The 144179-nt window shown below is 32.9% G+C and overlaps 11 protein-coding genes, 2 long non-coding RNA genes and 1 pseudogene across 27 annotated transcripts; 5 read left to right on the top strand and 9 right to left on the bottom strand.

Annotated features, from left to right (window-relative positions):
• Positions 1 to 9904, bottom strand: part of LOC100786813 (heat shock cognate 70 kDa protein 2-like) — a 13616-nt pseudogene extending 3712 nt beyond the window's left edge.
• A 1834-nt stretch (positions 9905 to 11738) lies between these two features.
• On the top strand, positions 11739 to 13888 carry LOC100782370 (uncharacterized). The gene is made up of 3 exons (XR_413087.4): positions 11739 to 11896; positions 12536 to 12730; positions 13501 to 13888. It is a non-coding gene; the product is annotated as an uncharacterized lncRNA (long non-coding RNA).
• Positions 13889 to 16160: 2272 nt separating this feature from the next.
• LOC100781831 (actin) lies at positions 16161 to 19860 on the top strand. 2 transcript variants are annotated; one of them, XM_026124165.2, is made up of 5 exons: positions 16161 to 16307; positions 17786 to 17855; positions 17999 to 18392; positions 18723 to 19336; positions 19437 to 19682. In XM_026124165.2, exons 2-5 carry the CDS (start codon positions 17796 to 17798, stop codon positions 19518 to 19520), a joined length of 1152 nt encoding a protein of 383 aa, XP_025979950.1. In that variant the 5' UTR covers positions 16161 to 16307; positions 17786 to 17795; the 3' UTR covers positions 19521 to 19682. The 2 variants fall into 2 exon arrangements, with proteins under 2 accessions (XP_025979950.1, NP_001239660.1); NM_001252731.3 differs by having other exon boundaries at positions 16212 to 16307; positions 19442 to 19860.
• A 99-nt stretch (positions 19861 to 19959) lies between these two features.
• LOC121173928 (uncharacterized) lies at positions 19960 to 21462 on the bottom strand. The gene is made up of 3 exons (XR_005889547.1): positions 21061 to 21462; positions 20775 to 20835; positions 19960 to 20604 (listed from the first exon to the last, which is right to left on the bottom strand). It is a non-coding gene; the product is annotated as an uncharacterized lncRNA (long non-coding RNA).
• Positions 21463 to 34375: 12913 nt separating this feature from the next.
• Positions 34376 to 36063, bottom strand: LOC100786283 (epsin-2; the record flags this gene model as incomplete). Its single annotated transcript, XM_041011774.1, has 5 exons — positions 35893 to 36063; positions 35102 to 35221; positions 34844 to 35005; positions 34628 to 34745; positions 34376 to 34420 (listed from the first exon to the last, which is right to left on the bottom strand). Coding segments are annotated over exons 1-5 (552 nt in total), but the record flags the coding sequence as incomplete, so codon positions are not given.
• A 1893-nt stretch (positions 36064 to 37956) lies between these two features.
• On the bottom strand, positions 37957 to 42555 carry LOC100781283 (dolichyl-phosphate beta-glucosyltransferase). Of its 3 annotated transcripts, none has more exons than XM_003518597.4 (11): positions 42403 to 42555; positions 41879 to 42018; positions 41745 to 41793; positions 41273 to 41379; positions 40373 to 40418; positions 39876 to 40010; positions 39658 to 39747; positions 39429 to 39560; positions 39258 to 39341; positions 38964 to 39028; positions 37957 to 38454 (listed from the first exon to the last, which is right to left on the bottom strand). In XM_003518597.4, the coding sequence occupies exons 2-11, from the start codon at positions 41977 to 41979 to the stop codon at positions 38262 to 38264; spliced, it is 1002 nt and encodes a 333-aa protein (XP_003518645.1). In that variant the 5' UTR covers positions 41980 to 42018; positions 42403 to 42555; the 3' UTR covers positions 37957 to 38261. The 3 variants fall into 3 exon arrangements, with proteins under 3 accessions (XP_003518645.1, XP_014621549.1, XP_006574852.1); XM_014766063.2 differs by having other exon boundaries at positions 38964 to 39016; XM_006574789.4 differs by having other exon boundaries at positions 41879 to 42041; positions 42403 to 42542.
• Positions 42556 to 54060: 11505 nt separating this feature from the next.
• Positions 54061 to 55367, bottom strand: LOC100780746 (uncharacterized). Its single transcript, XM_003518596.5, has one exon. It carries the CDS (start codon positions 55127 to 55129, stop codon positions 54446 to 54448), a length of 684 nt encoding a protein of 227 aa, XP_003518644.1. The 5' UTR covers positions 55130 to 55367; the 3' UTR covers positions 54061 to 54445.
• An 8701-nt stretch (positions 55368 to 64068) lies between these two features.
• On the bottom strand, positions 64069 to 67766 carry LOC100780208 (uncharacterized). The gene is made up of 3 exons (XM_003518595.5): positions 67091 to 67766; positions 65221 to 65437; positions 64069 to 64946 (listed from the first exon to the last, which is right to left on the bottom strand). Exons 1-3 carry the CDS (start codon positions 67307 to 67309, stop codon positions 64456 to 64458), a joined length of 927 nt encoding a protein of 308 aa, XP_003518643.1. The 5' UTR covers positions 67310 to 67766; the 3' UTR covers positions 64069 to 64455.
• Positions 67767 to 82242: 14476 nt separating this feature from the next.
• Positions 82243 to 84313, bottom strand: LOC100779672 (heavy metal-associated isoprenylated plant protein 21). 4 transcript variants are annotated; one of them, XR_005889546.1, is made up of 4 exons: positions 84027 to 84313; positions 83804 to 83879; positions 82962 to 83359; positions 82243 to 82756 (listed from the first exon to the last, which is right to left on the bottom strand). XR_005889546.1 is itself a non-coding variant. In XM_003518594.4 (4 exons), the coding sequence occupies exons 1-3, from the start codon at positions 84093 to 84095 to the stop codon at positions 83067 to 83069; spliced, it is 438 nt and encodes a 145-aa protein (XP_003518642.1). In that variant the 5' UTR covers positions 84096 to 84313; the 3' UTR covers positions 82243 to 82756; positions 83056 to 83066. The 4 variants fall into 4 exon arrangements, 3 of the variants coding, with proteins under 3 accessions (XP_003518642.1, XP_040867702.1, XP_014628441.1); XM_003518594.4 differs by having other exon boundaries at positions 83056 to 83359; XM_041011768.1 differs by lacking the exon at positions 82243 to 82756 and having other exon boundaries at positions 82779 to 83359.
• An 18388-nt stretch (positions 84314 to 102701) lies between these two features.
• LOC100779145 (phenylalanine--tRNA ligase, chloroplastic/mitochondrial) lies at positions 102702 to 110294 on the top strand. 7 transcript variants are annotated; one of them, XM_014766049.2, is made up of 11 exons: positions 102702 to 102850; positions 103197 to 103417; positions 103886 to 104076; positions 105251 to 105457; positions 105535 to 105652; positions 106854 to 106930; positions 107496 to 107675; positions 107861 to 107905; positions 108351 to 108455; positions 109789 to 109902; positions 110013 to 110294. In XM_014766049.2, exons 2-11 carry the CDS (start codon positions 103201 to 103203, stop codon positions 110061 to 110063), a joined length of 1305 nt encoding a protein of 434 aa, XP_014621535.1. In that variant the 5' UTR covers positions 102702 to 102850; positions 103197 to 103200; the 3' UTR covers positions 110064 to 110294. The 7 variants fall into 7 exon arrangements, with proteins under 7 accessions (XP_014621535.1, XP_040867699.1, XP_006574847.1 ...); XM_041011765.1 differs by having other exon boundaries at positions 102703 to 102850; positions 103197 to 103408; XM_006574784.3 differs by having other exon boundaries at positions 102703 to 102850; positions 103047 to 103408.
• Positions 110295 to 112901: 2607 nt separating this feature from the next.
• Positions 112902 to 116182, bottom strand: LOC100778609 (ATP-dependent Clp protease proteolytic subunit 3, chloroplastic). The gene is made up of 5 exons (XM_003518592.5): positions 115743 to 116182; positions 115185 to 115299; positions 114482 to 114657; positions 113500 to 113595; positions 112902 to 113400 (listed from the first exon to the last, which is right to left on the bottom strand). The coding sequence occupies exons 1-5, from the start codon at positions 116028 to 116030 to the stop codon at positions 113116 to 113118; spliced, it is 960 nt and encodes a 319-aa protein (XP_003518640.1). The 5' UTR covers positions 116031 to 116182; the 3' UTR covers positions 112902 to 113115.
• Positions 116183 to 116778: 596 nt separating this feature from the next.
• On the top strand, positions 116779 to 119321 carry LOC100526944 (uncharacterized). The gene is made up of 2 exons (NM_001249392.2): positions 116779 to 117104; positions 118906 to 119321. The coding sequence occupies exons 1-2, from the start codon at positions 116855 to 116857 to the stop codon at positions 119058 to 119060; spliced, it is 405 nt and encodes a 134-aa protein (NP_001236321.2). The 5' UTR covers positions 116779 to 116854; the 3' UTR covers positions 119061 to 119321.
• Positions 119322 to 135711: 16390 nt separating this feature from the next.
• Positions 135712 to 138107, top strand: LOC100784696 (uncharacterized). 3 transcript variants are annotated; one of them, XM_041011755.1, is made up of 8 exons: positions 135713 to 136233; positions 136380 to 136419; positions 136520 to 136591; positions 136696 to 136769; positions 136866 to 137016; positions 137403 to 137489; positions 137585 to 137671; positions 137775 to 138107. In XM_041011755.1, exons 2-8 carry the CDS (start codon positions 136387 to 136389, stop codon positions 137859 to 137861), a joined length of 591 nt encoding a protein of 196 aa, XP_040867689.1. In that variant the 5' UTR covers positions 135713 to 136233; positions 136380 to 136386; the 3' UTR covers positions 137862 to 138107. The 3 variants fall into 3 exon arrangements, with proteins under 3 accessions (XP_040867688.1, XP_040867689.1, XP_003520020.1); XM_003519972.5 differs by lacking the exon at positions 136380 to 136419 and having other exon boundaries at positions 135721 to 136233; XM_041011754.1 differs by lacking the exons at positions 136380 to 136419; positions 136520 to 136591 and having other exon boundaries at positions 135712 to 136233.
• Positions 138108 to 139228: 1121 nt separating this feature from the next.
• LOC100778073 (translation initiation factor IF2/IF5) lies at positions 139229 to 141781 on the bottom strand. Its single transcript, NM_001360153.1, has 2 exons — positions 141690 to 141781; positions 139229 to 141138 (listed from the first exon to the last, which is right to left on the bottom strand). The coding sequence occupies exon 2, from the start codon at positions 140792 to 140794 to the stop codon at positions 139469 to 139471; it is 1326 nt and encodes a 441-aa protein (NP_001347082.1). The 5' UTR covers positions 140795 to 141138; positions 141690 to 141781; the 3' UTR covers positions 139229 to 139468.
• Between the last annotated feature and the right edge of the window lie 2398 nt (positions 141782 to 144179).

The following is a 144179-nucleotide window of genomic DNA, read 5'->3' as shown; positions in this document are numbered from 1 at the left end:
CAAGATCAAGATTCAAGACTCAAGATTCAAGAATAAAGAGAAGACTCAATCAAGATAAGTATTAAAAAGTTTTTTCAAAACTTTGAATAGAACATGAATTTTTGACAAAACCTTTTACCAAAGAGTTTTTTCTCTCTGCTAATCGATTACCAGATTGTTGTAATCGATTACCAGTAGCAAAATGAGTTTGAAAAAGTTTTCAAACTAAATTTACAACGTTCCAATTATTTTCAAAAAGTTGTAATCGATTACAATGTTTTGGTAATCGATTACCAGTGCCCTTGAACGTTGAAATTCAAATTCAAATGTGAAGAGTCACATCCTTTCACTTAAAAGCCTTGTGTAATCGATTACACTAATTTGGTAATCGATTACTAGTGACTGTTTCTCAATAAATCAAAAGATGTAACTCTTCAAAAAGTTTTTGACTTTTTCAAATTGGTTTTAAGTTTTTCTAAAAGTTATAACTCTTCTAAATGGTCAATCTTGACCAGACATGGAGAGTCTATAAAATCAAGGCTTTGTTTTGCATTTCAAGCATCTTGAACACTTATTCATACAATCCTTTACAAGCCTTGAATCTCTTTGAACGTCTTCTTCTTCTTTGTACCAAAAGCTTTCTGAAGTTTTCTGGTTCTCCAAACCTTGAAAACTTGTGCTATTCATCTTTTCATTCTCTTCTCCCTTTGCCAAAAAGAATTCGCCAAGGACTAACTGCCTGAATTCTTTTTGTGTCTCTCTTCTCCCTTTTTTAAAAGAACAAAGGACTAACCGCCTGAATTCTTTTGAGAATTATTTTGATTCTTCCCTTTCCCTAATACAAAAGTGTTCAAAGGAATAACCGCCTGAGAATTCTTTTGTATCCCCATTCACAAAGCATCAAAGGTTTAACAGCCTGAGATCTTTGTCTCAACACATTGGAGGGTACATCCTTTGTGGTACAAGTAGAGGATACATCTACTTGGGTTTGATTGAGAACAAGAGAGGGTACATCTCTTGTGGATCAGTTCTAGTGGAGGGTACATCCACTAGGGTTTCAAAGAGAACAAGGGAGGGCACATCCCTTGTGGATCTTTGCTTGTAAAAGGATTTTTACAAGGTTGAAAGAAATCTCAAGGACCGCAGGTCGCTTGGGGACTGGATGTAGGCACGGGTTGTTGCCGAACCAGTATAAAAACTCTTGTGTGTTTGTTTCCTTCTTCCCTACTCTTTTACTTTCCGTTGTGCATTTAATTTCCGCTTTTACTTTCTGTTAAGTTTCTCTTCTACCCCTCATTCTCTTAACAATTTAGTAAAAGCCTTAGAAGAGTAATTTTTTAATTAGTAAAGGTCTAAGAATAATTAATTCAACCCCCCTTCTTAATTATTCTGAGGTCACTCGATCCAACAGAAAAACATAGACAACCAAACACCCTTAAAGACTCAATATCATAGATGGTTCCATACAATTTTTCATAAGGAGTTTAATTGTCAAGGAAAGGGGTAGGCATGCAATTAACAAGGACAATAAAATGAATTAAGACATAAGATTATGCATGTATAATTTTTATCCATGTTGGTAAAAAAAATTTGAGAGTTGTCACTAAAAGTGGACTTTTGGATCCTTTCTAATAGGTTCCTGAATTAGGGGCACAGATCAAACTCACTCTGGCTTGTTCCTTGATCGCATCATGCATCTATTCATGGCATCATTATGAACATATCATTTCTGCATTTATCATTTATCATATTCATGCATTGTATTTGCATAAGTCATTGCATTATCATGCAACTTCATTTAGCATGCTTTTGTTTTGCCAGTTGCATACATTCTATTTTCATCATTCGCATGTTATGTTCACTTATGCATGATCCTGACACATAGTTTCTCATGCATTGCATTTTCCTAAAAAAAAGAACAAAAAGAAAGTCACAATGAAGCGTGAAAGTTTACACCACATTCTTAGTTACATGTGTTGGGTATCATGGTAATGACTATAAACAAACCATGTTGGGGTTATACATTTTTTTCTCTCGACAATGATTGAAAGTTGCATGAACATGGTACCCAATGCATTGTTAATAAGAGAGGGTGGTCTTTCGAGTGTCTTGTGTCAGTTTGATAAATACATTTGTCATGCATGGCATAACCATACCCTAATCATTCACCATATCTCCTCTATGATGGGGTGTTGAAGTATTGGAAATCAAAATTTCTATTCTTGTGAACATAGGGTTGAACCAAGCACATGCTTTTAAGAAAAGGTTTTATCAAGTCAAGGTCAAGTATGGAAGTAACCAGCTTGTAAAAGTTGGGGCAGAAGATGGATTGAGTTTACATAGCTTCTTTGGCTACTGCCAACACATGATTAAGCTAAATAATTTACAAAATTAGGGACTGTTGATGTCCATGTTTTATTTCTAGTTGTACTTTGACTCTGACAAGATGTGATGAACAATGTTATTTTTAATGAAAATTTGAATTGATTCGACCCTATGTTCTACTGAATGTTCTGTGTACAATTTGAAATACTTCAACAATGTATCATTCACATGCATCCATGCTTATTTTTATTTTCACATTGGTTGCATTGCTTATTTCATTCTTTCCTTGAAATCAGATCTATAATCATTGTAATCAAAAAGAACACGTTTTACGGTCCCCTTACCGAACGTGTGCCAAAGCTAGAGTGATGAGTGAAATAGAGGGGGTACAAGAATAGATGAAAGCCGACATGAAGGACATGAAAGAGCAAATGACCACAATGATGGAAGCCATGATGAGTATAAGAAAAATGATGGGGGTCAACACGACTATAGTCGATGCCGCAAGCACTGCCACTGAGGTGGACCCGACTCACCCACTTGGCCTCAATCAAGTAAATCGTCCAGTCTCGAATATGGTAGGTCAGGGAGGCGAAGCGTTGGGAAGTACAGGCGACCTCCATTTTGTGCAGGTCCATAGCAAGTATTCGTTCCTGCCATATGGCTTGCCTTCCAACTATGCACCACCAAATTTTGCATAGGCTCCTGATGAAAATGTTGATAACTCCGTTCTCATACCCATTGAGAGACAACAACCCCCAATCTGGTCATGCACAAGTCCCTCAACCCATAGGAGAGACACATGAAGTACCCTGAGACCACACTCTAGCCGACTTCAAGCATTACCTTGGATATGCCACTGAGGGGCAGACATTTTGTGGCATACCCCTGTCAAACACTTTGGGGGCCTCAATATTGCCCACAACCCCAACCCTTACATTTTGTGATGGGAGGAGGGCCCCCTGCTATGGTGGAAAAGGAGAAATTTGATCATATAGAGGAAAGGCTGAGGGTCATTGAAGGAAGTGGAAATTATGCCTTTGCTAACATGGTAGAGTTGTGCCTAGTGCCAGACATGGTCATTCCTCTGAAGTTCAAGGTGTCGGATTTCGATAAGTACAAGGGGACTACTTGCCCTAAGAATCACCTGAAGATGCACTGTAGGAAAATTGGGGCATACGCGAAAGATGAAAAATTATTGATGCATTTCTTCCAAAAAAGTCTTACTGGGGCAGCCGTCACCTGGTATACTAATCTGGAACCTTCCCAGGGCCATTCCTGGAAGGACCTAATGGTTGCCTTCATTAGGCAATATCAGTACAATTCTGATATGGCTCCGGATAGAATACAACTACAGAACATGTGTAAGAGGGAGCATGAATCTTTCAAAGAATACGCCCAAATGTGGAGGGATCTGGCAACTTAAGTAGCGCCCCCAATGATAGAGAAGGAGATGATAATAATGATAGTGGACACATTACCAGTGTTCTACTATGAGAAGATGGTAGGTTACATGCTTTCAAGCTTTGCAAATTTAGTGTTTGCAGGCGAGAGGATCGAAGTGGGTCTGAGAAGAGGCAAATTTGATTATGCTGCTTTGATGAATAGGAAGCCAGGGGCAAATGGAGAGAATAAGAAGGAGGGAGAAACTCATGTTGTGACTGTCGTTCCTACATGGCCAAATTTCCCACTAGCTCAACAATATCAATACTTATCCAATATCAGTCATTCTCATTACCCACCACCTTACCAGCCAAGAACACCCAAACATCCACAAAGGCTGCCCCTAAATCAACCACAAAACCTGTTTGTTGCACATCCGAGGCCAAACACCACCCTTAATACGAACCAAAACACCAACCAGGAAAGGAAATTTTCAGAAAAGAAGCCTGTAAAATTCACCCCAATTTCGGTGTCGTATGCTAACTTACTCCCATATCTACTCAATAATGCAATGGTAGCCATAATCCCAACAAAGATTCCTCAACCTCCATTTTCCCAAGGATACAACTCGAATGCAACATGTGCTTATCATGAAGGAGTTCCAGGGCATTCCATTGCGCATTGTATGACCCTGAAACATAAGGTGCAAAGTCTAATTGATGCAGGCTGGCTAAAATTTGAGGAGGACAATTGCTTGTGAATTCTGACGTTGTCAAGTGACACTATGCATGATACTTGGGGCAATTTGAAGGTTGTTGTTAGATGTCTCCAATGACTCATTAGGATTTTCAAGTTTATGCCAATACTGTAAACAATAGTCACAATGCTAATAATATGGATAAATTTGATGTATTTGCCTCTCACTTTCTCACAATTACATCTTTTTGTATTTATTTAACATTCATGGAAATGTGAATGTACATTGTTGGCTTGTTTGCTCAAGTGACTTGCGCTCCTGAGTTGATCTCCAAGTCTGTTCAATCAGAAACTGCTCATTTTACACGTTTGGTAGGGGTGTCGTAAACGACAAGTAAAAAAAAAGTTTGATTGACTGTGTTTCAAATAAAAAATAAGAAGTACAGACATTCATGTGACCTCATTTTATTATTCTTAAAAGTTGTCTTTTTGAGAGAAAAGTGAGTTGTCAAGAACAAGAGTCATTTGACTTAATCTGTCAATTGAAAATCCTTTAAATATTTCTTGTCCTTGAAATTTCATTTTCGAGAACCTGCACAGTTTCTTTCATTACTTCTTGCTACAAGGTCATGACAAACGACAACAACATATATCTCTGAACCCTACACTAGGGCAATGACATACACCATGCATGAGCTTTAAACGAACCTAGGGGCAGACAAGAAGTTCTCACCCGATAGGTTGAAAACCCAAAAGGGTGGCCTAGGCAAGTTAGGAAAATAAAAAAGGAAAAACAATCAGGGGCGTGTTATCAAGGGTTTTGACCCAAAATCCAAACTGTAAAAGTCTTTAGTCAAAATTTGAAATGACACATGACCGTGTTTCTCCATCCCAAACACTGATTTATCCCTTGCTTCCCCTTCCAAGTCAAAGCATATATGTTTTCTTAAATAAACAAAACAAAAACCCTGAGTAGGAACCACCACTAAATCAATAGGAGGAGCAATGCAAACAACACATGCATGAGGTGAGCAACAATGATGTAAAAAAAAGAGCAGAAAGAAAATCCATCAAAGGCGAGTGAAACAAAAAAGGGAAAAAAGAGACAAAAGATATCTAGATTTTGCAAGGAAGGCACAAAAGTGTAATAAGGATTAATGTATAAGACAAAAGGAGTAGAGCTCAACCCAAAAGTTGAAATGAATAAAAGTACAAGCAACACTCTCAAGGTTCTTATTCAATATAACCCTTGAACACTCTTTGAGCCTCTCCAATCCTTTTTTTCATAGCCCTCTTACCCTTGACCACGTTACAAGCCCAATAAAACCCATTTGGATAAAGGAATGACTAATTTTGCTTTTAAGTTTAGATTCTGGAATGGAACCCGCACACACTTGTGATTGTTGAAATATAATATATATATATATATATATATATATAAAAAGAAGAGAATCCTTGAGGTTTCGCACTTGCACATTTGAGAAGAAAACTTATTCGACCAGAAGCTCATGGAAAATGTCCAAAGACAATTATGATAGTAGGGTACATCTGATGTCAGTCGCTCATGCAGACTCCTTAGGATTCCTTTTGAATCCAAAGGTGGCATTTGTTGTATAAATTCTTTCGGGATCAGCTCATGTTATTAAGTTTCAGCAGGATCGATAGACCCTTGGCATCACTTTATGACCTTAAATCAGGAAAGTTTCACTTGGTCATATACCAAAGTGTAACAATCCATTGTCATCCTTCAATGGTGCATGCGATCGATCCCAAAGCCATATATTTTCTTGTTGTGCAGAATAATCAAAGTTTTTAAACCAAAAAGAAAGGGATAAACCCTAGAATCAATATTTCAGTTGATTGATTAAAAGTCAAACGACTCCACTGTTGTCACCCAAAATCATCAAGTGATTAAATCAAAACATACACTCTAAGGGAGTCCCTGAAGAGATTTGCAAAATATAGGATGAGCTTGCATGAGTTATCACGTCTTTTAGAAAGAGACAGTCAATCTGTATTTTTTTTACACAAAAAAAAGAGAGAAAAAAGAAAACAAAATTAAGATAACCAAAAGAGGAAAGAATGTCATGAACATTGCACAATTTTTCATTGCATTGCATTGTTGCGTACAAAACCAGGATTTACTTCATTTTGGGGTGAAGTTTACATGTCCATGCATTCCAAAACTCATGTTTCACATCAGGCTATGAGTCCCTAGATTTCTCATTATATACCAATTTCCAAAATCCAATTGCATGATTCATAGGACTCAACGCCCTTTTTTTTTCATAGGACTCAACGTCCTTTGCTTTATGTTTCAAAAGACTACAATGTCTTTTGCTTTATGATTCCAAGGCTACAATGTCTTTTGCTTTATGATTTCAAAGACTACAATGTCTTTAGTCTTTTACGCTTTCAAAGACTACAATGTCTTCAATCTTTTAAATTTTCAAAGACTACAATGTCTTTAGTCTTTTACATTTTCAATGACTTTAATGTCTTTAGTCTTTTACATTTTCAAAGACTTCAATGTCTTTTGTCTTTTACACTTTCAAAGACTACAATGCCTCCTGTTTTATGATTCCAAGACTACATTGTCTTTTGCTTTATGCTTTCAAAGACTACAATGTCTTCTGTCTTTTACGCTTTCAGAGACTTCAATATCTTCTACTTTATGTTTTACAAGACTACAATGTCTTCTGTTTGATGCTTTCAAGACTTCAATGTCCTTTAATTTTATGCTCTACATGACTTCAATGTCATCCATTTTATGTTTTGTAGGAATTCAAGGTCCTCTATTTGGTGTTACAGGACTTCAATGTCCTTTTTCTTTTTTCGGTTTTCACTTCTTTTGTTTTCTCTAGTGTCCGATTTTGAATAGCCATATCGCTAGAATGAAATTAGTGTCATCATCTTTATTTATCTTTTATTTTCAATAAAAGATAAGTGAAGAGGGGCAACTGTCAGACCCTAATTTCATCTGGGTATAATGTTTTATCATTTGTATATGATGTTTTGATCACTACTAGTTGAATTACGGTGTTTGGCACCAGTTACAGCGTAAGGCCAAGGGGTCACGCAAGGTTTTGATGGTTGTTTGTCAGTTTCGGAAACAAAAACCACCAAGAGGGGGCAAAATAGTCATTTTTTGGAATTTTCTAGATCTTAGCTCGCTCAGGAGAGCATTTGGCTTGCCTGGACCATGAAATACCTTCAGCCTTAAGCAACCAGCTCGCCTGGGCGAACTGTCCCTGCCCCAAATGGCTTTTTCTATAAATAGCCATGTAGGGGAAGAGTTTTGGGGGTTCAGAAGGTTTAGGGATGAAGAAAGACGAAATGAGAGGAAGGAAATAGAAGAAAAGTGAAGCCAAGATGTTGCCGAATCGTAATCGAGGATCATTCCCTACATCGCTTCTCTTGCTAGCCTTGTACCTTGTGCAATAGCCAGTTAGTTCTTCTTTCTTTTCTTTTCTTTTCTTAAGAGTTGAATGTAATCCATGTACCCTTATGGGTCCTCTATGATATTACGTATGTATTCATCTTCTCCCATTTATTGTTGGTAATTTCATTTTATTTGCAAGGTTTAATTCTAGCCGACCACCAGTGTCGTGAGACTAATAAACAAAAAAAACAAATAAAGGAAATCAATTCACAACCAAACTTTTTTTTTTTATCAAATATCACTTGAGATCGTTTTAAGGTCCAACACCTTAATGATTTTCTCCGTGTTTCAAAATTTAAAACGTCGTTTGAGGTTCCAACACCTTAACGACTCTTTGTTCGCAAATAAAATAAATCTTTCAAAAAAAAATATAAAATCAATTTAACACACAAACATTCATACTTAAAGAACTACGTAGGTCTGATTTCCTTATCACACCTGAGGATACGTAGGAGCAAGGACAACACCCTTGTTGACTTGAAAAAAAAAAATAATAAAAACAATTCATTGTTCTTAGAAAAATAAATAATTTTGAAGTCACGTTTTGCACACTTGATTAAAGGTTGTCGTTTCTTGTGACGAGCGTGTTGGGTGCTAATATCTTTCCTATGTGTAAACAACTCTTGAATTCTTATTTTCAAAATTCGCGTTTTCTTTAAATAAACGTTGATGGTGACTCCTACTCGTTTTCTTTTTTTAGAAGACACCTTCTTTTATTTTCATTCGTCATCCCATTGTGAGATAAGTTGCGATACTCTCCAACACAATTAGTCCTCTTGTCAAGGCCATAAGCAATAGCTGCAGCAGTGGGTTCAATATTGATTATCCGCATAACATTGAGACCTGCAATGGCACCGACATCTTTGGTAGTTTTTCGCTGGGAATAATTGAAATAAGCAGGAATTGTAATAACAACATTCTCAACAGGTGCTTCCAACTACGCCTCTGCAATCTCTTTCATCTTCAGGAGGATCATAGATGATACTTCCTCAGCCCAAAGGTGCTTCTCCTTACCCTTGTAATTAACAATAATAATTGGTTTATCATTGACACCAGCAACAATCTTGAATGGCCACATCATTTTGACCTTTTGAATAGTGGAATCACTATGTTTCCTACCAATTAGCCTCTTAGCATCTGCAAAAGAGTGCATGTGAAAAGTCTCGTAATTTATTTTATTTGTGCTTAAAAAAAAGGAAGAGTTAAGAGTAGAAAAAAATAAATATACCAAAGACAGTGTTATGTGGATTGGCAGAGGCCTCTGAAAGCAACAAAAGAAGGTGTGGTTCTGTTACCTTGGTCGTTGTGGATTATTTCTACTCTATTATGTTGCTCCAGCCACACTGCAACACACGAGTAGGTTGTACCAAGGTCTATTCCTATGGCAAATCCCTGGTTTTCTTTGGCCATTCTCTTTCACGTAAATAAAGACAGAGATACTCAGAAATTCAATTCAGGCTTGAAAGACTTGAAGCTTCGTTGAATACTATAGTCGTTTGACGTTTGATTTTTATAAATGAACCTGAGCTATAAAAGTTAACTCAAATAGTTAAAAATATACACATGTATGTATGCATCTTGATTGCATAAAAGGAAATTATATTTGCATAGCCATTGGAAATCACCACTTAATGTTTCCATTAAGAGGATCTCTTCAAGTGATACTGTGATACATATTTTAAATTGCTTGCATTAATTCCCCTTCTTTAAGTGATCAGGTAATCTTTGATTACATTGACTTGGGAAATGATGACCCAGTCAAATGAGGTGATGGATTGAGTTAGACTAGAATCATCATCCATAATTTTGTTACCTAATCGTTTGGAATTTAAAAGTTTTAGAATGAAGATTTAGGTAAAATGCGAAATGGCGTGAATGCATAATAATGGATATTGCCATCGCCCCCTGAATGAAAAAATAAAATAAAATCGTTACATCTATTTATATATTAAAATTCTAATCTTGCTCCCCTCCCCTCTTTTATGTTTTTTTTATTAGTATTAAGGAGAGCACTATGGCTAAAAAAAACTAATCAAGAACACACTGATATGTGGGAAGCAATACCCACTAAATCATGTAATGACAATCATTGGTTTTTTGTTTAAATTGTAAATTTGAGTTGGCAGATTTATGGGCTATTCACGTTTAGTTTTTAAAATTTTTAGTCGTTAAAAAGGAGTTTTCAATTTTACATTCTATATAACTACTAGTATTTTAAGTCATCAAACGTACGAGTAGTTTTTATGTTTTATTAATTTTTTCAGAAAAACTAAAAAATTAAAAATAAAAATTATGTATTTTAAAATTTATATAAAAGCATTGAAAAGATAAGGATCTTTCCTTACAAAAATTCTCATTATAATTTACTCTTATATTATAAAGAAATCTTAATCTTAAATTTTGAATTGATGGATCATTTTTAGGAGTTATACATGAAAATATTTATAAACATTATTCTTTAATTTGATGGATTTTAGGAGTTATTCTCAAGTCATATCTCTTGTCTTAATCCTGTTCACAACATTGATAAGAAATTGACTTTCTAATTTACTAGTATTTTAGCTTGTGCAATGCACATGATTAATTTTAATTTTATATAACTCAAATTTTTAAAAATAAATTTCGAGTATATAAATAATATTATAATGAAAATTTATAATAAATATTTTTTTAATGTATAAATTATATTTTAGATTTATAAATTATGATAAATAAACTGACTTAAATATCTTTCTAGTTGTCTTTGTAATTTAATATTTTTTTGCTTTCTTTCTTTTATTTTTTTAGTTATTATAAATTATGTTTATTTTATTTTTTATTCTTTAAGCATTGTCTAAATCACTTTTTATCAATGTTTAAAGGATTATCTAAATTATTTTAAGAATAAAAAAATTAAACAAACATAATTTACTATTACTATTTTTTTTGGCAGAATGTAAATAATGACTACAGAAAGAATGTAAATATTGCCCTAATTTAGAAGACGGGAAAGAAAAGGTTTTATGTACTCTAATTTTATATATAAAAAATTAATGTTATATTACATCTCCATCACATTATTAGTTATTGGACCGAATTCTGAGATGAAGAATTTAATTTTAACAAATGAGAGACTATGATTGGTAAACTAAATACAAGCAATAAAATTTAAGTATTCAAAATTACTTATAAAGCTATAAAGGCTAAAAATGTAACTCTCAAAATTTGAAAAAGAAAATCAATTAACAGTAAATAAAATATTTTTTTCCAAACTTGAATGTGTATGTTTGAATATGAAAAGTATAAGGAAAAAGATGGAAGGTATAAGTACTGTATAATTAAAATGGATCGTTAACATTATAAATTATAATTGATTGAAAAAAATTCAACATTCACATAAAATTGTATAATTTTTAGTATATACCAATAAAAAAATATTAATCGGTATCATTAGGATATTAGTTAAAGAATTTAAAATAAAAATATTTTTATTAAAACATAAAATATTTGTGCTTGTATTCACAATTTAATTATCAATGGTATGACCTAAGTCTTTTTCTCTAAAAAAAAAAAAAACTTGTTTTCTCTCTTAAAAAATAGTAGTAAAAAAAAGCATTAGAAAGTTAAACCCTCTTTTCTCAGTATTTTCTACTTCTAATATTACTACTAGGTTAAAAGAAAAGTTGATAATATAATTTAATGTTAAATAAAAGTGAAAATAATTTTTTTCAATTAAAATATGTTAAATAAAATTTAATAATTTTTTTAAAAAATAATATAATAATTATTATATAAGTTTAATTGATAAAATTTAAATTATGATTATAAAGTAAAAATAAAAATCTTTCAAACCGAATCAAATTAAAATGTAAAAAAATAATTTAATTTAATTTGATGTTATATATCATACGTTTATTTTATATTTGGTTGGGATGAATGTTTATCTGAAAAACAAATCAAACCACCGGTATAATTAAGATGCGACGTCGTTCAGACTTCCCGTGGTGAAATGGTAACTAGAGGAGACGCGGAATATGAATTGGGATCTTCTCCACAGAAATTGCATTGAAACATCTTGCATTTGCAGGAAACGTAAGTTTCCTCTTGTTCTTACCTTGTGAAATTCGATATTATTTTCTTATCAAATTTAATCAGAATGCAGTGACAGTATAATTTATCAAATAATCACAAGTTTTCATATATGATAAGTTTCTTCTCGTATCATAACTACTTTAGAAATGATAACTGTAACAATTTTTTATTGGTTACCGGGTGTAAAACTCTTTCTCATGGCCATGGGAAATGTAATTGACAGCCACATAAACATATAGGAGTACTTTCTAACCGGCATATTTAGATTATTGTGTTGTGCACCATCTGTTTGATGAATTTCCTAAGTTGGTTTCTAGAATTATACAATTCTACCTTCAAAAACAGTGCCTACAACTTGTTTGTTATAATGTCTGAACCACAACATGCTTGTGTTGATTCCTAGCCCACTTGTTCTTGGCCATCCTCGCTCTCTTCTACCTTTCATTATCCTCTATTTCCTTTTTGGGGGTTTATTCAGTTAGTTTGGAATAGTGTGTAATTAATTTGGTTTTTGTGTATCTTGAGGGCTGAGGCAATTTTCTGACTGTTTGATTTTGTGCGAATATTTGAAAATTACTTAAAGGTTAGTGTTCCATTTGCCAATTTATCAGCACATTTTGTGTCTCTGAATATTTGAAGGTATTGCTTGGCCCAAGCTTTGATTTAAATCATTTTAGGGGACACAGTCAGAAATATTTTGTGAGGATGAATAGAAAATTTGGAGGTGGAAAGCAGCCAACAGGGACTCCTTCACTGGCTTGGTCCTGCGTGGTTGTTGTCTTCTCTCTTCTTGCTGGTGCCTCTGTTGTTCACAATATCTTTAAGCCTAACCTTGTAAGTTTTCTCTCTAACTTCTTCATGGTACCTTCTTTTATTCAGTGTTTTTGAGTTATAAATATGGCAATACATGCAAGGTATGTGTGTTTTATTTGTTGAAGTTGGACTTTTGAACGCTCTGTATTTGTTATAACACATAGGGAACTAATGTGCTTGTTTTAAATAAAGTATTTGAAATATCTTTTAACAAAATGCATAGTTGAGATCTTTGCTAACTATTTTTTTTGAAATATGGATATAGCCAATTCCTTTACCTGACATTGCACTGATCATTGCAGCATACTGTGCAGTCAATAGCTTAAGTTCAACTTGTATGATTTCCTATAAATGTTAGATCCGTTTGAACATCTAGACAATTTAACTATTCATCAAAAAAAAAATCTAGACAGTTTAACTCGTGCATTAGTCCATGCCACTCTATGCAAACAATGCAATGAAGATATTATAGTTGTAGTAGTTCATTCACACACACACAGATATACTCAAAATTCATATTGTGTCCTCTATTTTCACTATGAATTTAAATTTTCCTTAGATTGCATCATAAATAGTCTAGTGCAAAACCATTTATGAAATAATAAAGTCTATAATTTTATAAAATACAAACTCTTGAATAAAAAGCCATGGCTATGTAACCATTAACTCCCTTGATTTTCTTATTATCTGTTATCACTTACATTATATTATCTAAAGTGCCAAGGATGCATTTTAGAGGATCTAGATCTTTTTGCTGTGATGTTGTTTACTCATTTTTTTTTTCTATGTAGACATTACCTCCAGTCGATGGAGTTGATAGCAACAAGCAGAAACATGATGAAAAAGAATGATCATCTCCCCTGGTGAATTCCTTTTTATTATCGTGAAGGTGACCAAATTTGGTTAAAGAACTATCAGTGCAAGTAAGTCTGATAAACTAAAAAGGATTAATTTTGTATGAGAATAGTAATTTTGTTTTTCATTTTTTTAGAATTTTGTTTTTACGGTGATGTTTTAAATTTTTGGAGGATGTATGGTTGCAAATTTTTTGGAAGACTAATAGTGATGTTTTAAATTTTTTAGAGACTAATGGTGACCAAAATATAGCCATTTAGGGATGTTTTATAGTGATGATGTTTTAATTTGGGAAATATGGTCATTAAAAGACCAATTTAAGAATTTACTCCATTTATTAAAATATAAATTGGCTTTGCTGTTTAAGGTTATAAAATACTCATGGAGCATAATGTTGCACCTAACAACCGGTAAGATGGGCTCCTATTATTGCAAAAGTATCCACAATAAGATCTAATTAATGTACAAAACGAACCTTAGGAGTTTATCAACTTTATTCTATAATCTGATAGTATTCTATCTTATTTTATCTACTGCACAAAACAAGTCCTAATTCAATGTATAAAAGCAAAATAGATAAACCTTAAAGAACAGCTCGATCTGCCAGTTGTATTTACGGTGCTAGTCTTGTAAGATCTTATTCTTCCGGTGTCCTGCATAACCTTAAAAATCATGATTTGACTACTCTGATACACACACACACATATATATACATGTGAATCAAATAGACTTATTATAAACACTGTTGGTACCAATATAATTAATGCAATTTTTTGTCGCCTGTAATTAAAGTTTCAAACACTTTTGATTACAGTATGTGCCTAACTTCAACTTCTTAACTTCCATTAAATCCCTTTATCTACACATAATCAAAGCCTGAACAATTAACTGGTCTACTAAGTTCATCAACGTGCCACAAACGACCTCAACTACTAATTCTGTTCATTATCCATTTTGCCCCCTTTCTTTTATTCTAGCTTGTATTATTATAAACACAATGCTTGGCTGGCAATTAGTGCTTTTTTTATTAAGAGCTTTCTTTCTCCTTCCCTTTCAAATATTTGCTGGCAGTCTTGCATTACAAGGACTTGACAGACCATATTCAGTTAGGATTGAAGATGTTCTTAGTGCTGGACAACTATTTGTGGTTGGCTAGTTGCATAATCGGGCCCCAAGTAACATTAGGCCTTATTTTATTGTAAAGTGGATACTAAATTGAAAGTTAATCCTAGAAAAGGTTGCATATCCTAATGAGATGGTATCCATAGAAGCTTTCATTGTTGCCATTCCATAATTAGAGGAAAGGAGTATTTTTTTTTTTGCCGTCCATTCCTTTTTATAGTTGGAGAGAAATTATAGGCTAAACTCATCTATTGACTCGAGCTAATTCCACTCCTTTTCAAATTAACATAATTGGTTAAATATGTATAAATTCTGTTTTACCTGCACTGATTTTTCTTCCTCACATGTCCAATGTTGTTCCTTACCATTTTGACTTTAGCCGCGTAATTAATTTTTCGTGAATGAAATATGTACGATGCTGATTGAAAAACAAAATGAAGAAATATTGAACCGTTCTCCCAAGGAAAACCAACAAGGGATATTTGATCGAATATAATGTTTTACACTATTAAACATTTTAAATTATTAATAATTAATAATCATACAATACTTATGTAATGAAAAGAATCATTATTTTTTTACTTAGTGCACAAAAATAGCTTTAGTGAAAGCAATAATCATGCAGTAAATGAAAACAATAACTATTTATAAATTTTTCATTGCTTCATGTTTTTTTTACTAAAAAGAACTTTAGTTATTGATGTTAATCGTAATACAAAATTTTATTCACAGAAAGAAATTATTTTAATTTATCACACTGTATACAATTCGAAAAGCCTAATTTAACTTTTATTTTTGCTATCTGGATTCTCAAAGACCCGATGCATTTTGTCCCATTATTACAAGAAGCAACACTACTTGCCAGAATAAAAAATTCTTTAGTTTAGTGAAGTAGCATTCAACTACAATTACATTATCAATTGACATGATTTGAACTGGTAAAGATATTGTTAAAATCTTCATTATAACCAAACTTTAAAAATGTAATGAAAAATAATTGAATGCAAGGTATGCGTAGTACTTACTAATTCAAGAGATAATTAAGTAGGCATCCCAATAAAACGACCTTTATTGTTAATATTAGCTTTAAATTTAGTAAAAACAAATACTTGGCAAGAAAGGATAGTTTGAATATCTCAAAATATTTTAATAACACATTATAAGGAGGACCAACATAAATAAGAGTCAATCTCTTACCTAAATAAAATTAAGAAAGAAAAAAATGCATGCTAAAAATTACCAATTTTTCCGGTGAAACACATACTAGCATTAGCCAAGTATAAAAAGAGAGGACTTCTTTTTTTATTGATGATAAAAACAGACGACAGGAATGAATGGGTGTAAGAAAAAAGAGCAAAAAAAGTGAAAAAGAGAGAAAATAAAATAAATATAAATATAATAATAAAAATAGGAGGGCAAAAACCAAGCACCGTGGAAATCGCTGTTTGATTTAAAACCAAAAAAATCAACGGTCCACATTGCATCTCGTGGTTCTTATATTGAATTCCAATTTCCATTTCCACTTGGTCCTTCTCTCTCTCTCCCTCTTTCTCGTCACTAGCTCTGTGCATTCTTCTCTCGCTCTCTGCCTTCCATCACACTCGGCATTTCCTTTCCCAAGGTCCGTTTCTTTCCCTCGATCCGTTTCTCTTTCACTTGGATCTGTTTCTTTGATTTCCGTTTTCAATTTTCACCTTTCAATTTTGGTTTTTTCTTCAATTCGAATGGAGTATTCTGCGTTTTTGTTTTATTAGTTGTTGGGTAGCTGGATTTCAATTGGGTCGCTGTTAGATTTCGATTTATCCATTGGGTGTGAGAAATTTTTGATTTTTTTCTTTTTGATAGCTTTTTAAGTGGATGTGCGTTGGATTATTGTTAGATTTTTGGTCTGTTTGGTGTTTCTTTAGAATCTTTTTAATCTGGCTCGTTTAAAATTGATCGATCTGGGTGTTGGTTATGTAGTAGGCGTTTTTTCTTGTTTTATTTTGAATAAAAGAACCATTTTGATTGGTTTAAATGGTTACATCATGCGTCGTTGTCTTTGTATATTGGAGATTTGTGGTAGATAGGGATGGATCTGTCGTTGTTGAGGATGGTTCTGTCAAAAGTGTGGTATTTGAGGATGAGTTGTAACGAATCTGAATTGTTGTTTGAGGTTGAGAGAACCCAATGATTTGTATTAGTTTACTTTTTGCCGTGATGCAATTAATTAGCGATGTTTAAAATGTTGGTAAAGTGTGGTGAACCTCCCTCTCTCTTAAAACTGAAAGCAGAGATACAGAAAAGGAAATGTAATAATGCTTTGCCTTTGTGGACCCTTTCTTTGGATATTTACAACGGTTTGAGTGTTCCCTACCCTTCTAACAACCTACTATTATGTCTCATGATGCATGTCTAATCAACTTATTCTGTTGTCAACCTCTTTGCTCTTGTCTGAGGAATGTAGGATGTATGTGTACAGTATGTACTTTTATTTGGGTTTTACTATGTTGGGACACACTTATGTGTATCATTTAATTCGGGATACAAGTTTCTTTTCTATGTTAAATACTACTATCAGTCTGGTAGTCATCTTCCCGACTTGTTTATTGTATATTATTGCTATGTTATAATATATCTGTACAGTGTACACTATTAATCGTTTTCTTACATGATGCTTTGTCCATGATATACCCATCTCTTAGTTTTTAGGGCTACATGATGGATGTTATTTTGAAATGACTTGCTGTGGGACTAATCTGCCTAAAGGAATAGAAAAATTAAAACAAAAGAAGAACAAGGGAATGTATAAGATTTAAGCTTATATGTTTCCCCTTTTTGTTATGTGTGATTGCAATTGGTTAGCTTACTGCTTGTGTCTGTCATTGGACATCACTTTTGTTTATAAACCAAAAGGATTGAGGATAGTTGAAATTGATTTGGCTAAGTTTATGATTTAATTATGAGATCCTGTCAATGAGTCCTTTGATTTGGAGTTTTTCTCGGTCACTTTTTCATAGTATGCCATGGAAGTGGAGAGAAACAAGATTAGTATAGGGATTGTCTTGTTCAAAACAAGATTTGGCTGTGTTTACTGAATATTCATCATTTATCCTGCAGATAGTAGAAGATGGCAGACACTGAGGATATTCAACCTCTTGTTTGTGACAATGGAACAGGAATGGTTAAGGTACATGAGGGATCTTTTGTTTGTGTATTAAATTTGTTGATAATGTAACTTTGACATACTTTTTATTGGTTTTATGGGAATATCATTTTACATTAATGTTACTTCTGTGAATTTGAAAAATTAATTGCAATGAATCTTTGTAGGCTGGATTTGCTGGAGATGATGCCCCACGTGCTGTGTTTCCCAGCATTGTAGGTCGTCCTCGTCACACTGGTGTGATGGTTGGCATGGGCCAAAAAGATGCATATGTTGGTGATGAGGCACAATCTAAGAGGGGTATTTTGACTCTCAAGTACCCCATTGAACATGGAATTGTGAGCAATTGGGATGATATGGAAAAGATTTGGCATCATACCTTCTATAATGAGCTTCGTGTTGCCCCAGAAGAGCATCCAGTTCTCTTAACTGAGGCCCCTCTTAACCCCAAGGCTAATCGTGAGAAGATGACCCAAATCATGTTTGAGACCTTCAACACCCCTGCTATGTACGTAGCCATCCAAGCTGTTCTTTCACTGTATGCAAGTGGTCGTACAACTGGTAAGCAATTTTTTATTTGTTTGGTTAGCTTGAGGCTGTATAGTTTGAACTTATCTGGGAACTTTGAAATTGAAATAAACACATGTCAACATCCATTAGCATCTATAAAGTCTGTATGTTCAACATTGCATTTCCAGATATATTAGAATAAACTGAAAATGATTCATTTCATTGTGAATGATTTCACTTGACATATTACTAAATGGGGAAGAAACACATTCTGTGAACTGCATTGCATTTGGAAATTGTGATTGTAGAAAACTTGTATAAAGCTTCCATATATCATGTGATTGACTTTATAAACTTCATTTATTTGCCTTCTTTTTGCAGGTATTGTGTTGGATTCTGGTGATGGTGTCAGCCACACTGTCCCTATCTATGAGGGTTATGCACTCCCACATGCCATCCTTCGTCTTGATCTGGCCGGTCGTGACCTCACTGATTTCTTGATGAAAATTTTGACTGAGCGTGGTTATTCCTTCACCACCTCAGCCGAGCGGGAAATTGTAAGGGATGTGAAAGAAAAGCTGTCTTACATTGCCCTTGACTACGAGCAAGAACTGGAGACAGCCAGGACCAGCTCATCCGTCGAGAAGAGCTACGAGTTGCCTGATGGGCAGGTCATCACTATTGGCGATGAGCGTTTCAGATGTCCAGAGGTTCTGTTCCAACCATCCATGATCGGAATGGAAGCTTCAGGCATTCATGAGACAACATACAACTCCATAATGAAGTGCGATGTTGATATCAGGAAGGACCTTTATGGTAACATTGTTCTTTCAGGAGGAACAACCATGTTCCCTGGTATTGCTGACAGAATGAGCAAGGAAATTTCTGCATTGGCACCCAGCAGCATGAAGATCAAGGTTGTAGCACCACCTGAGAGAAAATACAGTGTCTGGATCGGTGGTTCTATCTTGGCATCTCTTAGCACCTTCCAGCAGGTTTGTTCTCTTCATTTTTTTTCCTGCTTCTTGGAATGTTATGTTATCGTGAGATACATTCTTCTATGCTAATAATAATGACACGAACTGTTGTTTTGAGTGCAGATGTGGATTGCAAAGGCAGAATATGACGAATCTGGTCCATCAATTGTGCACAGAAAGTGCTTCTAAACTGTTTCGATAGATAGGGTTATTGAAGGGAAAGACTACTATCATCACGATTTGTCTGGAAGCAATGCATTGCAGATTGTAACCCTTTGATTCTAGCTTTTGTTATCCTTTCATTTTATTCTCTTGTTGGAGTGATCATTTATTTGCAGAAGGTGAGGAGAGTTGTTTTTTAAAATGGTCCAGTTCTTTTCTTATACTTTGATAAGTTTTTAACTGGTTCATTCTGAGTATGAGTTAGCTGGATTATATCAAACTACGCTTGTACCCTTGGTATGCATAATTATAATCCTTCATCCGTTGAACTACAAGTTAACTCTTTTCAAATACAACAGTAGCAAGTTAATTCACTGAGCACCGTATATCTTCTAGTCACTACTGTACACTAGAAGAAAATTAAAATACTCTTTTCTGCCTCGTGTTCTGCGTGTATATTATGTTCTTACAATTGTCACCATTGAAAAATGCGTTACAAATCATACAATAAATCCCTCGGGCGGTGAAGTTTTTTTTAGTGTTCAATTGTATCATGGAGAAACGCCAACTAAAATTATATAAATCTGAGATGGATTCTATCGTCTGAAAGCTTTTTACTTTCGTAGAAATTCATTTTAATCCACTAGATTAATTTATTTTTGAATCAATGATTAACATTTTCTATTTTTTTATTTTACCCTCTGCTCTCTTTCATTCTCCCCCTTTTCTTCTTTCTCTCTACTTCTTTGTCGTACTTTCAGCTTCTCTGTCTTGCCGCATGTGTTCTCTCTCTTTCTCCTAGTCTTATATTGTAAAGAAACCCAAAGCCCTTCTAGCCTCTGATGGTAGTTCTTGTCAGGGGTTCATTCCTATCGTCTTGCCACCCTCATGCTTTCATTTTTTTATTTTGCCAGTGGCGGTGGAGTCGTTGTCGGCGATGGCACAGTAGAGACCCTGCTTTACTACTTTAGAAAGTATGCGGCAGTGTCGATGCAGTGTGTTGCAACGTCATGGTCGTCCACAATAGCGTCGTGGTAGTTCCCGATGAGGAGAGGGGGGGAGAGCTGTCGGAAATCACTTTTCCGAAGTGGCGTGCGGTGGTTGAAGTAAATGAGAATGGTGGGCTAGCGGAGGAGATAAGGGGTTTGAGGTAGATGAAAGAGAAGAGGAGAAAGAGGGGGCAAAATTGGTAAAGAGAAGAAAACAAATAAAAAATAAAACAAAAAAAAAAGAAAAATAGGAAACCTTGATTTTAAAATAAGTTGATCTAATGGATTAAAATAAACTTTCATACCTCACTTTTGCACTGTAGAATCCGTCATAAATTTGATCCCGGACTATGAAAGATTCAGACTCTGTGATCAATTTTAAATTAAAAAATCATTTAGTTTTCAGTAAAATTAAAGCATCAATTCAACATGATTATCTTATTGGATGCTCACTTAACAAAAGTTACTAGATACTCTCTCAAACTAGTAATCATTCAAGAACGAATTGTTATAGATTGTTTTGACAAAAGAAAAAGATTAATATAGGAGAATTGTAACCCACAAACAGAACGAAATGAATAATTTCAGTACCTAGCAAAACATGGCCGAGCCTATTCGTTATATCATCAACAATCTAAACAAGAATACTAAATTAGCATACGTATGAAATGGAGGGATGGATGATATATACCAAATAGCAACGAGAGAAAGTCAAGTCATCCTAATGAAGGGGAAATAATATAACTTGCCAATACCAGTTGTATATAATAAACTGAAATCAGAACAGAACAAGCTGTATATGAATGACAAAAGTTGCATGTGAAAATTGATTGACTATATAACAAACTGAAACCAAAACCCGGCCAGCACTTCACGTATAATATTATTAATACAGCTACTGCATATAATTGCACTTATGTGAGAAAGAGACAGAGAAATCAATTAGATGACGCTAGCTTATCAGTACAACCACTGCATAATTGGACATCCATGGCAAAGCCAATATAACAATAATCGGTGACATCATTAAATAAGTAAATTTAGTTATGATTTGCTTATATTTTGATCTACAATTTCATACAAGAATTTCCCTCTTGAGAGACTTTTAGCTTATAGTTGAGTCAAGAGAGAGTTAGTGATTTTATTAATTTTAGGTCTTCCAGCAATATAAGTAATTAATAAAATTGTCAAGATATCTTTTATACATATAAAAAATTACTTTGTATCGCACACGTCCATGCTCTAGTTCATTTCTAAAAAGATGAGCGTGTATATTTTAAACTAAAATGTAAAAAAAAAAAAATGATTTGAACATAGGGGAAAATATAATTTACTGCAACTTTTCTTCTTCTGCCACAAGGCATAAAATTCATAAATTGACTTGCTATTTATTTTGGTTGGAATTTTAATTGTTTTAGTATTTTTTTTACAATCCCTAAATATATCCTTATTAATTTTATAAAGTGACGGCCATTATCCTTGCTAAATTAGTCCTCTTATCTATCATAAGGAATTTTTTTTTGGTGAATGAATATTATTAAAGAGACTAAAAGCCTCTTGGGAAAGTAGAGTTAGGACTACAAATTAAAAGATTTCTTATTAAAAATTGCTAACAGAACAAATTAAAAAATGAATTTTAAGTAACGACATGAAAATGATATATTTTTTAGATATTAAAAATATATTTAAGCCTAATTATAAACATGCAACACATGAGTTATTGTTAAAGCATAAGCAATTAATTATGTATTTATGTCATTTGTATTTTACCTAACTCTCCATTCTATTTCTTACACTCCAAAAAATAAAAAAAAATAAAAAAAAGTTACCGAACTGTGAAGGAGGATTATTATAAAAAATAAAAAATAAAAAAAACTGTGAATGAGGATCATAATTTCGCAAATGGATGTAATCAAAGATTACCATATCAGTTACTATCACCGTGGCATGAAGGAGGAAAATAAATGAAAATAAGTATATTTGAATGACCAAAGTTGCATGTGAAAATTGATCGACTATCTAATAAACTGAAACCAAAACCCAGCACTCTTTACATATAATAATGCAGCTAGGGTGTTAGTACAGCTCCTGCATATATATAATTGCACTTAGGTGAGAAAGAGACAGAGAAATCAATTAGATGACTCTAGTTTATCAATACAACCACTGCATAATTGGACATCCATGGCAAAGTCAATATAACAATTAATAATGATCAATCAGTGATTGGTTGTTACCCTCTTAGTTAAGAAGTTTTGATTTAAGGACAAAATTTAGACATAATTCCTGGGATGCTTTCAGTGATATTCTCTAATTAAAGTTGAAGTTTCATCTTAATAACCTATTATGATCTTTAGAGCAAACCTTTAGTACATAAATTATAGAGGTGAAACACTAATTCTTATTGAAGAACTATACAAAAAACCTAAGAAACTTCATCTAAGTTTTGTTATTAAAAAAAATGGTGAAGTAAGATACCCTCAACCAAAAGGATTAATCCTTTGAGGACTGACTATACCCAAAAGCAGCATAAGTGATCACTAACAAGTTGACTACCACTTTAGAGCATGTTTAGAAGATTGTGACTAAGAGTGTGTCCTATCAATTATAAGAGTGGTATGGTCTATTCATAAACTTGACCTTTAACATTTCTAGATTCATCTAGCAATTACATCTAGATAATTTTTCATTTTGTAGAAGACGGTTTTACAATTTACTCAATTTTTTGGGGCATTTTACACAAAAAAGTATGCTTGAATTTGGGAAGTATCTTTTGGTACAAGGTCTTAAAGATGTATGTCAAATACACTTACGATGACAAATCCTTCTTTAAACTAACAACAGAACTATAAAGCAGGGAGTTAAAATGTGACATAAAACGCCAAACTCCTAATAATAGAGTATAGGCTGCTAGCTGATGAGTGTGATGAAAAAGAAAGACATGTGAGATTGAAATAATTATGAAATTAAGAATATAGAACTATAAATTACTAAAAAGAAATTGTTGAGATTCATTCTGCAGCATAGTTTTCAAATTGAAATAGATGGAACAAGCAACAATTTTAAATATTTAGCCTAACACTATACCTGGCAATTTCAGCAAGACATATTTTTATATTGAGCATTGTTATTGTGTACGAAAGTTTTCACGCACAAAATGTACGAACACATACGTGTCAATAGCATCTATATGATTACAACCAACAGAATTCAATGAACAATATAATTTTAAAAAAATAACCAGCTCTTTCGTATATTGTTTTACGAAAACATTTTCGTAAAAACTAGCATTTTCCTTTTATATATTAATATTAAAAAGGTTGTATCAAAATTCAGTACTTAATGTAATTCAGTACATTAATAAAATGTTATTTTCGTCGGACTTCTTTATATGGTTCTTATCTTAATAAGCACTTTGTGTCTATAATGAGAATCAGAATCTGAAATTAATTTACAGATATGACTGATTAAGTAATTATAATAACTGTATTCAAAATCTGATCCTAATATTACATTTCAAATTATAGCAATTAACTTTAGATTTTGATCCAGATATTTTTAATTTCAGATTCTGATCCTCATTAATCTATTTGATGGAACCATTAAAAGCTTACTTTGTTGAACACTGATTTTTTATTTATGCGTTGGTACTTAGAGGAGGGATAATAACACAATCTCTATCGACCAGCACCCAAAGAGCATTGAGAGTTGTTTCTGGGTTTTTTTATCTTCATTCAACATTCCGTTCATACAGCCGATGTTGCTAAAAATCTGGCCGCCACCAATCCTGACAACACTCTTTTTGGTATTAATTATGTTTTTTACAATTACCTATTTGTTTTTTTTATATAATTTATCTTTAAACTTTTAGCAGAAAAACTTGTCTGTATTATTATAATAACTCTTGCCGATGCTAAGAGATTAATTGGAAGGTTGAGAAGTGTATGTGAGAGAACGAAAAGGACACTCTCATATGTTATTACAAGCAACATAGGTAGATGTGTTGGGAATTTTTAATAAACCTTATAAAATATCAAATGAGTACCAAAACATATTATGTCAGATTATCAGGAGGTTTTAAGGAATATCTGGATCTATAGAGAACTTGATCAACACGCAGCGAAATCTGACAGTGGTCACGAACAATTGGTTTAATGATCTTTTTCAACCAAATCACATTCTTCCTTATAGGACCTTCATTTTCTCTTCAGATGGGGAGAACAGAAACTATTTGTTAATTTGGTGTATTGGGGACCATAACCATGCCTTATGCTTTAAACCTATTAGAGTTCTCATTATCCCTTAATGGGTCAAACTGGTTTCCGCTCATTAAGTCCATATCAATCTTTCCGACAGTCTAATGAGCTCACTTAAATAGATCGCTTTATATTGAACCCATTTAAATGTAAATAACTAATATAAATGTTATAATATAATATGTAGCCCATATTAATTAATTAGGAATTATAAAATTTCTAGCAATCTCCCATTTGGGCTTCATATTAACCTTAGACATTTATATCACAAAATTCTTTAGGCGCGCAACCGTATGTTATTTACTTTTAGACTCCTCTTATACAATCTGGTCCATCTCATATAACAACAGGAAATCACTGTAGTTTTCATCACAATTTAGCTTGACTAAGCCATAATGATCACCACTGTTACTCATGCTCGATAACATAAATCAAATATGAATAAGCGGCATGAAAATTACATACAATGTGATCTTAATCATGTCTATTTCCAACTAGTCCAAACTTTATTCTTTATAGAAATCAATCCAAAATGCAATACACACATTGCACACAAAACGAACTCAAAATAAGATGATAAACATCAACTTTATTTCTGCAAAAAATCTAAATAATACAAATATTTGGAAAACATAAGATATAAAACATAAATGAGACTCCCACTAAACTAAGGTACTATTAGGAACTACACCCATATGAGCAGTGTGCTCATGAAAAACTCTAGGTACCAAACCTTTAATAAATGGGTCAGCTAGCATGGAATGAATTCCTATATGTTCTATACAAATATGTATTTTCTAAATTCTTTATTCAATAACCAAATACTCTATGTCAACCAAAAAAAAAACTTTTACTTAGTTGAATCCTTAACAAGACTGCTAAGATATTGTCTCAATAAACACCTAATGGCTACTTAATGTTGATGACAATAGGCAAACCAGTTACAATAATTTAGCAATCATAAATTCTAGTATAATGTCTCATAGCAAAATATTAACTCCACCAACATGGCAAAATGTGAATCCTTATGTGAAGTGATTGCTATTAAGACATTTTGAAATAATCGAAGTCATAATACCCAATGATCTCTAAACTTCTAGACTTTCGATATGAAAATATGTAGTTCCTTGTTCTTTTTAATTAATGCATAATGCACTTTACTACTTTCTAGTGTTGCATACCAAGGTTACTCATATATCACCTTAGGACTCTCACAAAAATAATTTCAAACTCTAAATTTTATACATGTAGATTTGGGATTCACATATGAGTAATTTAAACCATAGTAGTAACAACAACAACAATTAAAGAAGAGAACAATAAACATGTAATGCACAAATAATCTTTATGGTAAATTTCAAGATTCAAACAAGATATCTAACGCACCATTAATCCTCAATCTTTGGATTGAAAAAGACTAATTGTAAGTGGTACTCTCAATGCATTGATCAAACATTAGTGATAAGTCCTGTCAAACAAAGGTTGTCTTTGGACACTCCACTGCTCACATGGAAATCTTATATGATGATTATTCCAGTCAAATAATGATTGTCTTTGAACATTTCATTATTCACATGGAAAATCACATTATTTATAATCACCACATGTTTATCATTGCAAGCATGTAATTATTTTGTCAAATTGTGTCTTCCTTTGGGCCGAGCACATTTCACATGAATAATTCCATGCAACATCCATATAAATTCAATCAAATTAACTTACGCAACAAAGGTTACTTTGACAACATGTTGTTTTAATCAATTTAACCAAAAAATACAAGACAAATTAATATAACAAATGGGAGGTCTTAAAATTACACAATTTAACCAAAAGAATCCTTTGAAGATACTGGAGAAAATGTTTCTTTATAGTCAATGTCTTCCTTCTGAGTAAAGTCTTTAGCAACTAGACGAGCTTTATATCTCTCGATATTACCCTTTGAATCTTTCTTGGTTTTAAATATCCATTTACAACTAATAGGTTTCACACCTTCAGGCAACTCGACTAGATTCCAAAATTCATTGTCATTCATAGACTTTATCTCATCCTTCATGGTGTCAATCCAATTTTGAGAGTTAGAACTGTGCATAGCTTGACAAAAGTTGATTGGATCATCCTCTGTTAAACCAACACCATCCTCATGTTCTTGTAGAAATATAATATATTCATTTGAGATTGCACTTCTCCTCTCTCTAATGGACCTCCTTAATGGTATTTCTTGAGGTTGTTGAGGTTGCTCTAAAGGTATTTGAGAGAGAACCTCATTATTGTCTTGTTCTGGAACAATGTCAATAGTTTGAACATTGTCTTCTATTATTGTAGTTGTGTCTTAAACAGTAATAGGTACGAGGACTTGATCACTGTAAATAACAATTTCTTCCTCAAAGACAACATTCCTTATGTTCTCTTCCTTCCCAAACTCAACTTCCTCAAGAAATCTCGCATTTCTCATCTCGAAAAAGGATCTTAAGGTGGGATTGTAAAATTTATAGCCCTGAAAGCGTTCAGCATAGCCAACAAAATTGCAGCTAATTGTTCTTGAGTTTAGCTTTCTTTCATGTGACCTATTAGGCCGTGCCTTAGCCGGACAACCCCAAATGTGCAAATGTTTAATGCTTGGCCTTTTATCAGTCCAAAGTTCATAAGGGGTTTTGTTAACTGCTTTACTTGACACCCTATTAAGGATGTAAACTGCGGTCTTTAAGGCTTCTCCCCAAAGTGACTCTGGCAAAGAGGAATGACTAATCATACTTCTCATCATATCCTTAAGAGTTTGGTTTCTTTGTTCTGCTACACCATTCATGCTGGGTTTGCCCAACATAGCATATTGCAAAACAATTCCACACTCTTTGAGGAAAAGCCCAAAAGGTCCTAGACGCTGGTCTCCTGATCCATCATATCTGCCATAGTACTCATCACCATGGTCAGATTTGACAGCCTTAATCTTTTTTCCAAGTTGAAGTTCAACTTCAGCCTTGAAAGTCTTAAAAACGTCTAGGGATTGGGATTTCTCATGTATCAAATATAGGTAACCGTATTTAGAGTAGTCATCTATGAACGTAATGAAATATTGTTGTCAATTCCAAGAAGTTGTAGGAAAAGGACCACAAATGTCTGTATGCACTAGTTCCAAGACGTCTTTAGCTCTTTTGGCACCTAGTTTCCTTATGTTTGTTCGTTTTCCCTTTATGCATTCAATACAAACCTCAAAGTCTGATAAATCCAAAGGGTCAAGAATTTCATCCAACATAAGTCTCTGAATTCTTTGTTTAGAAATATGGCCTAAACACATGCCATAAGATGGCTGAATTCTCATTCAATTTTCGTTTTGTACCATGTGAACTTATTTGCAGTATTTCATTATAGGAACTAACAACATCAAGCATGTAAAGATTATCAATTAAAGAACCAGAACCAACCATATTTGAATTTTGGTAGAGACTAACTTTATTGTTTTTAAATGAACAAGAAAATTCAAATTTGTTCAAACTAGAAATAGAAATCAAATTCCGTCTAAAAGACGGTACAACAAAAGTCTCAAATAAATGGAAATAAAATCCAGTTTTTAATTGTGATCTAAAAGTTCCAATAGCTTCCACTGCAACCTTCTTGCCATCATCCACAAAGATGAATCTTTCATCATCACTTGGCAGTCGGCTCCACAGGCAACCCTGCATAGTCATACTTATGTGAGTAGTAGCACCAGAATCTACCCACCAAGTATCTTTAGGTACAAAAGTCAAATTAACTTCAAAACAAACTAAAGTAAGAAATTTACCTTTCTTCACATGTCATGCGGCATACTTGGGACACCCTTTCTTCATGTGTCCCGACTTCTTGTAGAAGTAACAGGTAAATTCCTCATCCTTCTTTTGTTTTTTTTGCTGAGAAGTCCCTTCCGTAGCACCCTTAGTCTTCTTCCTTTTCTTATTCTGAGAGGTCTAAGTCAAGTGAGCACTTTCAGTCCTATCTCTCTGCAGCCTCTCCTCCTCTTGCACACAGTAAGATATAAGCTCATTGATGAACCATTTGTCCTTCTGAGTGTTATAGCTCACTTTGAATTGCCCAAAGTGTGCAGGAAGCGAGATCAAAACCAAGTGCACGAGCAGGTCTTCACCAAGCTCTAACTTATGTGACTTGAGTTTCGATGCGAGATTGGACATCTCCATAATGTACCCCCTTATGTTCCCTTTGCCTTTATACTTCATGGAGATGAGTTTAGCCAAAAGGTTACTCGTCTCCGCCTTTTCATTTTTGGCAAAGTATTGTTCAATTTCCTCAAGGAATTTCTTTACACTTTGACCCTCAGAAATAGAGCCCCGAAATGCCTCTGGAATAGAGCGCTTCATGATCATAAGACACATTCGGTTGAACTGATCCCACTTCTCAATTTTTACCTCATTAGAGGTTTCCGAAGTGGAAATGGGTCGCTCCGTCCTCAGTGCCAAGTCTAAATCCATACAACCAAGAACAATTTCTACGGCTTCCTTTCAGACCTTAAAATTTGTCACATTCAATATTGGGATGAAATTCATTTGGGCAACATTTGCAGCACTAGTAATATTAACTAAAGAGAGAACAAAAATTATAACATGTTCACAAATAATCAAGCAAGTCATATAAAGTATATATATAACAAGACATGCAAATATTTCCCATAACAGATCCATCACAAGATACCCAGCACAACATTAATTCAAGTCTTTGGACAGAGAAATTAATTTGTAATTGGTACTCTCAACGCAATGATCAAATATTGACAATTAGTTCTGTCAAATAATAGCCTTTCTTGGTACCGACTATTATTCACACAAAAAATATATAATTATCACATATTTATCGTCGTAGGTATGTTATTATTTGGCCAAATTGTGTCTTCCTTTGGACCGATCACAATTCGCATAAATAATTTCATACTAACATTCATGCAATTTAATTAAATTAATTTACGCAATAGAGGTTACTTTGACAACATAATGGTTCAATCAATTTAATTAAAATTACAGGACACGCAAATAAATGGAAAGGATCCGTAATGGTTAAATTTGCACTCAATTGTGATAGCAGTAAATGTTTGAAAAAACTAAATCATGATAAACTAATTACGCACCCGAAACAAACATATCACGGTACTATCACAAATTTATACTAACCACATGAATAACATAAATTATCAGCTTATCACCGTTTCATGAAAAAAATAGTTGGCCAAAAAAAAAAAATAATAAATTATTCATATAAGACAAAAGACCATTGTCTTATTATTGATTCATATAAACAAAAAAAAAATATTTATGAAATTGTGCCACATACTAAATGCCAACACCAAATTCGTAGAACCTTTATCCCAAATAGAATAATATGCCAACAAATGCGACACAAACAAAAAAAATTGTACAATCCCGTAAATCAAATGCAGAGGCTTTTTATTAATTCTAAAGAGGAGAAAAATTTTATGGTCGTAACACATAAATTTAGGGATTTTACAATTTTATTGATCAAAATAGTTTCTCCCCAAAATAAAATTAGGGTTCATATAACTAAAATGATCCAAATATAATACATATTAAACAGAGCTTTAAATCTCAATAATCTAACAGTAATAGTGACTCTGATACCACTTGTTAGGAATTTTCAATAAACCTTATAAAATATCAAATGAGCACCAAAACACATTACTTCAGATTATTAAGAGGTTTTATGGAATACCTGGATTCATAGAGAGCTTGAGCAACATGCAGCAGAATCTGACAGTGGTCACGAACAATTGGTTTAATTACCTTCTTCCTTATGGGACCTTCATTTTCTCTTTAGATGAGGAGAGGAGGAGAGGAGAAACTATTTGTTGATTTGGTGTATTGGGGACCATAATCATGCCTTATGTTTTAAACCTATTAGGGTTCTCATTATCTCCTAATGGGTCAAACTGGTTTTTGCTTATTAAGCCCATATTAATTTTTCTAGCAGTCTAATGAGCTCACTTAAATATAACACTTTATATTGAACTCATTTAAATGTAAATAACCAATATAAATGTTATAATATAATATATAGCTCATATTAATTAATTAAAAATTATAAAATTCCTAACAAGATGCTTTATTGCTCGGAAATCCATATGGAGCTCTCTAAGGAATGTATCAAGACAGTGGCTATATTCATTTCTTCAAACTTTGCACGAGTGAATGCCATAAAATAAAGCATGCATGTCTACTTTTCTTCCTTTTGAATTCTTCTACAAAACATTTCACCAATCTATTAATTATCACGTAGATTATCTTAAAATATATTAAGTCTAACCTAGTGTTGGATATGTTGCTCAAATTGCTACTATGACTGACTTGAGCACTCAACATACTTATGATTGATCCCTAGACGTGTTCCATGCCTACAGGCTACAGCCAGCTCATTTTGCGTTGTGTATGTGCTGCCCGGTTGATCAGTACATCTCATTTATAAAACAAAATATGGTTTAGATGTGATAAATTCATATATGATTTAATATTTTATATTACATACTTGTTCTTGAAGTAGTATATTGTTTTTGAAAAGGTTTTTAGTTGTCTACTTTAAGAACCAGAACATCACATTTAAAAATGACGATGTTCATCCATGTTTTTAATGTTTCTTGTATGATTATGTTTGAATGATTTAAGAAATGATTTTTTTAATTTAATTATATTAATTTTAATTAATATTTTATTTATTTATTGATGTTACACTTAAGTAGAGTGCGGAGAACTTGAGTACATATATAAGTACCCAACTAATACACAGGGTCTGGGGTATTATTTTCAAATTTACTCATTATCATGCTTAGATATTGACTCATCTAACCTTCATAGGTTTCTTATGGCTGATAGCTTAATATCATAGTTGGGTTAGGGGGGCATACAGAGCCTTCCTATTAGAAGTTAGGTTTTAAATAATTATGTAAAAAAAAACAAATTCAGCCCCCTTGATATATTTCTGAATTCATTCTTGGTTGTGTTTGTTAAATAAGGTGTGATCAATTTTCTTCCTGTTATTTTGTTTTTAAAAAAGTGTTACGTAAAATAATTTTAAAAATACATTTTTAAACTAAAACAACACTATTGTGGATGTCATGGATAAAGGTTTTGAAATTTGAACTCGACTATTACTGTAAAATGTGAATTATAGTCGATCACTAATCATATTATGACATACTTGTATTAATTATTTGTACATATTTATACACCCTTTCTTTGATTCTGCGATGTCCTTAAGCACCCCCCCCCCCCCCCCCCCTCACCAAACTACGTAATTCAAGTGCTAAATTGTATAAATTCTTGTTACATCTCATTACACAGAAAGCAGGGATGCTGTAGGCAGTTTCTCTCGATCATGAATAAAGGAATGATATTATTCTGTGACTTCTTTCGAATTTGAATCATTTTCTTGCTTTAGGAGGAGCTTTGAATTGTCATTGTCTTCATGTATTTGTTGCTCTCTTTCATTTCCATTCGTAGTACTGAGTTTCTTTCCTAAGCTTGTGAAATCATATTTTTCATATTGACGATGATCATAGTAAGAATTACATTTCCCATAAATCTTAGAAGGAAAGTCACTTAACCTTTCATCTATTTCTGAGCTTCGTTGGTTAATGTGACACCCTCTACCCCTCACATACATACTAATAAGGAATAAAAAAAATTCAAATATTAATTAAAAGTATTTTTAAAACATTTTTTTTAAACAAGTCTTTCAAAGGGGAAAAATGCTCACATTCATTTTCATCTACATCATATTTAAACTTGTCCAAATAAATAATAAAGTATTCTCGACTCAACAAGGTCGTCTAAGCTTCATACAATTAATATAGAACCTATATCCTAATGTTACATCCTATCAGAGCGTTGTGTTCCCGTGTCCTCTAGCATGAGGTTCTTCATAGTCATCCACCTATTCATCTGCTCCCCCGAACACAAGTTCAAGATCATCACAGGATCCAAACACAACAACACACAGGGAGTGAGTTATCACATTCCTAGCTAATAGAGAAACAAGACAATTAAATATACATATTATATAAATGAGATACCACTTGCTTAAACATAGCTCACGTAACTTCACCACTTTGTCATTCAAAATTCACTTTTCAATTATCAATCACATTACACAAGAATCTCACACTTCGATCAAGATATAATAACACATCAATTAGCAAGCATATGCAATAGTTATGCTAAGACTTAATCCTATATGCAATGTGGTACCATGTCAGTGAAAAACCACCCTGGGGCGCTTAGGAGTACATAACAAGACACACCACACCATGGGTTTGTCAGGTCACTCTCACTAAGTAAGATCATAGGGAGACCAGTCAGGGTCACGATGTTTTGCGAGAATGCTCCAACCATATGAGATTAGCATAGGCTTAAAGGAGCACTCAAACCCAGTGACCCCCAAGGCCTACACTCCGAAGAGTCCGTCAGGGCCTCTCCCTCCTGATTCAGGTCCAACCCCTAAAATAATTTTTTGCATGCAGACACTGCTCATGAATTATACAACACCCACGACCTTACACTCGTGTTTTAAACACGTTCAACACAATTGGGCTACGATTTAACACTGGTTCCTAAATAGGAAACTTACATTTTCTCTTTAACACTGCGCATCAACGCTTTTCTCAAGATAACACTGGTCGGGTTATTGTACAATTCATAGCTTACAACACAAGTAATTTCACATCAAGTGTTAACTACACACTTATCCACAACTAGAACTCATTCACAATTTCACATCTCATAGTGTGACAATCCACCATCACATGTTTACACGTATCTCACAAATTAACACATGTTCAACTTTACACTTATATTCAATCTCAATAACAATATTATAATCTCAAAGTAACATGTTATTCTACAATTCATCACATACTCACAATTTGAATCATCATTTCATATCCTCAATATAACAATTTATATATAAGACCATCACAACATGAGGACTAAAACCCCTCAAATAATATTACACAATTATATCAAAATCATAGGTCGAAACATACAAATATCAAGAGCACAATTTATCAAGCAATCTTCATTAGGACATCAATATTTTATTTATAATCATAAAGGGAAAAATTGTAATTTAACAAACATCCCAAAATAAAACCCCAATTTAATCCTCTAAGGATCCCTACACATGTTCTCACTAATCCCCAATTGTGAATAACTCATCCCTTACCTCTGAGCGGACTCACGTGTCTTCAACCAGCGATAGCAACATCTCTAGTGGTTCCCTGAAATTCTTTCAATTATTTCTCTGACTGCTCCGATAGAATTCCAAAACGTCAGAGAGACGGAGAAGAGATTGAAACTTTCACTTGTACTGTCTTCATGCGATTCCTTTTTCTTCCTCCACGAATATTTTCTCAAAAATCCCAACGGTGGAAGCGTGCGGAATTGAATTTCGAACAACATATCCAAATTTCATGAAAATCCAACGGCTAACGAAACCGGGATCGTAGTTTTACCGAGACAATTTTGGGTTTCTGCGGGAAATTAAAATGCTACAATGCGAAGGGCTTTTCTCTAAGATCAGATATGATTTTGAAATTACCAACGGTGAGAATGTTCGGAATTGGGTTGCAAACATGATACTCAAATTTCACGACGATCCAACGGTGAACGAGTTCGAGATCGTCGTTTTACTGAGATAGGTTTGATGGGCTGCGGGAAAAAGAAAGGGTTTTGAGAGGAGAAGAGGAAAAACGAAAATGAGGCCAAAAGGAGGCAGCTGACTTAACATAACTATTTATACTTAGGGTACTCAGCCTATTATTTACTCTATATTTATTTATTTATTTATTTTTACTAAAAAAACTTTTTAAATTTATTTACGAAAAATTGGGATGTTACAATTAAAACTTCCAAAACCTTTGATTGCATGAGAAAGATTGCGTGCTGTTGCTCTTTCTTCTGTGAAAAAATCCTTGTTTTTAAGAGCTTTAATATTCTTTCTGATAATTTTCTAACACTCAAACCCCAGTTGAACCTGTAAATTGAAATAATGGAACAAGGGTCATCACTTGATTCATGCAACAATTACAAAGTTGTGGTGACAAAAAATAGTTGAACTGAGACATCACCTACCGTTTTTCATCAATGTACTGAAATTGTCCAATCTCTTCAATAACATGTATATCACATTGAAACTCCTCGGGTACTCTTTTAGGTCCATGAGTTAGAAGATGTTCCAGTAAAGTAAGAGCATTGTATGAGGCTCTCCAATACCCTTTATCAAATTTCGACAACCTGTTTTCTCCACAAAACTAGAACACAATTATTACACTTTACCAAAAGAGTCTTTGAGATCAGAATAACCAAATCAGGACATAAGAAACCGGAAACCTGTGATGCAAAATCTCTATTCTCTCATATTCATCCACTTCGAAGGCAGCTCGTGCTATTATACTCCTGGTTCGCGTATCTGGTGGCCGTGGATTCTCATTTGTGACTTCTTCTGTCATTCTTAATAGCACCAGTCACACAGACACACACACAAAAAAAAAAAAAATCCTCAAACATGTCAAAAATCAAATGATTGATTAAAACGAAAAAATGATTACACAAAAAAATTAAAAAGTATGGCCCTTCTACAAGTAGTTTCACATGTTTTAACCAATTCCTTTGATCTTGACATTAATAAATTATATATTGTACCAAAGAAAGGTTTCTTAAGACTTCAATAAAACGAGTTATATCATTCCTTTCGTACTTTGTTGCATCTCACATTGGCTAATGATAGACTAAACCTAATTTCTAAGATGGTGTCATAGATAGAACCTATCCTATCTTCTAGTAGTCGTTGAGCCTATCGGGTAATATTGGTTATTGGATCACCGGCTGCAAATATCCACTCCCAAATTCTAAGAAATAAATAATATCATTCCTCCCTTGTCAAAGAATTATAAACTTCTCTAGTCATCTAATGAGAAGGATTTTATTTTAACTTTTTTTTTAATAACCACTAACTTAAAACATGCATGATTTAGTTCCATGCATGACTAAGAGCTTCATAGTTTTTCAGCTATCCTGGCCATCTTAGGAGAAGGATTTCTTTTTATCTTCAAATAATCAATAACTTAAAGCATGGTTGAGTTGAGATCATTGGTCAGAAAGAGAGAAAAATGAAGAGTTACAATTGTACTGGTGTAACATCCGTGAGCACTAGCCTTGCAGTTTTAATCTTCTCCTTCAAGAACCGAAATGCTTGCCCTTTGATTTCATGGATGAGAGCAGAACTCATATTTGCAGTCTTCTTCGGAAGAATTTTGAGGATAATAGTGATGGAGAATTTAAAGACTAGTTTAATGATATAATCCATAATTTCCGTATCTATGTACGTAACATGTGCAACTGCTCCATTACCAAAAGCACTAATACTTTTATAAAGTGGAGTTGCATATGTAATGAAAGGTAGAATAACTGAATAAGCCTAACTTGTGATTTGGAAAGGATGAGAAATAATGTAAGCATGATAATTCAAAGGCATGTTTTGCTGAAGCATCTTTGTCTTTAAGTTCATGTCGTTTAGAAGAGTGCCTTAAACTACTCCTTGATGGCCAAATAAATTTTTGACCCGGTGAACTTATAAAATACTGTTGATATCTCAATTCCTCATTCTGTGGTTGACTAGTTTAAAATCTGTTTGATGCTTAAAAGGTTGTATATAAAACTAGTGTGTACGTGTGTGCATAGAAACTTCTGATTATGTGGAATTTCCAAAATATCACTGTTTACTTACTTTTTAAGAAAAAAATTTGTTTTTCTTTAAAGATAAAATCTTCTAACACACTGTTATTAGATCAAATTTATATCAGTATCAACTATCAACATGTATCAGTTTGAATGAAAGAAACTCTTAGATCCTTTAAATATGAGTATTAAAACATATTAAGCAAAACTTTTGATTATCATGAAAAAGGTGAATAATAAATTTGAATCCTACAATCATACTTAAATGTTTAAGATTAAAAGTAGGTTCGGATATGGTATGACATACGTGTTTTTCACGTTCAACGAAAAAATTGTGAGTCAAGGATTGCATTGAAAAGTGAAAATGTTTTAAACCAAACTCGTTACAACTCATTATTTTTTATATCTATAAAATAATTTATAACATTCATACATTTTACTCAACTAACTAAATTAGACATTTTTAATACTTAAAACTCAAATGACTACTTTAAAAAATCTATTTCTATTTTCTATTTTTGATCATTTAAATATAATCTGTCTATTTTTTTTTCAGTTTCATGCAATAACAACAGTTCTCGCTTCTCACTTGATATATTTCTTATATGTAAAAATACTATTAGAAAGAATATCTACTCTAACATGTAACCATATTACACGAGATAAATTTCTCACTGGGTAGAAAAATATTATAGAAAACAGAAAAAAAAATGATAAAATTTTCTTCTCATTTTATAAACTTTCCGTAAATTTCATCCAATAATTAAAAATTGTATCCGCGCCTCTTGGTGTAAACCGGAGGCTATCCTATACCTCAGTGGTGACTTATTTGTAGCTCGTGAAATTACTATGAATGTATGCTTTTACCATAAGATCACATAATAAAACTGTAAAATAAATAATAAAAACTACAGATTAAGTAATATATATATATATATATATATATATTCTCAATCGCTAACATTTGACATAAAATTTGTAATTTCCAAAACAAACAATAATGTACTTAAGTTACTCTTCTCACTCATGTTAAATATGTAATATTCTATTCAAAACAAACTACTAAAATAAACAAACAAATCAAGATTTGCAACATTGCAAAATGGGTTTTTCTACAGTACAACAAAAAGAGGATGTGCAATACTGAAATAGTCAAAACTACGATCATGAAATATTACGACATAGACACTATCTCTTCTCTCCTTTCTCACTAGGTGTATTAATATCACATTTCTATATTTTCATTACATGTGTGAATTTTGTAGTTTTTATTCTCAAGTAATATGTGCAAGAGCTATGAGAATTGCACGAAATAAAGCAGGGTTTCAGCTTCTTGTGTTTATGGGAACAGTACACAGCTTTGCTAACACGATATTAACACAATCTGCAGCAGCCATAACATTTACTTCCAGGAGAGATGAACAAAAAGCATCAACAACTCACCAATACTAAACAATGTCTTTCAAATGGGACGAAAGGAATGAAAAGTTATCTATAGAATATTTTGATTAAGAAAAATAAAAACCAATGTGATTAAAAACTATTCCCAGCCAACAGTAACAACATACTTTGTTGAATATATTTTTACCTAGTAGAAATAGCAATACTAAAAGTAAAAAGGATGAAAGCCTCTGTGATCTCAAACTGAAGGGAAATAATCCGGAAGGTTATGGTTAGTCCTACAAACTTTAAAAATTGCATGATCGTCCCTTAAGCCCAGCATGAGAGCATATGTTCTCGTGTAAGAGGTGACTCTTGTTTAGATAGGAAAATGCCACTTCTCTTCCCAGTTAAGTTGATCATGGACGCTCACTCAGGCAGAATTAGAAATTCTCCACATACCAGTCCTGTACCCCACAGACATGAGCACAAGCTCCCAAAGCATGTTAGGTATACTCAGAAGATTCACCTTGGATCCTGGAATCTCAGACCAATTCACAGAAATTTCTGAAATTGAGATCCTAAACCACTTGCACAGAAAGACTAACTCAACATCGAAGCACCACCTGCAGAGAATGCCAAAGGCTATTATAAAATTACAAAGTTTTGTTTAATTTGTTTTGTAATTCAAAGGATTGCGATAAATATTTATCCCATATCAAAACCTATAGACAGGAGCATAGTCTACTGATACAAATATGGCATATCAAATAAACCAACAAAGGTAGTGACAGCTGGAACGGATATAGAAGGGGGGCTCTCATTTAAAAAAAAATAATAATAATTATATATGTAGACTCTAAATTTTTTCATATCAAATATCTCTAGGCTTGTAATTTACTAATATAACCACATATGTCAGAGTTTGTTCACTTTTGGTCCTTCTCTTGCGTGTGCTTTTTTAAATCCATTTTTGAGTGACAGAAAGTTAAACCAAAGAAGTGAAGTTTGTACGAACAATTTTTTACTAATAAAAATAAGAACAATCAGTTTTCTATTATTTCGGAATTATGAAGCAATTTCCTTTCAAATTTTAAGAAATTATTGCTTTCTATAGAGATCTAAGAACAGTCACCTTTTTAGGCGTACATTTGAAAAAAGCTTCCTGGCTGCAGCCCTAGTAAACATCTTGAAACCACACTGGAAGTACAAGTCAATATCAGAGAATAAAAACCAACATCAAATATACATGCTCAAACACAAGAAATGCAGAAGCAGAGAAGTGATGAAAAGATAAATCATGCTAATGTCAACAGGCTTTTATGACACGACTACCATGTCTGGTGAAGCTCTGGTCATAATCTGTATACCAGTCAGGAGAGTATCAAATCAAAATGCAAGCCCAAAAACTAATGAAGTAGGGAATTGCCTGTGTATCACAAATTCCAGGACCAGCAGCCATGAGAACCACAAGATGGAAGCCCTTCATCAAAAAATTGCGGTACCACTTCCTCTGAAAGCATCAATTTAAGTTATTCAACCAAGATGATCTACACATATGGCAACAATAAAACAAAGAATGAAGAAGGCAACACATAACTGTAGCTAAAGCTTTCTCCTCTAGATGAGCTCTTGAGCCAAATACAGCAGCTGGGATATCAGATATTCTAAATCTGGGATCACTATCGCTTGAATCTCCATGGTGATATTCCCTTTTGGCAACAGCTTGAATCTGATCACAGAACATTAGACAATGCATATCAATATTTAGCACCACAAATATTTGATTGTAAGATCTCTGAAAACTGTTATTGTAGCATTCCATTGACCTGATTTTCAAGCTTTTCTAGGTCAGTGACCTTAGTTGCTCCATCAGCATCAAGCATAAGAAGTAGTTCACCACGTGAATGCATCATTCCCTGTAATACAATGCTTTCAAGGAAAGAAAAAAGCCTTAATTAATTATCAACAAGCATAGTGTGATACAGAGCCATTTGACATTCAACATGAATAGATTTTAAGAAACTATAGTTTAAATAAGACTCACTTTTCTGATTGCTTCTCCTTTGCCGTGATTTCTTCCTAGAAGGATGACCCTTACCTTGTCTACTGTGTATTTCCTCACAAATTCAAAAGCTACTCTTTTTGTCTCATCAGCACTTCCATCATCAATAATTACAACCTGCAATTACAACCTGCTCAAGCGTCCATTGTGAAGAGAATGTAGAAGTGTATCCGCAGAGTTACAAATGCATTTGGAAGAAAGTAAGTTGAGCAAAGAGATTCAGATATGCTATGTTAGACCAAACTGATTTTAATGAATATAGAAAGTATTTTCACTTCACATTAGTAAAGTTCATGAGTGAAATAAAGCCTTTTTTATATGTCCACCAGATACCCTCATCATGTAATATAGAAATTTCTTTACAATTCTAAATCAATATTAATATTCCCAAGACAATAAGCTAGAATCTAAAACAAAGTTCCAAGAGAATAGAATTAAAACAGGGTTATATAGATAATAGGAACTGGAACTGGAAGTACCTCATATGTAAATGAAGAATCCTTTAAAGTACGTTGATGAAGATAACTACAAATTAAGGCATAAATAGAATTGTGTTTATTAGTACCAAAATTATACAATATATGCTAAGCTACTTCACAAGAGAAGCTGTTAAATAACTAGTTACATCACTATGCATATGAAGTCCAAACCTATTCAAGTAAATAGTACCGTGAAGAAAGTGCATAAAAGTTTGGATTTGAGCCTGCTTTTGGCTTCTTACCATGGTTGTTTGTACTCCTTTTTTTTTCAGGTAAGAGGAGGTTAAACATGTTAACATATCACATGGCATCTGTTATGTATACAACCACCTTACAAAAACTAATCAGTACACACACATAACGACAGAGGGGGATGGGCACGGGAGAAGGGGATCAGCCTATGGACCAGGAGCTGGACACAAGTCCTAGGAAACCCATTTATGGAAAGTATATTCTAGAAGAGAGGCAGGGGTTGTTAGGAGTTAGTAGAGAGGTGGCAGTTAGTCACTGTGGAGGTAGCAGGAGACTGAGTATGGGGTTGGAGGCATGCTTTTGGTGAGTGTCAGTTAAGCAGGTATCTTTCCCTGAGGAGCCAGAGGCTCTGGAGTGTGGTGCTGCGCTCATCTTTCTGTAACAAACTTTTAGTTATCTGTGACTGAATAATACAGTAATGCCTTTGATCATCCTCTCTAGTGCTCTAACAGATGCAAACACAGAATATAAGATTATGACAGAAGAAGTCAAATAGACTCATTGCAATTGACATTATACACACACAACAAAAACTTCATAACAGAATGACCAAAGTAGACAAACTAAGTTGCATCCAAACCCAAATCCTTTTATTGATATTAACATTGAAAACATAAATCTAGGTAAAAACAACACATTTTCACTTACTTCATAGTTTCCTCAAGAGCTCCTGGAAGCCTATGCTCCTCATTGAATGCAGGGATAATCAAAGAAATATACTTTGTGGCTGGATCAACAATATGTGGGCAAGGAACCTAAATATGCAAGAGTATCAAGCAAAACCATATCATAACAGTGAGCTATCTTCATAAAGCTAAGCTGAAAAATAGGCTAAAACATGTTTCCTCCAGACCTGCAATCTTCAAGTTGTACAATTACAATTTTCCTATACCCTTGCAGCAACAAAGTCAAAATTTTGCATTACCAAATTCACTTGCCAATCCTTTGGAAAGAAAAAAAAAATGCCCTTGAAAAGTGGACTACTAAAGTCAGTTATTCCAGACTTATTTCACTAAATTAGACTTCCTAAAGAATGCCCCAAAATAAGTAAATAAATAAACAATGCTCACAAAATCTTGCATACCTACAGAAATAACACAATGCAAAGGGAAACATTTACCTGTTTCAACGAGCTAGGATCCTCAAAAATAGCCGGAACTTCAATATGCCTTTTGAAAATCAAAATGGAAATATTAAACTAATACTCCCAGTCCATATACACATAATATTAGATGAGTAAAAACAAGGACATACTGATGGTTGTTTCTTCTTTTATATGCTTCAAAAAACACTACAGAGACAAACCCTAAGAGCGCAATCGCAGTGAAGGTGACAAAAAAACAGATATAATCCATTCCTATTCAGATGCTGCAGCTATTGCCAGCTTCTTACCCCTGCCATGAAGCACAGAGAATCTCTACACATTGTTCACATTAAACAACACATAGCACATAAGGAATCATGCCATTCAGTATACACACACACATTCAAAACAAATGAAAATTAATATCATTTTGTCAAATTCAAAACCTTGATTTCATCATCATCGTCATCATAATGGAATAAAGAAAATTTCTTACCTCTGATTGATTTAGTGTATAGATACACATCATGACAGGAAACAAAATAAAAACTGAAGAAGCAATGGTGGTCAGAACAGAGTCAAAGCATAACGATTGCTAATTTTCTTTGTATATTTATATTTATTAAAACTAATATTAAAGGAAGGAAATGGAGAACAGTGAATCGAATATTGAAAGATGGTTTGGAAGAATTACCGGATTGAGTTGAACGAAGAGAGAAGCTCAACGTCGTCGTCGTCGTCGATCAAGACTCTTCGAAGTTCAAAGTTCAACCCGACCCAAACGCAGCCTTACTCGCTCGGTTCTCTTTACCGGCCTAAGGTACAAAGACATAAAACAACAATAGACCCAAACTGGAACTCATAAGGCTAACTTGTAATCTGAACTGGGTATTGCTATTCTTACCCCTTTCCCACCCCCATTGCGTCCTTGTTATTCTTGTTTCCAAAAATATCCTTGGTGGAAGCACATTTTCTATGAACAATATACACAATGGAAAGGTGTTTCGGTGTGTTAAAGGGGGTGTGAACAGTTTTCATTGTGTACATTGCTCAATAAAAATGTGATTTCATTCTGTATAGAGTGTGCCCCTAACATTGTGTATTCCACATTCATATATGACTACTATGTTTTTGTTGTTTAATTTGAAATTTTTTTCATTGTTTATATTTTTTAAATCATTTTTTTATGCATGATAACTTTAAATGATTCGTTGACGAGTGAGCACAACACATGATAATTCACTATTTTTTTTATTAACAAATATTAGTTGTTAATTTGTTAGTTTTTAATAATGGGGAATTCAAATTCATAACCTTCCCCCCTTCCCTTCTTCCTTCAACACCAAGCCAACCTTCATTGACAAGTGAGGAAAACACATAATGATTCAATAATTTTTTTTATAACAACGGTTAGTTGTTAGTTGTTAGTTTTTCTTAGTTGAGGATTTGAACTCACCACATTTTCCCTTTCTCTTCTCCTTTTAGCACCAAGCCAATCTTATAACCCCTATAATGATAATGAATGACTAATGTGTGAAAAATGCAGGCATTTGAATTGATGCAATTCGGACCCTTGATTTAGTCAATGCAATCTCGATTGCTTATTTTTCAAAGGCATAAGACATAACTTGTAATGAATCATGATTCACTAGCATGTAAACAAGCATGTGTTAAAATTGATGTGATTTGGATCATTGAATTAATCCGTGCAATATTGATTGTTTTTTGTGGATAGGATAAAACTTTTAATCACTTGTTGATGCATGAACAATAACTTGCACTAGTATAAGATAGACGTGCTTTGTGGCACCATGTTGTCTTCACATTCATAATTTTCCTTAGATGGATTGATTCCTTGTTGTATATTACAATGGTCATACGATAACAAATTGAGAAGGGGTCTTGTTTCAATTGTCCAAATTTTCTTAGTGTAAGTGCAAACATGACTGTTGTTGCTCTTAGGGGAAAAAATCACGATGAGTTTAGTTGAGTGAAAAAATAATTTGGGTTGCTGCTTAAAGATGCAAGTGTAAAACTACTTTGGGTTGAGTCAAAAGTAGATTAAGTTGTAAAAATTATAATGAAACTAGGTGGATATCAAGAAATGGGCGTAGCCTCATCTGTAAAAACGAATCAATATGAAACATTATTGTGTTTTTATCATTCTTTATGAATTTGTGAAAATAACATGTCTTATATATGCAGATGCCTATTTGATTTGGAATAAGGTACATTTTTCATGGAAAAACAGGGTTGGCACCCCTAAAAGAACACTAGATTAAAACCACAAGGGAAATAAATGGAAGAAACATTTGCAAGCATCTAAAGAGATGTAAATGAAGAAACAACATCAAAAGAATAAACTTCAACCATCCCAAGCTCGTGTTTTGCACAAACATTGGTCACTTGGTTGTCCTCCCTAAAGATATGCCTCTATGATTGGAATCAAGCATTGCTACAGTCTGCTGGATCATATTGACAAGTTGAGCACATTCATGAGTAGGTAAATAACCCTCCTCAATGAACTTGATAGCTATCTTGAAGTCAAACTAGATAAGAAGAACAAATATGTAAGCAAAGCCAAAGGACCCATGATGGTCCCTCAAGATCCCACTACAAGCTTTCTCTCCAGATGCACTAACTGTTGCATTGCAGTTTGGTTTCAAAAAAACCTCGAGAAGAGGTTCCCAACAAATTGACAAGTCCTCTCCAACATTCAAAAAAATGGGTGAAGGACATTACCAGAATTGCTAGCGTGATCAATAATAGCCAACACCTCATTGATAATTTTGGAAAAGATAATGTTAGCAGGATTCATGAGATTTGAGAAAATAAACTCATTCTTATTCCTCCATAAGCATGACACCTTAACACCAAAAAGGAGACACCACTTAACATTATTTATTGTTAACTTAGTACCAGCATTGAGGAGAATCCAATCACCCAAACCAAGTTGGAAAATTTTTTCATGGATTTGATAATCTGTCAATAAGTTCCACACTTGGGTTGCTATAGAATAGTCTCTTACACGATGCATAATGGATTTTGGTGTAAAGACGAAAATAGGACATAAATCAGAGGCGACCATACCACGATGATGCCTACTCTGATTGGTAAGAAGAGCATCATCATGGGCCATGTTCCATAAGTGAACTTTAATCCTTTTTGAACCCCATCATCTCCATATGAGCTTATTGACAACATCATCCACGCTATATTTATGGGTTGTTATATCATAAGTTGAAGATAAAGAAAAAAAGTCATTTATGTTACCCTTCTAAGCTAGGACATCTGTTATGATCACAAAATCAGAGAAGAAAATAGACTAGCTTCAAGGGCTAGGACCTCCAGAAAGAAAGGTAAGAATGGAAATTATATTATTTCTCAATGCCTTTTCCTTACATTCAAGTAGCCTATATATAGGAAATTAAGATGTTGAAATTTGAAAAACAGAATTTAGCACTAGCAGACATACTAAAAAGTGGCAAACAACCATATTCTTGATTATCCAATCCTATCCTGCCACATCACCATTTCTTAACAGAATTAGTTTTACACAAAATCCTTGAAATGCAATGGTTTGGTGATTCTACATGGTGGCCTTTGGGAAATATTTATGCTTGTCTCGTTTGTTCTTGGTGATGTTTGTTGTATTGCTTCATGTGCTTGCTGGACCATAACATTCCCTGGCCCATGAAAAACACCTTGTCCTTAAGGTGTTGGGACCACAAAGCCAAACCTCAAAACAACTTGGTGACACAGTTAAAAAAAAACAAAACTTGCTAAAACACGAGGTAGGTTTAGAAAAAATAACACGTGAGTGTAGTTTGGGTCATGGTGATTTAGGCTTGTTGTGGAAAAGATGTAGGTGTAGGAAAAAAAAGGGTTTTGCAGTAACACAAAGGTTATGCACAGGAGATAAGTGGTTCGAGACCCTTTTGCGGAAGCCATGGTGATAACGGTATGGTCAAGCGTGTTGCAAAAGGAAATGACATTGATAGCTAGGGTGGTGGAAGAAGACACGTAGTGGTTGAGTGTGCCGACATTGATTCTAACTTGGTAGCGACTGCAAGTGATGACGCCGTGGGATGACGACACCGCGGTCGTTCATGTACCCGAGGACTACAGAATCCAATCGAACCCCATTTTTGCCCAAGTCCTCCAGGATCCCAAGTGTTGTTCCAACTAAGCTCACCTGGTTCATCAACCTTCCCTAGATATGCTTATGCAATTTCCTTCATCTTGGTGAGAACAAAGGCACTAATGTGGCTAGGCAAATATTGTTGTGCATTAGCTTCCACCCATGCATCGCCATTTGGAACCTTAACAATGTTGAATGGAACCATTTTCATCTCCTTTTGTGTTTGAGCATCATTAAAGCGCTTACCAATCAGACACTTGGTATCAAGGAGAGTATTTTGTGGGTTAGGTACAGCTTGAGGCTCGGTTGGGGTACCTACAAGCAGCTCCGACATACCCAAAAGGACAAGTTCCTCCGCGGTGTCACAAGGGACTTTCTCATCGGCGTGGTTCCCTACCTCAAGCACGAGAGGAGGAAGACTGTTACCGCAATGGAAGTTGTTTATGCTCTCAAGAGGCAAGGCAGGGTGAAGTGGTGTTACAAGCTGCACCATAGTGTCGCCTCTGCTACTAGAGTCTGCAACATCTACGTGGAAATTGCTTTCCATTTTCGGGGGTAAGGTGGAAGATGATGGAGGAAGAGTTCCCTCGGCACCGAACAAGCCTAGAAAATGTTTGCGGGTGCTCTCAAAATTAATCCCAAGGGATTGAGCTGGATGTACATAAGGAGAATGTGTGTGATGAAACGAAAGGAATGGGTCTTGCAGAAATGATTGATGGTGGATGGCTGTGTGGAGAGGATGCCATGGAAAGAGGTGGTTTGGCAGTTGGTGTGGGCTGGTATGGCAGCCATGGAAGGCAACCATTGGAGCTCAATGAAAGCACCAAATGTTATGATCACAAAATCAGAGAAGAGAAATAGACTAGCTTCGAAGGCTAGGACCTCCAGAAAGAAAGGTAAGAAGGGAAATTATATTATTTCTCATTGCCTTTTCCTTACATTCAAGTAACCTATATATAGGAAATTAAGATGTTGAAATTTGAAAAACAGAATTTAGCACTAGCAGGCACGCTAAGAAGTGGCAGACAACTATGTTCTTGCTTATCGAATCCTATCCTGCCGCATCACCATTTCTTAACAGAATTAGTTTTACACAAAATCCTTGAAAATGCAGTGGTTTGAGGTGATTTTGCGTGGTGGCCTTTGGGAAATATTTATGCTTATCTCCTTCGTTCTTGGTGATGTTTGTTGTATTGCTTCCTGTGCTTGCTGGACCATAACAACATCACTCAAATTTGTCACTTTAGGTGGGACCAACCCCATCATGATATCCTGACAGACAACTTAGGCAAGATAGAGGCTAACTTCTCTAAATCCCAAGAGTCATCTGGCAAAACAAACTCAATGATTTTAGCATAAAGGTCTAGCTCATCAAGTTGGACAGTCCCTTTGTGCGGTAAGAAATCCCATTTTGGGACCTACTCGTCAATCCGAAAATTGGTAGAGATGTCATTGGAGACTCTCCAAACAATTATCTGTTTGACATTATCCCAACTCTTGCATAATATATAATTAGGGAAGACTTGAAGGACTAATTTTGAAAGGGTGATTCTTGTTGCCACGGATAATATATTAGTTTCTAGCCGCTAAGTCTTTTGTTAACTTTATCAATGACAAAATTGAAGGTGTTCTTGTTGACCTTCTTATGAAGAATGGGCAACCCAAGATACTTGCCCAAATCGTCCATACATTGATATCCACTCTTGCTTGTAATCAGTTGCTTAATTTGTCAATTGACGTTCTTGGAGAGGAAAATTTTTGTCTTACCAATGTTGACTTTAGCACCAGAATTGTTACAAAGGAGCTTAAGGTCAAAATCAATAGTTTCCACCTGATTAGGGGTAGCTTCTGCAAGTAGAAAAAGATCATCCGTGAATGCTAGTTAGGAGATAAGCCAACCCCCTCTGTTGAGTTATATAGGCTCCCACATGTCATTGGAGACTGCCAAGTTGATAAGAGGAATGAACCTTTTTAGGCACAACACGAAAAGGTATGGCAAAATAGGGTCACCTTGCCTGACCATGACCTAGTGATAGTTTATAACATAAACATCTACCATCCACATTCATAATAAACTTTTGTTTAAAACACCCATTTTATTGTAGTTTTATAAAATAACCATGGGTACAATATAACTCAATAAAAAACAACAACAAAGTCTCACAAATAAAATACAATGGGCCTTTTCAAAACCATAATGACTGCAAAAGTTCGTACATTCTAAAGGAGTATTGCATTTTGATGTGCAGGGAAAGCGGAGAATATCTTGTCCCGTCATTGGTCCTACAATGAGAACAAAGTTCACAATATTATGGATAAAAATCCTTGGTTGTGAAATTAAAATTTTCTCATTTTCTTTCTTTTTTTTGAGTAAATAGACCAAGAAATAATGTAAAAAGTTATTTTTCCCTGCAAACTATATGTTGGAAAATCAATTAGAGAATTGAAATTAATTTCTTTCTTTGAATTACCTAAAGTCAGAATCAAAGCAACAAATAAAATTTCCCAAGAGAAAGCATTGATGGAAACTAAAACTAAAAGTCATTTTAGAAAGATTTTAGTTTTGAATTTTGATCTTTCTTTCCGGTGACATTAATATACTACATTTGACTATATATATATATTGAATGCACTTAAAAATTAAATGTATTATGAATTTAAGTGTTTATAAATTTGACTATGTTCAGTGAGATATTTTAATTAATTTCTAACTTTTTTTATTAGTTGAAAAATTTATTTGATTGTTTGATAAACAAATTTTTTAGTGGCTTCTTAGTGGTCTTTGGTATTTTTTTACACGTTACTTGAAGTAAATTTTTTTTTAAATGCTAGCTTTTATCTTTTTATATTTTTTTTCATTTTTATCCTTAATATATTTATCAAATTTTTTGTTTACCATTTTTAAATAAATTTTGATTTTATTATTTTTAATCATTTTACACTTTTCAACTATTTCAACAACTAATTTTATCAAATACTTATATTTTAATAAGTTAATTTTTCAACTTCTAATTATTAACTTTCAGCTTCTAGCTAGTCTTGCCAAACATAGTCATTTTTAGATAAAAACTAAGATTATGTTTGACAAAACTAGTTGTAAAGATAACTTAAAGTTGAAAAGTTAACTTATTAAATTATAAGTATTTGGTAAATTAGTTGTTAAAATAGCTGAAAAATATAATAAAATCATAATTTATTTTTAAAAAAACAATAAATACATTAAGAATTAAGAATAAAGGTGAAAAAAATATAAAGAATTATAAGCTAAAAAATAACCTTTTAAAAAATTTCATCAAAAATTAAGAATAAGACTATATTTTGTCCCTTTACAACAACAAAAAAAAACTATATTTTGTCCAATGAATGCATTCAATACTTATGATATAGGATTCAATAAATTCATATTAATGCATTTAATGAGAATTTAAGAAAATGAAATATTATATATATATATATATATATATATATATATATATATATATATATATATATATATATATATATATATATATATATATACCAAAGAAATAAAAACTCTTAATCACAATCTAAATCAATCACAATCACAATAAAATTTTATTTTAATCACTCATTTTATTGTAGTTTTATAAAATAACCATGAGTACAATACAACAAAGTCTAAATACACCTGTAAAATTCCGTAAAATCTAGACTATTGCAATAAACCCTACAATCTAAAGGAAATAAACATTTCCCTATACACTTAGAGTGCGTTTGAAAAAAAAATTTTAATTGAGAAAAGTAATTTATTAGAGAATTTGAATTTCTGTATTTTAGACTTCATTGTTTGGATGTTTTTTTTTTGTAAAGAATTTAAAATTTTAGAATTTTAAATAGAATTTTAAACAACTAAAAATCTGGAATTTCAATTTTCTTTGAGAAATTGAAATTTTTTTCTTACCGTCTTTTTCAAGAAACATCATTTGAGCTCGTGGAACATCGATTAGGTGTGAGCATAGATGGACATGTATAACTAGCACACCAACCATATATATTTTTTTTCATTCATTTTTTTCACCTTCATAATTTTATTTTTTTTAAACACAAAATTTTAAAAATAAAAGAATTTCAATTGAAGTATTTGAAATTCTTAAAATTTAAAATTTTTCAAAATTTTAAATTATCTCATCCAAACACACTCTTAGGAAATCAAAATCCTGCAATGAGAACAAAGTTGGCAATATTATGGATAAAATTATTTGGTTGTGAAATTTTATCCTAAAATTGACTAGAGAGTATAAAATTTTCTCATTTTCCTTATCTTTTGAGTAAATAAACCAAGCAATAATGTAAAAAAATGATGGAAAATAAATTAGAGAAGTGAAACAAATATCTTTCGTTGAATTACCTGGAGTCAGAATCAAAACAACAAATAAAATTTCCAAGAGAAAGCGTTGATGTAAGCAAAAAGTCATTTTAGAGGGATATTAGTTTCGATGATTGATCTTTTTTGCTTGTGAGATTAATATATTATATCTCACTCATTGTATATACTAGGATATGTATTATCCATTGAGGATTATTGTGTACTTCAAAAATTGTATGTACAAAATTATTATGAAATTATGTGTGTTATACATTACTGGATAACGATTAAATTAAAAATATATAAACAAAAGTTTAAAAATCAAGAAAAAAATTATATTTTGTCCTTTTAAAAAAACTATACTTTGTCCAATAAATACATTCAATAAATTCACATTAGTGGTAATTATGCCATTAAGAAAATTAAATATTTTCTATATATATACAATAAAAAGTTTGATCAAAATCAAGAATCAGATTATATTTTGTCCTTTTCCAAAAAAAATTATATTTTGTCTAATAAATACATTCAATAAATTCATATCAATGGTAATTAATGACATTCATTTAATTCATTTGAAGAGAATTTAAGAAAATTAAATATTTTCTATATATGTACAAAAAATAAAGACTCGAGAAACCAATGTAAAGAGTGAATCACAATCTAAATCTACATAAGAAGAATCATTGAATCACTATTTAATCAATCCATGCTTTTTTTTTAGAATGGTTAGTTGACTTTTAAATCTAATTCCACTATAGAATGATGAAAATGGAGAAAACTTTCATCTATATTTTAAACCCAATTATTTTTGAATTTTTTATTATTAAATAATAAACCATTTCTCTTAATTAATTATATTTTTATAGATAATATAATCTTTTTAATATTGATAATTTTTTTATTTTCAAGTTAAATAGTTCAATGTATTTTCCTATAAATAATAATTTTTTTAAAGCAACCTATTAATATTAAATTAAAGTATTAAAATTGATTATTATTTTTTCATAAATAAATAATATTTCTTATGATGATAGAAAAAATTAAATTATTATAATAATTAATGATTTCCATATAATATTACGATATAAAAATGTTCAATTATATAATTAGTCATAAATGTAAACAAAATATGTTTTCAAATTGGATGTTTCAACAGCTGATAATTTAATTACGATTTGTGATGAAATGTATAATCCAAATATTTAGAGAGGGGTTTAATCGTCACATAGTTTGTCACTAAATAATTTGAAAATTTTGTAACAAGTATGTGATGGATAAGTTTGTAAGGAATACAGAATTACGAATCCTTCACAAACACATTTAGTAAATATTTCGTGTTTATTATGGAAGAGCTTTGTGACAGAACAATTAGAGAGAATAATTTGTTACACAATCTATCACTAACATACATTTTTAAATTCAATATGTTGTTTGCGAAGAATTTTTAGAATGGAAAAATATCCGTCACAATAGGACATAAATGTATATGACTTAATTATATTTTTCATTTCAACTTTTTAAATTTTGATGTATTTTATCCTCAATAAATTAGTTTTGTGTATTTTATTCTAAACATTAACAAAATTGACAAATTTTACCTACTGCTATTCTACTCCTAACATAATTACACTTTTATCCTCATTTTTTATTTTTATTTTTTTGCAAATTTTACTCCCAAATTTTTTATTTCTTGGTAAATTTTATCCCTAACTATTTCTTTTACAAAGTTTATCCCAACTGTTGTGCTTATTAGTGGATAAAAAATCAAGGGTAAAATGTGCAAATTTTTTAGAAGTTGAGATAAAATGAGCCAAATTAATTTATTCGGGTTACAATTTGCTTAAAATTTAAAAAGTTAGGATAAGAAATACAATTAAGCCAATTTGTATCGATCACAAAACCTCTAAATTCATCCCAAAAATCCTCACTATTAGTGAGGAATTATACTCTATCACAAAACTTTGTAATTAATTATAATAGTGTCTAAAAGGTGATTAAGTAACAATGACACAAAATCTATAATGAAATTTGGTGCTTACAAAATTAATTGTAGTCTTAATGGTAAATATGAACTAGTATAAAAATTTTATTCTATTATCTAATTGTTTTTCATTAAGAGAGTTTAGTTCGAATGATTAAGTAAGATGTGTGTCTTGATAATTTAATTTCTATAGATAAAAAATAATGATTGTTCTTTCAAAGAACCTTACCTTGTTTACAAAAATTATCTTTGATAAATACTGAATTTAAACAATTAAAAATAATAAGAATCAAATAATTAAAATCAAGAAAATCAAAATCATACATAAACTAAAGAATAAAATTACAATTATCCCTGTTTCTTTTTCCTTGTAGTATTTGTGTCAATAATTTCCTTTTTCCCGCTATGTATTTGAACAATTAAAACTAGGTGGTCATACAAGGTACACCATGTCCGGCGTGGAATCACATCATGAGTTCTACAGCTGAAAATGTTTCCATTTCCACATAGTACTCACAAGAAAACAAAGGGAAAAAACCATCTCCTCTTAATAACTTTTTTTTTCAGCTGAAAATATTTCCATTTCCACATATTATAAACATATAGTACTAGCAAGTTGCAACATGTGACACTCGATAATGCGAACTAGTGGTGGCACCTCCTACAGATACAGGCCTACACATTTATTCAGTCAATACTTCAAATCCACACTGCCTTCAAAGTTCAATCTCAAAGGACTCTTGACCCCCCCAACCTCATCAAAAATTCGATGAGCACACATAACATATGAATAATAATCACGAAAGGTAAAAAGGACTTGCAGCTGCAAGCATTGTCAGACACAATTGTCCATTATTCTTGTGAAGATTAAAGTAAGGTGGCACTTGACATGGGTCCTAACAAGCCATGATTAAAGCCATAGGTGGGCACAGGGGAAAAAGAAATGTGGTCTCTTTCTCTTTTTTTTATTTTATTTTAATTCCTTCACTTTTCTGAACCATTAGAAACTTTATGGAGAGGGAAAGGTTGCCAATTGTAATTGTTCCTTCTCCACGGATCCTATCTTGACCATTCTACTAAACCCAACATTACTACCATTTTACCATATTCAAATCCCTCTATCGAATGATATAGTTTAATCCCCATAAATCCTTTTTCCGATATTTTTCAATGCTAGAATTAATATATTATATGCAGGGTTCTTTTCAAATTTCAGGATTATTTGGCATTTTGCTAATTGTTGAATATTTTCGTAATATTAAGGCGGTTCGCAGATCACGGGTTAAATAATGGCACAATTTACCAGAAAACAGTTTGCAGAGGGGATAACATGAATTGGGCAGTTTTTGTCTCTATAGATTACTCAGTAGTAGTTGCAAATTCTTGCTTCCATTAATTCCGTCCATACCTTGAATGTATGTTTAAAATTTACATTTCGCTGTAAACATCTTAGTAAACTAGTGAGCAAAATAAGTACATGTACTATCGTAGACGTTAGTTAACAACCTTTCAAGAAACATTAGGTTTGATTTGATTATAATGTGTTATATAATAATATACTATAATCTACATAGAAAACAGTATTAAGAGTTTCCTACCATAATTATCAACTACTAAACTTCTTTCCTTGTCTAATTACAATGAAAGTGAGTTCTTCTCAGGTTACGACTGGTAGAAGCAGCAATAATACTCACTGTGTATTTGTGTTTGCCAAGACTTGGTGAATAATTTTAAGAGGGGGCTAGAGAGAATTATTTTCATTTCTAAAGTTATAGTGGTGAATAAATTAAGAACATATATTTCAACTATATACAATTCAAGTGCGCTATTAATAATTACTGGAAAATATGTCTGCCTGGAATAGCTTAAGATTCTATTACTAGTAATAAGAACAAAAAAGTAAGCATAAATTGCGCCCCCTTGACAAATTTGTATTAGCAGATGTCAACAAAAAGGACAAATGCAACCTGGATTCAGTCATCCACCGTATAACCTTCAATTTAGTACCACCATTATTCATGCTACATTACACTTTCATTTTCCCCAAAAATTCAAAAGAAAAATACAGATCAAACATCAACAAATAAACCAATAATAAGCCTCCCAAAATTCCAAAAGACTAGGAAACCAAGTTAACAAATTAAGCCAAAATATATCTCTTAAGACCCTAATGAAGATGCAGATGTTAATGTGAAGAGAGGAAGGAAGCACTTGGAAACATATATATATATATATATATATATATATAAACTCTGATGAAATGATGATTGATTCACGGCTATAGCCTAATGAGCCATGGCTACCTGGGGTTGTGACTGTGAGAAACTGATGCTTCTTTGGTTTGGCATGGAAAGCATGACAGTGTGATCCAAGAAATCCTTAAGCTCCACCACAGACTGAAGAATGGTTCTTAGATCCTCAGCACAGGAAAAGCCAAAGCTTCCAAGTTGCCTAACAGCATAGACATAGAAAGTTATGCACCCTTTTCTGAACTTGAACCTTGCCATCTCACATCCATTGAGGCCCCTTATGAGCCTCTTGTTGACATCACCAAGTGCTATCTCTGGTGGCCAAATTCTGTCCACTGAGGCCTTCATGGCCTCAGTTTCAAACACAAAGAGAACCACCTTGGACTTCTTGGTTCCAAGGCCAAGGGTGAGGGTGTGCCAAGCATGGTGTGCCAAGATTGTGAAGTTTGTGGGCAAGAATGCTGTGGTGGAAGGGAAAGGAAGCTTGTCCTTTGGTTTGTTGGTGTTGTTGGTTGGTGGGAAAGAAAGAACCTTGAGAAGCTCTAAGGGTCTTGCTCTTCTGATTGTGAAGGACTTCACTATGAACTGGCCTCCAAATTTGATACCCTTTACCTCTGAGCTTGGCTTGAAGGAGAAATCGGAGTTCTGCTTTGTGGTTTGGTCATTGGGGTGTTGGTGCTTTTGCTTCTTGTTCTTGTTTCTCTTCTCTTTCTCTCCCATGGCTATTGAGGGGTTTTCTTTTGGTGGACACAAACTGCTTGGTTATCTATCTTGATTCATATCATCACATAACAAGACCAATGTACAATGCTTTCAATGGGAAGTACTCTGTACTAGTCAGTGTGGTACTAAATTTTTTCTTGGTGGGTTTATTTTTTTCATACTAGAATAATAACTAGATTCACTGCAGTCAAAAAGGTGGAAAAAATACTTGACTTAAATTTTCAACCATTTTAGAAAAAAAAGGTCACTAACTATTCTGATTCTGTACATATTTCTAACTCATTTGGAAAGTCAGAGGTAGGACTACAAATTAAAATATTTCTTCTATGTATTAAAAATTGATATCAGCACACTTTTTTATTTTGAAAGGATAATAGCACACTTCTGAACCCCCAATTTTGACCAAAATCTTGATGGGAAGTGGACAACATTTTTTAACCCCCCCCCCCCCCCCCCCCCCTCCTTTTTTTACTATTGATTGAGAATGGAAGTTGCAGTATTTTGTAATTTTTATAATTTTTAATGAATTTTACTCATAGTTTTATGTTTTAATTAATAAAAATATGTATTAATAACCATATTTAACATAATATTTTTTTAATCTTTTCAACATATTCCTTCGCACGATTAAAAAGATACTAATCTATTAAATACCAATAGACATTACAATAATCCATTAGGTTTGGGCTAAAAGATAGAAGTTGAGGTAAATGTATGAGAACTTAAATTCGTTCCTATTGTCATTGTTATAAAAAAAATACAATAAAAACCTGTATTTTTCTCTAAAGCTTTAATTAGTAATTAATTCAAGAGTGGAACGATATTGATTTGTTTTAACTGGGTTTACCTGAGATAATCTGTGGCGCAACTTGACCCCCTAATTTTAGGAGGAAAACACTAGATATTTTTTATATGTAGAAAACATTATATATAAGATGCTGTTGAATTTAATCCAAAATTTGCTCTATATTGAATTCATGAGTAAGATTTTAGGTGGAAATTATTCGGTTTTTAAAGCTTGAAAACAGGACAATACTGAGCGAGCTAACTGCTAAACAGAGAATCTCTGCCTCTCGTGTGTGCCCCAATCAAGTTTTGCCCCAAGAGATAATGAAGATATATTAAAATGAGCATTGCTATATGCTACCAAAAAAATCCTACACGAATTGCACGAACTTAATCATGGATGGTTAACATTTTTCTTAACTTTTATTGATTAAAAAATATCTGTAAGGTGAGATTTGCGGAAATCATGTTTCGTGTAGATTTTACAAAATTTCATTCGTAACAACAAGCATTTCTCATAAAAATTTATACAGTATAATATACTGTAAATTTTTTATAATCTTTCCTCTCTTTCTTTGTGAAATTATAGTCTTTCTTTCTAATTGTACCATAACTAAATAAAAAATGTTTTATAGATTCACGCTAATCCTACTAATCAATCTATTGCATTGATGTGAGTAAAGTTTAAGATATAAAAAATGCGTTGTCTTCGTTATTGTCACTTATGATCTTGGCATCAAACAAAAAGTTATCATTGCACCAAAAAAAAATTTGGTACACGCAAAAAACAAAAAACAAAACACTGGTTGCTATTATCGTCTAACCTAATTACCTAACCAATCCATCCACCAATTAAAGATAATTATCCACTTGCATATGTCTTGATAAATAAATAGATTTGTTATTCTTACCCTTAAAATTTTCTACTTAGCTTACCCATAATTTTTAATGTGCTAATTATTGATTAGAAACATTTATCATTTTTTTCTCTCTTCCCATCACAAGTAGGAGATTATTAATCTATTAAAATGCATTCATGCATCATCCTTAAATTATGTTATATAGTGGAGTGGAATTGCATATTGGAATTTTTGGTGTACTTCACTAGTAAAAAAAACATAAAAAAAGGACAATTTTTGTTCATTTGCCAATGCGTGAATCCAATTAATTATGTGGACGATGTGTTGCATATCAGAAAGGGGATCGAACCTGGTGTTTTGTCAATACCTCAGGCACCGACACAACTAAGAAATCTTAGGTGCCCAATTTAACTAAGATTAATTTAGAAGAACATCATGTGCAACCATGGGATTGTACTCATTGATCATAATTACCCTGCAAATGAGTTCAATAATAGAGATTGGGACCGCATAATGATGGTCTCATTCTCATAGAGAGAGGAAGTTGAGCTGCTCTCAGCACCCATTTGTTTAAAGCTCTTTAGTTTTCATAGGATTGCTAAAACTATTTTAATTGCTGACGGTGTGGACATCCATATTATAGCAGGAAAGCTTTATAATATCATATCAAAACTTAAAAAGCTAATATGGTAAATCTGTTATTTCTTCAAAATACAAAAGTACTGAAGAAATGCTTGTCTAATCAAAATACAAGTCATGTAATAAGTCGTTGCTGTAATAATTTACTAATTTTTAAAGTTGAGTTGAGTAAGAGGTCAACATGTAATTTCAACAAAACTACAAAATGTTGGAAAAAAAAAACAAACAAAACTATAAAATGAAATAGTTTATTCTTTAATTTAACAATTTAATTGAAATACACCGACAGTGTACCGAATTTTTATATTATCATTAAATTATAAAATTATCACTTATAATACTTATAATAGATTTGTTGATTTTTATAATAATTATTTTAAAATATGTGTAATGTGATTTTTAATTGAATGATAATAAAAAAAGTGCATGAAAATTAAATTTTCAATTAAATGTCGCCATTTGAACTTATATATATATATATGTATATATATATATATATATATAACATCATGCGACAGTGTACAGGTTTGGATCTGATATACAAGTGTAACATTGTATAACACCACACAGCATTCTTCTTATTTACGCATATTAATAGATAGTGGTTGATATATATGCATTTGATACTTTTATTGAAAGAGGAATGAGGAGGTAGGCTTACCTCATTTGACAACTTGAAAGTTCTCTTACTAAAGTGTTTCCTTCTAAAGCCGTCATTGCCTTCAACAATAATTAAAATCGAGAGAAGAACATGAAGAAAGACAACCTGCAACACAACAACTTTGTCCTTGGTCCTAGCTAATAATAATCAATTAGTTTCAAACCCATAAGATAGCTAAGCTTTCATGATATTCATCTAACTTTAGAAGGGTATGCAAGAATTTATTCTCAGTAGTAATAAGGATATAATAAATTGAATTCTCTCTATCTGTCATGACTTAACATGTCTATATTAAATTTGAAATTAATTAGTAATTCTATCAAAAAGGGACATGTGTAAAATAAGAAACTTCAATCCTTGTATCTTTTATTTTTTATTTATGGTTTTCCTACAAATTATATGTAGATCAAATAAATTTTGTTGAAAGGTCTATCAATTTCATACACCAGAATTGATAGGTACTTTGATATAAGGTTTCAACAAAAAGTTAGCTCTTTTTAATCAATAGACTACTTCATAAAGATCATGTCTACATCCTCCTAATTGGCACGGAAACTACCAATTATGATCCATAATCTAACATGCAGAATTTCCTGTAAATCTAACACAATCAAACAACTGATATTGACCTACATTTTGAAATGTCACAAGATACAGGTAAGAAACAATCATATATATATATATATGCTCGAGTAGTGTTTGGCGTTTTAAGGGCACTTTCTTTTCCATTTAAAATCATAAGGAGTAATTCTGTTAAAAAGTTATAGGGAAATTGAAAGATTTTTTAATTGGTGTACACAGAGAGTTGAAAGATTAATTCCCAAAAGAATACACTAAATAGATTGTGAGAATATAATGGTAGATCGAATTATTAATTATAACTTTATTAACTTTGAAAAGCTTCAATTAAATTAAATTGTTAAATTATATTTAAACGAGTTAAACTATTTATGAATTATTTGAATTTAATTTGTTAAGTTTTGATCAAATTAACTCATTTGTTTTACAAAATAAATAAATTGAAATTGAATTTAGATTATAGAATAAGTCGAGTTTAAAAAAAATATAAGATTGATATTAAAAGCTTGTAAATGGCCTATGTGTGCGTAATCAAAAAGAGTTATGGTTAGTAATTAAATTAAGCCTTATTATCTAAAAAAATGCGGTGCCAATCGTGTAGTTTTAGTTTTTTACAGCTCAATTTCCTCTCTCCATGATATCATCATTATGTGGTCCCAATCATATTTAGACATGAAAATTAGGTAGTAAGAAGTTTAATCAAACTGAATAACTTATATTACAATAATGAAATGTTTAGCAAACTGCAATCATATTTAAAAAATGGTCATTACCTAATTTTTTATGATTAAGTGCCGTTTGTTTAACTTTTTTTAAAAAAATGATTTTTTAATAAAAAATAGGTATTTTTCTGTTGTTTTATGTGTTTGTCAAAATTTATTTCTTAAAAGAAACAACTTTATAGTTTTTTAAGAATGAAATTATATTAGACTTTGTATCTATTCTCTATATCAGAATAGTAGAATCTCTAGAAAGTATGTAGACGCAAGTCACATTGGTCAAACCAGATAATTTTAGGTGTTTCTTCTTTCTCTCTATCATTTTAAGGCGAAGCTAGGAGCATCTCAAAAGTAAATTTTAAAATAACCATATTTAGTTATGATGCCTGGGTTGTAGAGAATGTACCTAAAATCACCAGATAAGACTTATGCAAGATATTGATTTTTTTTGTATTGAATTTAATGTGGATAGATTTTGTCTGTAATATTTTAAATTTTGAAATTTTATTAATGTCCCGTTTAATCAGTTCGAAGCTGAATAAAAATTGTACAGTTTTTAAACATGTTCAACGGTTAGGATTATTTATGTACATTTTTTCTTTTCTTTTCAAAGTTGAATGGCTAGAGAAATTTTCCACTATGACCGAGTTAGCTTTATTTATATATAAAAAAAAACGGAGTTTATAAACATGATATGATTGGGCCCAACTGTTGTTTGAACAAAAGTTAATTTTAAAGGAAATAATACCTCAAGCTATTTGTTGAGACTTGAGATTACAATTAGATATTGTTTGATTTCTTCCTTGATGCTCACTTCGGCTCAATAACCCTTGGTCTGAAAAACTGAGTCTCCTCCAAAACATATGGATTGAATCCAGTGGGATGCAACCACAACATATTTGGATAGCTCACAAGCACAAGGAAGACCGTGCGTGTTCTCATCACATACCACAACTGAAGGATTGTTGCCAGCATAGTAACACGCTCAAATTCAGCAGCAATCTGATTTAAAGCATACCTTGAAACCATTCCAAGAAGCCTCTTGTATAAGGTTTTTTAATACATGTCCAACGACATGTGTACTTGTTTCAAATGATGCTTTAATTTCCGTGTGCTGCACGTGATCATGTTGTTCATGGCATCCCAACACTGCATAAGTCTCCAAGGCTATTTGTAACATCTTTTTAAAGCCCAGTGAGCAGATTCAACCCTACATTTCAAATACACAAATAACAATAAACATATACAACAATAAATTCCATAATTCATCAACGTTAATAAAAAATGAACATTTTCATACCTGTTTGTTGTTGTGTTCCTAAGTGCATCACCTTATTCGTCCAGCGGTAACAAATTTTTCCTTGTGTGGGATTATCCATGTATCCTTGACATAGTCAACAAACATTGGCCAAGGTGACAAACCATTTCAAACTTCTTCAGCATCATCAAACTGCTGCTCCGAAGGACAATCAACAAGAGTTCCCCAGGCATCCATGACATACTCCCAAGCATTTCTTTGACCAATTAATGATTTACATTTGGCCTTCACATTCTTGTTTATGTGAAAGCTACACAACAAATTTGTACACTCAGGGAATACAGTTTTCACTGCATTCATCAATGTTTGGTCTCTGTCAGTCACAATAACTCAGGGAGGGCATCACGTCTTAAAAATAACCTCGAAGCGTTCTAAAGCCAAACCACATTATTAAGATGTTCACCCTCCAGATATGCAAAACTGGCAGAGAATGTCATCCCAGTTGGTGTCACCCCAACAAAATCGAGCAGTGGGAGTCTGTACCTGTTTGTTTTGTAGGTATGTCTATCAAAAACACCAAATTACATGCGTTGACTAACTTCACTGCATCAGGGTGACACCAAAAGATATCACGAACCACGTCTTCATCCTTTAATCTGTGCCAATGAATATACTGATCCCGTTCAAGAAGCTTCATTAGATGTTGCATTTTAGTATCACTTCCTCTTATGGAAGAACGATATGCACTTCTTGCATTGTATATTTGTTTGATGGTCGTACAACTATTGCATTGTGCTCCTTCAGAGTTAGCAGAATGTTTTTGGTTTGACCATTGACTTCTCATATCAGCAATAAGTGTCTTTTCAGCTTTAGTCAATCGCCCGACATATGGATGTCCAACTAATGACTTGGCCAATTCATGATTATGAATCCACAATCAACTTCACCATCCAGCCTTGTCCTCCAACCACTGGCTTGCCACGAAGCTTGAAGGGACACCCACATTTCCTAGTCCCAGTGTCTCTTCTAATAAATTCTTTTTCCTACACCTATACTCGCCACTCCTTTCACAACCAATTAACACAAACGAAGTCCTTCCTCTACTACTGTGTTTGTGTCAGACCTTACAATCACGCCACAAATCCATTTTCATGAGCAACGGATCGAGCCCACCGCAAAACATCCTCTCGGCTATCAAACACCTACAAACCAATCCACATAATTTCAGCTTCCTACGACATATTCATTTTATTAAATCATTCACAGTCATGAACATTGAGGGCGAGCCTTGGTGCAGCGGTAAAGTTGTGCCTTGGTGACTTGTTGGTCATGGGTTCGAATCCGGAAACAGCCTCTTTGCATATGCAAGGGTAAGGCTGCGTACAACATCCCTCCCCCATACCTTCGCATAGCGAAGAGCCTCTGGGCAATGGGGTACGAAGTTTTTTGAGGGCGAGCCCTGGTGCAGCGGTAAAAGTTGTGCCTTGGTGACTTGTTGGTCATGGGTTCGAATCCGGAAACAGCCTCTTTGCATATGCAAGGGTAAGGCTGCGTACAAATCCCTCCCCCATACCTTCGCATAGCGAAGAGCCTCTGGGCAATGGGGTACGAAGTTGAAGTTGAAGTTGTATTCACAGTCATGAACATTATTACCTGAGAAGTATTGAACGCATCTGAACAATTAACATGTGGTTCATTCACACCACATTCTTCTTCATTTTCATAATCCATATCCTTTTCAGACATTATACTTCATACATCCACTGATCCTCATCCATCTTAACAATAAATCAAAAATTTAAACACAAACATAGAAAAACCCTATTCAATAAAATACACAACTAACATAGTAATAATTAAAAACAAATACACAAATAACATAGTAAAAAGCCAAAACCCTATTTCATTCTACACGTATAAATAATTCAAATACAAAATGCAATACAAACAAAGTAATAGATTAAAAACAAAATTAAACTTTACAATTTCAAAAAATAGAGTCTTGCGGATCAAGTTGATCTGTGTTTCATTGTTGCGGATCAAGTTGATAATTGCGGATCAAGTTGATCCGCGAGTATTTTGCGGATCAATTTGATCCGTGAGTCTTTCACGGATCAAATTGATCTGCAAAATACTCACGGATCAACTTGATCCGCAACTATCAACTTGATCCGCAACAATGAAATTTAACTGCGGATAGTTGATCCGTAAACTTCTTACGGATCAACTTGATCCGTCCGAATTGCCGTACACCAGAACAGAACGCACCCAACATTGCATACCTCGTATGTCGTCGTCGACCACCGCAACACCTTCACCTTCACCTTCACGGAACCTAACCGTTCACCGAACCAAACCGATGGCAACAAAACGAAACAACTACGACGAAGAAACATTGTGCACGGAGGAGAGAAAACAACGGAAGAATGCGCAAATGAAGCATTATGCCGTTTAAAAATGCCTAGTGCAAAGCACTGTTCATGGCGACACTGTTCATGGACAAGACGGAATGAAGAGCAGCAAAGGAAGGGGTAGTTTCGGCATTTATAAAATTTGCTGGGTGCACCTAGCAAGTCCCTCATAAAAAACGTGGGAATTGATTTCTTTTTTTTTTAATTAAAATTAGATTTAAGTGCTAAGGTGGCATGTGTTGTACGATTCATAGTACGCCTATCATTTCTCTAATCAGAATCACTTCTTGTTTGGATAAATTTATTGAAAATCCATTTTTAAATGTCAGATAACAATGTATAAGCACTTAAATTGGGTGCATCATGTTGGCAGCCTTTTTTCTAGAGGACCAAATATGAAGATAAAAATAAATATTAAAGTAGTATATAAAATTCAACTAATAATTAAAAAATGATAATGATTAATATATAAGTATAAATGGAAAGTAATAGAGAGCATCTCGTTAAGGATATAATGAAAAAAGGAAAGCATAATGAAAAATGGCACTGGCTAAGGTAGGAGAGAGGACTAGTTACTTTATTATGGGTTTTTCCCTCTTAATTTTTGGGCAAGCCTACACTCCGTCCATGGTGTATCAAGAATGCAAGTTGAAAGGACTATTATGGGGATAGGTTGTCCTGTTACTATCTTACCAGTTACCACTCAAATCCTATTAAATAAAGCAATTGAAGGAACACGCTTTAAATCAAGATTCAAGCAACATAAGCTCAAAAGCTAGCGCACATGTGAACTAAAATATTGCAAGTTTCAAAGTTTTGTTTGTTTTTTTTTTCTTATTGCGTGCTGAATCAAAATTAACAAACAATCATTATCTGCAGTTATAGTCTTTCAAATAATATAGCTGATCAGAAATTCTAAAGACTAGGATTGTCCAATCAAAATTAATCATAAGAGTATAAATTGAAGGATGCAGTTATAGTCTTTCAAATAATATAGCTGATCAGAAATTCTAAAGACTAGGATTGTCCAATCAAAATTAATCATAAGAGTATAAATTGAAGGATAGGAACATTAACATATGGTACCAAAAATTCCCAGACCCAACAAATATACGAGACAAGGAATAAATATCAGACATTATGGGTACCCAGTACTTGGTGATTGCCACTGGACACCAACCAAAACTTCGACTCTGCAATTGCGACACCTCAAAAACATGGACAAGAAAGAAAGAAAGAACCGTTTCATTATAAAATGGCTTATTGTTGTTGCTAAGGCTGCCTCTGTTGTTTGTTGATCAGATCTATTAGGTAGTAAGATGAAGATTTCATAGAGGGAAAAATAGCCGCAAAATTCTGTATTATTTTCATTCAGTCTCTTAAGAACTTCAAAGCCAAAATCTGTACTTATCAAAGAGGCCTAAACAAGGGGTGTCTCCATCTCTCAGGCTTCATCCTCCAGTTACTTTCACTGTTTCTTGGCTTCAACAATCGGTCTATTTCAATTCCTGATTGAAGGCAAGATTGCAGCCTCTTCAAATGTCCACAGCATTGCTTGTGATCGAAGCAATCACTGTCGCTAATATTATTGCCTTCTGAATGTGTGTATCTTTCATATGGTGACTGCCACTTGGCTTGCAGATATGCTAAAGATCTCCATGGAGGAAGTGGCATAGAATTCTGTTTCAAAGAAGATCTAGTAGCTTCTTCCATTATTCCAAGAAATTGTTTCAGCCTTGTAAAGGAACCCACGTAGACAACTGGAAGTGAATTCAGTATCCTATCATAAGAATCAACAGCTCTAGCTATTTCAAAGTGGCTTCGGAAATCAATATCAACAATCAACCGCTCCGAGCTTCCAGAATTATTGTCGATGATAATATCAATATATTCATGATCACCTGTGCCACAAGTTTCAACAAGCAAACATCAGCTGAGATACAAGCATAAGCAAAAACATGTGCATATTGAGCCAGTGGAATCCTGGAACAACAGCACACATAATAATAATATATAAAAGAGTATGGCATTTATTATTTAACATGGTAAAATGCACTGGATGCAGACAATAAATGAAGTTTCATATTTACCACCCCAAGCAAACCAATGGTGGCAGCTTAATGATGGGTATAGCAGAATTGTAATTTTGGTCAATATATATATACTATGGCATACCTCCAGGGACCTTGCCACTACCCTGCCATTTAGATGCACAAACACCAGCATCATAACCAGAAAGTCTCATCAACTTCACAAGATAAAACCTGATACAGCTAGCATAACATGGACCAGAATTCATAACTTGAAGGTTGGTCTCATTCATTGACCGTATGAGGGAATGAACAACTGAAAGCAAGTCACTTTCATGTTGAGCCACTGACAGTTTACAGATCTGTGTCATGAGACATAAAAGAGAGTCGTTAGTCAGGGAAGTTGTTAAAATATCTGTTGATGTAGAAGAGAGAATAGAATAATTTAAAGAATAAGGATGCTTTATTCAAGAGAATAAATAGGATCTGCATATTATCCGTATGTATAGAGTATAGATTCTTGATAGACTTTGCGGAAACTATTCCCTAGACTACTTGGTGAGGAAGGAATTTTGTACAAACTCAGACTTTGAATGGATCGCATTTCATCCTAACTCTCAGAAGACCAAGCATGAATAGACGTAGGCAGGGCATAAGATGCAACTTCCTAGACTAATACCCGTGAACACTAAATACATTGAAACATGAGATACCTGAACATACTATTTCCTAAGTACATTAAATGTCATTATTTTCAACAATATCTTTTATCCAAAGTAAATTATTAGTAGGGAAGCATTCACTGATACAGTAAAATCATAAAAAGGCAATTCTATTACTTTGAGGTAGATTTTCTGTTTTTTCTTCATTTTGTTTCCCTGTAAGAATCCAATATGGCAATGTGACGAGTTTAAATACTTGAGAAAGGAGTAGTAACTGCTTCCATCCATACCCCTAGAAAATAGGAGATTACATGTTGCAATTTCTCGATCAGACTCAAAATTTCAAATGAAAATAAGGGATTCAAAATGTATGTGTTAAGACTCAACCCCTAGTGGTTTACGGTGTTTGTCTTAGCTGGTTTATGCTTTCTGAGGCATGTTGAACACGAATCTTGAACGTGAATCCTTATCTCATGTCAGATTCACGTTCAACATGGTTCAATAATAATAATACAAAATGCTCATAGAAAGCTTTGAAAGAGTCTATGAAAGTAACCTATGTGAAAGAGCCCATGAAAGTATTCTATTCCTATAAGCTCTTTTTAGCATTTTTCATAAATTCCATAGTTAAGCTTATGTGTAAGCTCTCATGATCAAAATCAAAAGCTTATTAAATAAGTGATGCTTAATCAAACTATATAGACAACCACGCCCCCTAATGCACGCAAACAAAATCCTTGGTGCTTGCTAGATATCGAAATTCAAATACACGGTAAAGAAAATAGTATAACTAAAGTCAAGGAGGAAAAGATTGCTATCAGTCAATAAAACAACTAAACCCTGGTTATTTACCAGTCATGATAGCGCCTGAGGAATTTTTATCACAACAATGAATGTGGAGATACTCCGATCAGAGACAAAAAACTTCCAGAGGAAATTGCTGGTAAGGAATCCATAAAAGGTTGGAATTTGGTACAACAAAATCTACCATATATTCTACATAGAAGTTGCCTTTGAAAGGGACCTAGTATCAATTGAGAGAAGACTTTTTCCAAGATGAAGTTATACCTTATAGGTGTGACCAAGAATTAAAAACAAAAACGTAAATAACATTATTACAAGCTCTATACTAGAGTATCTAAGAGCAGATACGGCTACTTTGGATTCTCCTTGGGAACCTCAAAATCATAGTTTGAGCAAAAATTACATTAAATTCTCCAAATGGAAATCCAACCATGATTTAAAAAATAAAAAATAAAGCTAGTTTCCATTTCAATTCCTGCCCCCAACACAAACAAAATCATTTTTTTATAGAATCAAATCACAATTGCAATGAACAATTCAACAATTTACCTGAATCCTCTCGGCGAGTTGAGCGAAATCAGAATGACCAGAATCGCTATCACTGCTACACCAAGACTCTGCGCCACTACTTCCATTCTCTAAAAAATCGCTAACCATGAGGGCCAAATCATGTTCGCTCTCGTGGCTGAAACCGCCACCAATCTCGCCACCGCCGCCAACTCTGACCCACAAATCGCCGCCGGTGGCCACGCAAACCCTACAATCCATACCTTCTCCGTCAACGACGTCGTTACGACCACCCCAAGTCCCCAGCTTCTCTCACACCAAACTACACCGTTTCTAACAACAGCAGAATCGAAATTCCTTGTACACCCGCGGTTCCCTCTGCCTCGAATTCAACAACCCAATTGAACACGCAGTTCAATTCGCCAAAACGGATAAGAAATTTCAATTTTTTGGTTTTTTTTTCTCTGTTTTGTTCGCCAACAAATTTTAATAAAAACGATGCAAAAAACTGAACTTTATGTTTCCGTGTTCTGACGTGAATTCAGTCGCGAGAATTTTTGAAGAATTGAAAAGGTAAAAAGAATGCGAAATAATAACAAAAACTAAAAGAAAAAAAAAATTGGCCTTTCGATCTAGAGGGTTGAAGAAGGTCGATTGGCAAATGAAAAAATGATTCCTTTGCAAATGAAAACCCAAAAGATTGGAAGGCGAGTTTGTCGGAGAAAGAAGACAATATAAAAGGCTCATGTGAGTGTAATGACCAATTTGTCCCTCTCGATGACTTGGGAAGGAGGTTAACTTTTTCTTTCTTGTTTATGTGACGATCAAATTAATAAAAAAGAAGTGGTTATAAATAAATAAGTAAATAAATTAATAAATTTTAAAAATGAGTTGAATTATTATAAACGATCAAATTAATCTTTTTTTTTAATATTTAACACAACTGTGTCTAAGATTTGAAATCACTAATTAAGCAATGATAATGTGTAATTCTTGTATTTCGTAATTTGTTTTTATGTATCTTTACATATTGATTTTTTTTTTTGTAACGGACATATTTGTTATTAGAATGTAATTGCATAAATAAATAAAGCCAATCGATGCATTTAGCTGGATGAGTTTCATTTTATGGAAACCTACAAATCACGCGTTTCAAGTACACCATTTTATTTTATTTTTTTGTTTCTGTCAAAGCAAAAGTCATCATTATAGTTCAAGCCTCAAACAATTGACTTTGTCAATTTTTAGTAACTAAAATATAATGAAGAAAAAAACACATGATTGGATTTAATTATACAATCATGTAAAGAAAACATATAAATGTTTTTAAAATACTGAAGGACAGCACCCAAAGATCAACTAGGTCTGCCCAGCCAATTTCCATGCATATTATCTTTATGTATATTTATGTTAAAGGATGCAAGCTTACATTTTGTAGTGAGGCGTTGGAGCCACTCACCAAAAAACTCGTTAGAGACATTTAATTATGATAGGATTGAATATGTTGATAAAAGCTTTCCTCTATGTACCAAATTAAATTCCCCAACAGCTACGACGATGATTTAGATTCGTTTTTGTGGCATTAAAAATCAAATATATAAACTAAGATACGTAATCCAGCCGCGGCAAAACCCACCTTCACGGGCGAATATAAAGTTATAAATTCTCCTGCTAGATTATAATATAAGTTTTGTTTTAAAAAAATGTTAAGTGTTAAAATTAAATGCAAAAATCTGAACATGGTTATTATAGTAATTGCAGAATAGGATGACTTTCGTGGAAACCAAGTCACTATAAATTAAATTTATTGAAATTGAAAGGTTTGAAGATGGAAACATACTGAAAGTGAGAGAAAGCAAATTTGATTGATCATTTGGATGAGATGAGGCCGACCGTGACCGGAATGGCACTATGAGATGAAGACTCCCCGAATTACAGGTTTTTATTTTTGGTTTTGGGTCACGGGTGTATTTAAATTCGTTAGGCCAAATATTAATTTTGTTTGTAAATTTTGCGTTTAATAAAAGTTGAATACGATTTTCATGCTAAAATATATTGTTATATGAATTCTTTTAGATTTATTTTATGCTTTTATTATTATCAAATAATTGGCTTCCATGAAAACGAAATAATAATAATAATAATAATAATAATAATAATATCCATTGTAAATTTCCAGTTATTAGATTTGGAATCCATTGTAAATTTCCAGTTATTAGATTTGGAATCCATTGTAAATTTCCAGTTGTCAAGTCATTGTCATAAATTTAATAGTGTTTTTTTCCGACGGATGTGCAACAAAAGAGATATAAAAATTGTAGTTCATTCTCGAAGTTACGTTACACAGAAAATATTTCTTTGATAAGTATATTTTAAAATTTTATTTCTATGCCCTCCTTACCGCAGGAGTAGTAAAAAAAAAAAAAAAAAAAGAAGAGAGAGAGAATATATTCAGACCAAAATCATTACAGTAAAAGGTAAGAGAGAACGTACAAGACGATAGCTGGAAAAGCAACCATGAGAAACATGCATAAATTAAGAAGTCAGTAGCCGTCATGACCAAGATTTGTTTTTGGAGAAGCTTATCAAATTTACTTATAGGGAATTTCCCATACTTTGCAGACATCCTAATGCTTGAAAATATATAAGAACATTATTTTGATTAAAAAAATGTGTATACTAATTTTCAAATGCTATTGTATTTAACATATTAATCTATAAAGATAAAGATAGTGAATATAATTGTTATTTATTTTCAGATAAAGTGATTTATAGGTTTTTAAATAAAATTATTTATTATTATATTAAATACAATTTAGTACTCATAACAGGTATCAAATTTTAGTCAGCCCCCTCTCCCCTTTGGATTTTCACCATTATTTTAGTGAAGCTTTATGGACCCTTGACAATCTCAATTTTAAAATGAAAATAGTGTTGAACCTCAATTTTAAAATAAAAATCGCGTTGATAGTGTTTATGAATACTAGTCGGTCATTGATAAATTTGCTCTTGGAAAATCTCACTTATTTCATAGATATATATATCAATCAGACAAATTAATTTTGAAAGGATGATTATTAGCATAGAAATATATTACAGTGAAAATTATTTATAAATACTACTACAAAATATAGATTTAACATCACTAACTTAACATTGATTTTTGATAAAATCGATGTTAACAAAAATACGGTGACATAATAATAAATAACGTGACTTTCTTAACATCGATGATCCAAATAATCGATGTTAGCATAGTAGGTTAATATCGATTTTTAAAAAATCGTTGTTAACATCATTTCCTTAACATCGGTTTGCCCAAAAACCCGATATTGGTAAATGATAAGTTAACATCAATTTTTAAAAAAATCGATGTTAATGTTAACATCACTTCCTTAACATAAGTTTGTCAAAAAAACCGATGTTGGTAAATGATAAGTTAACATCAGTTTTTTTAAAAGAACCGATGTTAACGTTAACAACCCTTTGTTAACATCGATTTTTGGAGAAAATCAATGTTAATGAACTCGATTTTTTAAAATCTTATTGGATCCATACCCTAAGTCAGTCACGTCTGTAGCGTATCTTTGACCCAGTTGTAGCTCTGGTGTCGCCTGCATAGGTGTTCCTTTCCATGCCGCGACTCTTTCTCACTCCCACTCGCAGCCAGCTCGTTGCCATTGTCGTTGTTGGTGTCGAGGTAAGCTTCATGTGATTGCTCTCACTTTTTTTTGTTGGGCTTTTGAAGTTAGCGACATGTATGGTAGGGTAAGGAAGAGACAAGACTATATATAGTGACCAAACAAATAACCCCTTGCAAGGCCTTCGGCTATTGCACCCTGTGTGCTACTATATTGTCCAATGTCGTGTTTGTGACTTTATGTCCTAAGACTAAAGGGTGTTGTTTGTTTGATAGCATTATGGGGAATGATACCTCCATTGATATATTCTGGGTGTTGTTGATGAGAGATTGATTAATGAGTCTGATGTGGATGAAATAACAAGTGTAGGGTTGCACAAGTAATAAAAGTTGTTCAGCTTGAAGCGCCATTTTCTATGTTTCCGCTTGATATGCATAATGCTTCTCATTCTTTACTAGTTGGCTTGGAAAACTTTTTAGAAGTAGTACCTAATTTAAGTTGAATATTGGCACGAAGAAACTACAAGCGCATGTTGTTTTACTAATATTTAACTACTTGTGTAGGAGTTGATATTGTGTATAGTTGAAACTCTTTTTACTCTACCATAAGATGCATACTTGTTAAGGACTTATTGTGTCTTCGAAGCCCTTCCTTTGAAGCCCTTCTCACCATTTTGAAAGATGAAACCAGGTTTCAATTAATCTCTAAAATTTGAACTATTAAATTCTTAATTGTGCTTCTATTGTGACACAGTAGTTGATAATTGATTATGGTTTTGTAGTATCTGTGTTATATAATTGAACTATTAAATTCTTGATTGTTCTATATACAGAGATTGACTTGTAGTTGCAATATATATAATTGTTGTTGTGGGCTCAACTTGGATTGCTTGTGAGCTGATTCACTTATTGTGCAATCTGACTGTGGGTGTAGCTTTCAATAATCTCAAACAATTTTTGTTTGCCTAAAGTTAAAAACTTTGAGGCCTTGTTTTCGTTAAGCGACCCAGTTCTTTGCCTAAGATTAAAAACTTTGAAGGCTTGTGTTCATTAAGCTTCCATCTGTTTTTGAAGTTGTGACTGACAAGAAACCAGTTAAGGACAAGCCAATTGTGGATAGTGGAAGCAAGTCTAGGGGAAGTGGCAAGGTTAGTGTAGTTCTTTTCTAGTGATAATTGTTTGTAATTTCCATTAAATTTAAACCAATAGTGAAGAGTGTGTTGCCAGAACTGTTGTTGTTTTTTGGGCTAATGCAGTATGGATGAGTTTGTGGGTTTGGTTTGATAGTGCTTGTGCATAATGAAAATATCATATAAAAAATCATGAAAGTCAACATATCAATGTTATATGTTTTTTTTAACAAACAAAAGCACATGCAATTTTTAGAAGTATGTCCTAACTAGCCTATTGTGTAAGGTGAGAACAGCAAATGCTGACCACTGACTAGAATACCAAAAAGTCCATCCATAAACCAACCCTGGTCAGTAAACATGAGTGTTCATCCTAGACCTTTTACTCGGCCTCAATCAGTACCACCTAGCAACTATCCAGTCATTAGGAGTACCTTTCATGCCAATCACTTTACATATTTGAACCCAACAATATCTAAGTTTGGTCCCAGTGTTGTTTGGCCTAGTTGTCATCCTGTAGAATTGGTTCAAATGGCAACTCAAGCAGTAGTGAAACTAACATCGATGGTGAGAAAACCCTTAGCATTTTGATTCTGGGAAGAAGAAATGTAAAGCATTCTCTGAGAATGCCAATAAGTTTGCTTACTCGACCTAATGGCTCACAGTCATTTAAGGTTATTTATAATCATGTGGTTAGAGGAAGTCATGCTACCAAGTCTATGAATTTGTCTTCTAGTAAAGACTGTACAACTATTGCATAGTCCACAATTATTTGTTGTTACTTATGAAATGTTGCTAAATAATTGTGAGAAAAAACTGTACAACTATCTAGTATTTATGTTATTAACTGTTGACTTGTTTTTACAGAGTTATCCTGGAGTAGAAATTTCAAGTGCATTGGCTACTCCTCAAAGATTTCACTTAGTAAGTGATATATATAAGTTAATATATGTTGCTGTCATTGTTGGTTTGCGATAGAAACCTAGTATCCAATCACAAAGAATAGGGAAAAATTTCTTGAATGAATACAGCTAAAATTTTGCATAACTGAAGGCATGCACCTCACAATGCTCATATGCCCTTAGTAAATAAGTCCCAAGTAACCTACAATTATAATTTTACTTGGTTGTGATTTACTATACTGTTGTATTTCTGAATTTGTGATTTTATAAAGCTCTATTTAAATCACTTTGAAAAACTAACCACATTTCTTGCAAGAGGTATCACTACACTTTAGGATTCATTTTTTTTTCTTGAGTAGGATTCAATTAATAGCATATACAGACCTGCAATATAAGAAAGCATGTAACAACTTGCCTAATTCTAAAGCTCTTGCTATGCCACATTCTTTGACCAAACTAAGCATCGTAATTTCATTTGGAAACATACCTTTTCCTGGCATTTTGACAAACAATCTCACATTTTTCATTTCTAATTATTGCAATGAATATAGGTTGCAATCATAGCAGTCCAAGAAATGATACTAGCCTTAGACAAGCCATCAAAAACCCTTCTTGCATAAGCTAAAATTTCACATTTAACATATATATCAATCAAAGCAGTACATAGAGGAACTCCTGATTTTCCACACTTTCCATTTCTCATTACATAAGCATGTATGGCTTTCCCCAATTTCAAATTAGCAAGTTCTGCCAAAACATGTGTGATGCTTATCATTCCAATTTCACTAGGCTTCAGTCTCATAACATGCATATCTCTCAAAAGGTCTAATGCTTCATCAAGCAACCCACTCCTATCATAGCTCCTAATGATAGTGCTCTAAGAAACAACATCCTTGTTCTCAATCTTATCAAATAATAAGCATGCCAATGCCAAGCTTCCTACCTCACTGTAAATCATGATTAAAGCATTACACACAAAAACATCCACATGAAATCCATTTTTCACCACAAAACCATGCACTTCTTGTCAAGTATTGATAAATCCTAATTTGTCAAGTAACCATAAAGCCTAATTTGTCCAACACCACTAAACCCTAATTAGTCAACTAATCATAAATCCTAATTCGTCAAATAATCATAAACCCTAATTGGTCAAGTAACACTAAACCATAATTACTCAACCATACATAAACCCTAATAAGCCAAATACATGTAAACCCTAATTTGTCAAGTAACCCTAAACACTAATATGTCAAATACACATAAACCCTAATTAGTCATGTAACACTAAACCCTAATTGATCAAGTACCATTAAACCCTAATTAGTCAAGTACCCATAAATCATATTTATTCAAATACCCATAAACTCGAATTTCTCAAGTAATCATAAATCCTAATTTGTCAAGTACACATAAATTCCAATTAGTAACAATAAACCCTAATTTTCCATATAACCATAAACCCTTATTGGTTAAGTTACACTGAACCCTAATTAGTCAAGTACCAATAAACCCTTATTAGTTAAATACATATAAATCCTAATTATTTAAATACCCATAAACCCTAATTAGTCAAATAACCATAAACACTAATTTGTCAAATTATCTTACACCCTAATTGGTCAACTAACACTAAACCCCAATGCTTGAATATGTCTCACAACAATCTGTCAGGTTTTATCCCTCACTCCCTTAGTGAAATGTTTAGTTTGTCAACTATGAACCTCTCCTACAATAATTTGGAGGGTATGTTTCCTAAAAGTGGCATATTCAACTCTTGTTATCCCTTGGACTTGAGCAACAACAAATAATTCCTTCGTGGATTGTCTCTTGTTACTGCATAAGATACTGTACTCACACAACTCATGGACTAGAAACTTCATTCTACATATGAAACAAAGTATTTTAATTCATGTAACTTCGTATTATTGTCCTTTTTATTGCTCTATTGGTCTTACAAAGCCAATTAGACATTGAGACCTCGACAACAATTCACAAGAAATGGACAGCATATTTTGTAAAAGTTAAGAACATTCGATCTAGAAATCTTTAGATGACATAGGAAGAATCACTGTGATGTATTCGATGTTTACTATAATTATTATATTCAACATTGTACAATTATTGACAATTATTTAAGAATAAATATATATTTTTGTTTATTTCATTTTATGTACACCAAATCCTATTGGGCAATGCATTGTAATTATAATTGTTGTGAACGCCCATAAGATCAGAATGCCCATAGGATTAGTGATTATTTGTGTGACCAAGATGATTAATTTTGCAGGTTGTTGTCAAGTTGAGGATGCCGATAATGGTGATCATAGACCAATTCACATCAACAAATACGAGTGACAACTACACTAATGCATGTTCATATGAAGGTTTCATTTTTAAATTTACTTTATTACCAATTTTTTTAGTAATTGATACTATTAATTATTTCTTAACATGTCATTGATGCGTCAAAATTACTAATCTCAATGGAGGATGAAGCTTTGTTTGAGCGCTTGAAAGTTCAGCAAGTTCCTCATTATTGGAAAGAGGTACATTTCTTTCTAAGTGATTCTAAGTTCACCAAATTACTATACACATAATGTGTTTTAAACTTTTCCAGCCACTACTATTTATTTTTTTTTGCCAATATTTGGTTTATCTAGTTTGTCCCATGATCTCTGCCACTTAAATCACACATCTTTGGTATTGTGCAGTATGAGAAAAATCAGCGTGTCCTCATGACTTTCCAGGTATAGTATTAGTCTGGGTCCTTAACTTCAGTTCCCTCTAATATCAAGCCTGTGCCAATTGAATTATCCATGCTTAAGCATAAACTATGTCATCCACTATCATAATGTGCCATCAATCCATCATATTGTGTATTAATACACTTATTTTGTAATACTCACAATTCTTCACGAGTAATTAATTGTCTTCATGGCTATTATAACCTACATATTTTTGAACCTTGGGTACAGAAAAGAAGACTAGAATATGTGAAACCTGTGTTTAATATTGAACACATTGCAACATGTCCAGAAGAACACCCTGCAAAGGATCTTCACCAAGAATGGAACTCCAAATGTGAGTGCCATTAGGTAAAATTTCAAAGAGATGGTACTTTGACCTGTGAACAAGGGTATATTGGTTACATATTTAGGAGCACTACACTTTGTAGGCAATAATATAGAGAAATAGATGAAGATGGGAGCAGTGGTATATCAGCTTTTGAAGTGAAAGATCTTCTACTAAAAAACAAAGTAACTTAACAAATTTTGATGAGGGGAAAGAAATAAAAGAAATGTTCAAAGTTTTTGACCTGGATGGTCACAAGAAAATAAACATGGAGGAATTTGACAGTGGCTTCACAAAATGGCTTGACCAAACAAAGCATGCTTTAGAGAAACAATATTTTTCAAGGAAATCACTCAAAGACATTTATCAGGTACATAATAATACACCTTGTTTCTTGAATCTATTTCAATCAACATAAGTTATATCTATTACTAATTAAGAGTATGTTAGAAATGTGATGGTAAATTCAACTTTTTTTCTTCTCCTTTTCTATATTCCATATTTGAATCTTCCAACTCTTTTTTCTTTTAAAACTTGTTTGGTGATAATAAATTTGGGAGGAACAAAAAGGCAAATTTCACGCAAGGTACCTTTACAAAACAAGTATTCACAATATTTAGTGAAATTGTGAAGAAAATGAAAGAATGCCTAGTAGGAACTTCATATTCACACCTTAATTGAAAACATTGACAGACTTTTGGACCATGGATTGAAAACAAAAGAAAAGAATGTGAAGGAAAGAAACAACTTATATTTGAAATCTTAAGGCATGCTCAGAGTGATGTGGTTGGTAGCCTTCTTATAGAAGATAGCAAACCTCATTAATATGCTATCACAGGGTCGATATTAAATTAATTGAACTGTTTTTCTTCCCTGTGCATAAGTACAATGCATTTTAATTAGATGTTAAATCCATTTCAAAACCATTTACTACTATTACTAGTTCAAGTCCATTTCAAAATCATCTACTAATGTTACTAGTTCCAAATGTAAATACAACATCATCAATTACTAGCCTTAGAGATTATATTGAAAACGTGTTAACTTCATGAAAATCGTAAAATAGTTGCAGTCACTATTCATTGTATAACTAAGAGCACAACAAATTCATAAAAATTCTTCTATACTTTATCCACTTCCTAGTTCTCACTTGTCATAGCCACTATCATGACCAAGTTGATTGATAATTTTGATCGCAATACAGATAACTTCATTTCCTAGTCTGAGTTGAAAGAACTAATCGTGAATATCAAATTTGTTAAAGCATCAATGGAAGTGGATGAAGCAGTTGCTTTAGTCATTGAAGAACTTGGCATTGACAGAGACCGCACAATTAATGAGAAGGAATTTGTTGTTGGGTTTGAGAAATGGTTTAGCTCAACTTTAGCTCCTGCTTTTGTGTTAGATTATGAGTCACCTTTCATATGTTTTTAGTAAGTATATGTTCCGTTTTCATCTTTCAAAATTTTAAAATTATTAATTTTGTCTTCATTCTCAAGTGACTTTGAGCATTTGTTTGCCATAAAGTTAAGTGATCATTGTAGGTGATACATATTAGTGTACATGCCAACTGGTATCATTCATGTCAACATATGATATCTTCAAAAAATATTTTAGATTTAAAAAATAATAGTATTATTTTACAAACTAAAAGTGATAATTTCATTTTTTGGAAGGATGGAAATTAAAGAATTTTTTAGAGATCAAAACCAAAATTCACATATTTTACGAGGATGACGATTTCAGAATTTAGAAAAAAAATCATATTTAATTTGATCAAAGAATTATCTAACTTTAAGATTGTTCTGCTTCATCTTTTATTTGTCCAAATAGAGCAATGCCAACTTCACCACTCTTTCATTTGTGCATATATATAAGACTTGGGAAGAGGCTGACATCGTAGTGGAATAGAGGCAAAGCAATGCAGTTGATAAATCAATATGGGCATGGATTAAGGCCATAACATATGTTATGCTAGGAATTATTATTCTATCAATTTTGGCAGAGCTCCTAACAGTAAGTGTCCACAACTTCTCTAACAGTGCAGGACTCCATCCATTCTTCATGTCATTTATTCTAGCTCCCTTGGTCACAAACGCTAGAGAAGCAACTTAAGCAATCAAAGAAGCAAGTCATATGAAGCCTAGAACTACTTGGGAGACACCATTTCTGAGGTTATTAATCTCTTCTCCCTTCACCAACTCGGTTCCACAAACTCAATCCATATATAAAAAAATATCAGAAACACACTTTTTGACGTATTCTTTTGAACACACTTTCTTTTAAGGGTTTAGATTTATTTGAAATCATACAATCTAGTTTGAGGACCCAAATAATTCATGTTTGTCTTCCTTAGGTTCTGTTAACCCCTCCTCACTGTGGCTACATATCAATGCTTCACTTCCATGTTGATAATAGTATATACGTCTTCTTCCAACCACTGACTGACTGATCTTCTACCAAGATATGCACATCTTGGTATCTCCCTGTGCTTTTACTTTATCCTAAATATTGGCTCTCCATATATGTTTTTGTTTGCACTTCTTTCGTGAACTATTGCCATAATTATATAAATATGTACAGATATGTTGTGTTTTCTATAATAAAGGAAAATGCCTGCATTAATAGCTAATTAGAATATTCATCGCTATATTCTTAAAAATCCTTTGTGTCATTAGGGAACTCAACAAGCACATTTTGTGGATGCATATGAAAAGGGCCAATAGCTGAAAGTGGGAGCAGATTGCAATTACTACAAGGTACTTTTCTCATACTATAGTACAATTGTTACTGGTGCATATCATTAACTGGTAAACAAAAACACAGGCTGAAAGATACCCATTAGTGATTACTTAGGTTTCTATTAGTGAGGGAGTTAGTTTGGTTAGTTGGAGAGGCTCAAACTCGTTGTAGAGTCACTTATAAAGTGGGGAGAGGTATAGTGTCTCGTGAATATCCCGAGATATCATTCATTTTGTATCTTCTAACCCTAGCCTAATGATGCTACCACATTGGCACAACAACTGGGATTTAGGTTCATCAATAAAAAAAATCAGTTTCCTTTAGATTCTGAACCAGTTGTACAAGACATTTCCCCTTACCATTTAAAGTTGTTGTGTCAATCCATTTCTTCCGTGTTAATAGTTTTGACATTTCCCTTTACTGAAAATTTACTGCCTAGAGAATGTAGCGAGTCACACAACTCACAATCTCTTTTGTCAAGTTTTTGGTTTGGTCCATTTTGCATGATAGGCTTATTCTATTTTCCTTTGAGTGTAAGGGTAATAGTTGCTTTGAATCTTCATAACTATGGAAGTGGAAGAAATACATGGGGTAAACCAAAACCAGAATATTTGGAAAAGGTATGTTGCCTAAGATAATACCTCATTAATGTGATATCAAAGCTGAAAGCACTCGATCACGTGTTCCTTTTATTTATAAAAAACTATAGGGATTGAATAGCTGAAACTATAAGCTAACTCACTTCATGAAATTGTTAGTGTTATTCAAAATTGAATATGATTGACTTAATAGACTTATTGGTGTACTTCAAGAGGGGCTTTGTTGAAGCTCATATTGCGAATGGGCTTTTGGAAGTATTTGTAACCATCAATATGTGTTTGTAAGAACGAGTTGGGTTGCTCCTTTTCCAACATCATTTAAAATAATTAATATTGTTACTATTTTTTAACTAATCTTAAAACAACCAACATCAAGGGTCTTACTATTTCAAACAAACAAAGAATGTTTATTTTTTTTAACTTCTTGTGATAATATAGATATATGTATTTGATTAATGTTGTGGTACCTGCTCATGTCTTCTTGTTGAGATAAGACGAATCTCTTTTGGATCTCAAGATAGTTGGATTGTTTAAGTTCAAATGCAGAGAGCATCTGCATCCTATTTTACGATGGGTTTTAATTAAAAACCCGATGTAGCATTATAGCATTCAACGATAGGTTTTGCTTAAAACTCGTCGTAGAATTATTAAAATCAAAGACTCATTTCCAATAAAATCTGTCGTAGAATTGTTGAAATCAAAGACGAGTTTTAAAACTCGTCATAGAATTGTGAATTTAAAGGTGGTTTCTACCTTAAAATCCATCTTTGATTTCAACAATTCTATGATGAGTTTTACTAAAAACCCGTCTTTGAATTTAACAATTCTACAACGGGGTTTTACTTAATAGGCGTCTTAAATTCTTGCATTCTAAGACTGTGTTAACCTTAAAAATCTTCTTTGAATGTTATAATCTAGTTTGGGTTTAATTTAAAAGCCGTCTTAGAATTTTTGTTATTTCTGAGTCGGTTACGATCGTCAAAGAAAAATCAATACTTTCCATGATGTTTCCTACAAAGACACTTGAAAACCATCGTATAAGTTTGATTTCCACCGTCCTAAAATGCCATTTCTGCAATAGTGATTTTGAAGGGTTGAGCTATTTATCATGAATTCCTCACTCACCTTTTGGCATTACTTACCAATAAAGTAATCATGCATTGCTCTTTATTATGATGCAATTATGCAAGAGGGCATACGCTACAGGGAACAAATATATGGTCAAAAGGGACAGTGATTAACTTGGAATATATATTTATTATGGTCATACTCAGCGGCTTTGGTTGATTGTGCCAAGGCTATATATAAAAGGCTGGAATATATTTGCTTGCTAGCAACCGAAGAATTAAATAAAGGTTTCTTTGCCTTGTCTTTTGTAATTGGCTGGTCCTCATCAACTAAATGGCCCCGATCAGATACGACTACCATTACAACATGAGATTCAACTACAGTACCCTTCTTATTGATGCTGCATTACTCTATAATCTAAGTGATATGCCAATAGCATTAAAGTGAAATTTCAATGATAGATGTGTCTTCTTCACTTTTTTGTGAGATATCTAAGATGATTAGGAAACAGGTGAACAACAGTCATCTAGCTTAAATCATAAAACTAGCTACATGAAGTGTGTGAGGTGCAAGGAATGTATGTGAATTATTGGTTTAGTTGTTCACATCAAGTTAGTAATGGTCTCAGATCAATTGCTTACTGTTTCTTCTGGAACTGTAGATCAATATTTACAATATTGTCAAATATAAATAACAATTTCATTCATTGTCCAAATTTAATATATGAAAATATTGTTATTTCAATTGAATCATTATATTTCCTTATTCTGATTTAGATTTTCCTTGGCCTCCGTTAATGAAAATATAACATGATACTGATTGGTACATTTTCACTACAACTTGAATCACAAGACCTTTATTTTATATTGTAATAGTATTGTTTAATTTTTAACATATATATATATATATATATATATATATATATATATATATATATATATATATATATATATATATATATATATATATATATATATATATATATATATATATATATATATATATATGTGTGTGTGTGTGTATATATATATATATCTATATGTATATATATCTCTAGTCTATAACGCCGGAATATTGAATACTCGATCTTTTAAAATTTAACATGCATTATATGTTGAAAAAGGTAAAGTGAACATATTTTAAATGGGGGAAAAGTTAATCACGTCCTGAAAAAAAAAAAAAAGACATTTTGGAGAGAAAGGAGAATAAGGCGCACGTAGGTAGCTGGGGGAAAAAGAAAGTGAAAGAGAGAGAAGGAGCCTTCTCGGATTCAACGGATAAAATAAGTGATTCCAAAATGTAGAATAAGTCCACTTGCAAACATTTTTGCAAAGTATCACAAGATGATAAAATCAACTTTATCACCACAAGTTTTGTATTACTAGAAGTCTAGAACAACAATGACTTTTTGTGTACAAACCTTATGAACGTGTAATGATCAATAATGATTTAAGAGAAAAAAATAAGACTTAAAAAACAAGTAAAATAACCGAGGAATCGATCATAATGACTTTTTTTATTTGTCATTTCACAAAAAAATATTTGTAAAATTAATTAATTAGAATTTTTCTTGACACAATTCGATATATAATAACTTTGACGCGAATCTTATATGTATGTGTGGTTTCTTTGTTCAATTCTCTATTTGCATTAAGTGTGTGTTTGAGATAGTTGCAAATTAAATTATTTTAATTATAATCGATTATACATATAATTGATTATTGTTTTAATCGATCATAATCAAAATTAATTTTTGTTTGGGTAAATTTGCTGAAAATGTTATTTTTTTAGGAGTAAAAAACCTATTTAAGGTAAGAGTAATATTTTTTGTACAGAAATTTGGAACAATATTCGTATCTTTTTTATTTTTATAAATTAAGTCATGAGAAGTAGAGATGAATATATAGCATATATGAAATATATCAAAATAGTAGTTATAGGTAAATTAGTTTTATCTAGAGGTTAATACATATAGCATGCAAATGTGCAAAATTTCCCACAAAAGTGAAATAAAAATCTGTCTTTTTTTTTTGTTCGCATAAAAGTTATATATTGTCTTATTCCAAAAGCAAGAAGACACAATATTCACCAATTGAAACAATCGTTGCTAATACAAGTCCCTTATAAATCCCTTTACCCTGACATGTTATCAATCATGTCTTCCACAGGCAATAAAGTTAAAATAAAAAATACTTAATTATGGTATAAGTGAAGTATTACACATTGACTTAACGAATGAGTTAGGAGTAACAGTGGTCCTTTGCGTTATTCGATTTGTCTGTGGTAGGCAGCAAGAATCAAATTCCTCTCAACACCTTTAAAAAATGATTTCTGCTATTTTAATACATTATACCTTCTAAAGTTTGATTGCACTCCAGCGTTTTTCAGTTTCCACGAAGTTTCAATAATTGACGCTAGCATGGCAATTCAGAGTTTTTGTCCCGAAGCACATTAACAAAAAGTAGAAAAAAAGAGTGAGTACATTCATTGACTCTTCTCCATCACACTTCGAACCACCAATTAAGTGTAAAGAAAAAAGCTGGTAGATATATCTGCAAGAACAAAGATTCTCGTAAGATAAGAAATACCATTACATGATGTAGGATTATATATAAGCCCTATTTGAATACAAATCATAAATGTTTTTGAGAATTTTTCTACTAAAAACATATAATTGTTTTAGTACAAAAACTCTCAACAGCAATACAAACCATATATATCCAAACAAGCTCATGATGATCAATTTTTATCTCTCACATTTTTTTATGTGTCATAATGTCACGTATAGATTGACCGAGATCTCGTGACATCAAGATCATGTAATAATTTCTGGTTCTCCGAAGTTGCTTACATTACAGTGTATTACATGATGGAGCATGCATTTACGTTGTCTTCACTGAAAAGGGACATAAATTTCTCTTCTGTATCAGCAGATGGTGTAAATGTTTGGACATTTCGAACATAGCCACCGGGTGCCCTTTTGTCATAGATGCCGGAGGCATGAGGATATGTGACCACATGCTGTGCAACATAAGGCCAAAATTCAGCTCTTTTCTTCCCAGTTCTCTTTACCCTATTCAATACCTTGTTTGGATCAACACAACCATTCACTGTCACCCTGCTTTGCTTTCGGTTTATCTCCACAGATTTTACTCCTGCAACACATACATGCACGCATGTAAATCATTAACTTTCAAATAAAGTTTTGTTTAATATTGTATAATGTACATTTAATGTGTGGTTTTGATGTATATAGTAGTCAATTTCTTTTCCTTTTCAATTTTTGCCTGTTACAAATCACATATATCTCAAAAAGCTCAAGCTATAAAGTACTAGCTAAAAAGTTCTTTACGGAAGCATTAAGCATGCATATTGTACATGTGCACGGGCCTTGTACTGAAATTCAACAAGATGATAAGAATTAAATCCGAACCCCTTGATCATACTGATTATGATATATATCATGATATAAATTAACTATCCAAAAACTTAAAATTAATACCGAATAAAGACTTATAGATAATTTTATATATATTAAGTATCTAATATATATAGACATATAGGTATCTAGTAATAAAACTTGGATTAAAATTTAGAACCTTTGATTGTCGCCACTGCATTTCTAACTTTTCGTTCACAGCCATCACAGTCCATTTTGACTTTGATCTCAACTGTCTAAAACGAAGACCAACATGTGAGGAATGAATGAAGCTAATTAATAAGGATGGAAAACATAGCGTTAAAATAAAGTGTGGGGAAAGAAGAGAGCATAAAGGAAAATGGTGTTGTGGCATGTGGTAATTAGGTTAGGGGAGTGTCTACCTGCATTGTTTTGATCTTTTTGCTGGGAACCGTGCAAAAGTTGGAGATGATGTAGTTAAGTGCACCCATTTTAATTTCTTTTCCAAAAAGGAAAGAGAAGAGTGAGTGAGAGAGAAGACAGGCACAAATTATCAATCGTGAGGGCGTGGTGTTTGTTTAGGAAACTAAAGATTCACAGCTAGATAGAGAGAAAGTTGAACTTCCAAAGCAGTGTCTAGAACATTGTGTTAATATTATTATAAGAAGAAATAATTCAAGTGGACATATGTGCTCATAAAGTTAGATTAGTGGTTTATAAGAACATGTATGAAAGATATATGCTTTAAAATTGGTTTTGTGGTGCCATGTTTTATTGAAAAGAAGAAGAAAATAAAACAATTGTTTAAAATCTACGCAGAATTATAAAAAGTGATTTTGGGTTGCCTTTCTTTTCTGTCAATGAGTATGCCTTGCTTTCCAACATTCCATACATCGATTCAAAATTGTACGTTGTGATTTTAGGTAACATATACATCCTAAAAAAATATTTTTATTATACAAAATATTATTTTGATTTAAGGTAATGTGTACATCCTAAAATATTATTTATTGTATATAGTAAAATAATTTTCAAACTAAAATATTTGTTAAAAAGTCAAGTGTAAGTAGTTAGTTCCACATTGGTCAGGAAATAATTCAATAAATTAAGAATATATATAAAAAAAATGTTGTACATATAAACCTAATGTCAAGGTTTTAATTCTTCCGATCCTCGTGTTTTACTTCCTTCTATCACTCTCTCAAAGCATTTTTTTTTCTATTACAAAAGACACATTCTATGTATTTTGGGAGAACTCTAGGTATCCTTTAGCTGAGAATTATAGATTAATTTTTTTAAATACTGATATGCATTAAAGAAGTTAATATATCTCCCAACCTATCTTTAAGACACATTAATTCTATGTATGAGTGTATGACCACTACTTAGTATGTATTAAGTAGAATAATAATAAAAAAGACATTGGCTTAATATATATTGAAAAACTACTTCAATTAAAAAATTTCACTCTAAACGTGTATCACCACATTAAATTTCGAGTTATTACTAGTAAATCGATTCTTTTTAAAAGTAATAGATAAAATATGTCGACTAAAAAAATATGAGTATTAAAATTACATATTTTAAAAAATAGGATGATGAAAATTACAATTTAGCCTTTTTTTAATTGGTGGTTACCACCAGCCTTAGACTCCCCAGTGGTATTAAGGTTTAGTCTTATTTAAAGTTTTTTTTTTAGTTTTTAATAATGTTATTTTGATTCAGTAAAAAAATAATGTTATTTTAAAGGTGCTATTAATAATTTTATGTGCCAATAATACCGTTAATTATGTTGGCATACTAGAGAAATAAAATGTTAAGAATAAAATAAATGTGTATAAAATGTTAGGAAATAAATTTAAAACAAAAAAGAATTAAATTTTGGAATTAATGGACGAGAAATATGTACATTGTGTTGACCCTCAATTTTTTGGTTATGAAAATAACTGTTTGATAAGTCAATTTAGGTTATAAACACACGATTTATTTAATATATATTGTATTAAAGTTTTATATCGAGTCAAAATTAAAATCCTAAAGCTAATTATATAATTTTTCCTCCAATCGGAGAGGAGAATAATTGACCTACCCAAAGTGCAAAGTGGCTATATCTTTCAAACCCTAAAAAATGGGGCAAAAAGAAGAAAAGCATTATGCAACCCCACATACACAGAACAAAACCACCGCCCAAGGATCAAAATTCCTTGTTGACTCGGAACAATTTTGTACTTTTGGTTTTTCCTCTCTCGCATTTTGCCAGGCAGATATTCATTCCTTCCAAGTATGGATTTCTATCAGTCATTTTCCTTTTCCCTACATAAGCATTTTTTTTTTTTTATCTTTTCTGTTTTAATATAATTTGCAACGTTTGATAATCATTTATATAATATAAAAAGTAAAATAGTTAAAATATTTTTATTTTGGAAAAATATTGTATAGTAAACAGTATAAATTTCTGTTATTATAAAAAGTTTTCTTGTACAATCTATTCATTTCCTTTTATTTTTTTCACTCATATAAATGAGTGGAGTTTTTGTTTTTAATTTCTTTTTCTCGTATTTTTGTATTATGTAATTAAGCAACATATCTTTATTTTTTTTACCCTCACATTTCTAATTTTCTATCTGTCCTATTTCATCCCTTATCCAAGAAAATGTTTATTAGATTTAAAATCTAGTAAAATTAATTTTAATAAATATAATGTTAAACCAATATTTAAATTTATTTCAATTACAAATTTTATAGTATTAAAAATGCATACGAAAAAAAAACTTATTTCAGAGAAAACAACTCTATTTAGCCAAGGAGGCGCCTGACGAACCTAAATTAGGAGGTTGCTCTTCTCCACAATTTGGGGAAAGAAATTAGTGTGCTGATTTTTTGGGCTAAGCTTAGAGTCTGGAGAAGATCATATTGTCTTAAATTGCATCATATATGTTTTGGATCAAGTGGTCTCGGAATAATTAAGAATGGGAGATTGAATTAATTATGAACGTGTCTTAACTAATTGAAAATTTATCCTTCTTAATGTTACTAGATTTAATTAGAATTTACTACTAAGTTATGAGAAAATAAAGAACAGAAACAATAACTTAGACAAAAGTAAAGCGAAAATAAAAAGTGCACAGCGGAAATTAAAAAGTGTAGGGAAGGAGAAGACAAACACAAGATTTATATTGGTTCGGTAACAACCCGTGCCTACATCCAGTCCCCAAGCAACCACCGGTTTTTTAGATTTCCAATAACCTTGTAAAATCCTTTACAAGCAAAGATTCACAAGGGATGTATCCTCCCTTGTTCTCTTTGAACAACCAAGTGGATGTACGCTCCACTTGAACTGATCTACAAGATATATACCCTCTCTTGTTCTCAATATCACAACCCAAGTAGATGTACGCTCTACTTGTACCACAAAAGATGTACGCTCCAATGTGTTAAGACAAAGAATTCTTAGGCGGTTAGTCCCTTGAATCTTTGTAAGGGGAAACAAAAGATATCTCAGACGGTTAGTCCTTTGAAATCTTTTGTTTAAGGGAAAGGGAAGAATCAAAAGAATTCTCAAGCGGTTAGTCCTTTGAATCTTTTGTCAAGAGGGGGAAGGGAGAATCAAAAGAATTATCAGACAATTAGTCCTTTGAATCTTTTGGCAAGAGGGGAAAGGGATGAAAAGATAGCACACTTTTGTTTTCTGTAGAATTTCCACTTGCAGAAAAACAAAGTTTTGAAACAAAGTGTAGAAAGCTTTTTGGCAAAGAAAAAGCAATAGGCAATGGTTAGAGAAAGATTGTGAAAAATAATTGTTTGGAAGAATATCATATATGTATGTTTTGAATGTGTGTCAAAGTCATGCTTTTATAAACTCTTCATGTCTGGTCAAAGAAACCATTGGAAGAGTTGTGACTTTAGAGAAAACCATGTTAAGAGTTATAACTCTTAACTTTTTCTTCAAAACTGTTCACTGGTAATCGATTACCACAATGGTGTAATAGATTACACAATGTATTTTATGAAAAGTTGTGACTCTTCACAATTGGATTTAAATTCCAACGTTCAGATTCACTTGTAATCGATCACTAATATAGTGTAATCGATTACACTATTTGGAAATCATTTTGGAACGTTGCAAACCATTTGAAAACATTTTGAAAACCAAATTGGTCACTGGTAATCGATTATTGATAATTGGTAATTGGTTACCAGAGAGTAATCACTCTGGTAACTTAGAAAATTTGAGAAAATTCTTTTGTAAAACAAAACTGTGCTATTTGGTTTTTGAAAAAATCTTTTAATACTTATCCTATATGAAGTCTTGACTTGTTGCTTCTTGATTTCTTCTCTTGAATCTTGAATCTTGAATCTTGGATTGGATTCTTGATGCTTGATCTTGAAGTCTTGAATCAATCACTTGGGCTTTTGGCATCATCAAAATTGTTTGGTTCATCATCATGAAGCTTGCTTCTACAATATGTACTCCATCATATGCATCAGTTGTACTGATGCCTATAGGGTGCATTTCTTTCGGGTGTGATTTTGCTTGCTTTTGATCTGTTTTATTCTCTTGTAGTTGCAGTACACTACCAAAAAAACAAAATCACCAAATTGAAGAGATATAGAGATAGGCTCTCATGTTAAGTAATAAATTGGGCTATATCTTGAGAACAACTAGCTTTTATTAGGATGTGGTCCTTTTGCTTGATCATATATTAAATTAGATCCTAGAAAGAAAAAGAAAAATATTATATTGATGTTGTTGATTGATGCATGGTGGAATTGCCAATAGTTTTATCAAAGTTTTCTTCCATGCACACGGAGTCTAACTAACAAACACTACTAAAAAAAGCCTTTAATGATGACTTTTTGACCCATTCAAAGACAATTCAAAAACTGTCCTTGAAGTTAATGGTGTGGAAAGTTAAGATTTTTCACGACAATTCTTAAAAAATCATCTTAGAAAAGCTATCATTCTAAGACGGTTTTCACCATTTGCCTGAAAATCGTCTTAGAATGTCTTTTTTTAAAAAAAAATTAAAAAATTGAGAATTCTAAATGTAGAAGCAAAGATATTTTGATGTTTTGATGATGCCAAATGATTACGTGCTTCTCAAGTTTTATTCAAGACAAGAATCCAATAAATTCAAGATATATGATCAAGATAATCTCTAGAGTCTTAGGAAGGAAATTCCTAGTTGAAACAGCAAGAAGTTTGGCCAAAGAATTCAAGTTAAAATGTTTTTACAAGAGATTTACTGTCTGGTAATCGATTACCAGAATATGTAATTGATTACCAGTGGCCAAAATGCTTCCTGAAATGCTTTTAAAATGTTTTTTAAATGCTTTTGAAAGTCTGTAATCGATTACACAAGGCTTGTAATCGATTACCAGTAGTTGAAATTATTTGTAATAGCTATTAGAAATTTGAATTCAAATTTTACACTATGTAATTGATTACACTTGGATGGTAATCACTTACCAACAGTTATTGAACGTTTTAATTCAAATTTTAAAGCTTGTAATCGATTACACAAGTCTTGTAATCGATTACCAGAGGAGATTTTCAGAAAGTAATTTTCAAGAGTCACATCTGTTCAAATGGTTTTTGAATGACCATCAAAGGTCTATATATATGTAACTTGAAACACGAATTTGCTTAGAGTTTTTTTGAACAAAAAGTCTTATCCACTCAAAAGCAAAATTGTCTTATCCTCTAAAACATTCCTTGGCCAAAACACTTGCAATTCAATAAATAATTATTTGAGTGATTCATTGTACAATCTATCTCTTTCAAGAGAGATTTCTTCTTCTCTTTTTCATACTTCTGAAAAAGGATTAAGAGACCGAGGGTCTCTTGTTGTAAAGAAATCTGAACACAAAGGAAGGGTTGTCCTTATGTGTGTCAGAAGTTGTAAATGATTTGCAAGATAGTGAAGCTCCCAAGAGGGTTGCTTGGGGACTAGACGTAGGCAACGGACTTTGTCGAACCAGTATAAAAAATGTGTTTGCACTTTCTCTTCCCTTAAACTCTTTTATTTATTGTTGCTTTACATATACATTTAGATTGTTTATTTTGAATCATCATTTAGAAATTCATCTTTAAGGGAACTTGGAACTTGCATTAAAATCAAAGTAGAATTTTAATTGGGGAAATAGTGTGTAATATCTTAATTCAATCCCCCTTCTTAAGATATCTGAGGCCACTTGTCTAACAAGTGGTATCAGAGCTTCATTCTTGTATAAAGTTTAGAAGCTTCAAGAATAATGGTCTCATTAAACTATTTATTTCTTGAAGGGAATTCAATAAATAGGCCTTCTATTTTCAATGGAGTGGGTTACCATTATTGGAAAACCCGTATGCAAATTTTTATAGAGGCAATAGATTTAAATATCTAGGATGCAATAGAAGTAGGGCCCTATATTCCTACTATGGTGGCAGGAAGTAAAACCATAGAAAAGCCTAGGGAAGAATGGAGTGAAGAAGAAAAGAGATTAATGCAATACAACTTAAAAGCCAAAAATATAATTATATATGCCTTAGGAATGGATGAGTAATTTAGGGTATCAAATTGTAAAAGTGCAAAAGAAATGTGGGATACTCTACAAGTAACACATGAGGGCACAACAGATGTAAAAAAATCTAGGATAAATGCATTAACTCGTGAGTATGAATTATTTAGAATGAATTCAAATGAAAGTATACAAGACATGCAAAAGAGGTTTACACATATAATAAATCATCTTGCATCTTTAGGGAAAATTTTTCCAAATGAAGATCTCATAAATAATGTATTGAGATGTTTGAGCAGAGAATGGCAACCTAAGGTAACAACTATTACTGAGTCATAAGATTTAACTAATATGTCTCTTGCTACATTATTTGGAAAGTTACAGGAACACGAAATGGAACAGTTGAGATTAAATCAACATGAAGAAAATGATAAGAAGAAGAAGGGAATTGCTCTTAAAGCCTCATCTTTAATCCAAGAAAAAAGTGATAATGAAGATTCATTTGACTTGGATGAAGATGAAGATCTTAGTTTCTTTGTCAAATGATTCAACAAATTCCTTAGGATGAAAGGAACTCAAAGAAGACAAAACTTCAAACCTAAAAGAAGGATTGAAGAATCATCCCAAACTCCAAGATGCTTTGAGTGCAATCAACCCGCACATCTGAGGGCTGATTGTCCAATCTTTTAGAAAAGAATGGAGAAGTATGAAAAGAAGATTATGTAGAAACAAGCTTCATGATGATGAATCAAGTTGATTCAAGTAGTTTTGATGATAACAAAGATGATGATAAAAAGCCCAAGAGAATGATTTCAAGATTGAGTCAACAAGTTTCAAGAATCAAGAGAAGTTTGATTTCAAGATTCAAGAAAAGATGAATTCAAGATTAAAGAGAAGAAATCAAGAAGACTTCACAAGGGAAGTATTGAAAAGTTTTTTCAAAAAACAAACATAGCACAGTTTTGTTTTTCAAAAGAGTTTTTCTCAAAATTTTCTAAGTTACCAGAGTTTTTACTCTCTGGTAATCGATTACAGTATTACCAATGGCAAAGTTTGATTTCAAAAGCTTTTAACTGAATTTGCAACGTTCCAATTGATTTCAAAATGGTGTAATCAAATACAAGATATTGGTAATCGATTACCAGTGTATCTGAACGTTGAAATTCAAATTCAATTGTGAAGAGTCACATATTTTCATAAAATGCTTTGTGTAATCGATTACATGGCTTTGGTAATCGATTACCAGTGACAAATTTTGAATAAAAATCAAGAGATATAACTCTTCCAATGGTTTTCATGTTTTTCTAAAGGTTATAACTCTTCTAATGATTTTCTTGACCAGACATGAAGAGTCTATAAAAGCAAGGCCTTGACTTGCATTTGAAGAACAATTACTTACAACTTTTTCATATATTCTTTTACAACCTTTAAATCTCTTTGAATATCTTCTAGAACTTCTTCTTCTTCTTCCTTTGCCAAAAGCTTTCTGAGTTTTCTGGTTTCCAAACTTTGTTCTTTCACAGAAAACAAAAGTGTGCTATTCATCTTTTTCATTCTCTTCTCCCTTTGCCAAAAAGAATTCGCCAAGGACTAACCGCCTGAATTCTTTGTGTCTCTCTTCTCCCTTTTCCAAAAGAACAAAGGACTAACCGCCTGAATTCTTTTGTGTCTCCCTTCTCCCTTGTCAAAGAATTCAAAACGACACAGTCTGGTAATTCTTTTGATTCTTCCCTTTCCCTTAAACAAAAGATTTCAAAGGACTAATCGTCTGAGAATTTTTTTGTTTCCCCTTCATAAAGTTTCAAAGGACTAACCGCCTAAGAACTTTGTCTTAACACATTGGAGGGTACATCCTTTGTGGTACAAGTAGAGGGTACATCTACTTGGGTTTTGTGACTGAGAACAAGAGAGGGTACATCTCTTGTGGATCAGTTCAAGTGGAGGGTACATCCACTTGGTTGTTCAAAGAGAACAAGGGAGGGTACATCCCTTGTGGATCTTTGCTTGTAAAGGATTTTACAAGGTTGAAAAGAAATCTCAAGGACCACAGGTCGCTTGGGGACTGGATGTAGGCACGGGTTGTTGCCGAACCAGTATAAATTCTTGTGTTTGTCTTCTTCTTTCCTACACTCTTTATTTTCCGCTGTGCACTTTAATTATCGCTTTTACTTTTGGTTAAGTTTCTATTTTTGTTCTTTACTTTCTTAACATTATAGTAAAAGCCTAATTGAATCTAGTAACATTAAGAAGGATAAGTTTTTTAATTAGTAAAGGTTCATAAATAATTAATTCAACCCCCCTTCTTAATTATTCCGAGGCCACTTGATCCAACTGATTATTGGAGAAAAGAAGGCAAAGAAGGCCTACATCACATGGGATGATAACGACTTAGAATCGTTTGATGATTCTGAAAAAGAAGTGATTAATCTATGTCTAATGAGCAAAAACTATGAAAGCAACAAAAAGGTAACATCTTCTAACAAATCTATTTCTTTTGATGAGTTACAAGATGCATTTACTGAATTACATAGCGAATCTATTAAACTAGCAAAACTTGTTTCTTCATCTAATAAAACAATTTCAAATTTAGAGAAAGAAATTTCAAAATTAAATAAAGAAATAGATCTTCTTAAAACTGTAGTTTCAATCTCTAAATCTAGTGATAAAGTTCATGCTTCTACCATGACAAATGAAAAAGAAAAGTCATGTAAATGTTGTAGCAAGTATGTAGAAGAAATTAAAAATTTGAAAAACTCACTTGCTAAATTTTCTATTGGTAAAAACAACCTTTCTCTTCCAACTCTTCCAACTTTTCTTCAAGGCTTTTTCTTCTAGTTTTTGCATCAATTTTCCTCTAAAGTACTTGAAATCTTCTTCTTTTGAATTCTGCTAATAAAAAACTGCAAAGATATAATTTTTTCATTATTTCATTAAAAATAAGAGTAAAGTAAAGAAATTGCAATCATTTTTAACCAAAATTAATTATCAAATTAACTCAAATTTCGCAGTTATCATTAGTTATAATTATAGCTTTTTCACAAGCTACTCAAAATAATCAGAAATATGATTTTCTTTAGTATGATTTTTTTTTTAAAACCTTAAACAAACAAATTAAAAATTTCTAGGGGATATGAAATTATTATGATTTTTTCCCATATACTTCTACCTTAACCTACATGAAATTATTACTTTTCTAGGGAATATGAACCGCATAAAATCAAGAAAACTAGTTTTTACTTTCTCCAAGAAATATAACTCATATAATTAATGAAGTTCTCATTGGGTTCAATTACTTCATGTTCTGAAGTAGCTATATTACAAGTAACATTTTGAAACATATGTTGCTCTTCAAGAGGTGTATCCATCAAATTCCAGAACTCCAACATCTTCAAGCTAGATCTTAAAGCTGCTAGACCATAAGCAATTTTTAATTTACAATTGAGGAAAGTACTTGGTGCGGTTATAAATAAGGTACAATAGTTTCTCAACATTCTTGATTAAAACTACTAATGACATTCACTTGTTTGGCCTATCATCTGGTTTTTATGTACTCAGAACAGGGCATCTTAACCTTTCAGATTGATAGATTGAATGAACTAATAGGATGTGTTTGGAATTTCGTTCGCATTCAACAACAAGCTACTCCTAGTTAAGGATTAATGTTAAACATGCATTGAAAATCAAAAGTCACATGAAACAACACATGCTCATTAATTGGCAATAATACATGTATTCACCTCCAAACTCTCCATGCTTGATAGCAATTTAGATTAGTGGTTAAACTATTCTTGACTACCAATAAGTCATTAAAGATCATACCATAAGTAACAATTTACTAAGAAATAGCCTCAATAACTAAATATTGACGACAGATTACATGAAGCTAGAATAATTAGCTTTTTCAGCTTGAGACTTCAATTCTACAGATTTTTTGTTTTGTTTTTGATTCATAGGAATAAAAAACAGGTACAACAATTCACACACACAAAACGGTCTAGACCCCTTGGTCTTTAATCCTACATATAATAAAATTATTTATTTATAGATTATATTTAAAGAGTTAATTATTTCTACATTCATCCATCATTTTTCTTTAATTTATGTAAATAAATAAAAAAATGATTTTTTGAAACCAACACACACTCCTTTGACTATTTACCAATGCATATGCAACCTTGTTGGTGTTTGACTGGCAGTAATTAAAATTGAAAGTTAGAAGAAGGATAATTAATTTGTACTCACAAAGATGTGATTCTTGGAATGGTGTTGTATGAGTTGTAAATGATACCATCCCATGCATCAACAATTTCAGAGATACACCTTGCAAAGAGCTAAAGACTAGAAAAAAAATTGAAAAGTTAAAACATGTGCCTTTTTAAGCTTAAATAAAGAATAAATAAATATAGAGCTCATACGGTTAATAACTAGCAAACTCACATTGCTTGTTTATACATTAGAGAAAAGTAACACTCTCCGTATCATCCAATTAAAGCAAATCAATCTTTCTATTCCAAGGACCTTTACTAGAAGAGGGATCACCGAACATAAATGAAAATTGAAATTATAACAGTAGGTAAAAACAAATGACTGAGACAAGTAAACTGAATTGGAAATTACTTGATATTTAAAATTCAAAAAAAAACCTTCACAACTAAAGCATTCATTTGAACTTTAACAATGATATAGGTCAAAGGAAAGTTTACAGGGAAATCTTAATACCTATATTAGTGACAAACACCTCACGAGCCACAACAACAGAAACATTGAGACCCAAGTTGTTAGCTATTTCTAAGACCTCCTGTTGAGCACCCAGAGGATCCACTTTCAGAAATAAAGAGTGAATCGAGTTAGAAAAACAAGAGAAAACCATATACTATATCAATTCAAACAAAATGAATTTCTTAAAACTTAGCGGAACATATAAATTGTAATATCTTCTGATAATTAATAATATAATATGATCCATTAAATGTAGCATAAGAAATTCTTACTTGCACCCATATTGGTAATTATGTAAGTTCTTCTTTCCAAAGCCAGAGGCAGCAACATATGCATCCAGTTAGAAATGGTAGAATCTTTTTTCTCAAAAAATCAAACTTAAGAATAGGATTAGAACAATGAAAGAGCGGGAAAAAAATCACTTCACCACTAACAATTTCAGTATTTTTAAAACGATAACCCAAGGTGTGTGTGCCCACTTTCTCCCAACTTCACAACCCTAATCTCGAAGTACCACACGCCCTCCACCACTCCGCGCGTGGCCCTCACCATTTTGTAACCCTTGGTGCTCTTCGGTCCAGCCTCTTCAACTTCTCCGTTGGTTTTGTCATTTTTTGACCTCTTCAACTTCTCCATTAGTTTTGTCATTTTTCGACTGCAACTCGTCGGAAACTGCCAAATCTGGTTTCTCGAAGTCCACCGCATCAACGTCCAACTCCTCATTGTCTTTGTTGTAGTGCTCCAATAGAAACTCCATCTTGTCGATTCGGTCCATTGTTGCAGCCTCATGAAGAACTGATTTTTTTATTTTACAGTCGAAGGCTTCCAAAAGCTTCATTGTGTGGAGGCTCCTAACCCTAATTGTGAGTGGCATGAGGGATTCCACCGTCGCGGTCACGTCCGTGCCGGAGTGGAGCAAATCCGTGATGACATGGAAGGCCGACGCGAGCTCTGACGAGATGATGGTGATGTGGTTCTCATTGTCATGGGGCACGCTGTTCTTGTAGGCAAAAGAGATACAAAGAAATTAAAGTGTGTGTGAGAGAGAGATAGAGATAGGGCTGAGATACAAATAGGGTTAAAGCATTCGACAACGGTCATATAATTAGCCATCGTTGAACACAACCTTCTAAGATGATCTTTGTAAAATCATCGTCGTCGAAGTCGATTATATTACAAAATTGCCACCGCACACACATTCTACGATGGTTTTGGGAACCGTCATCATTTTGTTGTCTTAAAATATAGTTTATTTAGTAGTGAAATAAGAGTTTTATTCGTGGAATTATTAGAATCTAAAGCTCTATAGTAAGTCCTTAACTCACTAAAACTACTTATTTGAAATGTTGATACATGTCCCCAACATCATTTTTCTCATAAGTTACCCTTCTCGAGTGCATTTGTTTTCCATCCTTTGGAAGGCATTTTTGAGAAACTTTTAACCTATAACTTAGATGAGCTGAAGCTTCTCGAACCACATGATCTCTTTGAACTTTTGCCACTCCCAAGTTCCAATTGTCAATGAGAAAATATAATGACTAATGTCATGTGATTTTAGAGTTTTGTTGAAAGTAAACTTTCTCCTATATTAAATGCTAATATGGTCTCTTCATAATTCTCCAAGTAATCTAATGAATAATGTCATTTGATTTTAGAGATTTATTGAAAGTAAAAAGTTTCTCCTTCGAAAAATCTTGCCTTTACCTTGATAAACATGTTAACTCCTATAGTCCTATTGTATAGTTAAACAAACCACCTTAGACATATTCAAAATTTTGTTGAAGGAGTACAAACATCAAGTATTGCAGTTAAGTCGATCGCTCTCAACTAAAGAAAGTCATTTCAACAATTATATTTTTCCTATGAATGTTTTAAATTTATACATTAAGATATTATAACAAAAGATTCATTAATTCTATTTAAAAAAATTACCTACAAAAATTATTATAAAAGTCCATGCACAAGTTAGAAAACTAATTAACTAACATACTAATATCCAATCCAAAAGATTACTCAACTATTATCTCATCTTCTTTGTTATATTAATAACCTGAATAAGCATTAGATGAAGCATATATCAAATTAACTAATTTTTTTTACAAACTTTAAAGCATGGTCAAGTCAAACAGAGGAAGAAAAAAACTAACATGTATATCTTGCTTATTGGTAATAATCTCACAAGTTTAAACTTGAGATATTAAACATGACGTGGGCCTCAGAAAGAGAGGTCGATCGATCATATTTTGTTCTAAGAGCAAATTATCCACATGCCAATGAGTAACATGCTATGGAGTACCAAGCACTATAGTGGTGCAACATCGAACATAAACATCTTTAGAACATTCTTAATGCCTAAACTCAACAAAGCAGCCTGCATAGTTGCACCGTAAGCAACATCCTCGTCTGAGTTGATGCTCTTCCGCAGTTCCTTCCCATTGAACAAGTCCTACAGCAGTTGCTACACTTTAGGAGTCCTAGAAGAGTCACAAAAACTACTGGAATTATGACATACAACATCGGTTATTAACTACATAGGACAATGATTTGTACCCGTCGTCGAAACCAACGCCACTGAAATTAAACACTTTTAACGACGGTTATAACAAATCCATCTTAAAAAATATGCATCCTTCTAAGACGGTGGTTTGTTAAGGACCGTCTTAGAAGGGTACCATTCTAAGACGGTGCTTTGCTAAGGACTATCTTAGAAGGGTATCATTCTAAGACGGTCCTTAGCAAAACACCGTCTTAGAATGATACCTTTCTAAGACCTAAGGACCATCTTAGAAGGGTACCATTCTAAGATGGTCCTTTGCTAAGGACTGTCTTAGAATGATTTATTTTCTAACACATACTTTTAATTAATTGCATTTTTTAAGATAATAAATGTAAAACATAATACAATTAAGTATTTATTTTAATAAAGTATTTTCACTTGAATATAAATGCATGTGAAGAATTAAAATTGCCCATAATCAATTGATCCGTTTAATTAATCTATAATGGTAATTTAAGAAAAAACCCAAGCCAAACTTCATTAATTTTAACAGAAACGCAAACACAAAGTAAACATGCAGAAAATCATAAGACATGCAAAAAGTTAACAATATTTCAATCTCATTTCTCTCTTTACATCAATTGCATTTAAAAGTACTTCAGAAGAATTATAACCCTTGAAGATCAAACTTGTAAAATGAAAATTATATGAGGGACCTAGCTGATTCAAATAATCACACAGTTAGCCTTGCCATGCCCTAGGGAACTACTAGTTGAAGCACCATATATAGCAACTATGGTGAACCTTGGGTCGGGGGAAGATATGTATTTGAGTTTGTTGCTAAAGCCAGTCAACTTAGACTAATCACACAACTAGGTTGAAGTTTACATTTTCACTCTGTTTCTATATATGACATTCTGATATGATATAGTTGTATTTAGCAGTCTTACTATATCTTGCAACTGATTGCTATTTTGACTTTTCAGTTGTTTTTAGACTAGCTATTGTCTAACATGTGTAATAATGAACTGAAATCAATTAATCTACTTTTGCATCCTAAGCATGATTTATCCTACAAATCAAATCCCCCCATTGAGTGATATATGTCAAACTCATTGTTTGAGTGAAAAATACACAATTCTTCTTATTATGACACATGTTTCAATGTAAAACCATTGTGATGATTAGTTTAGACATATTTTAATTCAATGAACATATATCACTCAGTGGGGGGGGGGGGGGGGGGGAAGACTGTCACAAAGGAACCCAAAAGATTTCTCAAAATCTTTCCCTCTCCTTGGTTTTGTACCTCCAGTTGATATTTTAATTTAAGTATATATTCATCAACAAAAAGAGAACATAATAATTGCTCAAAATAAATTCAAGAGGGTACAACACAAGAACAAATGTTTGATAATCATTTAGAAAGAGAAATTATAAGAAAAATTAATTACAAAAACATATTATGATATGTAGTGTGGTCTTAAACTCCAAAGAGCAAAGTACTGACCTCAGAATGGCCACTTCTTGAGCAAACTCATCCTCTAAGGCATCATTCAATAGCTTTGATCTCAAAACCTTAAGAGCAACATGTTCACCAAGATAAACTCCACGATACTTGAGTATGAATCATAAATCAAATTAAAAACAAGATAAATATTACGATATAGAATAGAAAGAAAAATAAGTTAAAAGAGATACACAAATAAGTAATGATAATACAACACAACTCATAAATCTCCAGATGATCCAGATGCTATTTTTTCTCCTAACTTTAGCAACCTTCTATCTATTTCCCAATCTTCTTATTTTCCTTTAGTTGCTAAGGCTTTCTCCACAGCTGAATGAGAATTTGAAGAACTAGACCATGACCCCTAGAGAAAGGAAGAATATTGATTACAATCTTACAAGTACATGTTTCAAAATTACATTCCAAGACAACGGCAGAATTATTTTGTCATTCTTTCAGAGATATAATTCCAACATCTTACACAAAACCAACATATGAAAGTGTAGATAGAAAGTCAAGTAGACACAATGCACCTCACTTCTTGCTACAACTTTTTCCATAGCATCATACAGATCATCTGTTTCCTGAGCACAAGATTGCAAAGTCAGCGACATTTGGACTCAACACACATCCTTGTCATAAGAGAAATATAATAACAGTGCCCCTTAATAACCTACAAGCTTGACTCTAGAGATAGACCATTTTTTGTTTGCTGTTGGTGTATCTAAATCAAAAAGTTTGTTGCCTGTGATGATTATGGGAACATGATGATATGGCCTTTCTGAGCTAAAAAGGACTAGTAAAGTGGGAGATATAGAGGCATCACTAGTTTTTCAGTAAAATTTTTATAGTGAAAAGTTTTATCCTTTCACTCATAACAATTTTTACTCTTTTTTTTTATCTTTTTTCTTATTCTCTCTTCTTCATCTAACACCTAACAAATTAAGTGAAGAACAACAATTTTTTCTTCTTTAAATTGTCATTTTTCAATCAAGTGATAGAATACCAATGATTATTATGTTGAAGTTAATGTTGAATTTTGCCAAAAACCTTCAAATTTTTATATTATATTAGTGGATTTTGGCATCTACTAATGCCACTACAATAGTACTTCACAATTATTTATTAGTATGGATACTAACCTTCTGGTCTTATATATACTTATATACTCACTATTAAGAAGTCTTAAATCTGGTTAACACCTCAAAAAATCCAAATAAACTTTACTACACGTGACCAAAGGAATTATGACAGTATGCCTGTAAGAATTATTATATTGCATCCTATTCTGACATTAGCATGAAGAAGATTTTGTTAGGAGAAACATAATTTATTTCGGTGATCTTTACATCTCAAGGATTAATCCCATGACTTCGGACTATGGGAATACAACCCTTCAAACATCAAATTTAGAAGAAATGTAGCTTTATTTGCTGGATGAGATCCACAGTCAAAATCAAATAATAATATCCAGATGTAAATGGATCGGAAATGTAACAACTGATATTACTAGTTGTGTTAGCAGTACATGTACATGTGGGTCTGGGGAGGAAGACTTAACTACACGAGTTTTTTTGATACAATTTTGACTATATGCATTGCATGACACTAAATATTGATATGTGGCAGAGTGCTCTATTGTGAACGTGAAGAAGTTAAGATGGTTTGTCTGAATTGCCACCCACTGGGGGCTCGTAGCTCACCACCACCATCACTATTTGACAGTTAGCACTGCACAATAACTACTTGATCGTGATATATATTTGCATCGTCAATTATTTACATTCTATTATTCCAATTTCTAGAATTTGGTTCAACTTCTATACCAAGAAGCAATAGTGGGGCTTCAAGTGCTATTGTGAAAGACAAGTAGCCTTTCAATTTCTTTATTATGGACTTTTGTCTGGGAGAGTAACTTGCATAGCCTTCTTTTGCTACTTGATTTGAGGAGTAATTGATACTCTCTAATACTAAAGAACACATTTGATTCACACTAAGGTATAGAACAACACAACCTTTTAAGTTGCATAGTTTTAAAACAACAAAACTTTTATTCATGTAAAACATTTCAAAAACTCAGGGAAAACCATAGTCAATATAATTTGACAAGGATTTGCCCTACATTACAGACAAAACCATGCATAACCATTATTCATTTCACATAAAGCTCAAATTAAACAAATTGGGTGAACATAACCACTAAAGAAGCCGAAGACTGGAACAGTAAATATAAGAGTTAGGTAGACATGAACCTATTGACGGAATAGTAAACGAGGTACACCTAGCTTACCAGTAGAAAACCAAATGCACGTTTCGCAAAAGCCATTGCCGAAATACGATGAAATAGTTCAAAAACCCAATTGGGTGTACATTGAACAACAACTCTTTTCCCATTCAACCCAATAAAGTTTGAATAAGTTAGAGGCGATAATTATTAGACAGTGATGAAAACATACCTTTGACAACGACGGTGTTACACGGCGGCACAACAACTTTCCACCACCACAATGGCACATGCAACGAAGGACAACTAACGGGAGGAGGTGAGCTCAGTGAAATCTTAGTATCTGAATGACTAAGGCTAGGGCACAAGCGTAGGGTTTGTGAGTCTCTTCAGGTGCACGAGGTTAGTCATTTAAGTGACTATGCATACCACGACGGTCTTAATTGAAAAATGATGTGGATTTCTCATTTCAACGACGGTCATAGCTGGACCCGACATTGTAAGATCCATACAAAGACGGGTTTTGCACCACCGTCTTTGTTTAGCAGAACATAATTACAAATTTGCCACCGTATATTCTTCTAAAACAGTTTTGAAGAACCGATGTAGAATGTACGTCAGAAAATAAGGTTTTTCTAGTTGTGAAACAATTCATTATGCTGCACCTCACTCTTGTCCATCTTATAGCATCACTAAGACACTTATCTACTATCTCCCTACACTTCTCAAAGAAATCCTTGTTCATTTTCTTAAATTGTGTATTTTTTTAATCAATAAATGTAAATTGTTAATTGTTTTTTGTTAACAGAAAAAAAAAATCAAACCCACCATCTTTTTTCTTCTTCTTCTTTTTAATTATCTATCTAACCTTATATCTCCTCTAACTATGCATGTGTGATTGGATAGCAGAAGTCAATAATGGTCTTTAAATAAGCATTTAAAGTTGATTTAAATAAAAAAATCATTTGTAATTTTAAAAAATCAACATATGATAGAGATATATATGTATTGGTTAAAAATTATTTGTAAAAAAAAATGTAGTAGTTTAAAATTAAGATACCTACTGCAACCAAGAAAAAAAGAAACTGCAGACACTAGAAACCTTTAACACCAATAAATACCGAATCTTAAAAAACTTAATTTATGTTCTTTGATCTTTTATTTTTATTTTTATTTTAAAATCTTTAAAAAAAAAGTCGAGAAAAAAACATGAATCTGAAACTTTTTTTTTTCCTTTTCGACAACTGAGCCAGATAGTATTATTGAAGAATCAAAATTATTTACATCAAGTTGTACTAAAAGACTAAACTTGTGAAGACTCTTCTATCCAGTACAAATCACCAAAAGAAATATGTACAAAAAAAATCACCAAAAGAAAAAGCTAATAAATTGACATGTTACAAAGTTAATATACTAATAGAATCATAAATTCCTCCTTTCAAAAATAAAATAAAATAAAATCATAAATTCCTTATTAAAATTAATGTTATATACAAAGTCAAATTTAATGATATAAAAAATTCATTTTCCAATGAGCTCAGAAAATAAGATAAGTACTGTATTATTTTGAAAATTAAAATAAAAAAATTAAACACAAGCATCAAAGAGATAGAGCAAAGAGCGTGTGGATAAAATAAATGAATAAAATAGCCCAATTTATCCGAGAATACAGAAATGGACCGGGGCAAAGAAGACCCGATAAACAAAAAACGAGCTCTGAACTCTGAACTCTGAACTATAGCTACTCTACCCATTACATTACACACTTAGCTCAACAACAACCATATTTCCAACGGTGAGTTTCCTTCTTCAACGTACGTTTGGGTATTATCTGTTTTGTTTTGTGGTTCAAATTCAATCTCATCAACTCACAATAAGGCATAAAATAGTTCCTTATTTTGAATCCCCGTTTTACATCAAGTTGTTTCCTCGTAATTTCTGTTATAGCCAATTGATCAAATTGTTCATGTTACCTAATTTATTTTTAGCAGAATTGAGTTATTTCTAATTAGCCTCCCATCCAGTGAGGCACCGGATTCCGTAGGATAAAATAGCTTGTCAAGAGTAGAGTTGCCTTGTGAAATCTGTTTCTGTCTTCTGTCAAGTGCATCAAATATAGCTGGTTAAGATTCTCCACGCAGGTGCATGGCAATGGTGATCTCTTCTGTTCATGCCACACTATTTGCCAGGGCCTCTTTCTTTTGCCAAAGTAGTGGCCTAAGAAGCTTTAGATCGTGTTTACCTTTCTCATCTTCAGCTGCTTCTGTCTCCTCTCACAATCTTTCACGGAAGAAATGGAGGCAGCCAGTGTTGTCAGTGTTGGATCTTGGCGGAGTCAAGATAAGCAGAGAAGGTACTCTGGGTATTGCTTTTTTTCTTTTTTATATCTGAATGTTTATTGTCTTATAAATGCTTATTTGAGCTGTAATCAAGTATTATGATACACAGAAAAAAAAAACTTTCAAAATTGGGTAGGTATGCACTAATATTCTTATTTTTTCCCCATAGTTTTGAATCATTTGATACACTGAAGGATGTTCTATTCAACCACTATTCGTGTGGTAACTTTTAAGGAGAATGTCCATAACTATGACCTATTTGCACTTTCTGCGAGTGAATGACACTGAAGTCATTTTATTTAATTTTCACATTTTGATATAATTGCTATTGTAGAAGTGACTGGGATGTTTTGGGTGGTGTATAATTTATTCCCCTTCTTTTACTTTCTATATGCCTTTACATTTGTGGTGCTGCTTTATGCTAATGTTTTGGTTGAAAAATGTTCTTTGGTTTATAAAATTCTTATAATTTCTGATTCGTGGTGTTATAGATGTGGTGAGGGATGATCCGGCAAACAATGTGCCAGACAATATATTTTCAAAACTTGGAGTGCAGCTTCACCGGAGGGATCAACACCCTCTTGGGATACTGAAGAATGCGATATACGAGTATTTTGACACTAATTATTCAAATAAGTTCAACAAGTTTGATGATCTTTGTCCTATTGTTTCAGTGAAGCAGGTATGGAAAAATAAATTGAAGAATTAGTTGCCCTTTGCTCCTATATGATGCATCAATAGTTTTAGATGTTACTTTGTTTCACACATGTCAATACACTATTTTCTTTTTATGCATTTAGTTCCTTCTAGATTTATGCTGATTATTCTTTTGAGTTTTTCATGGCAATGATGTTCTATATTTGTCATTTGATGTTATTTGAGTAATTTGCAAGTTGATTTTCTTCCACAGGTAAACGATATTTGTGGAATATACAAATCTCATTCTTTTAATACCAATAAACTTTTTGAGTTTAAATCCTTAAAAAGGCCTCTAAAGGGGAAAGAAAAGTATTTTGAAAGTAATTGATACTTATTTGTTTATGAATTTATTTTATGAATTACATATGTTTATCCCATTTCTTTGATATGAACTCACAAAGCTGACTAATAAAGGAAACCGTGCTTTTACTTTGGCTTTAATGAATGGTCTATTCACAGATGATTGAGTCATTAACCTTCTATTTTTTCCCTTGCTTTGCAAGGCTTGTTTTAAAACTTGTTGCAATTTCTGTTTGGGTTTATGTGGCTTATAACATGCTTAGGGGCTTTTGATCAAATGGCTCTTCAGTCCTTTCATGGTGCTGCTTTTGATGAAATTATATCATTCTTCATTCTTTTCTTGTACATGGTGTTACATTTGTTCAAATGATTTAATTCTTAAGTCGTTTTTTGTGATGCTATTTAACCAGTATCTGTGGATTCTTTAATCCTTTCCTTTTGGAAAGATATATAAAACAGAGGAAAAGAGGGATAAAGAAAGAATGCTATTCAAAAGGATGACTATAGTAACATTGTTTGTACACGACTCCATATATAAAAAAACTGTTAATGAAGTTCAAGTTGTGATGCATCAACCATATTTACAGGTTGAATGAAGTTCAAGTTTCACAATCATATTCATTTAAACTAATATAGTTAATTATTGAAACCTCAGTTAAGACTTAAGAATACTGCCATGTCTTGTCAATGTTACATTTTCTACATAAGAGTAAATGTGCCTCCTCATCTCTGCTAATATAGTTCTTCTATCCATTGTTTTTATCCCATTCAATTTGTTTGCTTATCTTATCACTTCTTTTTGGTTCATAAGGTGGTTTGAACTCTGGTTGGGTTTCTTTACAACAATCTTCTTGCAGAATTTCGATGATGTCTTGTTTCCTGAAGACCATGTAAGTAGAAGCTATAATGATACTTACTACATAGATCCTCAGACTGTTTTAAGGTGTCACACAAGTGCTCATCAGGCAGAATTATTGAGAAGTGAATACACCCATTTCCTTGTTACAGGAGATGTTTACCGTAGGGATTCAATTGATTCAACTCATTATCCTGTCTTCCATCAAGTATGTCCCCATATGCAGTAACTGGCTTAATCTAATAATAGTCAACTTTATATAATTTCATCTTTTTTATTATGTAGATGGAAGGCTTTCGGGTTTTTGTTCCAGAAGAATGGGAGGGATCTGGAATGGATGCCACATTATTTGCAGCAACAGACTTAAAGCAATGCCTTGAGGGTCTAGCACGCCATTTATTTGGTATTCCCAAATGGCCAATATATGCACTTCATTCTCAGTTGCTGCATTTTGATAATTAATGAGGATTTGTAAGAAGAGTTAGTTAAAGTAAAGAAAATAATCAATTTAAGGTTACTAGATACTTCATCTTTATTGCATATACATCAATACATGCATTTTTCAAGAGGAGAAATTTGCTTTATGACTTCTGACTTTAGTGGTGAAGGACGGAAGTTGTGGAAACATCCTCTTTGAGGGTAAGGTTGTATACATCTGACCTTTGTAGAATAGCTGACAATGGTAGGAACCTGGATGTGTTAGGCTGCAATTTATGTTGCAACTTAGTTGTCCCAACATTATAAAAAGAAAATTGTGTACAACCAACAATTCCAACAAAATACATGTGTATAATTTACATAGTCTTCCTTAATGCACTTTGATACAAAGGAGGGGAGGGAAATGAAAAAATTTACTATTATATACTTAGAATGGTAAAATAAAGCTATTAGATTAAGAATAATTTAGTCTAATAAGTGTAAAAGTTTCTCCTCCTTCCACATGTCCCAATTTTGAAGGGAGCCAAAATTTATGTTACAATTTAGTTGTCCCAACATTATAAAAAGAAAATTGTGTACAACCAACAATTCCAACTAAATACATGTGTATAATTTACATAGTCTTCCTTAATGCACTATTTGATACAAAGGAGGGGAGGAAAATGAAAAAATTTACTATTATATACTTAGAATGGTAAAATAAAGCTATTAAATTAAGAGTAATTTAGTCTAATAAGTGTAAAAGTTTCTCTTCCTTCCACATTTCCCAATTTTGAAGGGAGCCAAAATTGAGCAAGGAGGGAGTTTAGCCTCCTCCATCTCCCTCTAACCTAACATTATGTAAATGATTTTCTTTTTTTAAATAGCCTCCTTACACTTCAAGCAATGTTTATAGGTTAAAAGAAAAATATATTTCAACTGCAAGTTATTGTGAAATTGGAATTATAATTGCAAAAATTCTTGAGCTAAAGTAAAACTCTATCAACAAGAAGTGAAAATATTAAATATTTTATGTTGATATTCTCATTTGATGCTAAAATGCATAAGTTGTTTCTACAAGAAATTATATACACAAGGCGTCTAGTTATGAACTTGTGATATTCCTTTGAAGTCAAATATAATTTGCAAAGCTACGTACTTATAAATTTTCCCTTTTACTGTTTCAGGTGCTGTGGAAATGCGCTGGGTGGATACTTATTTCCCATTTACTAATCCATCATTTGAACTTGAAATTTATTTCAAGGTATGCTATGCATAGTTATCTCCATAACATGGTGACAACAAATGTTATGTACTAGTATGGTTAAAAAATAATATGAAAAGAAGATTGTGCATTATATATAAAAAAAATTATTCATTAAAGTGCACTAGATTCATCCCAAATTTATTTTGACCTTTCAAATTTAAAATTTTATCATCACCATATTTGACTATTTTATACATGTGATTAAAATTTGCAGATTTCTAATCAGGTTGACATGTTTTTCTTAAAGTCTAGCATGGCCAAACTATTTAGATTAAGAAGTTCTTTATGAGCAATCAAGAGTGAGACTAGAATCTGGAGGGCATCAGTAGTGGGACTAGCATGGCCCCACTACTGATGTCATTACTAGTTAGTGCATACGGCCATACACCTTTTATCCAACTTGAATTTATGAAGCAGCAGCTTCATTAATGAATGATTTAACAGGCAGCTATCCATAAGTCATTTATTCCTATGCTTGTTTTATTTCTCTTCATCCCTGTTTTTTCCCACTCAATAGTTTTGTAATAAAATTAAGTAATGTTTAATATATCTTTTATTGCAGGAAAAGTGGTTGGAAGTTTTGGGGTGTGGAGTGACAGAGCAAGAGATTCTGAAGAGAAATGGGAAACCTAATAAGGTTGCTTGGGCTTTTGGCCTAGGGTTGGAGAGGTTAGCTATGGTTCTATTTGACATACCTGATATTCGTCTCTTTTGGTCAAATGATGAGCGATTTACCTCTCAGGTATTTCATGGATACATTCAACAAGCATCCTTCAATGTTGTCTCTTCTTTTTCCTGGTTACCACATGTGATGTAACTACAAGAATTTACGTAGTCATCTTGAAAGTCAAAATATTATTTGTTTAGTTCTTTTGTGATCTCTTCTCTAATGTATTGCATGTGCTTGCTTTTTGATTTTATATACAGTTTTCCAAGGGTCAGTTGGGAGTCAAATTTAAGCCATTTTCAAAGGTAACATCTACATGTCCAAATGTGTGCCTACCTTGGGTGTCTAAATTTCTTATCACTTTTCTGAGTATGTTCATGTGTCTCTTATTCCTTACAATATATGGCTGCAATTTAAACTTGAAAGCTGGATGAGAATGATTAATGTTATTGAAAGTTAAGATGATCCACATAAATTGTTATGTAAAATATAGTGAGTTTTGACGGTCTAATCTAAATGGCAAGATACAGTTTGCCTTAGACCTGCATATGCCCATGGCTTTGATGCTTCACTATGTTAAAGGCCTTGTCATGATCTTTGTATAGTTAGTTATTTTAAACTAGCATATACAGGTATAGATATATTTTCTGATTTTGAGTCTTGAATCTTGAGGAATTTATATTTTTATTTCAGTGGACACATTCCTAAAATCTTGTGAGAACATTCTAATTTTGGTGTTTGCCTTTGCAGTATCCTCCTTGTTACAAGGACATGAGTTTCTGGATCAGTGAATCATTTACTGAAAACAATCTGTGTGAAGTTGTTAGAGGAATAGCCGGGGATCTTGTAGAGGAGGTATATCTTTGAATAATTTGTGCAGAACTTTTTTGTGATGTTTTACTTGTTTGGATTCACAATTAGCTGCTTTCTTAATGTTCAATGGCAACTAAGTGCATATTAGATGAGCTGATCTAGCACTATTGACTAGGGTTGATAATAGTATTTTCGGATGCTGCATTTTTTACTTACAAAAATAATCATCAAATTATCACACCCAAACTGTAAATCTACTAGAATCATTCAACCCAGAAGTCTAAAGCTTCACTTGCCATAATATTTTATTGGCTGAAATTAATGTGAAAAGGCAAACCTCAATTCTGTTTAAGGGATTAAGTTGATAAACCAACACAAAAGACTAGAAATGGCCTTTGCAATCCCATCTTGACAGACAAAGGCATAACATCTATCTTGATATTATGTCATCTGTAAAATAGATTCCTATTGTCTCCAATGAAGCTACCAAAAATAGATTCCTATCTGTAAATGGGTGGAACCAAAATCCTTTCTGAGCAGGTGGTTGGTATTCATTATTTTAAAACCATGTTTTAAAGAGGCTTTGATGTATGTTGTCAATTAGTTCCTACTCCAAGTGCCAACTTAGTTACCAGCAGAGAAATAGTTCTTGGTTGCTACTTGTACTCATATTGGAATATAAAACTTTGAGTTGAATCATTAAATTGAGCGGCAAACTTATATTTCACTATGTGCCTGATAAAAGAACATATACCAGAAGTTTTGGGGAGTAGGTATTGTTGTACAGTAGGATAGTCATTCTACTTGATTACTGCCATTGGTACTTGCTAGTGCTCATGTTGTGTGAATATAGAGTCAGTTGTAGAAAGATTTTGATGTAGAGATAGAACACTGTTTTAGTGGAATAACTGAAGTGATTCGGACATTCATTATACTTTATAGTGATTAGTGAAGCTTAAGTTAATGTGCATAAGATCTATTTAAGTTAATGAGGCATATATTTAAAGTAGAGTTTCCCAATCTGTACCAGCATAACCATTCCCCTGTATACTGCCTTTGGCTTCATACAATAATCCCTTAGTGGGTCTCCTCAGATGGATCTGATGGAACCACCACATTCCAATGTTTGTCACATGGACTCATACTTCAATGTTCATGGCTGTCAAGAACAAAATCATGAGTGAAAAAGGGAGCTTTTGTTTTCTTTTCATTTACTTGGCTTTTCAACTGTTTAACATCTTATTCTTTCTTTTCTTCATTTTTTCTTAGAATAATCATTTAGTTTTTAATAGGATTATTTCCCCCTTTTTTTAATGAGTGCTACATTAAGTTTGTTCCCTTTTGTCTGTTTTTGTTTTGCTTCTTGAAATTGCAGGTGCAATTAATAGACAACTTCACCAACAAGAAAGGAATGACCAGCCACTGCTATAGGATTGCATATAGGTCTATGGAACGTTCTCTCACTGATGAGGAAATAAACGATCTGCAGGTATTAAATATAATTAGAAATACTAGTGCAATCATAACTAGTCTAGGTCCTATGTTGTCATATTTTGTTTTGAAAGTTACCAACACTTGTTTTTCCCCTTGTCAATGCAGTGGAAAGTAAGAGAACAGGTGCAGAGCAAATTGAATGTTGTCTTAAGATGAACTATAAATGCTGAAAATTTACAGCTTTGCTGTTTTCGATCTCAATTTTGTTAATGTATAGATGTTTTGCCTCCCTTTAGCGACTGAACAGCGCTATAGACAGATCTATTATTTAATTTTCACATAGTGAATATACACTACAATATATAACGAGCCATGGCTAGCCCAACAGGATTATCTGTATCATCTATTTTCTTCAAGAACATAATACTACCCTGTTTTGGTGAAAAATTGTTTTATTGTAAAATTGTTGGACCCCTACACACGAAATGGTATGTTCCCAACGATAAAATTTGTGTTCGTGTTTCATAACAAAGCACTGATATGATCTTGCGGAAAAATAAAAGAATCCCCGTTGCCGAAAGTGGGATTGTGGACGATTGTTACTTTATACATTACGGATCCATTTTTTTGTCTCAATGTATGCAAGGAATGTTTGGATTTGTGCTATTTAAGATATGCCAATGAATGTAAGGAATGGAAGTTGCTATGTTTCTGTGATAATAAGAAAATCTAAAATTAATTATTTTAAGGTTTTGTATAAATTTGTGGCTTATTTTCCTATTTTTCTTTGCTAGAGCAGAAAAACTTACACGACATACCCTCGTAGCAAGTAAAAAATTGAATAACCAACATATATTTCAATAATTCTCTCTTTCGTATTACTTATCAGATGTCCACATTTTTATAGATTAACAAAAACCAATTGAACCACAATAGAGAATAAAGTTTAGGAATGCAGCAAGTTAAGAGCTTAATTATAGATAAAATAAATAATTAATAATTAAAAAATAAAGAATATTTTTTATCTTGCATTAATATAAAATCAAATATTTATATAAAATTGACCATTAGTGTAAATAAAAACTTGAATAGAATATAATAATTTATTTATTTTTATCATTATGCGGTGACTCGAATTAATTCAATTTTCAGTAGTTTAGTTTGGTTTGGATTAGTCAAAAGAAATTTCAAACTTTAACTAAACCAATCTAATAAAAGAGTTTAATAACTTTGTGTTAACAATGTAAAATTTTATACTATTACTCGATCACAATTAATAATTTATAATTTGTAAGATTTTTTACGATAATTATTATAAAAGTAAAAACTAACCTATCATATTTAATATTTTTATGATTAGATAATTGTATAAAACTATTTTATATTATTAATTCATGATCATTTTTTTCCAAATATAATTAGTTTAAATTTTTATCTTGAACTAATACCATTCTAACGTGTGAACACCCCATTACTTATTATACTAGAGAGTTTGATTTAATGTTAACTCAAGCTTGTGCTCATAAATTTTCAAAACAACTTTATGTAACTCATCGGTTTTTTACATTTCCAATCCATGCTTAGGGAGTTTGACGTGGACTCTAAATAAACTAAGCACACATTGAGAGTCGGACTCGGTTGAACTTTTACGCTGACTTTTTTTAAGGACGTTAATATATATATATATATATATATATATATATATATATATATATATATATATATATATATATATATATATATATATATATATATATAGGGTTAAAATGTGTAAAAATAGTTACAATGTTAATATTGTGTGATACTTTTTTTAAGATTAAAAAGTGATATAATAGATAAACATTTTCAATACTACATAATAAGACGTTAGTGACATGTTAGGACTGTTAGCAGAAACTCATCTAAAGATTTAGTTCACAAATCTAAACTACAAACAAAAACACATACTGGAACCACAAATAGTTTCATTGAGTTTTAACTACTCAACTAGCCCATAAGTATTAGGGAATCTCAATAGAGGATGCCACCCAGCAAAAAAGGTGGCTTCTTGGTGATTCAAACCCACTCCATGTTAGGGTTACCAACAAAGACTCAGATAAAGGATTACTACAAAAGTTCTTTCAGGCAGTTTTACTTATTGTTAACTACTCAACTAATTCTTATGCAATAGGAGATCCTCGTGAGGAGGATTTTCATTAAACAAAAAAGTGACATAAGGTGAATTTGAGATCATACCTATGAAAGTGAGCTTAAATCACATCATTAATCACTTGTGCTAGTGCTTGTTAATCTAACAGTGCTAAACCACATTGACAATAATAAAACTTATTGTGCTAGCGCTTGTAAAAAAGGAATCCATGAATATTTTGTGTGCATTTAACTCATTTTGTTGCCTAAAAAATTCATGGGAAGCTTGTTTATTTTCAATTTGTTCAAGCTACTTCGTTCCCTTGGTTTCACCTATAACAACAAAAGCTAGTCTAGTGATTGAATTACTATCAGAACACAACCGGTCTCAGATTTTTGACAATTGATAATCAATGTAAAGTTTTATTAATCTCTAGCACAAAAAATTTCACTTCCAATTACTCCATATTCTCTGTACTGGAATGTTTTGAGATCCTTAAATCATCTTTTAAAATTGTCAAAAATGATTTTTAAAAAAATTAATAATTAGTGTTTATAAAATTTCATTCTCCGATATTTTTCCTTCTCTTTTAAAGTATAAGCAACATATAAGTTTATGACATAACATTCATAATAACTATATAATCTCTTCTGAGTTGCAAGGGCAAATTAGAAAGAAAAAAAAGATACTTCATTGAATCAATAGAGTTTTTTTTATTAATATTATTACAAGAAATACAACAAAATGAATGTAATATAAACAATCTAGTGCTAGAAACTGATGAGCACAAAATAAACAGATTACTGTTTTTTATTTTTATTTTTTTTGTGGATGGAATGTATTAGCCAACCTAGAAACCTCTAGGAAAGCAAACAAACAGATTACTTTCTAAGCACTATCAGAAGTTTCATTCCAAAGCAGGCCAATTAAACACGTAAACATATTCATTAAGTTTGCATCTAACACTTGAAGCATATAAAGAAATTTAAGATAATTAATATACAGTATGGATGCTACGTAGAATATGATCTTCTGTGTCTAAGTGAGAAAAACCCTTTTTATCTTCAGGATGAGGTGATTAACAAATTAAAATAAACAGATCTATTGAGTATAGAAGCAGTACAATCATTCTCCCCTAACTTATACAGCAACGGGTGTTTCCCCTTCTTGTCCAGTGCCCTTATCACCATCACTTCCTTTGGATGCATTCTGCAAAAACTTGTGCTCTGAGGGCAAATTTTTCTTGGCTTTCCGGCTTCCTTCAATTTTCCATAGATCCCATACCCGAGTTTTTGGTGGTGGTGATGAATCTCCAATTGGTGCAACCAATCCTGGTTTTCCATCATCAATAACACCATCAACTAAACCATATTCCTTGGCTTCCCAAGGATTCATAAAATTATCACGATCAGTGTCCAATTCAATCTGCAGATAAAATAAAGCAATGGGGGTAAAACATATGCATTATATTGGTTAACAAACTAATTAGATATTTAGATAAAAGGGATCCATCTGATATCTAACCTGCTCTTCAGGTTTCCCTGTAATTCGTGATAGTATCTTGTTTATCTTAATCTTGTGATATGCCATTTCTCTTATGCGAATGCTCATTTCTGTAGCCTGCAATTATGTTTTACCTTTTTAGCAATATAAAATGGAGTGTTTATGTTAAGAAGCATTACACAAGCTAATTTCAATGAACCTATTATGCATACTGTAGTTGCATAGTAATTACAGCAGACATCATGAATTCATAATAGATGGGCAGAACAACTCCAGGAAAATGCTTCTATTATCACAGTTCACGTCACAGTATTTATCAAAACTCACTTTTTGCACTTCAAATATTCACCAGATTTGGTTTCTGCAAAATTTTACTTAGAATATCAAACTAGCACCATTCTAATGCATCTACAAAGAAAGGCATGCCAGTCAAAAGTTGACCTTTCAATTTCCAACCAAATCAACACTTTTAAAACTTTCCTTCCAGGTTCCAGCCAACAAGCTTGAACCTCAACAGGCACAGACCAAAGTAAATAAGACCATAGTGTGATGATGAAATCAGAAATTTAATCTACCACACGGCCACCTCATGCTTAGCATGTTTGGTTATTGAAGTTTGTGTTATCACTTGTAAAACACATAAATCCCATTAAGTTGGTAGAGTATGCAAAAAAGAATAGTTTAGCTGTTAGCATAAATACAAACCAAATAATGTCACCTAATCAGTTTATTATATTTAAGCAACATATTTTCTGGAGTAGATTACTCTTTACACTAGAGGTTCTTTTACTCATTTCAAGTTGGAATTGAGTAAACAAAGGTATTTGCAGTTAAAAGGAATTGTATGCCTTCCACATTGTATACTTCTCTAACATACACTTGAAATCTAAAACTAACCTTCAACCTGATCATATAATTGCAAATAAAAATAACCACAAAAAATTTTAGACCTACTTCTAATTGACAATAATCAAAGCCAAAAGATATAAGAGGAAATTCTTACTTTTCCACCAGCCGTTCCAAGTGGTTGATGAATCATAACTCTTGAATTTGGCATACAATACCTCTTGCCTTTTGTACCAGAAGCAAGGATAAATGCACCCATGGATGCAGCAAGCCCAAGGCAAACAGTTGACACATCGGCCTTGCATAACTTCATGGCATCATAAATTCCCATTCCTACATGAAATGATAAACAAAGAGCAATTAGCAGAAGACAGACATAATTCAGATTCATTAAACTCAACAATGCCCCAAACTTCACTAATAGCATGTTCCTATCCTAAAATCACAGATTCAATACATTCAATCTCTTGTCAAGAGAACCTTTTAAATGTTCTAACGAGATTCAAGTTATCACAGATCTTAATTATCTTGAGAATCAGTATGATTAATAGTTTATTGTTTTGTCAGTAAATACAGCAGGATATAAATATAACACAGACCAACAACTCACTAGCTTCTAAATTATATTTTCCCTATAGATATATAAGAATGTTGCAGTCAATACTCTCTTAGCTAAGTGTCTGTTTATGTTACTACAAGTTGCAAAACACTAAACTGAGGAATTAAAGCCTTAAATCTCGTGCATGGGATAAAGAAAGTTAACATCGAATTACAAATTGAGCTCAGAGTCAAGTGCATCTGTCAGTCAGGTGGATAAAAATAATTGCGTAAAAACAGTGAACCAAACCTTTTCAACATACCAGCAGTTACAGAACCACCAGGTGAGTTTATAAATAACTTGATATCCTTCTTGGAGTCTTCAGCATCCAAAAACAAAAGCTGACTAATGATAAAATCTGCAGTCATATCATCCACCTAATCAAACAAAACAATTCACAAACACAACATCAGATACTGTCTCTCTCTGCAGTTTCATTCCCTTTTCACAGTGTTTTTTATCTTCTTCTTTATTTTGATATATTGGGGCATCCAACAGTTCAGAATGAACCCTCATTAACAAGCCAAAAAAATCTTAAAATCAACGGCATCAAACATTATCTCTTCAGCAATTTCACACTATCATGTCAATTTTCCTATTTGCTCTCTCTCTCTCTCTCTCTCTCTCTCTCTCTCTCTCTCCTGTTTGTTAATTCTTCTGATATTGTGAGCGTGCTTTAGAATGAGCCCACATGAACAAGTTTGCAAATTTCCCTTAAAAAATAACCAGAAAGACAAAGGGTATTCTTAAAATATGGAAACAACAACAACGAAATCCATCCCAAAATATTTATATATATGTAGAGAGAGAGAGAGAGAACCTGAGAACCCAAAAAGATAATTCTTTGACGGAGAAGCATGTTGGTGGCGTCGAGCTCTTCGAATCTGGGAAGCCATGGGGAAGCGGTGGATGCAGAAAAATCGTGTGGAGAAACGAGCCAATTGGAAGACAAGGTTTGTCTGGAGGCGTTAACAACGGACAAAGGTTTGGTTCTTCTGGTTTTGGTTGAAGCTGTGTGAATGGGAATTTGAGAGTGGAAAAGGCCATGCTTATGCTTCAACTTCGAGCTTAAGGGTATACATGATGTTGAGGATAAACTCACCTCCATCTTCTTCTTCTCTTCTCTTTTCTTCGCTCCCCTCTTCTTTTTGTTTTAGCTCGATGCGGTGGTGACCCTTTTGTTTGATTGATGCTCATCAATGTAAAGTGGGCTTAGATTTGGGCTCAAGTGTTCCTCTTGGAGCCTAACTATTTGATTTTTTTCTTTCGAAAATGTGTTATAGGTTATTATAAATATTAAAATATTCAGTATTTTTTTTATACCACACGTATCAATTTTTATAATCAATCTTATTTAAATTTAATAAAATTAATTTAATAAACAAAAATCTTCCTTTAATTATTTAAATTAGTTGTGACTAAAACTTCAGACTTCTGTATTTTGGAAATAAGATTTTGCAATTGTTCTATCCATAAATTAATTTTCAGAATATAAAAAGGGTGTGTTAAAAAAACAAAAAAAAGCGTAAGAAAATTCATTCCCAAACAATTACCTTTGATATTGAAGTGCACAATGAAGTGAAAGCTATATTTTTTCTTTTTCTTATAATCAAATTTGTTGATTTATCAATCCTTTACATAGATAATTTTCACCAAACTAATTCAAACAGGGGTCAACGAAAGTTTTACATTTATTTAAATAAATATTTTTTTATCAGCAAGGAACTAACAATTAAATAGATTGTGTTTATATTGTTGTTTGATTAATTTTCTTTAGGTATAGTTAATGAATAGGTCAATCACTTAATACAAATTTTAATTGTTACATACTTAGATTTTATCACAGTGAAAACATTGCTCAAGCCTCAGGGAATCCAAACCAAAACGAGAGAAAAGTAGCAATACAATTCTTATCTTTGTTGTGATAGGTCCATGGCTCTCTTCTTTTCTCATCATCCTCTTCTTCATGGGAACAAATTACTTTTAGCTCTGCAGTCACAACGCATAACTTCATCAAAGCCCAACAACACATGCGCGTTCACATACCCATCTATTCGGTGTTGCTCAAGTTTGAACCAGAAAAACAGCATCAACCTCAAAACTTGCAAGAACTGCAAAACCCAATTCGACCCTTCACTCAATCACCCTCATGCTTGTCGATTTCACACTTCCCATTTTGGAGGTTCCCCACTTCGTTTCTCACTTAGTTCATGCTTATTTTGCCCTTGCACTATGTTTAGGTTCAAGTTTTGATTTTTTTTTTTGATCTGATAAGAAAAAGATTGACTTTTGACATGAAAAAAATTACAAAGGAATATGATGATTATTCTAATGCTATATTACCACCTTGAGCTCTCTAGGAATGTCCCTTCTAATTCGTTGCTACATGGATTATGTATGTTTGGGTGGACTTAAAGGTAAATAGATAATTGTTCCTCCTGAGAAGTTTGCCTATATTTGTTGATTAATTCAGAAGCTCACATATGATATGAAATCAGATTTCTTCCAATGATCTCAAATCATTTAATTAAATTCCTGGTCAAAAAACTCGTATTACTGCTAGATTAATTGATCTCAATTAAGTGAAGAAAACTGGTTTATTTGTCTAAGTTAATTTACCAGAACATGTTTTTTGTTTTTTTTTCTCTTCTGAAGTTCCCTGCTTTCATGGAGGTTTTTACTTGTTTTGGCTGACAAAAGTATGGCTAAGTTATATATATTGGTTATCTTTAATTCTTTACTTCAAAACCCGATATCAAGGGCTTGAATGTAGGTATAAAAACCATTATCACTTGTTATATCCAATATTTATATCGTGAATACCTAATTCCTTATTAGCTAAAGTTCTGACTTCTGAGTTAGTGATACACTAGAGACTTGAGAGTTGAGAGGTATAGATGGGCTTCCACTAAGTAGATTGGTTATCGTGGGATATAATTACCACAGCTATCTTCTAACCCTTTTAATTCTTTAAAGCTATCACAATGTCTTTCCTAGTTCACTTTCTTCTGGGAGATTGGGTCCTTAACTACTTTCTTTTCGTTGGAACGTGAAAGCTACTTCTCTATGGAAACATCTTTCATCCTTAAATAGGACCAGGACTATTACTATGAAAATTAAGATGACTCAACTGATTAGTTGGGAGTTGGGACATGTAGCATACGCCTATAAAACCCATTCATTTTCTTAATTTCGGGGGGGAACGGAATATAGATATGAGGCCTATGTTACTCGGTGGTTCCTGTTCAAATAGCATGTCATTAATCTGTAGCTTTTCAGTATGTAGGTCTGAATGTTACTCAGGTGTTCGGTGTAAATCCAGACTGTGATCTGCTCTGAGCAAAATTAACTAACAAATTATATATATATATAATGCTGCAGGGAAGGAGAGCAAAAAATCTTCTTATCTTATCTAGAGCCTGTGCTGTTAGGCAGCATATTTGTATTTTCTGCAGACAAAGCTCAAAGAGTAATTTAGATTCATTGGCATTCATGATGAGGCACTTCTGATTTTGGAACTAATGTCTTATTGCCTTATTGATCCTATGATTTCACTCTTAAAATAGAGTTTTCTGTAGCCAAAAAAACTAGCCAAAACATGGTTTCTTCTGGCAGTACAGAGCCATAATGTGAGTCTAAAGTCTAAACAAAGGAAATTAAACTATTAGCAAAGCTGAGATCAAAGAAGGATCTATTATGAAGACGTTAACACCTCAAGCTCGGATGTGGGGTTATGCAATTAGAAGGCTAATTTCTCATACAAGTATTTTAGTGAAAGACTTTGCTACTGAGTCTAAAGTGGAAGCAAATCTTGTGTAATCCTTATCGGGACAAATTGTACACCTTACGAATTTCGTCTAACCATTACATTGACGAAAATTTGTGCATTTCAAATTTCAATATTATGTTATTCATTTGCGTTACTATTCGGATTTTGGATTTAAGTTGGCCCTGATTCATATCTCTTTCTATCTTCCTCACAGGAGAAACTAAGAGAAAGTTTGAGAGTGTGTATGAAGGGGGCACAATGAATACTCCTGACTCTGGCAAAGTTTTTCAGTATTGGCATTGCTGTGGTTCTGAAGATCCATTCGATCCTGGTTGCACTGCTTCTCCTCATTCTTCATATGATGATTGATGCAGATGCCATTCATCATCATCCATGAATCTAATTCACCTCTTCCATTTAGTTTTCTTTTAGCTATAGTTTCTAAACTCTTGTATAAAATTTTAGAATCCTTAAATAATTTCTGAAAATTTAAATGTCGTCCACATTCCTCATACAAAAAAAAGAAAAGAAAAGAAAAGAAAAGTGTGACTACACATTTAATCTGTTACCCAGAAGGGTATAATTTATTTGTGATGCGGCTGGTTGTTCTCTAGGAGGACTTGCAATTGATCATCTTTGGAGTCCATTCAACTGTGACTATTGGTTATCAAAGGATGAGGAGGAAAGAAAAAGGAAGCTTGGGAGTTTGAAAATTGAGAGTAAAATTCAAAGGAAATCATATTGAATAAAATGATTTAATCTGGTATACTAATACTCCATTTATAGAGTTTATTCTATCAAGTAACTACAGTCATTAACTAACAAAGTGACTTATTGTCTCTCCTATAGGGTGTATTCTAATGAGATCTATAGAGGAATAAGTTTGTAACTTTTATTGATGAATTTGATATTAGTTTACAGTGATATATATACAAGTGAACAGCCCTAATATGTAGTGAATCAAGCTACCAATCTCCTAATAATTCTCAACAAATCAGAATTGGAAATAACAGATTTGCACAGATTTGCACGGCTAAATAATTAAAGGAATTGAAAACTAATTATTATGATTGATAAGATCAAACTCAAATTCTCTCATAAATTTAAGGTGTGTTCACCGGAAGAAATTAGTGAGAATCATGTTTGCTCCTTCCAAAATTAATCATTGTCATATAATTGATGTGATATGAGGAATTTTGATTGGCCGCCAACTTATTTGAGAGAATAAAAGATTTAGCCTTAATGCGATGGACTTTATCCAGAAAGATATTGTCCATCTATTTTCTTAGTCATTATTATTATTCGTCTTTTTGTTTAATCGGCTTTATATAAGAATAATATATCAATGAAATTTAATTTAGTTGAACAAAATGTTAGTGATTATAACTATTTTGAATTTTTGGTACATATTATTTAGTTCTACGGATAAAAACTAATAAGGATCATGTTTTCTCACAATAAAAAACTAAATGATATGATGAAATTCTAATAAAAAAATAGTGTGAGCCCAAGTTATGGTGAAAATAGAAAAGAAAGAAGACATGTACATCACCATTTGATTCAAATTCTTTCATTTTTCTTCTCATTCAGAATAAAAAATAGTTTTCATCTTGATTTATAGAAAATTGTTCACCCGCCGTGTGCGACTTTACTTCTACTAGTAGATCTGCTAGCTGTGCTGTAAATGATTAAATTACTGACTTTGTAAGATATTCGTGACATCGATAAACACCGTATCATATCATAGCAGCCTTAGAATCCACGCACAAAATTTTTTATTCTTTGGATAGGGTAGGGTGTGTTTTACGCACACGTTCTCCCACTTTCCGAAAGGGGAAAGTTATTAGTAAATTGTAGTAGTATTGAACACCGTTTGATTGATGTATATTGAACACCATTTCAAACCAAAAATAAATACGCTATAATATTAGTCGTTATTGTCAACACTCAACAGCCATCCATTTCAATTCCTTTCTGTATCTCCACACGCATTTTGTAACTGCACATAGGTTTGCCACTGCATGCATGTGTGTGTGAAGGGATAAATTAATTCATATACATCTATATAAGTTACACAAAGAATTATACTATATATCAATGATTTCATATGTAATCTTAATTGTTGATATCCAATTTTATTAAAAATGAACAACTATATAAGTATACAAGAGTTCTTATTTTTAATTATATATTACCGCATTATATATTTTAATGAGTATTAAACAACCATTTGTGTTTATCTTATGTCCCGTGACAACTTAGATTTGGTATGAGGTCTTTAGATGGATGGGGGTGAACATGGTCATTCCTGAAGGCTTTCACAGCTTATACACTGTTTGGCTTATATGCTTGCGAAAGGAAGAATCAAAGATGAAGATGCTTTCTATGGCATGTAACTTGTTGGTGCCAATGGAACTGGAGAAACAGAATTGCTTTTAGAGAACAACAATTTGATGCGGGGGGATTTTGAACACCATAAAGATAATCTTTTTTTCGTTTATCAATCTTTTATTGTATTTAAACAACTGAGACAGTTGGAGACACATATATATTTTGATCACATCTAGTCTTTTGTTAGCAATTAATGTATATATATCTGAAATCCTTTTTTTTTATGTAAGTAAACTAACTGTACATCGATCTTGTGTAGTCTTTATATTAGTATACACATACCATCTTTGCCTTCCAAAAAAACATAAAATTTTCTCCTTTCTCTTGATATGAACGCGTACCTGGTCAACGCACCGTTCTTAGTTGGGGAATATGAAAAATGTGTTACTCGTTCACGTCATTTACACAGTTGCATTGCATATCTCGTATAAGTATTATCACTCTTTCTTGTTCATTCCACTCCACTGATAAAATAAAATAAAGAAACTAATTTAGGACGCTCTAAGTTCTTGGGTTAACTAATTAATTTCCCTAAGAATAATGAAGTTTTTTGTGTTTTTGCTGAAGTCGAAAATCATGAATGTGATTGAATTTTATGTAGTGTGACAATCATTTATCTAAAATATTTATTTGTGGTCTCACGTAAACCTCCGAGGATAGCACCCATATTTTTATTTTTATTTTTTGGAAACAAAAATGCCAAAAGAATATATTATGTGTACCCAGGAAAGGTTTATATATGTGGTCCTTGGCATTTTGACAATTAATTCCTTGGAGCTTTTCATGCACTTGCTTTTGTAATATATGTACAAGCTAGGTGCAATGAGCATGCCAGTTGTGGTTATTGTATTTGGTTGAGTGTTAGTTAGTTAAACAAATATACGGTGAAATCATAGTTAAAAGATATCATCAATTAATTGTTGTGAATGGTCAAAGAAAATATTTACAAAATCTTCAATGTTCAAAAACAAATTAAGTTAGTTATCAAAATCTCTCACATATTTCAAAAGAATAAATTACGTTTAATAAATAAAAGAAAATTCCTAGATTAACATGAGTTGTAATGCATCGGACCTGGTATAGCAAGCTATATGAATCAAACCTAGACAAATAAAGACTGAACACACAGTGTAGTTGGTATAGCAAGCTATATGAACCAAAAACACTTAGTGTGTGATAGTGGTCTATCAATCACAAGACACCCCCACAGTCTTTGTTGTTATCGTTGTGTTATGCTACTAGGCCATGCGCGTGTCCAATATTCATTAGTACTCTAGAGATCTCGCCAAGATCTCATGCAAGCGGGCCCACTTGACACTCATATAGATGATTTTATCAAGTGCATGCTGCAAATCATACACCACCCATAAGGGATATGAAAATCATTAAAAACTTTATAAGATGTAAAGCTTTCTTAAACGCATATAGTTTACTATAAAGTTTATCTTCTTATTAATGCAACTCTAACACTTTCTCACACCATAGGAAGGGACTAAAAGGAAATTGATAAAAATCAATTTGAGTATTAGCAGAACTGACAAGTGACTTGTTTTTACCCATATGAACCTTCTTCATGGGATCTCCGATCACAAAGGTTGAATTACCATCACTTGTTTGTTTTCAAATGGCTTAAGTCTCATTCCCCTCGATGTTTCTAATATCATATTCCTCCTTAGGGGTTTTATCAAAGGATCTGCTTAGTTTCCTTCTGACTTCACATAATTTATGGAAATTGTTCCATATTTTAGCAGCTACTTGACCAAATTATGTCTAAGTTGTATGTGTCTGTTTTTCCTCATTGAATGTTTTATTCTTAGCCATAATTATCGTTGACTGGGAATCACAAGCATAGATATTGATGGGGTTGGTTTCAACCAGTCAACCTCACTACCAACCATTTCTAGAGCAACAAACTCTGACTCCATTGTTGATCTAGCAATAATAGTTTGTCTAACTGATCTCCAAGCTATCTCACCACCACCAAGAGTAAACACATAATCACTAGAGGATTTTGTCTGAATCAGATATCCAGTTAGCATCGCTATATCCTTCAAGTACTGCGGGAAATTCATTATATTCAATACCATAATCCATGGTACCTCTCATATATCTCATGAGTCTAGTAAGTGCATCCCAATGGTCTTGATTATGACTATGGGTATATCTACTCAATCTACCTACTACATATACAATATCAGGTCTAGAAAAGTTCATCAAATACAGTAAGCTCCAAATGATTTGGGCATATTAAGTTTGAGCAATTGGTTCTCCTCTATTTTTCTTTAATTGAGGGTTAACATCATAAGGGATACCCACTGACTTAAAGTCACAATATTTATACTTCCTAAGAAGTTTCTCAACATAATGCTCTTACGATAGTAATATACTATCTCTTTTCCTTATAATTTTAAATCCCAAAATAACACTTGCTTCACCCATGTCTTTCATATCAAATTTAGATGCTAAGAAAGATTTAGTTTAAAAAACTATACCATTGCATGTACCAAAAATAAGCATGTCATCCACATACACTACTAGAAAATAGGCTTTTTATATTGGTTATTAAGGACTTTTAATATTAATTATTAATCGATGTTGAAACTACCGACATTAAAGTATCAATGTTAACATCGGTTTTTAGTAAAATCGGTGTTGACGAAATCATGTTATTTACGATTATGCCACCACGTTTTGGTTTACAACGGTTTTATAGAAAACTGATGTTATTCTAACAATGCAAAAAGTAAATTTTGTAGTAGTGATATAAGCATATAATAACATGATCATCATTCATAGACTTTGAATACACACATCTATCAACATCACTACTAGAAAAACCATCAACAAGTAAAGTCTCATTAAACTTTGCATGTCATTGTTTAGGTGCTTGTTTTAAATCATATAGGGATTTCAAAAGTATGTACACTTTGTTCTCTTGACCATCCACCACACACCCCTTAGGTTGAGTCATATATATCCCTTCCTCTAAATCACCATTCAAGAAAGTTGCCTTAACATCCATCTAATGCATCACTAACTTATGGATTGCAGCTAAGACTATCAAAATCCTAATGGAGGAAATCCTTGTAACAGGTGCAAAGGTATCAAAAAAATTTGTTAGGTTTATGAATAAACCCTTTAGCAACCAACCTTGCCTTGTAATTAACTACAAACCCATCAGGGTTATACTTCTTCTTAAAGATCCATTTACATCCAATAGGATTTGCATCCTCAGGTAGATCTACTAAAGTCCATGTATTATTTTTTTTAATAGAATCAATTTCAATCCTAATGACTTGCTCCCAAAGGTTTGCGTCTGAAGAACTAATAGCTTCTGAAAAACTTAAGGGATCATCCTCAATAAGATATGTATAAAATTCATCTCTAAAAGATTTCTTTATCCTATGTATTTTACTTCTCCTAAAATCCTCACTTATAGGTTCACTATAGGTTTCAACTAGTTGTTCAAGGCTAGAAACAGTACTGAAACTAGCACTATACCTCAAAGGGAAAACGTCCTCAAAGAATTTGGCATTCTTAGTCTACATGATGGTGTTGCACTCAATCATACCCCTCTTAAGAATTAGAAACCTATAGGTAGCACTATGTTTAGCATAACCAATAAAGAAGCAATCAAAAATCTTAGATCATATTTTCCTTTTCTTTGGATCGGGTAACATCACTTTGGCTAGGCACCCCTACACTCTCAAATATTTCAGGTTTGGTTTATATCATTTACATAACTCATAAGGGCTCAAACCTATTTTCTTATGTGGAATTAAATTTTGTAAAAAAAATAAGCAGTCAAAAGGGCTTCTCCCCAAAGGTTGTTAGGAGCAAAGGAACTAACAATTAAAGCATTCATCATTTCCTTTAGGGTTCTATTTTTCCTTTCATCTACTCCATTTGACTTGGGTGAATATGGTGGGGTTACTTCATGAATTATATCTTCCTTTTCACAAAAGTCATTAAACAAAGTGTACTCACCACCCCTATCAAATCTTAGCCTCTTCTTTTTTCTATTCAATTGATTTTCAACTTCGACTTTATAAGATAAAAACATATCAAACGCTTCATCTTTGTGTCTAATTAGATAAACTTTAGTGTATCTAGAGTAATCATCTATAAAGGTTACAAAATAACTCTTACCTCCTTTTTTCGTAGTTTGTTTTAAATCAGCAAGATTAGAATGAATTAAGCCTAGCAATTCAGTTTCACGTTGTACAGAAGGACATGATTTCTTAGTTAATTTTGATTCAACACATATTTTGCATTTCTTACTTTGCTTATCATGCATATTAATTAAACCTAGTCGTTGCAATTTCATAACATATAGTGGATTAACATGTCTTAATCTAGCATGTCATATATCATAAGAATCAATCAAGTAATTGCAGAAGAAGATGCATTCTCATTAATCACTTCAGAAACATTGAGTGCAAAGAGACCCTCATGACAATAACTCTTCCCCACAAATACATTATTCTTAGTCATAACTATCTCATCAGACTCAAAGAATATCTTTACCCCAACCTTTCCCAACAATGCTACAGAAACAATATTAACTCTGATAGAGGGAACATGTAGCACATCATTCAAAGCCAGTATTTTTTCATATGTGAGATTGAGAAAAACTTTTCCCTTTCCTTAAACTGGAGTAGTTCTCAAATCATCAAGATAAACTTGTTTTTCTCCATCCCCTACAACAGTGTAGGAGGTAAACATGCTCTTACTATCACATATATGCCTAGTAGCGTTAGAGTCTACCACTCATTTGTTAACATTGGTGACAACATTCACTTGAGAAATGACTGCAGTAATAATGTCATCTCCTTCAACCAGGTTATCCCTAGGCTTAGGAGGATTGTCATTTCTCACAACTATGTATTTGCACTAAGGAGCAAAATGTTCTGGCTTCCCACAAACAAAACAGGCTCATTTTTTCTTAAAAGAAGGATTAGAAGCAGAAGCACATGGGATGGGATTAGAAGGAGCAACACGTGGGTTATTATGTTTGTACTTTTTCTTATTGTTGTGATCAGTTTTGTTGACATACTTCTTATGAAACGGTTTGTCTTGTACCATGTTTTCCTTGGAAGACATTGCTTTGGTCCTTGCTACAACACTTTCCTTCCTATTTGTATCTTGAATGATATGCTGCAACACTTTCTTTCCTATTTGTATCTTCAATGATAATGTAGGTGATAAGGTTTGGAAATGACATCTATTTGTGTCTGTGCTTTAAATGTTGTTTGTAGTTTGTCAAGGACTCCAACAACTTCTCAATCAAGAGTTCAAAAACGAACTCATCAGGCAAAGAGATGTTTTCAGTCTTCAAGTCTTCCAGCAGCTTGTGGTATTCGTTGATTTGTACCTTTATGTCTTTTTCTTTGTTCATAGTCCAACAGTAGTAGTTGGAGATGATGAATATTTGTTTGACCACGTCCTCAGAAATGTATTTAAGTATGAGAGAGTCTCATATCTCTTTGGATTCCTTGTAGGAGCAGTATACATCGAAAAGATCATTATACAAGGCACTTAACAAAGTGTGATGACATACATTATTGGCCTGAACCCATTGTTGAAGTTGATTGGCATCAGTAACGGCATCAGGTTTGGGAGTGGAAAGAGCGAAGACAACTCGATGCATATCCACAAGGTATGAATGTGTTCTTGCCAATGACAAAAGTTTTGGCCAATGAAGACCTCAATTTTTGAGACATCAGCCAGCGACTTAGCAAAAGTTGCAGTCAGTGGCGTGGGATTGGAAGCATTAGCATTGTTGACAGGTTTTGTGGCTTTAGCCATGATATAAACATTCTATATTGTTGCTGCTGAAGTCAAAAATCACAAATGCAGTTGAACTTCCTGAGGCATGACAAACCTAAAAGGTTTGTTCATAGTGTCCCACGCAAACCTCTGAGGATGCAACAAGAACTTTTTAATGGAGCTAAAGTTACATAACTCGCAAAGATAACCAATCCAGAAATAAAGAGGGAGAGAGATTAATTGAAACAAAAAGAAAGAACAAATAATAATAATATAAAAAAAAATATGGTCAACCAAGTTGCTCATGTAAGCACCCATGTTATTTTTTTTTTTGGAAACAAAAATGCCAAAGGAATATATTATGTGTACGTAGGAAATGTTTATATATATGGTTGGTATACATGTTGGTCCTTGTCTTTGTTTTTTTTTTTTTTTTGGCAAATTTCCTTAGAGTTCTCTCACAAATTGTTGTGCTTGATTGGTTAGTGTTAGTTAAACGAATATATCGTAAGATATATTATCAATTGATTTTAGATAGTCAAAACAAATATTGATAGTTAACAAAATCTCCAAAGTTCAAAAACAAATTAAGTTAGTTATCAAAATCTCCAATGAAACAAATTATGTTAGTTATAAATAATTTATAATATTCTTTAATTAAATATTTTTAATAAAAAAATATTTTGAAATAAACATTAAAATTACAACATCTTATTCATATCTTTCATCTTGCAAGCATACTATTTCCATATTGGGCGTGCAGTGTAGAGGAGGGGCCATAACAGCACGATTGTGAGAGCAAGTAACGAAAGAGATAATCACGAGGGTAAACTAGTGGATGAGAGCATGATAGCGCTGGATTGGGAGAAGAAGTGTTATGATCACTATGAGTCTATGATGAAGATGTTTGCAATGCAATAGGGTTGCTGCAGATTTGATGTGGACTAGACCAAGTGTTGCATTGGGGATGCTAACTCTAGTTGCTTTCAGTGTTCCAATTTCTTCTGCAATGTTTTTGTTTTGTGCCCTTGAAATAGGGAAGACCATTTTTTCTAGCTTTGGCTTATGCTTAAGAGATAATCGTGTATCCAGTGGTTTGATTTACTTGCATGCATGATTCTTGTTAGAATCATTACTTCACCCAGTGGAAATTAAGTGACTAAGTTGTACTTGAATCTACAAAATATCAATGTTAAAGTATCTAATTTCTTATATATGATTTCATTCTCATTGAACTTCTCCCATTACATGTTTTTTGGTTCTTAATTAGCATATGTTTATTTAAAATTTGGCCAAAAATAATTTTGAAAAGTTAATTGATGTTAAGTTGTTAACTGAAATGCATATTCAAATTAAACTTAATAAAATTTCGAGTTTGAGTCCTTAAATACTATGCAATTAAATTTTCAGAAATAAAAATTTATCATTCGTAATACTTTTAATTATTAACCGGCTCAAACACATGATTATCTCATGATTACAGCTCAAATAAGCATATATAAGACAATAAACATTGAGATATAAAAGAAAAACAACAAGCAATACATACCCAAACTCCTCTGGAGTGTCTCAAAGGATTATATAAGAATGTTACAATATACATGTTCTTTGTTTTGGACAGATATGATAAACTTGTTTTTTTAACTTCTGTCTATTTCGTGTTATGGTGATAGGAATATTTATTACAACCAACTCTAGTTAGGATTATTACCATAGTTAGCTTAGCTATTAGTCCATTATGATTAGTTGGTTAAGTTAGTCTTTTTTGTTTCTGTTATTGTATATATTGTACATTGTACAATGAGCTAAAGGAATAAGAATTCATTTTTCAATTGCTTTTACCTTTTGTTCTAATATGGTATCAGAAGAAGAAACCCCCGTAATGACCACCACCTCTCGCTCCACTCCGGCAATGACTCTTTATTCTCTGGTCGACCCCATGGATCCTTTCTACATCCACCATACGGATAACCCAGGATTGGTGCTCGTTTCCAAGCCCCTCGACGGCTTGAACTATCTCACATGGCGGCGCTCTATGATCTCGGCTCTCGATGGTCGGAACAAATTGGGCTTCGTCGATGGCAGCATCCCAATTCCCGATTTCAGTGATACTGCAAAGCTTCGCATGTGGAAAAGAAACGACAGCATTGTTGTGTCGTGGATCTTGAATTCACTCACAAAGGAAATTAGCACGAGTGTCATTTACTCAACCTCTACATCCAACATCTGGAACGATCTTGAGAAACGTTTCAACATTAAGAATGGACCCAAAATCTTCCAATTGTGGAAAGCATTACTCAATTGTGTTCAAGGAACGGACTCCATCAACATCTACTTCACGCGATTCAAAGGGCTTTGGGCTGAGCTGGGTGAACTCAAGGCCAATCACAGTTGTAATTGCGGTGGGGTTGCTCCACTTCTTGCTTCCATCAAAGAGGAATTTGTCATGTCATTTCTAATGGGTGTCAACGAGAGTTTTGCCCATGCTAGAGGTCAAATCTTGTTGATGAAACCGATTCCGGATATTGATGAGACCTTCTCATTATTGCTTCAAGATGAAACTCAGAGGCTTGTTGGTGTTCAACCAAATTCTGCTCCTCCTACTAAAATGGCTTGTTCTGTAACCCAATCCAATGCCAAGGGAAAACCTACTCGCAAGGATAGACCGTTCTACTCTCATTGCAACATCCATGGGCACACAAAGGAAAAATGCTTCAAGATCCATGGATACCCTCCAAGCTTCAAGAAATCTGGGAATACTTCAGCTGCAAATAACTTAGTGAATAACATTCTTGAAGTTGCATCAGGAGAACAAAGTCAATCTTGGTCTCAACAACAATGCCAGCAAGTTCTTGCCCTCCTTCAAGCTCAAATGGCACAGCTGCCTGGTGCCTCTCAGCAAGACTCCTCTGACATGGCAGGTAATGAAACCATAGGCACGTTAAAATCTACTTTAAATTCCCCTTTCCAAGCACCTAATGCTTGGATTGTTGATTCTGGAGCAACAGCTCACATTACTTGTTTTCCTGAATTTCTCTTTAACTTCAAATTCAAAAAAAAACAAGTTTGTGCTTCTACCAAATGGAACTAGAGTTCAAGTGGTTGGAACTGGTTCTGTTAGGATAAATTTTCGCATTGTTTTGCATAATGTCCTTTATATTCCCTCTTTTCATGTTAATCTGATTTTTGTGCCTAAGATCACTCCCAATTGTAAAATTGGTGTGTTGTTTGAAGACACTTTTGTTCTTTTCCAGGACACTCAAACACACAAGACGATTGGCAGAGGTGATCTCCATCTTAATCTATTTCTTCTCCATACAGAGCACACACTCACATTTGCCGCCTCACGCACACTTGTGAATTCACACTCTTCAAACTGTAATGATGTAGTTACAGGTTGTAATAATGTTCTTAGTGAACAATCTTTGTGGCATTCCCGTTTGGGACATGTATCTGACAAGATTTTGAAACTTTTTGCAAATAAAAATTCATTGCATTTGACATCTCATAGTTCTAAAGATTGCATGGTCTGCCCCCTGTCCAAATTTAGAAGGCTTTCTTTTATTTCAAATAACCATTATTCCGAGTCCCCATTTGATCTCATACATGTGGACACTTGGGGACCATATCAACATGCTACTCATGATGGAAAGCATTACTTTTTGACTATTGTTGATGATAGTTCTAGGTTTACATGGTTATATTTAATGAAAAATAAGTCTGAGGCTACTCAGTTGATCAAGAATTTCTTTGTTTTTGTTAAAACAAATTTTGACAAGCCTATAAAGCAATTGAGATCTGATAATGCCAAAGAACTAAAACTTGATGACTTTCTAAGTGAACAAGGGACATTGCATCAGTTTAGTTGCCCTTATAGGCCTGAGCAAAATTCAGTGGTGGAAAGAAAGCATCAACATTTGTTGAATGTTGCTAGGTCTCTATTGTTTCAATCAAAGGCTCCAATTCGTTTTTGGGGAGAATGTATAAACACTGCAATTTTTCTAATTAATAGAGTGCCTACTCCTGCTCTTAAAGGTTGTTCACCATATGAGATTCTCTACAAAAAAACAACCACCATATGAACACCATAGAGTTTTTGGTTGCCTATGTTATGTTGTTGTACCATTGCATCAGAGAAATAAATTCTCACTTAGAGCAGTTCCTACTGTCTTTCTAGGATATCCTCTTGGTTGTAAGGGGTATAAACTGTATGATATAGTTAACAGGAAGTTTACTATATCAAGAGATGTTGTTTTTGTTGAACATAAATTTCCCTTCACATCTGCTAGTGAACCAACAACCATTGAGGATCCTTTTGAGCACATTGTCTTGCCCAAACCTATTGAAACACACACAATTGACCTTCAAACAGAGCCTGTATCCACTACAGGCGAACCTCCAATCACTGCAGAAAATGAACCAGTTCCTGCAGATGAACCAAATGAGCCTAGTCAGGAAACTGAACCAGTCACTGTGACACAACCTGATACTGTCCTTAGAAGATCAACTTGTGTATCTAATCCCCCCTCCTACCTAGATGCTTACATACATCAAACTACCTACCCTATGTTTGACTACATGAGTTTCTCTGCTCTATCCACTCCTTATCAAACGTTCATATGCAATATTGATCAACATTATGAACCAAAATACTATCACCAAGTTGTGAAGTATCCTCAATGGAGGAATGCTATGAATGAGGAAATAAAAGCCTTGGAAGAGAACAAGACTTGGTCCATTGTCACTTTACCTCCAGGCAAGCAAACAATAGGCTGCAGGTGGTTGTATAAGAACAAATCAACTCTGATGGTAGTCTAGACAAGCATAAGGCACGTCTAGTTGCCAAGGGTTACACACAGCAGTTGGGTGTAGACTTTGTTGACACATTTTCACCTGTAGCAAAGTTGACTACAATCAGGTTATTGCTTGTCATGGCAGCTCAGAAACAGTGGAATCTCACACAACTTGACATCAACAATGCCTTCTTAAATGGAGATTTATTTAAAGAAGTGTACATGGATCTGCCCTTAGGTTATCCTGGAAAAGGGGAGCATCAAGTGTGCAAGTTACACAAGTCCTTGTATGGCTTGAACTAAGTGGTTCCAAAAATTTTCCAATTCCATCATCAAGCTGGGATTCAATCAATCTACTGCAAATAACTCTCTATTTTCTAAAGGGGGCAATGATTCTATGATTCTCCTGTTAGTCTATGTGGACGACATCATCATAGCTGGCCCAAACAAACCTCTAATTACAGAGTCATTGTACAGTTGCAAGGTTTGTTCAAACTCAAGGTCCTAGGTGATTTAAAGTATTTTCTTGGTTTGGAAATAGCTAAGTCTGTAAAAGGAATTCACTTGAACCAAAGGAAATACACCCTAGAGTTATTAGAAGATATTGGTTTCACCAATTGCAAACCTGCAAAAATTCCAATGGATCCTGGTCTTCAATTGGATGGCACTGCAGGTGAAGTTCTTGAAGACCCTACTCAATTCAGAACACTGTTGGGAAGGTTAATGTATTTGACTATCTCAAGGCCAGATATTATTTTTCCCATAAACAAGCTTAGCCAGTTTATGCAAACTCCAAGGACACCTCACCTTCAAGCTCTTCATCAAGTCCTTTAATACCTCAAAGCAACTCCTGCCCAAGGTTTGTTCTTTTCTGCAAACAGCAATTCCACCGTCACAGCTTATGTAGACTTTGACTGGGGCAATTGCAAGGATACTAGAAGGTCAACAACTGGTTTTTGTATCTACTTGGGCTCATCTCTCATATGTTGGAAGTCAAAAAAGCAACCCACTGTTGGAAGGTCCTCAGCAGAGGCTGAGTATAGAGCTTTAGCTTCTCTTACCAGTGAGTTATTGTGGCTGCGGCAGCTTCTTCGTGTGTTCTAGATTACTCTTGATTCCACAATGATCATGTGTGACAATAAATCAGCTATTGCATTGGTTGAGAATCCAACTTCAAATGATGGGTCTAAGCACAAAGATATTGATTGTCATTTCATAAAGTTAGGCCTTCTAGACATCTATGCACCTAACTTGAGGAGGAGTATTACAACCAACTCTAGTTAGGATTATTACCATAGTTAGCTTAGCTATTAGTCCATTATGATTAGTTGGTTAAGTTAGTCTTTTTTGTTTCTGTTATTGTATATATTGTACATTGTACAATGAGCTAAAGGAATAAGAATTCATTTTTCAATTGCTTTTACCTTTTGTTCTAATAATATTGGTAGAAAGTATATTTTTTTTTTTTAGGTTCAGAATGCTAGCCACGGGCTCTTTTTTGTGATGGTGACTTTGTATGGTCGTGTTGCTGTAAATGTGGTAGATATATATATCAGAATTGATGTAAATGGGATGGTACCCCTTGCACCATACTAGATATCAATATAGTCTTTTTATTTGTTGAAAAAAAAAACAGAAATTAATTAATCTCAAATTTATAGTTTTGATAAATTAAATTCATTTTGTGCCCTAAACCAAAGGGGACTCTAATTAATTTATATATGAGCAAATATCAATTCTGCAATCTGAGTTACTAATAAAATTAAAAAAAATTGCTGCAATCTGGATTTTATGCTAGGGATCCTAGCAGGAGTACATGATCAACCTTGAATGTACTTTGGACAAATTTCAATAGCAATGTCCTTTGATATAATTTTGTTTTTTTTTATTATTTTACTACCTAATAAGTTTGATTCTAAATTCATTCTTAATTAATTCAATCTAATTTAAAGTAGTTTAACTTTACGTGTATATGCATAAAGCGTGAAATACACAATATATCAATAAAATAAAAAATAATTAAAAATATCGAAAAAATATATCACAATATTAAGAATAATGAATCTTGATGGGGACCCTAAAAAATATTGGTACGTAGTCACATTGATCACAAATTCATAATACAATTAAAATTTAGATTTATTATGATTTTTTTTCTCACTTAATTTTTACTGACAAAATTAATTAAGACCCATTTCTATAGTAGGATCCGGTATAATATAAATTTTCTATAGTAGGATCGAGTTTTAATATAAAAGTACCAATATTTTGAAAAGATGACCTAAAATATTCTCTTTTCAATCTGATGAAAAGTTGCCCACTAACTTTTGTCTTGGTCTTCTCTTTGCCTGCATAAGCTCACTTTTTAATTTTATGCTTGAAGTTGAAAAATGCCCCCATCATGTTCCCATTTTAATCGAGGACAATGAATCACATACCTACCAAAGTCTTGTGTTCGACAGTAATTACCCGGAGCAATAATCATTGTTTGAGAATTATCAAATCATAATTAAAGGTGAATATGGACTAAATATTGATTTAGAAGGAAAAAAACTATATAATAATTATCAAATAAAATCATAAAGTGATTTAGAAGAAAAAAACTAAATTTAACATTATAGACAAATTTAAATAAATTCATTTTCATTGCAACTAAATACTGATTTAGAAAACAAAAAGTGAAAATTAAAGTTTCTCTTTAGCGTGTATCTTAAGTCATAATAAATCAAATTAAAAAAAAAAAAAACATTCATGCATGTTGGTTTAGTGTTTGAACCTGGAATACGTTCGTCTATTAATTTCAGGATTTGAAAAGGTGGCACCCGGCAATTCACTTACTTTTTTAAGAAAAAAGAAAAAAGATAGCAAAACAGCGACTCAGCAAGTTACCTAAAGTATGTGGGGACTGGAGATTCCCTTTATGACGATTGACGAAATCCATTTACCTTTTATGGCAAAGCGAAAGAGTGTGTTAATTAATTATTTATATATTATACAGAATATCAGCTTTAATTTTAAAAAGAAATTTATCACTTTCAAAATCTTTTAATAACTTTATTTAAGTTTGTTTTAAAAAACTCGGAAATAAGTCATTTTCTAATTACTTTGAGGAAATTAACTTGGGTAGTTTTTGAGAAAACAAAATTGAAATTATTAATAACTTTCAAAATACAAAGTGTTTTTTATATTTTAATTAAATGAAAAAAAATTGGTTCAACTTTAAAGAAAAAAAATCTATAAAACAAATTGCTTTTTGTACAATCTTAAATATTTTTTAAAAATTAAACAAACAGATCTAAATGATAGAATATTTATAGAAGTTTAATAGTCATTTATTTGAAATGTGACTCCTAAAATTAAAATTAATTATAAGTGATACGTATAAAATAAGAGAAAAAAGTTATATAATGAGAGTTTAAAAAATTTTATTCAATCATTCACTATATATAATAAGTTTATTAACTTTTAAAATAATTGTTTTAAAGTAATTTAAACAGACAGTATAAAATAATTTTGAGCATTAATGGATAGACATTAAACTTATAAAATAATAATAAAAAATATAATTTCACATATAAATGTACCTAATAAATAAATAAAATATTTTTAGATAATATACTCATAATTAATTTATTCAAGCACTGATCAGATACGTATTCACGTAATAACTTTTGAGAAATGTTTAGCTATGCAATATTTTTTTTTGTAAATTTTTTATAAAAGAGTGAGATAGGAAGAAATGAGAGAGAAGTATATGATTAAGATAGTGAAGTGATGAGAAAAATAATGAAAAAAAATAATGTTGTAGAAAGTGTTATAAAAAATATTGTGTTTCAGTAAAAAAAAAAAAAAAACTTGTGTGAATAATATATTATATGAAATTTTTAATTCATAACTTTTCATCTGAACTTCCTAATTATTGATTTTTTTTTTTCTTAGAAGCGTAAAACATTTAAAATAACAATAACAATAAATATTTTTTCTGACACAAACCTAGAAAGGAGAAAGGCGAAGGAAAGTAGAGAGGAAGGTTTTAAAAATTTTGATATTCCGATGCCAATGGTCATCTTTGGTAGGCTATGTCAAGATTCATATACTTCGTTTGTGATGAATATTTTGTTTGATTAGCATTTAACAGATTGCTAACACCTAACAGTATACCTTCCGTGTCTATGTGGAAGTTCTTTTCTTCTCTTATCTCTTGTGAAACGTACCACCTTAGGCAAACCAAAGAAATAAATAATAATCTACTCATAAGTTATAAAGCAAAAAAAAACTACACGAAAACATGGATGGAATTGATTTATATTGTGCTTTTAATTTCTAAATATAAATGTCTTAATGCTGAAAGGATTAGAGATCATTTTGTTTTGTTGGTTGATATGCTACATACTTAATCTTCCTTTGAGCCTGTTACTGAGATCTAAAGGAGGTTAAAACAAACAACTCTGTGGTCGAACCATGTTAATATGATTTAGATGGATGAGCAAATTATGTCATCTAATATATTGGTACAGTGTCGAATATGCCACGATGAGGATGAAGAGTCAAACATGGACACACCCTGTTCTTGTTGTGGCACATTGAAGGTAGGATTGCCTTGCTAATTGCTTTTGCAATAATGTTAGTTTGTAAAATTTACTTGCGTAGCTTAACAAAGCTATTTTTTATATTTGCTTACTAAACCATGATATTTGTTTAATCTTTTGATGTATTTGGCAATTTATTGAAGCAGTGGATTAATGTCTGCGGTTATTGGTATTCAGTATCTGCAGGTTAACTTTTACATATGTTAGGATTGTTTTCAATTATCTGCACTATTGGCACTTTTGCTGGCTCGTATTTTGAGCTCATTTTTTCTTTTGATCATTGTAGTATGCACATAAAAAATGTGTTCAAAGATGGTGCAATGAGAAAGGTGATACTATATGTGAAATTTGCCAACAGGTCTGTTTTATGATATTATCTTATTCACAAGTTTGTGTGCTCATTATAATTTATTCAAAATCAATGTGAAAATCTTACCTTTTTCCCCACTTCGGTAACTACAGCAACTTAAGCCCGGCTATACTGCACCGCCATTGCCTCCTCTGTTACATTATGGTGGTTCTCCAATAACTTTTGGGTACGTGTTAATTAGTCATTGAATTCATAGTCTTAATTTATATATATTTCTTTCTTTTTTCTATGATCAAATGATGATACACGATTGTTATCTCAGATGGAACTGGGAGATTTCAAGAAGGGATCTTCATAGCCACCAGTTCATAGCGATGTTTAATGCTAATCGTGAATTCCTAGACCTTGACTTTTCATATTCGTCAGCACCTTCTACAAGAAGCTTGATATTTTTCCGCATTATTGCCATTATTGTAATTTCTTTTCCTCCCTTTACACATGTGTGTTTTGCATGAAGAAAATGAAAAAAAAAAAAAAGTGGTATGTGAGAAATTATTTTGTGGTGTGGAAAGTCTCAATCAATCTACACGTAGCAATAATCTGAAAAATGTGGTACATATATCACGTGGATATTGGTTGATACATCATGAACCTAGATCATGCAATAATTTTTTGTGGTAAGGAGACATTTGAAATTGATTTATATAAGAATCTTGTGACAAAGACAACTTTCTAGATGTGTGTCCTTTTTTACGCACACCAGAAATGTAAATGAATATGGCACTGGTTGTTCTAATGTTACCCGTTTCCCATGCTATTCTTCTTTGAATATGGTTGTTTCCATTTCTATCTATTGCAGTTTATTGTTCTTCTTCTTTTACGCCATACACTTCCGATCATATTTATACTCAGTGGAGCAAGAGCATATTCATTGGCAGTGTTTATGGTAAGAGAATATTGATATTTATTTATAACAGAAACAATTGACTATTTTGAGAGGATTAGTCTAAAAGAAAATTTATTTTCTTCAATGCATTGCAGCTAGTAGTGTTGAGAATCATTGGAATGATTGTACCAGTGTATATAATGGTTAAAGCTATTATTGCAATGCAACAGTTCCAATATCAGGTTAGCAAACTCATTTTTTGTTCTTGAACATTTGCACGAAGTTAGATGTGAATGTGGTTTCCAAAGTCCATAGTCTTGATCCTTGAATATTTGCTTTTGTTAGACACTCGATAATCAGCATTCCCCTATGCAAGCACACGGGGAAGATGAAATAGGACAATCTCAGTTGCGTGTCATTCATATTCAGTGATTCCATGGTCAACTTCGGATGAAGAAATTGTTATAACTTATAATGTTGAAAAGATAAATCAGAGTGAAGCCGTAATTATTTTTTATGTACAGGAAGGGTGAAAAAAGACCGAATTGAAGAGATATTTGATGTAGTTACTCTTCTGTGAAAGTCCATATTCAATGTAACTCTGGATGTTGTGGTATATACAACATAACCCCTTGTTACCAGAAACAAAAGAACGAGAAAGTATATACATTGTCATCACCAGTTGCTAACATAAAAATAAAATGGATCCTTGTCATCTATATTTTAATTTACACTTTCTTTTTACTTATTTTACTCATTCATTTACACTTAGGACCTGTTTGTTACAAATTAAATAAAAAAAAAAAAAACTTAACTATTTTTAGTCCCTCAAATTTGGGATGTCTTTTTAATTTTCCGAATTAAAATTTATATTTTTTAGTCTTTTAAATTCGTTAAATATTTTTTAGTCTCTTCTCACCGATTTTTTCCGGTTTGAATACATTTGTGACTTATTTTTTTATCACAATTTGGTGTATTTGTTTTGGCCACATCCGTTTAGATTTGCGTAAACTTGAAACAACTCAGACTTTCATATGCATTCAGGCAAACATATTGTATGCTGATTCAAACATGCACTTCTATAACAGTTACAAATTAACATACCACGTCAATGTGATCACAAAACTTGATGATAGTGACATCAAAAGTGCCTACAGCTAATGTCTTTTGTCTTGTTCTTAAAACCACTACAAGAACTGAAGAACCAGATCATTCTCTTCTGTAGGAAATACTGCCAACAAGAAAAAAAAAATCCATAACCAGCATAGCATAGACAAGAGTGTCTTTACTTACCCCCGTTATTATCCCCCTAGGAAAACTGACTATCTCATTCGTTCATTGTCATTTGAGACATACCTAAATGGCTAAATTGATAGAAATTAGATGATTAGATCTAAAGCCTATTTGCCTAAAATATAGCATATGTGAATCAAAATCACACCCAATTGGCCTAAAATATGCCTTGCCCAATTCATAATCATAATCACAGAAGCTATTGTCAGAAGCATCCTCTATCAAAACCTCTCCCAACAAAACTAAAAGGAGTAAAGAAAAACAGATTATAAAAATTACATGCAATTTGCCTAAAATATGCTAAACCCAACTGATAATTGATAATCATAATAGAAGTTATTGTCGGAAGCCTCCCCAATCAAAACCTTCCCAAACAATCCAGCAAAACTAATAGGGGTATAAGAAAAAAGACATTGTAATCTGTCTTATAGTAATTCCCTACGCAGCTAGAGGATGTTCGTATCAACCACATGTTTGAAAAATCATGAATAGAAAACAGCATAATATTATCAAGACACGTTTTATTAAAATATAAAACATAATCATAAACAACCAATAACCAAAATACATTAGAACCACACATCACAAAACTCACTGACGCATACATGCTATACTAGTCCAGCAAGCATACACCCTTCAGACAAGTATAGTAGTTCCACAACGCATGGGGCCAACAAGACCCTTTTATTGGAAATAAAGGACATGACAAAAGCAAGCAAACATAAGAAACGGAGAATGTGGGAAAATTATTCTTCCTCGGTTTCTGATTCTGCACTCTGAAGCCAATCAATGAAAGGTTGAGCATTCTTCCAAATCTTAGAGTTCTTGTTATTGCCCTTCAGTCCCTTTTGATACCACTGCACTATGTGCTCTTCCTCCAACACATCAGCATCGTAGAATGTCTTTAGAACCAGGGCAACCTCCTTTAAAGCATTGGAAGTAGACTTGCAAGAAAATTCTTCAATAGCATGAAGCAATAACAGCTGGGATCCCTCCTCAGCAACAGCAGCAGCAAAGTAGTTCTTCTTCTTATCAGCTTCTTTAGCAAAACCTTTATCAATTCCATCAAATAGAGCTTCAACCAGTGCACTCATCTTTTCTTGAGCAGGTGCAGGAAGTGCTGCAAGATGGGACAGCAATTCATTTGCCCCAACACCTTTCTTGAAATTTGCTTTCACTTCACCAACCAGGGTCCCGTAGTGCATTGAGTTACCATTGTGAGAACCACCATTTCTGTTACTTATTGTTTTTTTCTTCTTCTCTGGTTCATCTGTAGAAAGCATAACCATATCAGCTGTCACAGCACTTAACTGTTCTTGGATACGTTGACGGGCAGCATCAAGTGATGTATCTGTCAGCCATTGCACGTCGTCGTCATCATCTTCATCTGGAGCCTCCTCTTTCTCGTCAATTTGACTGTGAGTAGGTGAAGTGTGGTCTTCATCAGAGCCACTTGCTTTTTTCTTAGAAGAGGTTGATTTAGCAGTGCCATCCTTAGAAGATGAAGAGCCTTTCTTCTTAACCTCTTTCTTCACTTTCTTCTGTTCCTCATCAGCTAATTCACCTTCCTTCTGTCTCTCCTTCTCAGCTCTCCTCATGGCCTTCTTGTCTTTGGATCCTTTCTTAACTTCTGGAGGGTTCTTAATGATGAAGGTAGTCAGCTTGTCTCTCATATCAACATCAGACACAAAACCACAAGCAGCGCATTTCAGCTGGATCATTTGGTTCTTAGTGATTATGATCTCAGTTTCAGGATTTCCACAACCATAACACTGGACATATTTCTTAATGAAGTTCTCAAGAAGGCCAGCAAGCTTAGTAGTATCATGTGCTCCATTGACGTGAGAAGTTCCGGTCTTCTCATCAAATTTCGACTGGGCCCCAAGTTCACAACCAAAATACTTGGTCGTGTAAGACGCAGGCCTTGCCAATGCCTTTGCAATGTCAACCATATTGACAACATTAGTTTTGATGCCATTACCTCTGCCCTCAATTTTGGTAATCATCTTAGGCATCTTATACCTGTAGAAGGCATCATCACTGTTTGCAGCACCAATGTTCTGTAAAGCCATGTTTGTTGACTTACAAAGTTCCAGAGATATTCAGAGGCAGAAAATGCTGGAATTCAAATTATATGCAGCCGCAATTTCAACCTCAAAGGTAGTCTGTATCCTTGAACAATCTCCTTCAAGGATAATGGAAGGTGGCCAACCGTTCATACAACTAAGTCTCTGTGGTGAGGGTCTGTAATTTTTCCTAGAGGAAGAAAAATACTCTCCAAGCAGCTCAGTTGCTCCCAAATGGATAGTAGCCTGTTCAAACATGAAAGAAACTTTAACGTGACACCTTCACCTTGGAATCTGCTACAGCAGAACTTGCAGGGATACCAAGCCAACACAGGAAGCTTCAACAACACCTACAATTCCAAATCCAGAAAAAATTAAAATTACAACATTGAAACTCAAGGTAAGTCCTAAACACAAATATTATAATGAAATCAATAAAAAAAAAAAGACCTAGTCATACACCAGGTGCAATGGAAAATCAAGCACATAAATTATTATTCCCAAAGTTTTCATATATCTTATGCCAAACCGGGACACAAGCCATAACGCATAAAAAATAATAGCACAAAAAACATAACAGAATAGTAATTGAAAACCTAGAAAACATATATGAAACAGCGTTAACAATAACATCTGACAAGGAATAGCCATCACATGTATGGTGCTTCGCATTCAACCCACCCCCACCCCCCACCCCCCCCCAAACCGAAGCATTAAACGAAGATCAATACGCGTGACGATGAGGGTCGTTAGAAAAGCATAAAACAAAAAGTGCACAACAATGTGAATTACTAACAATATTATTACGATGATGAAAGAAAAACAACATGTGCAGATGCAAACAGATAGTGACGAATAATAATAACGTGAAAAGAGATCAAGAAAAAATGTGAAGTTGAACCTGAGAATGAGATCGAAGGGAAAGTTGAGATGTTGAGGCGGCGCTGCGCTGTGCTGTGCCTTGTGTTCTGTCGAATAATATTGTTGCGCTATGGTTCGGTTTTTATTTATTTTGTGGTACTAAAAATACCACATCAATCTTTACTAGGGTTCAATCTTAACCCTTCATCATGTTGACTCGATCAACATTTTTCGCACGCCTCCTCTTGTAACCGCCACGTATCTCTTTGTTACGTCGGCTAAAAGAAAAGGATATTTTTTAAGTTTGAAAAATACACAGCAAATATGTGTAGCTAATTTAAACTAATAGGCTGTATGTTTATCTCTTTTGTACTATTTTTTAATATAAAAAAAACTTTAAATATAATATGTAATAATTTGGTAAAGGAAAACGTGGGGCATGATGATGACTTTTAAATTAATAAATATAAGTAAATAATACTGCAATTTCATTAATATATGCTAACATAAGTATAAATAATATAATACTATTGTAAGGGATCTAAAAAATATTTAAAGAAAACATCAAAAGTAAGTAAATTTTAACGCACGTAAATAAGATAAGATAAGATTCTGAAAATAATAATTGGGCTTTATTTTTTTATGTGATGATTGGGCTTTATTTTTTTATATGTGATAATTGGGCTTTATGTGAACTAGTGAATCTTCAAATAGAAAAACAAAACAAAACCTGATTTATGTTTGAGTAATTTGAATATGATCTTAAATTTAATTTTAATTTTTTATTGCACGATTGTCTATAAAAAAAAAAAGTAAAGCAAGGGCGTGAATTAGCCCTTAACCAAAATATGTTCAGTATATTGAAATTTGAACAACTGAAAGTCCTAAACCAAATTGTCAACTATGAAGCAAGATAAAAGGGACATGCTAGGTGCACCCAGCAATATTGCTGGTGCACCCAGCAATTAGGTGAATGGGTAAAATTGTCTTTACATTAAAAAAAATAATTTCTTTTTCCGGAAGAAGGTTCTTCCAAAAAAATTTTGAAAAAACCTTCTTCTGGAAGAACAATTTGTGTTCTACCGGAAGAACCTTCTTCCGGAGAAGCTACCAGAAGAACCTCCTTCCGGAAGAACAATTTGTGTTACCAGAAGAACCTTCTTTCGGAAAGCTTTCCGGAAGAAGGTTCTTCCGGTAGAACAATTTGTTCATCTGGAAGAATCTTCTACCGGAGAAGTTACCGGAAGAACTTCTTCCGGTAGCTTCTCTAGAAGAAGATTCTTCCGGTAGAACAAATTCTTCCAGTAGAATAAATTATTCTACCGGAAGAACCTTCTGCCGAAAAAAAGGAATTATTTTTTTAACACAAGGACAATTTTGCCCATTCACCTAATTGTTGGGTGCACCAGCAATGTTGCTGGGTGCACCTAGCATGTCCCAAGATAAAACTGACTTTGGTGGGTTGGGTTGACCCAACAGATGTTCTCGAACCACAAAATTACTCTTGTGCTATATCCACTCCCCACTTTTACTATTATACTACCCTTTCTAATTTTTTCCCCAAAATATCCTGCATTCCAGAAACTAATACACTCCCCTTATGGTTCCTCCCTCTGCCAAATCAACATGGCAACATATTGAATGCAGAGCAATCATGTTTTCTCACTCTACTGATTAGAATAAATCCTTATTAGTTTTTCAACTAATTCCCAAATATGAAATATATGTCCCAATTTGAAACCTGCCTATAACATTACCACTGGACAATGAAACTAGATCAGGGAAATATAAAATGTTAATTTATTAAAGCAATACAAAAAAAAAAAGAACATATTTTGGCTTCTTCCCCTTTTCCTCGTTTTACTTTATAATTATTATTTTAAATGAAACAAATTAATTAGGCAATTGGTGGTGGTATGACTGTGTTAAAAGGCGTGGAGAAGTTTCAAGGCTATATTGGAGGTGATGTGTCAATGGTGGAAAATAAGTTCTGTTAGCTATATTTGATTTTTATTTTGAAGTGATATCATGATTCATGCATTGCATCAAATATGATGGTTTGGGGGAGGCATGTGTACTGTGGTGTATTTATGGTTTCTGTTAGTGGATTGTAGAGAAAATAGTTGCTAGAATTGTGTTGGATTGTGCATGATACTCATTGAGGGAGTGGCAATTTGAAAACTGCATGTTGCTCTTTTTTTGTAACGTTATGGCCTGGGCACTACTAGTGCTCATGCTATTTCAATAATAAAATATTCACTTTTCTTAAAAAAAAATGATCAATACATGTTTTCATGTTCCCATGTTTCGTCTATAAAGGTTTGAAGGCATGACAGTTTCCCTCAGTTCTCTGACCCAAGTCAACCCCTGTTTACAAACTCATAATCTGATAAAAAGAAACTGTATTAGTTTTTAGAACACAGGATATTTTGGTAAAAACAAATTACAAATGGGAAGAAGGGGCAGTGGAAACAAAAACTACCCAAAATTAACATGGATTGGAGGTGTAATATCTCAAAAATATCAAATA

Source organism: Glycine max, chromosome 2 (assembly GCF_000004515.6).
Source record: "Glycine max cultivar Williams 82 chromosome 2, Glycine_max_v4.0, whole genome shotgun sequence".
NCBI lineage: Eukaryota > Viridiplantae > Streptophyta > Magnoliopsida > Fabales > Fabaceae > Glycine > Glycine max.
This window is presented reverse-complemented; position numbering and strand designations above follow the sequence as displayed.

What these genes read in the sequence shown, in the direction of transcription:
- LOC100526944 (NM_001249392.2), top strand. Translation starts at nt 116,855, where the DNA reads ATGGCTCTCTTCTTTTCTCATCATCCTCTTCTTCATGGGAACAAATTA. An exon ending in TCACACTTCCCATTTTGGAG is followed by an intron (nt 117,105 to 118,905) that starts GTTCCCCACTTC and finishes TCTTCCTCACAG; the next exon opens with GAGAAACTAAGAGAAAGTTT.
- LOC100780746 (XM_003518596.5), bottom strand. Translation starts at nt 55,129, where the DNA reads ATGGGAGAGAAAGAGAAGAGAAACAAGAACAAGAAGCAAAAGCACCAA.
- LOC100780208 (XM_003518595.5), bottom strand. Translation starts at nt 67,309, where the DNA reads ATGGATTGTAGGGTTTGCGTGGCCACCGGCGGCGATTTGTGGGTCAGA. An exon ending in AACTCGCCGAGAGGATTCAG is followed by an intron (nt 65,438 to 67,090) that starts GTAAATTGTTGA and finishes CTCATGACACAG; the next exon opens with ATCTGTAAACTGTCAGTGGC. An exon ending in TAGTGGCAAGGTCCCTGGAG is followed by an intron (nt 64,947 to 65,220) that starts GTATGCCATAGT and finishes CTTGTGGCACAG; the next exon opens with GTGATCATGAATATATTGAT.
- LOC100781283 (XM_003518597.4), bottom strand. Translation starts at nt 41,979, where the DNA reads ATGGATTATATCTGTTTTTTTGTCACCTTCACTGCGATTGCGCTCTTA. An exon ending in AGGAGAAAGCTTTAGCTACA is followed by an intron (nt 39,342 to 39,428) that starts GTTATGTGTTGC and finishes TGATGCTTTCAG; the next exon opens with AGGAAGTGGTACCGCAATTT. An exon ending in CTGGAATTTGTGATACACAG is followed by an intron (nt 39,029 to 39,257) that starts GCAATTCCCTAC and finishes TTGTACTTCCAG; the next exon opens with TGTGGTTTCAAGATGTTTAC.
- LOC100778609 (XM_003518592.5), bottom strand. Translation starts at nt 116,030, where the DNA reads ATGGAGGTGAGTTTATCCTCAACATCATGTATACCCTTAAGCTCGAAG. An exon ending in TGGTGGTTCTGTAACTGCTG is followed by an intron (nt 114,658 to 115,184) that starts GTATGTTGAAAA and finishes CATTTCATGTAG; the next exon opens with GAATGGGAATTTATGATGCC. An exon ending in CAGGGAAACCTGAAGAGCAG is followed by an intron (nt 113,401 to 113,499) that starts GTTAGATATCAG and finishes TTTTATCTGCAG; the next exon opens with ATTGAATTGGACACTGATCG.
- LOC100779672 (XM_003518594.4), bottom strand. Translation starts at nt 84,095, where the DNA reads ATGGGTGCACTTAACTACATCATCTCCAACTTTTGCACGGTTCCCAGC. An exon ending in AAAAGATCAAAACAATGCAG is followed by an intron (nt 83,880 to 84,026) that starts GTAGACACTCCC and finishes TCTTCGTTTTAG; the next exon opens with ACAGTTGAGATCAAAGTCAA. An exon ending in TGCAGTGGCGACAATCAAAG is followed by an intron (nt 83,360 to 83,803) that starts GTTCTAAATTTT and finishes TATGTGTTGCAG; the next exon opens with GAGTAAAATCTGTGGAGATA.
- LOC100779145 (XM_014766049.2), top strand. Translation starts at nt 103,201, where the DNA reads ATGGCAATGGTGATCTCTTCTGTTCATGCCACACTATTTGCCAGGGCC. An exon ending in TCTAGCACGCCATTTATTTG is followed by an intron (nt 105,653 to 106,853) that starts GTATTCCCAAAT and finishes TTACTGTTTCAG; the next exon opens with GTGCTGTGGAAATGCGCTGG. An exon ending in AGGAAATAAACGATCTGCAG is followed by an intron (nt 109,903 to 110,012) that starts GTATTAAATATA and finishes TTGTCAATGCAG; the next exon opens with TGGAAAGTAAGAGAACAGGT.
- LOC100781831 (XM_026124165.2), top strand. Translation starts at nt 17,796, where the DNA reads ATGGCAGACACTGAGGATATTCAACCTCTTGTTTGTGACAATGGAACA. An exon ending in TGCAAGTGGTCGTACAACTG is followed by an intron (nt 18,393 to 18,722) that starts GTAAGCAATTTT and finishes TTCTTTTTGCAG; the next exon opens with GTATTGTGTTGGATTCTGGT. An exon ending in CTCTTAGCACCTTCCAGCAG is followed by an intron (nt 19,337 to 19,436) that starts GTTTGTTCTCTT and finishes TGTTGTTTTGAG; the next exon opens with TGCAGATGTGGATTGCAAAG.
- LOC100778073 (NM_001360153.1), bottom strand. Translation starts at nt 140,794, where the DNA reads ATGGCTTTACAGAACATTGGTGCTGCAAACAGTGATGATGCCTTCTAC.
- LOC100784696 (XM_003519972.5), top strand. Translation starts at nt 136,123, where the DNA reads ATGGATGAGCAAATTATGTCATCTAATATATTGGTACAGTGTCGAATA. An exon ending in CTTGTTGTGGCACATTGAAG is followed by an intron (nt 136,234 to 136,519) that starts GTAGGATTGCCT and finishes TGATCATTGTAG; the next exon opens with TATGCACATAAAAAATGTGT. An exon ending in TCCGCATTATTGCCATTATT is followed by an intron (nt 137,017 to 137,402) that starts GTAATTTCTTTT and finishes TATCTATTGCAG; the next exon opens with TTTATTGTTCTTCTTCTTTT.